Below are 144,179 nucleotides of genomic sequence, written 5' to 3' on the forward strand. Positions count from 1 at the left end.
TTTCAAATTTCAGACTTTATTTTTTAACAAAACGTGCACATCCCTAAAGGTGGGGGTGGAGACCCAGCTTGGGGAATATATTGATTTAGTGTATGCAACTAGCACACTGCTTCTAAAAGCTCTGACATACATATAAGGATAAAGAGTAAGAAGTTGGTATTTGTCAAATAAAGGGAACAAAGGTTAAAATCGAAATGGAAAAAGTAGGGCCTTGAGGCAAAATGTATAGGTTTTAAGGAGAGAAAGAAGAAGAAATAAAGCATGAGATATTATAATTATCTGTTCAAAAGAGACTGCCCTTTGGGATTATTTGTCGGTATTTTGTAAAATACCATAAACTCAGGCTATCTTTTAATCTTCCAGCTCTTAGTTTTGTATTTAAGAGAACCAAAAACATGAGGTTTGTTTAAATACCCTTAAGAACAACATTTTATAGATAACAAACTCCCAGATATCTTGCAGTAATGTTGGAGAAACCAAGTAGCAGATTATTTGTTTTGGGGTTAGTTACCTATAGAATAAGTATGAAAATGACCCAACTGATTAAGTCACACATTCCCTCAGTGGTACACAATTGCTAATCATCTAATCAACTATGGAACTACCAATGTTCAAGACTTCACACACCTTATCAAAGAAGCCATCACTTCATTTTTGGTGGTGGTGATGGGGGGGTTCCTCTCCTTACTTCAGATTTATTTATTTTTTTAAAGGAAAGCTTTGTATTTAAAAAAGCACATTCAAGGTCAATTCAGCTACAGGGAGAATCAAGGAAACTAGGTGCGGGTTCTTCTTACCTTTTCCTACTGGTGCGCATCACAACATTGCACGTATGCTCTCGCTCTCTATGCTCGTCCCTTTGTGTAATTTTGCTTTGGTGCATGCGCAGAGGGACAATTTTACTTCCTCCCATGGTCAGAGAGCTGAAAAATCACCAAAAAGTAGGGGGGGGGAGACAGCGGCACGCATGGACCGGGAAACACAGCACCAGGGCCATTACACAAAAATTGCATCATCAGCGGGCCACTACTGGAGCGGTGCACTGGTAGGAACCCACCTCTGAAGGAAACCATTGCAACCTCTAGTTTGCTGGACTCTACTCTTCTATAGTGGGTGAGGACAAAAAGTGAACATGAAGATGCAGGACCTAGAGAAGGATAAACTGTGGAAGGATAACCTTTTTGTCTGTATCAGCAGCAAGGAGAGAAGGCTTCCTGTGCATTAATCTTCTCAGTCCTACTGGGTATGAAATAATTGCGAAGAGTTACTTTATCCCCATACAATTTCTTAGGCTAGGTTTGGATCAAAAATATTAACCTCCTCCATTCTTGTCCTGGATTTGGTAGGGTATTTGAACAACAACCACAACAACACACGAGCACACAACAGATACAAACTTAAAGTAAACCACTCTGAACTCCACTGCAGGAAATACGACTTTAGTAACCGAGTAGTTTATGCATGGAACTCACTACCAGACTCTGTAGTATCATCACCTAGCCCCCAAAACTCTACCCTTAGACTATCCACTGTTGACCTTTCCTCATTCCTAAGGGGTCAGTAAGGGGCATGCATAAGTGCACCAGCATGCCTTCCGTCCCCTGTCCTAATGTTTCTCTCTTACTAGTATCATATATATAAACATTGTTATATCTTTGTATACCACCAATACGTACTTGACAAAACAAACAAATAAACAAATAAATAAACATACCAAGCCCCCTTCTTGACCATTGGTGAACAGACCAACAAAGAAAAGTGCAAGAAGACCTGTTCTGCGGGGCTCTCTGGTAGAAGCCTCCCGAAAATTCAAGGGTACAAATTTCAGACACACACACATTTGAAAATTCAAAACAATGTTCTCTAACAAAATTCAAAATAAACTAAGCACTCTTTTTGAATTGCAAAGAGCACTCGTCCCAAAACAACTGGGTAGTCTGTACAATTTCCCTTAAGCAGTCATTAAGTACTTAGCTAGCAGCTGTGAAGAAACTTCACACCCCTTCTTCTTCCAATGAAGTGAGAGACATACATGCACACACGTTGCTCTGCTTTGGTTTCAAAGGTGTGGAAAATCAACAAACAAAGTCCAGAAAACAACAACACACGATTCCTGAAGAACTGCGATCAGATACTCTTTCACAACGGCCAAACCCACGCGCTGCTATTTATAGCAGCAGCCCTAATCACTGGAGCCCCACCCAACCACAGGTGGCCTCATTTTCTCTTGTAATAATCCTTTAGTTGTTGTCTCCTATGCATCACTCTACGCATGCGTGGATGTGTCATTAATTCTTGTTCAGAATCCAAAGATGATACAGATGATTGCTCTCCTCCTGGGCTGTCTGCCAAACTCCCCTCTTCCCTGTCACTCATGCTGCCTTGGTCAGAGGAGGCTTCATCGGCAGATTCCATCGGGAGCAAAACAGGCCTGCAGCATGTGGATGTCTCCCCCACATCTACCTGCACATTCCTTGGGGCAGGAGCTGGGCCAGAGCTAACCACAAGGGGGATCCTTATCTATGCTTTGTTTGATGTTATGAGGGACAAATAAGCATCAAGCATCAGCCTGCAAATAAAAATGTATTATCCACCCATTGCAGATGGAAATTTTCCAGGATTCTGATAATTCTTCTGTTAAGCCTTTGAATTGACTATTAAAACAGATTTTTTTTCTTAATGCATGGAGTCAGCGAGGCATATAGGTATTTACACATCTTGGCAATTTTCTGGGAAGACTTTCTTTAATCACTTGAAGTATAGCTCTCTGGAAATTAATCAAGGGGGAACTACACAATAAATTAGACTTGTACCTTACTGTAGCCCTCGTGTGTATCATAAAACAATTTATGCTAGCCATAGAATAAATAAAATCAATCATAGGTCAGGTCACTAGCTAATGCAATTCACAAAAGACTGTCATACAGCTGCTCAAGGTAAGAAGCTGGTGACAATGTGGCATGGCCATATGGAACAAACGGTGCAAGTTCTCTCTAGCTACAAGATGCCATGGTTGTGGTGTTTAGTGACAGCTGGCTTATTAGCTTCCTACTGAAATTCAATACAGTTCATTTTTGCTCAAAGTTTTTGCCCACCAGTAAGTTTGTTCATCATAAGGAAGATACCTTTTAATGCATTCTACATTACACCAGTGCAATATTGATGTAACAGAGTTGTTGATTAATATTCATGCAACTGAATTGTTGATTAATAAATGTTTGTAGAACCTACCTATGCAAATGTATCTGCTGTCAGGCAAATTTTTTTTCATATGTCTGATTTTTTATTTCACTAGTGTCAGGCAAAAAAAGAAATAATAATAAACATCTCCTTCTTCCTTTCTGTGCCCCAGCATGTTAGAAAATCAGTTAAAGTTGAAATGGGAGGCTTATCCTGATACCCAGCTGCCAACTTTTCAACCGACAAGCCCAGCATCTTATTTCTTATTATTTCTTATTCATTTATTACTTGGATTTATAATAAAGTGACCGGATTTTAACACTGGTAAAGCGGGACACAACTGACTGGGGGGGGGGGGGAGGTCCTTGATTAAAAATTTGGTCTAGTCTCCCTGGGAGCCATGCCGCGTCAGGCGGGAAAAGGACCCTCGCTCTTCCATGGCATCGCTGGAGCCATTGTTGCTTTCATCCCTCCTCCCCTTTTCTAACCGGGAAGAAGCGGTGGCCACACCCCATCCCAAGATTGGCAGCCCAGCCCATGATGGGACATGCTTGCTTTCTCGAGATGGTAGGAGAAGCTTCCTCCTCCCAGCACCCAGAGAATGGAACCGCTTTATTCACTCTGAGCCACCCAGAGTGAATAAAGCGTTTCCTTTCTCTGGGCATTGGGAGAAGAGTATTCCCTGTCCCAGCACCCAGAGAAAGGAAGCGCTTTATTCGCTCTGGGCAGTCCAGGGAAAGGAAAATCGGGACTTTTTTAAAACCTCGCAGGACACGGGACAAATTATTAAAAATCAGGACTGCCCTGCCAAAAGCGGGACGTCTGGTCACCTTAATTTATAGGCTGCCCTTCTCCTTGCAGACCTGGGGCAACTTACAAGGATAAAATATAATATAAGAGTAAAGAGAATTATGAATGAGAGGGGCGGCATACAAATCTAAATAATAATAATAATAATAATAATAATAATAATAATAATAATAATAATAATAATAAACAGTTAAAAAGGTTAAGAAATTTAAAAAAAATAGTATAAAACAGTCCATCATTCCTCATTCACACTACTGCCTGGAGCGAGAACTATTGATCATGGCCCCAGGCTGCTGGCATAGATGTGTTTTCAACGCCTTTTGAAAAGGAAGGAGAGTGGGGACTGTATGAATCTCTGGGGAAAGTTGGTTCAAGAGGGCTGGGGCTGCAACAGAAAAGGCCCTTCCCCATGGACCTGCCAGTTGACATTGTTTGGCTGACGGGACCTGGAGAAGGCCGACTCTGTGCGACCTAACTGGTCGCTGAGATATCTGAGGCAGAAGGCAGTCTTAACGGCTGACACACCATGCCGCCCCCATAATATTAGGGATAGTGCTAAAACAAGAGTGGGAAAGCTGAGTTGCTTCAACAGTAAAACGATCCTTATTCATGGCTACTGCTTGCTATGGCAATTCTGATATTCCCTTGCATTTCTTTCCTCATTTGGATTTTTTTTTTCATTTCATGGACTGCCTGGAAATGAGAAGGAAAGTATTTAGGCTTCAAAATATACACCTGAGCTCTCAGTAATGTATAGCAGGTAAAACAGAGCTATACGCAACTCCTTCCATTTTTAGAAAGATAAGTCTGGGAATATGGCAAAGCAATAGACCCAATTTACATAGACTTCTGCAAAGCCTTTTACTCAGTGGTACACAACAAACTACTTCTAAAAATAAAATCCTGCACAACCTCTACACAAATGGATTACTGTGTTCCTGTCAACCAGGCAACAAGTGGTCCAAAGTAACTGAGGATAGAACAAGAAGCAATGGGTGGAAACTAAATAAGGAGATAAGTAACTTAGAACTAGGGAAAACTTTCCTGACAGTTAGAACAATTTACCAGTGGAACTGCCTGCCTCCAGAAGTTGTGAATGCTCCAACACTGGAAGTTTTTAAGAAGATGTTGGATAACCATTTGTCTGAAATAGTGTAGGGTTTCCTGCCTAAGCAGAGGGTTGGACTAGAAGACCTTCATGGTCCCTCCCAACTGTGTTGTTGTTGTTGTTGTTAAATAGGTAACACTTTATCAAGCCCTGTACCTGTTAACAACAGTGTTCCCCAAGGCAGCGTTTTAGGACCAACTCTCTTTATTCTTTATGACCTTTGTGATAATTTAAAGAGCAAAGGCGTCCTCTTTGCAGATGATGTAAAACTATTCAACACTACCCTTCAAAAAGATCTTGACTATGTATCAGAACGGTCATACAAGTGCTCAGCCTTACACACTGGCAAAAATAATCAGAACACAAAATACAAACTAGATTATCATGACCTTGCTGATGATCTTCCCTCAGTAAAGGACTTTGGGGTACTCATCTCTAATGATCTAAGTGCCAGAGCCCACTTCAACAACATTGCTAAGAAAGCATTAAAAGTGGTTGACCTAATCCTGTGTAGCTTCTTTTCTGGTAACATTGTACTTCTAACTAGAGCATATAAAACATTTGCCAGACCAACTCTTGAATAGAGGTGATCCATTTGGAACCCACGTTATATATCGGATATTAATACAATTGAGAATGTCCAGAGATATTTCACAAGATGGGTATTACACTCAGGGGTGGGCTGCTGCCTGGATGGGGGGGGGGGAATGCAGTGGGGTAGCAAAAATGGAGCTCCACCCCAGAGCACCCAATTTGCACTGAAAGATGTTGAAAGAAAATGCAGGGCTTCCTGCATAAGCCACGCCCACAGCGTGGTAGTAAAAATTTTGGTAACTCTTCACTGATTACACTCCTCCTTTCGCAACAGGATATCTTACGCCACCAGACTTGAAATTTTGGAAAACTACGTTGCCTTTGATATGACCTAAGTGTAGCACAGAAAATTATATGCTACAATGTCCTACCTGTCAACAGTGACGTCAGCTTCAATCACAACAATACACAATCTCGCAATAGATACAAACTTAATGTGAACCGCTCCAAATTTGATTGCAAAACAATTCAACTTCAGCAACAGAGTGGTCAATGCCTGGAATACATTACCTAACTCTGTAGTTTCTTCCCCAACCCCCCAAAACTTTAACCTTAAACTGTCTACCATTGACCTCACCTCAATTCTAAGAGATCTGTAAGGGGCGTGCATAAGTGACTAGCATGCCTACCATCCCTGTCCTAAAGTCCCCACGTATTTCATAAAATATCATGTACATTGTTCCCTCGATTTTCGTGGGTTCAAACTTCACGAAAAGTCTATACCACAGTTTTTCAAAAATATTAATTAAAAAAATATTTTGCGTTCCCCCCCCCCATACCATGGTTATCCCCGCCCGATGATGTCATATGTCATCGGCAAACTTTCATCTGCTTTTAATAAATATTTTTTTAAATAAACTTTAATAAATAAACATGGTGAGTAATAATCTAAATGGTTGCTAAGGGAATGAGAAATTGCAGTTTAGGGGTTTAAAGTGTTAAATGAAGGCTTGTGATACTGTTCATAGCCAAAAATAGTGTATTTACTTCCGCATCTCTACTTCGCGGAAATTCGACTTTCGCGGGTGGTCTCGGAACGCATCCCCCGCAAAAATTGAGGGAACACTGTACTCAAAACCATGCTTGTACTTTTATCCGGTATATGCACCTTAATGTTTATACTTTGTTTGTATTCATATACACGTTTGACCAATAAATAAATAAATGTTTCTGCATGCTGCAGAGTAAGAAAAAGGCAAGAAAACAACAGCATATGTCTTGGGGTAAAAGAATCTCTGCGCAGATTGATGAAAATCTGGAAGGAAACAGCCAGAACTGTGCATAATGGGACTCTGCTTCTGGAGATGGTTGGGCTTATCTAGGTGACAAATTGATAAGAAGAGACTAGGGGAAAAGGTTGATTTAACACAATGATTCGAAATTTGGGTTGTGCAGCTGTTGCCTGCAGACCTACCAAGATAAATTCAGAAGCCATCTCTCTGTGGTGGTAGATTAATAGCAATAATGTTAAAAAGTGTGCTGAGATTCTTGGTGCAGAAAAATCCTTATGGCAGATGGCTGGAAAAATATCTTAGAACTATAGTACTGACTGGGAAAAGCTGAAGTATATAAAGGAGAAACTATATTCCAAATATAACTAGTTTTTAATCCTAGCTGTGTTGTTTAAAAGAAAGATGGAAAGTAAATGAGACGGGCATACATAGAATACCAACAGAAAGGAATATTTGTAGCTCAGGATTGAATTGAGGAGTCCTCGGTGCTCTCTGGACTTGGTTGTTTGCTCACAGATATTTCATTACCCAACATCAATGAAACATTTTCAAGTAAACAACCAAGCTTAGGAAGCTCCAAGGACTCCACATCTACAGAATTATAAATTAAATATATAGCCAAGTGACTAAAGAAATCATGGAAAACTTCTCTAGATTTGCTCGCCTACAGCTCCCCTTTGGAAATATTTGACTGGGGTTAATTAAACCTGCTGGAAGCCAATATTACTTAGCATTCCAAACCTTAAAATAAGGTTTCTGTTGACACAGGTCGAATTTTCAATAGAAGAAACTAAGTCATGGGTCAAGAGGGTCCAAGAAGGAAAAAGGTGACTTGTTAAGAATGGCAGTAATGAGGGGAAAGATGAATATTTTGTTCTGGAAACCAGTCTCCTCCTTGGATTTTAAAGTACTGTATATACTTTAAAATCGATGTCTCCTCCTTGGATTTTAAAGTCAATACAGGTAATCCTATAAATCCAGAAAATAAGATAAATATTATTTAGTGACCGCTTGCAGTTATAATGATGATGAAAAAGTAATTTTACAACCAATCTTTACATTCATGACCTTCACAAATCTGTAAAACCAAGGAAAGCTAAAGTAGGATAATAAGCACAGTTGTCTTTTTATTCAGCAGCATTAGTTTCACTTAGTGACCAATTTAGCAATTGTGGTCACCAAGTGATGACTACTTGTAAAGGATCAATTCACAACATCTACCGACTAAAAAAATAATTTTACTCAATTGCAAATTATCACAAATTCTTAATGGGCTGTAAAAATGTGCTCTTACTATAAAGCAGGGGTAGGGAACGTTGGCTCTTCTGTGACTTGTGGACTTCAACTCCCAGAATTCCTGAGCTAGCATAATTGGCTCAGGAATTCTGGGAGTTGAAGTCCACAAGTCATAGAAGAGCCAACGTTCCCTACCCCTGCTATAAAGGATAATGCATGCATTTCATTTAGTCCATGAATTATGATTTAAAGATGTCATAATTTGAATTCATGCAGGAACAGAACCCAACCATTTAAATCAGGGGCTCCAAAAGAAGTGGTCTGCATGATAGATTCCACAAAGACCTTATGTGGTATAGGTTTATTATAAATATCTGCAAAGAATGTGGATTGCCTGTCTGTTTGATATGACTAAGCAACCCTACTTTATTTATTTATTTATTTATTTACTTACTTACTTACTTACTTACTTACTTACTTACTTACTTACTTACTCTCAACCGACTCAAGGCGGCTTACAACATAATAAATATAATACAAAACAAACTTAAACATAATAAATATAATACTTATTTAACCTGTTTAAGGAAAAGATTATTTACTCAGCTTCTGTTTATCTAAGTTAATTAAAACTCTTATGTTTGTATTAAAGTAAAAAGTTAATTAGACATTCTTCTGTTTAGTTAGCAATCACACCTTGATATAATTTGTCTGTATACTATGAGTCAGACATTAACCATTTAGCATTGTAACTAAATTAGTAAAAGTTAATCTTTTATATTTGTATACACAAGAAAATTGTTAAAAAAAATAAAGCACAATTCCAAGAAAGGCAGAGAGCTTCTCAACACGGGAGCTGCTCAGAGAGATCACTTTCTAACTTGGACAAGCTTTGCTCAAGAAATTATGTCTCTGTATCTATGACTCTTACATTACGGCTTTTTCAATGTTGAATTACTCCTAAATGTCTTAACAGAAGTCCTCAAATGCAGCCTGCTTTATTCAGTCTCATTGAACAAATTCTGAACATCTTTCTCAGCCACCAGCTTTCTGAAAGTTGAATATTCAATGAACTGTTTCGGATACAGCTGCTAGTCTCTCAAAATTGCTCTAATATTGTCCTATTCAAGAGTGAATCCTTATTCACCAAGAGCTCCCTGCTTTCCCTTCAATGTCTATTGGTTGGATTTGTTGCACCCCTTGTTCTTATGTTCCATACTGCTAAGTCATGGCTCACCTAGTACCTTATGGCAAAGGAGAAGCTTCTGAAGGCACAATCCAAAAAACCCTCTCCCACACTAACATAGGAACTCTTGTTTCATTGTCAATGTTTCCAGGAGGAATGTATGGCTGTTACTGTTTCAACACAAGGAACTTAGGCTCTTTCCTTTTGGAGGAGATTTCCAGGACATAAGAAGTGCCAATGCAAGACCCTGCAATTACAGCTATTATGTAATGATTTTTGACCTGCAGCGAATGATCTACCATTTTCTACTCCTTCACATTTCCTTCAATGTTTCAAGCATATAACACTAGTTCCTCCACTGTGTACTGAAAACAAATAGAAATCTGAGAATTACGAGGAATTTCCTAGTTCAAACCTCCCTTCAGTCATAAATTAAGCATCTTACAAGTACAGTGTCCCTTCAATGTTTGCTTATGGGGACAATATTAGTGTACCGTTTTGCTTGGGGAGCTTTGGGCAATAAATCATCATTACCATGTCAGGATTTTCTCCTCACTTCATCTTTCCCTCTGGACTCGGTCTACCTAGGAGGAAGGGTGTCACTAGTTATTTTCATCACTTCTCATTTATTAGGACAGATTACATGCACTAGCTTAAAGAGCAAGAGACATTCATTTAGAATATGAGCCTAACAGGATTTTGGGCCATTGTGAGATTGCAAAAATACTCCATGTGTATTGAATATTTGAAATATGAGATTATATTATCAATATTAAATTCCTTTCAAAACTTTTAAATGTTGAAATGCAATATCTACCTGGCTTCTAACCCAACCCAATTCTATGAAGAATAAAACTTTTGTTTATTTCTCTTCTTTAAAATGAGAGACTAAATGCACCATAAATGAGCAGTGCTATGGGAAGTGGGAAGAATTCAAAAATTCACAGTCGCCCAATTCCATCTTCCACCAAGGAAAAAGAAAATTATACATTTCTAATATGAAATGAGTGTCTAAATGACTGCAGAAGACATTTCACTATAGGCTGATGGGAAACATGCTATGCCTTCATTGTCATTAGTAGAAAATCATGGACTAAAATTTTCAAAACAGAGATTTGCACAAAACTGTCTAAATCTCACAAGGGGCAGATTGTTGGGCTACTGCAATGTTATCACCCGTTACTATTTATGATGAAAGAACAACAAAACTAGGAGTCGAATTAAATATGATGGAATTAATGCAATTCATAAATGTACAGCTATTATACCAAAGAAAATAGTAGGCATGAGAGCATTCATCCTGGCTTATGTAATTGGTGGAGAAACTGCTCTACACTAGTTGTTTGCAAAGAAAGAAAACTTGCATTCACATTAAAAGTTCTGTTCTTTCAGTGGAAATAGCAGGTGCAAAATCACTATTCTAGAGAATGAAACCAGGACTGGAGCCATCTTCCTCATTCAGGTTCCTCATCCAGATTGCCCCCATCCCAATATCTATTTTACTTTTAAAACATTTCAAGCATTTTTTTTAAAAAAAAACTGGCTGAATAGCCTCATTCTGATTTGTCCCTGAGGAAGAAAAGGCTTTTCAACAGCATTCAAAAACAGATACACTTCAGTTGCGTAGTGAGGTGCTATTATATGTCCCATCTTTGTTGTTATTTTTTTCCAATTAACCAGAAACAAAAGCCAATCTTTAATCTTCCATTATAAGGAGAACTTCCAATTCCACCATAATTTTAGACCCTTTTCCCCCTGTATTCTTTCCAATTCAATATTCTTCTCTGAGTGGGAAGGAAGAGGGAGTAGCTAGAACTGTAACCACAATGAAAATATAATTGCACTACATCTGAACAAAGAAAAACAAATTTCCGACATCTTTTTAAGAAGTTCTTTGTTTGGCAGAGCTTTTCATCATATGCTGCAGACATTCTTGAAACACTTGAAAATTGTATCAGCATTCTTTATTTCTGCTAACCAATTTGGAAAACCCTTTGGCAATTAAAAATAAACAAGAGGGAACAAGTCAGATGCAGGGAAAGAAACCCAAGGGTGTTCATAGCTGTGCGAAATCGCTTGCAAAACCTCCTCCCTCCCTCTTCCTCCCTTTAAAGATTTTTTACCACAATTTTTCAAGATGCTGATTCCCTTAGCTTTCCCACTGTGGCGGCCCAAGGCTTTTTGTCATGCTGCAGCTGTGATCTGATAAAATAAATGACACTTGGAGGGGCTCATGTCCTTAGTAACAGTTATAATAGAGTTTCTAATGTGCAATAATATTCAAATGAATATTAAAACATCACAAAGCAATAATAAAATCGCAGCTGTGCCACTATAGAAAACCCAAGGATTCTAAAGGAATAGGAGGCAACCCAGCACCAAGATACGCATTGATACCTGCGGGGCAGCCAAGGTTATTTCTCAAGCTGATGGAAAATAAGGCATATGGAATTCTGCTCACAAGGAGCCAAAGGATAATCCCCAGAGGAACCAAGGGGAGCTCAACAAAAGAATATTCTCCAGCCCCTTCTTGACTTCCCTGTTCCGTCTTTCCATCTCATTCTAAAGCTAGATTTTTAAGAATTCATATTTAGGATTAAATGAGCCATTTCCCCGAAACAAATGTGCAATTCCTCTTCAGATCAACCACTGTGCTCAAGGTCTCCAACTGCTTTTGGGGGAGCATGAGGGATGGATTTTGGAAGTGAGCATGCTGGTAAAAGGCTAGGAACATCTAGCAGCATCTGGCCAGTGATGGCTAATATTGGAAGGTGAACTGGGTTGGCTCCAGTTTGATTTTTAGGGAATGCCACTTAGCTTTTGGCTTGATTGGGAAGTTGAAAATCACCTTATAATTTTGCTTCTTTGTGTCCAAAGGTTGATTTGTTTTCGAAAGCTTGATTTGAGGAAGACTTTATTTTAGCCAGTAACATAAAATAAGGCATGTCTTCTCTTTTAAGATACTAGTATCTTCCTCATGCCATCAATCACTCATAGTTTGAAGTGATACAACCCAAGGGGGAAAAAACATATGTCTTATTTCTGCTGCTTGTATAAACTAGTTGTTGCATTCAAGTGACGGTTAAAATGGTAGCTAAGAACTTAATCAGCAGGTGCGTAGGGAGGATGAAATGAAGAATATACGATCAAATCTGTGCCTCAAGTTCAGGATTCAGAGAACTTTGTGTTTCCCAGTCACATAAGCTTTTAATACCTTCCTTCATAGATGAAGAGACTAGTGATTAATAAATGATTACTCTTACTTGCTATAATAGAAGAAAAGCACTGAATGCATTTCTTCTATGTAATAAACTCACTCATCATCTAAAAAAAAATCAATGAGAAGCTATTAGCTCCATCATTTATTTCTGTTCCTCCTTTAATGTTGTGAATAGTCAAGGAACATGTTCACACGAGGGAGTAAATCACTGAGATTAGCTCAAGCAAGTTACTCTGGATTGAACTCACATTTTTCTTGTTTTTGTTTACTTGTGGGACAAAGATCTAACCCACATCTTTCACCCTGACTTATCACTTGGAGAAGACCTGTCCCCCGAAAATAGTTTTATTTAGGAATCTTATAATGCCAGTTGGAGTAAGATCCAACTCTGTACTATTTTCTGCTATTAACTCAGGCAAACAACTTAAATGAAGACATCAGGATGCATATAGGGTACATGAAGACATCAGGGTGGATATGGGGTAGGTACTTCCACTGTGCTCCAGCCTATCTCTCAAACCAGAGACAGTAGAGAGAACTCTAGCCAAATGATTTACAATCGCCAACACCAGAGTATCAGTGTTTTAAGGCAAATGTCCAAGCACCTTTCTTTCAGCAGTTAAACCCAGGATCTAAAATTAACTAACTGAATTGCCACTTCCGGTCTTGAACTCACATGCTGGAAATGCAAGCATAAATACAGACCCATTGCTATGCTGGTTATTTAAAAAGTAATAGATTAACAGAGTTGGAAGGGATTTTGGAGGTCCCTATAATAATGGTGAAATCTAAAAAATTCAAAATCAAGGGAAATTCATTGGGAAGTTATATAAATATTTAATAAACTATAAAACGATAGGTTGGATACTGAAAGACAACATGATCAGTTGGTGTAAAAATTTTGGAAAAGAAATAAATTTAGATACATGGGAAAGGGTATGAGTCTACAATTGGAAAATAACTAAATCAATTCCTTTTAAAGAAAGCCAAATTAAGATGTTTTATAGATGGCACCTTCCACCATATAGGATTTCAAAGATGTTCCCAAATACCTCTCCTATTTGTTGGAAATGTAAAAAAGAAATTGGTACATATTTTCATACATGGTGGACCTGCCCCAAAGCCAAGATCTATTGGAATAAGGTAGAAAAATGGTTAAAGGAAATAACAAATAAGGAGATTAAGGAGTAGGAGTAGGAAGTAGGAGTAGGAAGTAGGAATTCTTCCTACTAGGCATCACTGATACTAAATACAAAAAAGAAATATATTATTTAATAATTCATATATTAGTAGCGGCAAGAATTACATTTGCACAAAAATGGAAAGAAAAGGAAATTCCAAAAGACGAAGATGTTTTAAAGAAAATTATGGAATGTGCAGAATTAAATATGATGATGAGACGGTTAAATAATCAAATGGAAACAGAGTTTTATAAAATGTGGGAGAAAGTATATACCTGGTGGAATGTAAAAAAGGATTATTAACAATATACAAACAAATTCTAGAAAACTTAAATTTATTAAATTGAATAAATGACATATTGAAATTTTGTGGATAAGTCTTTAGTTTTATTAATTGATTTTAATTATCTTAACCACAATGTTATAATTGAAATGTTGAAGTAGATGTTATATTATAGCAGTATATTAAGAAATTTTATGGATAGGTTTTTAGTTTTATTAATTGATTCTAATTATCTTAACTACAATGTCAAAATGGAAATACTGAAGTAGATGTTATATTATAGCAGTATATTATGAATTATTTTTCTGTATTGATCTGAATCACAACTAGTCTTCTTTTTTGTATTAGCAAGACTTCTATGCTTAGTGGAGCAACGATAACTCCTTTAAATGTTAAATGTTGTCTGTCTTGTTTGTCTTAAAGAAAAACCAATAAAAAAATGAAAAATGAAAAAAAAAATCCCTACTGTTTCTCTGGGTATTGCTTGGAGCTCAGGTGGGCGTGGCTTGAAGGACGTGACTTGGAGGTCATGTGACTGGGTAGGCATGGTCAACTTGTAAAAGGTGATGAAACTCACTGAACAATGCTCTTGTTTAGCAACCAAAATTTTGGGCTCAGTTGTAGTTGTAAACTTTCTTTCTTTCTTTCTCTTTTCTCTTTCTTTCCTCTCTCTCTCTCTCTCTCATGCACGCACACACACACACACACCTACCTGGTCTGGGCACACAGACAGAGTCTTTCCTGGGGAGTTCTCTAATGATGCCAGAGAGTGACTGTGATTACAGGGAACATACATGGTCCCTCAATCGATTCCTCCAGATAGGGAGTGTTTTCCCAGTTGCATGCTGCTCCGAGCTGGGAAGAGAAAGCTTCCGGGTGGGGCAACTGTGTGGGTTCTTGTTGTTCTCGGAAAGTGCCATGGTAGCCATGAACAGCGTAGCAAACCTGCTGCTGGACAAGGAAGAGCATCCTTTGCAGTTGAGCAAAAACTTCAAATGGCACCCTAAAGCCTCCTTCCACACCATTTGCTGTAAGTGCCTGGCAGAGGTGGCGCTTATTGGCCAGGCTGGGGACCCCAAAACACTGTCTTGATTAAGATGGCCTGGTCCTGTCTCAAAACACTAAAATTCCATTGGGGCCCAGATCAGATAGTTGGGACGGCACAAAATGTTTATTTCTTCCTAGGGTAGTGAGGGAGGGTGTAACAGAAAATAATTGAGAAGCACTGCCTTACAGTGAGAGTGGCACATAGAAATCCTTGCATGCCAAGAGAGATCTAATGATGTCAAGTCAACTTGGGTTCTGTTTCCCCATTCTGCCACAAAACGTTTAGCAGCTTATTCACTGTGTCTCAGCTCCAATATTTCAGTATATCAAAATTAACAGAAGGTGGTCTATGCTCCAGCAATAGCAAGAGCTATAGGCAAAATGATAAATTGCTCTCACTTGCTTCTTTCTCCTGTGCTTTGATGGTATGGAAGACAGTGGAATGATGTTGCATACATTAGGCCTAGACAGGAGACAATGGAGCAGCATGTGGGTTGCCATCCTGAAGATAGTGTAAATAACTAATGAAGATAAGCTCAGTCTAATCTACCCATAGGATTGTTACTGGATAAAATACACATACATTTTGGCCTTTCTGGAAGAAAAACAGGATGCATATATAGATACTGTAGCCTAGAGGTTAATTCTCTGCCTTACAGGGCAAAGGTTGCAAGTCCAAATCCCAATGAGGGTATGGCTAGCTGATGAGGCCAGAACAAGGCTGAAATAGATCTATCGTAGTCTCCCTTAATTTTTAAATTCAGCAAAAATATGTGATCTATGTTTTTGTAGATTTTCACAGGTACAGGTATGAAGGTCTTGGCATATTCGGGTTTCTTCCTGTGTAAGTTTCATATATATAAGGAAAAGGCAATCTTTGAGTTAACGGGGATGGAATTGGGTTGCTGCTGAAAAGACCCCTATCATAATGTCTCTTCTCAAATATATATATTTAAGACATTACGATAGGGGTGTTATATATATGAGAAGAGACATTATGATAGGGGTCTTTTCAGTAGCAACCCAATTCCATCCCCGTTAACTCAAAGATTGCCTTTTCCTTATTAAATTGCTCATGATTTCAAATTATTTTTGATTTTATTTTTGTACAATGGAAAAGCAATAATTCTACCTTGAATATATGCTTTATATGCTTCCCATTCAAACATTGAGGCATTTTGGTGTTTTCCGAATTCAAATCAAAATACTATGCGGTCTTTACCTGGCATTTTTTTTACACATTCTTTAACCTTCATTAAAGTAACATTAAAATAACAATGTCATGATACTTTTTAAGTAATTGCACTATTATCAGACATATAACAAAGATCAATATTAACTCTTGAATTTGGTGACATAAGTCTTTTTTAAAGCTTTTTTTTCCTGTTGCTATTTCCCAACATTATTGAAATTGCATTGTGAGGGTTTTAAAGATAAGCTTGTTTGTATACTAAAGGATTTTCATTGCTTCACTTGTATATTGCTTCTAGCACTCATTGCGCAGAGGGGCAATTAAAAATTAAAATGAATAAACCTACAAAACCTCAGAGTTTGTAATTTTATTATAATTTCATCCATTATTTTGATAAAACTGAATCTAATATCTTCATTTAATAAAAACAGGGCTGCCAAAGAGGCGGCCTGCAGGCCAGATGCATCATGGGCAGGCCACACCCGCCCCAGCTCCACAAATGGGAAAAACTTTGCGAAACATCCCATAACGGCAATATGAATCAGCAAGTTTGACACCCATTTAATAAAACAACAAAAATTGAGATGAAATTCAGTCAAACTCATGCCATTTCTGCTTCGTATTATATTTCAGTGTACAATTTTATTATCAGCAAAAGACTGCTTAACTACTAAATTTGAAAGAGTAGTAGATGCTTGGAACAAACTTCCAGCAGATGTGTTTGGTAAATCCACAATAATCGAATTTAAACATGCCTGGGATAAACATATATCCATCCTAAGATAAAATACAGGAAATAGTATAAGGGCAGACTAGATAGACCATGAGGTCTTTTTCTGCCGTCAATCTTCTATGTTTCTAAATTAACCATTTTAATTAATTAACTAATGGCTTAATTCTGTGACTTGGAAGGAAAAAAGTTGACAAATGGGTTTGTTCGATAGCTAAGTTTGTGCACTGAGATACTAGAAGTTAAATAAAAGAAATTAAATCCTACTTGGGCCGGTTTGAGTAATTAAAAGTAATCAGAAATGGATCTGTTGATGATAGAGAGAGACTGATCAAGTCAGGGGAGGAGTCAAGCAGGGAATCAGTCATTACGTAGACGTAAGATAGCAAGGCCTGATCCCCATTGAACCTTATCTAGTCTGGTCCAGGTGTAGACAAAGAAGATTCTTGTGAAATTAGCCATGAGCAATAAAATAGCTAATTCTTTCCATCTCTAAACAGTTGTTCATTTCTGACAAGTCAAATCTACTTTATAGAGGGATAGCTTGATAAAATGGTTGCACTGGTTATAACTGCAATCCTTTGCATATTTATTTGAGAATAAAATATTAAATGAACACAAAGTCCCTTGTTACTGAATAAGCATGTATAAAAATAAGAAAGCCGTATTTTAAAATTGCTTTTGAGGCTAACTTAGTCTGCTTATAGTCTTATTTGTACATGTTTTCTCAAAAATAAATGCCATCAAAGTAATGAAACTTAATGTAAAATAAAAGCATATATGATTTTAGATTGGATTCAGCATATGATCATCTGTTTGAACTTTCAAGTCTCCTATTAATTTTTGACAGCAAAAGTACTGGAGCTGGTCTGGGAGGTAGACACCATTTCCAAAATTAATTATACAGCCCATATAGAATACAGCCACTTTTGTTCTAAATCTTGCAATCAAAGGCATCCAGCTGCTGGCAAGCTCCAATGTCCATCATTAACTGCATCTCAATACACAAAGCCTACTAGAAATACATTAGGGAAGTTTGCCAAGTTAAAGTTTTGCTGATGCTTGTCCTTGATTTTAAAAAAAAGGCTCTTAGCTTTGTAGCTTCAAAGAGTAAAGCTAAGAGAGAGAGAAAGAAAAGTTAAGAGAGAAAAAGACCTGAAAGCAAGTTCCAGAATGAACATTGCAATCAGCCAAGATTGCAAGACCTTGTGAAACAGCATTTCAGAAGAAATTTATCAATGGTCATCTTCTTAACCATTGAGTAATAATTGAAAGGGCTGTTTATTGTGTAGAAGAACATCAGGCAAGAGTGTCAGACCAAGTTAGTTTTCAGGATTAATCTTTGAAGGAGAGATGGACCTGCCTTGACTATTGCCTTGTGATTTCTTTTTAAAGGATATGGTTTTTGCCATATTCCTACCAATAAAATGTTCCCTTTTTTAGAACCAGAACGTCCTAGCTGTTTTAATTTAATTACTGGAAGTGATCTCAGGCAGGAGTGATAAACAGTATGTGAATCATAAAATAATTATAAGAATAAATCAGAGAAGTTTGCAACAGCTTTTCCATTTGTTTTGATTTTAAATATCTCAAACAATGGCTTTTAAAATAATAGTTATAACCCAGTAACCCAGGTATCAGCAGTTAGAAAACAGCTGATCCCGGGTTACTGAGTTAAAAGTGATTGAAATAAGAACTGACAGGTATAATAATAATAATAATAATAATAATAATAATAATAATAATAATAATAATAATAAATGTTTGTTTATAATGCCCTTTTAACAAAGGGCATAACAGCAAGCCATATACAACTACCAAAGACAAACAGTAGGTAGTGTTGTATCCTGTAATGGCTACCTTGTATCTCTGTAAATAGTTTGTTCCTTGCTTAAGCGCTGTCTGAGCCAGGAATCAGGAAGTCGCTCCTGATTGGCTCAGACGCGCCCTGCTCTTGCTTTGGCGGGAACCGCAAATGTATAAAAGAAGCGGTTTCTCCCAAGCAGAGCAGACGGTACTCGCTGAAAGTCACTTGCCTATGCTGAGCTGAAATAAAGTACCGTTCTAACAACCCTGCCTCTGGGTTTACTTCACTGGCGACGACGGACGAAAGAAACTACGCGTGCAACATGAACAATCTCCAGATCGGCCGGGCTCCTGAGTCCTTCGACCCAGAAAAGACTTCCTGGGACGACTACTTAGCCAGCTTCGAAATCTTCCTCGAAGCAGCAGGAATACGGGACGCCGATGCCGATCGAAGACGGGCCATTTCCCTAAATTACTGCGGTCCAGAAATCCGCGCCCTCGCCCAGACTCTCACCGACCCGCTGCCGGCAAGATCCGTCGCATGGTACGTCCTACAAGACAAGCTCGCGAGCCATTTCAGGCCAACAAAACCAGCCATGGTTTTCCGGCACCAGTTTTCGAGAATGGCTCAGCGCGAAGCGGAATCAATCAACCAATTTGCAACGCGACTTCGAACGGTGCTTGCGAAATGCAAGTTTGACAACCCGGAAGCTCGCCTCACCGATGCCTTAGTTTTTGGCATGAGAAACACCGCGGTCAGGAATAAACTCCTCACCGAAGACGAACCGACCCTACAAACAGTGATTAAGCTAGCGCAAACCGCAGAGGTCGCCGACGCCGCTGCTAAAGAGCTGATAGATCATGAAAAGAAAGAAGTCATCGCCAAGATAGACTCCACGTTCTTCCACGCCGAGGACCCAGATGACCGCAGCCCACCAGCTCGCAATGAGGACAGCTGTTTCCTGCTGCAAGACCAGCCGAGACAACACAGACTTCCTCACCCCGCCACCCCCTGCGCCGGCTGCCGAGGAAACCATCAGCGCCAACGTTGCCCTTTCCGGGACGCCATATGCCGCCGCTGCAACCGACGGGGCCACATCGCCGAAGCCTGCAGAGCATCTGCACCGGAGGAAACCTTCTCCACTCCGCGCCACCAACGACCCCAAAATCAAACACCTCAACCGCGAGAAAACCGACCTTTTCGTTTTTCGAGCCGAAAAAACTACTCAGCCGCTAACCGCGACTACTCAAGAGGTAACACTCAATTTTCCATAAATACCACGGCAACTGAAAATGGGGGCAAGATTGTTATTTCCTTACTTTTAAATAACAAGCCATGTTCGTTGGAACTTGACACGGGGTCTAAATACACCATTATGCCGTGGGAAAAACTTAAATTGTACATGCCTAGCCTGTCTAAATCTGAGCTATTGCAAACCTCGTTGGTAATTAGAGATTTTCAAGGGGGGATAATCTCTGTTCTGGGCAAAGTGAATGTACCTATCGTATTTAAGAATGTTAAATGTACCCTACCCATGATTGTTGTTACAGGGGCTAAACACTCTCTCCTGGGGTTGGCTTGGATGGAACCTTTGGGAATTGAAATTTCTGGTATTTGCAATGTTAACTGTGATAGCATGCCTAACTTTTTACAAGAGTTCCCTGAAGTGTTTAGCCCCACCTTGGGGTCGTATAAAGGGCCCCCTATCTCGTTTTCCATCGATCCCAAGGTCCCACCTGTCCGGCTCAAACCTCGCAGGGTACCCCTTCCGCTACTCCCCAAACTTGACCTGCAGCTGGATAAGCTCATAAGCCAGGGCATTTTAGTTCCTGTGGAGCAGGGACCATGGGAAACACCCATAGTCACCCCTCTGAAACCGGATGGCTCCTTAAGAGTTTGCGCTGACTATAAATCTACGCTAAATAAGGCCCTCCAACACCACCCTTACCCCATTCCAGTAGTACAACAACTCCTCCACTCCCTGGGGGAAGGGAAAAGGTTTGCAAAGATCGACCTCGCCCAGGCTTATCAGCAACTGCCGGTCGATGAAGCAACAGCAAACGCACAAACGATTGTGACCCACAGGGGTGCCTTTAAATGTACCAGATTACAGTTTGGAGTAAGCATAGCCCCAGGGATATTCCAAAGCATAATGGAAAGATTGTTATCAGGGATTAAAGGGGCCATTCCCTATTTTGATGACATCTTAATTGCAGGGGAAAACCAAGAACAGCTCAACAAAAGGATTAGGGAAGTACTCCAGAGACTTCAAGACAAAGGATTGAGAATCAAGCCTGATAAATGCGTTTGGGGAACCAACAGTGTAGAATTCCTAGGCTACAAAATAGACAGGGAAGGTATCCACCCCACCACTGAGAAATTGAGAGCTATTAGAGAAGCCCCAGAGCCACAAAATAAGACTGAATTGCAAGCTTTTTTAGGCCTTCTTAACTTTTACTCCGTTTTTTTAAAACAGAAGGCAACAGCAGCAGAGCCTCTACACCGTTTGCTACAGAAAGAAACCCCTTGGACATGGGGGAGAACTGAACACGAAGCCTTTGTACAAATAAAACAATTATTGACCTCTAAAAGTGTGGTAGTCCAGTATAGTACTTCGCTACCTATCAGGCTTACGTGCGACGCCTCCCCGTACGGCGTGGGAGGAGTCTTGGCTCACATTTTGCCTAACAAAACAGAGGCCCCAATTGCGTTCTTTTCCAGAACGATGACCAATACCGAAAGGAACTATAGCCAGCTATATAAGGAGGCTCTAGCTCTAGTGGCAGGGGTTAAAAAGTTTCATAATTACCTTTTTGGGAGGAGTTTTGAATTGGTTACCGACCACAAGCCCTTATTAGGCCTCTTAGCCCCCAACAAGCCTACTCCTCCATTTATGTCCCCCAGATTAATCAGATGGGCCCTTTTCCTCTCAGGATACCAGTACGAGCTCATCCATAAAGGGGGTAAAACCATCAACCACGCAGATGGCCTCAGTAGGTGCCCCATGGCAGAGCTAGTGGAGGACCCTGCCCCTTCTGCGGATGTCTTAATGATAGAGCTCGAAGACAAACCGCTAACTACTGCAAGGGAAGTGGCTGCACATACGCAGCAAGATCCAATCCTAAAACAGGTGGTTAACTGTGTACTAAAAGGATAGCAATATGATTCTGTGAAACCTGAATTGTGTGACTTCAAAACCAAAAGACTTGAATTGTCATATGTAAAAGGTTGTCTATTGTGGGGGGATAGAGTGATCGTTCCTAAAAGCCTAAGGGAAAAGGTACTTGAAATGTTACATGTGGGCCATCCTGGGATTGTCAGGATGAAAGGCCTAGCTAGAGGGCATTTATGGTGGCCAGGGTTGGATGCTGATATTGAAAATTGGGTAGCCAAATGTGACCCATGCCAAGAATCACAGCCTAACCCCCCCAAAACAACTCCAGCAGAGTGGGAGCAACCTGCAGGGCCCTGGTCACGGGTCCATATTGATTTTGCAGGGCCAGTGGGGTCACAATATTTCCTAATAGTGGTTGATGCATTTTCCAAATGGGTGGAAATCATAGCAATGAACAACATAACCACAAGTGCCACCATCAAGGTTTTGCGCAGACTGTTCGCTACCCATGGTTGCCCCGATATCCTAGTGTCTGACAATGGGCCTCAATTAACGGCCAGACAGTTTGAATTATTCTTAGATAACCTAGGGGTCAGACATTTATTTATTTATTTATTATTTGGATTTGTATGCCGCCCCTCTCCGAAAACTCGGGGCGGCACATGCACTCATCTCACCTTACTCGCCCTGGGCTAATGGGTTGGCGGAACGTTATGTTCGCGTGGCTAAGGAAGCATTACGCAGGTCAGGCCCAGGAGATGTACAACAGAATTTGGACCAGTTCTTGTTAACCCAGCACATTACCCCAAACTCTCACACGCACGTGAGTCCTGCAGAGTTACTAATGGGGAGAAAATTAAGGTCCCCACTAGACAGGTTACACCCAAGGTTTTGTACTAATGACCCAATATATGTAAACCCGGAAAGACAAATGTATTTGGGACAAAATGTATTTGTAAAAAATTTTGATGGAGGTGTAAACTGGATGAAAGGAATTGTTGTTAAACAGACTGCTCCAAAAACATATTTGGTGAAACTGGAGGATGGTCGAATGTGGAAACGGCACATTGATCACATTCGGAAACGCATGGGAAACCCCCTGGAGCAAACCGCTGACAAAAACTCTCCCATTCCAGCAGACTGTAACTCGCAACCCGATTTACTAGACATTGAAAGGGACTTATCGGGTCAGGGGGGATCCTCCAGCGACGCCGAACCATCGTCCTCCTCCGAAGCCATCGTCGTGCCGGCCAGGCCAAATCAACAGGCCGGAGCCCCAACTAGGCCCCAGCCGAGCCGGGGGAACAACAGCGAGCCAACCTCCACCGCCGATAGCGAGGACGCAACTGAACTGCGCAGGTCAGAGCGAGCCTCGCGGCAACCCAACAGATTGGACGACTTCGTCACATGGCTTTCGTGATGGATGCATCCAACTAAGGAGGGAGGGGTGTTGTATCCTGTAATGGCTACCTTGTATCTCTGTAAATAGTTTGTTCCTTGCTTAAGCACTGTCTGAGCCGGGAATCAGGAAGTCGCTCCTGATTGGCTCAGACGCGCCCTGCTCTTGCTTTGGCGGGAACCGCAAATGTATAAAAGAAGCGGTTTCTCCCAAGCAGAGCAGACGGTACTCGCTGAAAGTCACTTGCCTATGCTGAGCTGAAATAAAGTACCGTTCTAACAACCCTGCCTCTGGGTTTACTTCAGGTAGTATGCACACTTAACTAAAACGCAACAAATAAAATCACAAAACTTGTTAAAACCATTCCCAATCTCTCCCATGTCTTCCCCTCTTACTGATCTCCAGACAAGGATGTTTCAGTCTGGTGAATCAAAAAGGAATGTTTTTAATGCCTTGCGAAAACAGTGAAAATTCTCCTCTACCCGAAGCTCTAAGGGTTAGGGTTCCACAGAAAGAATATTCTGCCTTTCTAACATTTCCCAAAATATTTTATAACTCCAGGAGGGGGTGGGTGATAACTTCCTACAGTCCTTTATTTTTTAAAAAATTGAAAACTCTTCATCATTGTCTATTTTTGGGGTGGGAGCAACACCTGAACAAAAATTAGATGAAATTTTCCTATTATTCTGTATCGTGATAACTCCACTGAATTCCCCTCCCACTTCCCCCACTAGCAGGATTCTCTAGAAATGGGTTTGCAAAGATCAAGGCCGTTTAAAAAATAGCTGTGCTGAGCAGTTCTGTTTTCTTCTCAGGCAGCGAACAAAGAAACAGATTCATTGTCCCTCCCTCTTCTTTACTGCTGCCAGTGCGTTTAAGATAAATGAGTGGAAAATGAATGGAATTTGGAACACCACGAGCTTCACTATAAATGAATAGAGTAAGTTTGGGAAATACTGTAATTCTCAGGTTTCAGACTTCTCCAAGTATTGTGGGATTCATAGGACTTTTTAAAAAGCATGCCCATTCTCTCATTTCTCTTCTTGAAAGTAGAAGGGAAATAGTACTTTATTTATTTTCTTTCTTTCCCTTTTGCTCCCTCTCTCTCTCTCTCTCACACACACACACACAGAGAGAGAGAGAGAGAGAGAGAGAGAGAGAGAGAGAGAGAGAGAGAGAGAGAGAGAAATGGCAATAACAAGAGATTTATAACTGGATTTAAGGACCTCGGTTTTTTTTAAAAAAAACATAAAGCGATCCTCCATTGATTAGGAGTTTTATGCGGACTATAGCCATTGCTTATTCCAATAGTTAACGCTAAAATTTATTTGTTTTTATGTATTATTTATTTATTTATTAAATCGATTTCTAGGCTGCTCTTTTCTTGAGATTCAGGGCAGCTTAAAACGTAAGTAATACATAACAAACATGTTAGAAATTGAAAAAGTTTAAACTAAAATTAAAACTACCCCAATAAAACATTTTTTTAAAATCTTATCGACCCGACTCATCCAAACATTCAATCCATTCATCCAATCTCTACTCATAACATGGCTGGAACACTATGTCCGAGCTCAACGGCCACAGGCATAAATGCGTTTTAAGCATCTTCCGGAAGGCTGGGAAAGTGGGGAGTTCCTTCCACAGGGCTGGGCCGCTCTTCCCCCTAAGGCCCGTCAGCCAACATTGTTTGCTGATGGGACCTCGAGAAAGCCAATTCTGTGAACCCTAACAGGTCGCTGGGATACATGAGGCAAGAGAAAATACAGGCAGTCCTTGAATTGATGGATGATCTCTGGCGGGCCCGGGACAGGGGTTTATCCTCTGTCCTGGTGCTTCTTGACCTCTCAGCGGCTTTCGATACCATCGACCATGGTATTCTTCTGCGCCGGCTGGAGGGGTTGGGAGTGGGAGGCACTGTTCTCCAGGGGTTCTCCTCCTACCTCTCGGGTCGGCCGCAGTCGGTGTTAGTGGAGGGTCAGAGGTCGACCTCTAGGTCTCTCCCTTCTGGGGTGCCTCAGGGGTCGGTCCTCTCCCCCCTGCTGTTTAATATCTACATGAAACCGCTGGGTGAGATCATCCAAGGGCATGGGGTGAGGTATCGTCAGTATGCCGATGATACCCAGTTATACATCTCCACCCCATGTCCAGTCAACGAAGCATTGGAAGTGATGTGCCGGTGCCTGGAGGCTGTTGGGGTCGGGATGGGTGTCAACAAGCTCAAACTCAACCCAGATAAGACGCAGTGGCTGTGGGTTTTGCCTCCCAAGGACAATTTCATCTATCCTTCCATTACCCTGGGGGGGGGATTATTGACCCCCTCGGAGAGGGTCCGCAACTTGGGCGTCCTCCTCGATCCACAGCTCACATTAGAGAACCATCTTTCAGCTGTGGCGAGGGGGGCGTTTGCCCAGGTTCGCCTGGTGCACCAGTTGCGGCCCTATCTGGACCGGGACTCACTGCTCACAGTCACTCATGCCCTCATCACCTCGAGGTTCGACTACTGTAATTCTCTCTACATGGGGCTACCTTTGAAAAGTGTTCAGAAACTTCAGATTGTGCAGAATGCAGCTGCGAGAGCAGTCATGGGCTTACCTAGGTATGCCCATGTTTCACCAACACTCCGCAGTCTGCATTGGTTGCCGATCAACTTCCGGTCACAATTCAAAGTGTTGGTTATGACCTTTAAAGCCCTTCATGGCACTGGACCAGAATATCTCTGAGACCACCTGCTGCCGCACGAATCCCAGCGACCGATTAGGTCCCACAGAGTGGGCCTTCTCCGGGTCCCGTCAACTAAACAATGTCAGTTGGCGGGCCCCAGGGGAAGAGCCTTCTCTGTGGCAGCCCCGGCCCTCTGGAACCAACTCCCCCCGGAGATTAGAACTGCCCCTACCCTCCTTGCCTTTCGTAAGCTCCTTAAGACCCAACTTTGTCGTCAGGCATGGGGGAACTGAGACATCTCCCCCGGGCATATACAATTTATGAATGGTATGTTTGTATGTATGTGTGTTTAGAAAATGGGGTCTTTTAAATATTTTTAAATAGTAATTTAGATTTGTTGTAAATTGTTTTCACTTTGTTGTGAGCCGCCCCGAGTCTGCAGAGAGGGGCGGCATACAAATCTAAATAATTAATAAATAAATAAATAAATAAATAAATAAATAAATAAATAAATAAATAAATAAATAAATCTTTCGGCTGTGGCAAGGAGGGTGTTTGCCCAGGTTTGCCTGGTGCACCAGTTGCGGCCCTATTTGGACAGGGAGTCATTGCTCACAGTCGCTCATGCCCTCATCACCTCGAGGTTTGATTACTGCAACGCTCTCTACATGGGGCTACCTTTGAAAAGTGTTCGGAAACTTCAGATCGTGCAGAATGCGGCTGCGAGAGCCATCATGGCGCTTCCCAGATTCACCCACGTTTCTACAACACTCCGTGGCCTGCACTGGCTGCCGATCAGTTTCCAGTCACAATTCAAAGTGTTGGTTATGACTTTTAAAGCCCTACATGACATTGGACCAGAGTACCTCCGGAACCGCCTGCTACCGCACGAATCCCAGCGACTGATAAGGTCCCACAGAGTTGACCTTCTCTGGGTCCCATCAACTAAACAATGTCGTTTGACGGGCCCCAGGGGAAGAGCCTTGTCTGTGGCAGCCCTGGCCCTCTGGAATCAACTCCCCCCGGAGATTAGAACTGCCCCCACCCTCCTTGTCTTTCATAAATTACTCAAGACCCACCTATATCGCCAGGCATGGTGGAACTGAGACACCTCTCCCAGGCTTTTATATTTTATGTTTGGTATGTATGTGTTGTTTGGTTTTAAATGATGGGGTTTTATATGTTTTTTCTCTTTTAATATTAGATTTGTTCCACTGTAACATTGTTTTTATTATTGTTGTGAGCCACCCTGAGTCTTCGGAGAGGGGCGGGATACAAATCTAATAAATTATTATTATTATTATTATTATTATTATTATTATTATTATTATTATTATTATTATTATTATTATTTACGACCATAACTGAGATCAAAATTTCTATTGCTAACTAAGACAGCTGTTCCGTGGGTCACACCAGACTTTACAAGCTTTTGGTTGAGAAATGGCTACACTCAAGTTGTTGAAGCAGGGGTGGGTTCTAACTTATCTCGCTACTAGTTCGCTTCCTCCCGTGGGCGCACACATGCACAGTGCCAAAAATCCAGGAAACTCTGTTTCTGCGCATGCTCAGAAGAAGAAAAACAATTAAACAGACAGATAGAATATTTTTTTTAAACATAGTGGCACTGACCAAACCAGATCTGTGATGTCATCGTGATGTCACCAGCAGGTCGCTACTGATTCGGTTGAACCAGTCGGAACCAGAAGGAACCCACCTCTGCATTAAAGTGAACCACAGTTGTTAAGCAAATCCAGTTTCGCGCATTGACTTTGCTTGTCAAAAGCTGGCTCGGAAGGTTGCAAATGACAGTCACATGACAGAGCAACTATTGCAATGCCTGTTGGTTGCCAAGAGCCTGAATTTTGATCATATGACTGCAGGGATATTACAATGGTCATAAATGCAAGGACCAATCATAAGTCACTTTTTTTCAAGATGTTATCATTTTGAATGTTTGCTAAACCAATGATTGTCATTCAACACTTATGGAAACATTCTTTCTTCTTGTGCTGTTCAATACTCTTTGCTTTTTGCATTAGGAATATTTCCCCATAAATTCCACATTCTACACAGGTTGACTAAGGTGAATGGATGAAAAATGGGTAGCATTTCTGTGGCAAACATGAAGTAAAGTTAATGGAATCTATAGTCATTTGAAAGACCCATTTGAACATGAATTGGCTATCAGTAATATACATATGCCAAAATCATATCATAAATGTTTGTTGCATAAGTTATTTCATGTCCAAAGTTTGCAAACTACAAAATATAAAGGGTAAGGAATTGGGATGGCCTAAAAATGGGTTTGCATGAGTCACCCATAATATTTTACTTCAATGGTGAGGAAAAAATGTGCATTCTGGAATGGTTTTGCTTTGCTGGGAGTGGGACCGAGCAGTTAGAAAACAGCTGATCCCTGGGTTACTGAGTTAAAAGTGATTGAAATAAGAACTGACAGGTTAAATGTCCACATATATTTTCTAGTTAATATAAATTGCCAGAAACAAGTGAATGTGAAATTGTTGGGGAAAGTCTTTTGTCTTTTCGTCAGTAAGAAATACAGTTTATCCTAAATCTCTTGGGTTATAACTGCTTGTTATTGGTTTTTTTTCTGCTTTTCAATTCTTTTTCTGAAATGATTTGTACAGGAATTGCAAAAGCATGACAAAATAAACATACAAATTGGTTATTTTTAAAACACTTCAATTCACCCAATAGTTCCATCCAGATCTTAAACAACGTATCTCGTGATTCTGTGAGATTCCGTTGGTATGGCCAGTGGGTAGCTAAAGAAACGATATTGTGGAGTCCATAGCTTTTGTTAAAATAAGAGCTTGGTGATTTTTGCAAAGCCTTTATATGCCATTGTGTTTGTCTGTGTGTGGTGTGTTTGTGTATTTATATTTATAATATTGATATTTATATTATTTATATTAATATTTTCCTGGTGACAAAATGAAATGACCTTTAGCTCAAACTGTGTGAAATGGGATTGAGAAACATATTCAGCAACACATAGAAAGAAGCAAGATATTGATGTTCTGCATCCCTGGCTTTGTTCTATGGCATTTCTAGTGTGAATTGACAGGAAAAACTACAATTTTGTTGTTTAAGTGCAAATAGAAGAAGAAGAATAGAATTTTATTGGCCAAGTGTGATTGGACACACAAGGAATTTGTCTTGGTGCACATGCTCTCAGCGTACATAAAATAAAATATACATTTGTCAAGAATCATGTGGTACAACACTTAATGATTGTCATAGGGGTCAAATAAGCAATGAGGAAGCAATATTAATAAAATCTTAGGATATAAGCAACAAGTTACAGTCATACAGTCAACATGGGAGGAAATGGGTGAAAGGAATGATGTAAAAAACTAGTAGAATAGAAGTGCAGATTTAGTAGAAAGTCTGACAATGTTGAGGGAATTATTTGTTTAGTAGAGTGATGGCGTTCGGAAAAAAACTGTTCTTGTGTCTAATTGTCTTGGTGTGCAGCGCTCTGTAGCGACGTTTTGAGGGTAGGAGTTGAAACAATTTGTGTCCAGGATGTGAGGGGTCAGTAAATATTTCCACCACCCTCTTTTTGACTCGTGCAGTATACAGGTCCTCAATGGAAGGCAGGTTGGCAGCGATTGTTTTTTCTGCAGTACTGATTATCCTCTGAAGTCTGCGTTGATCCTGTTGGGTTGCAGCACCAAACCAGACAGTTATAGAGGTGCAGATGACAGACTCAATGATTCCTCTGTAGAACTGTAGAAATATGAGGATAGCTTCAGTTGAGGGGCTACAGGTGATTTTTTTTTGTTTGTTCTTTACATGTTGCATTGTGTAGAAATTAGCTTTGTATTTTTTCAGTTTACTTCCCCAGACAGGCTTCTGCTTTTCTATTTTACTCCCAGGATGCTTGGGAATTTCTCTCAAATTTCTTCCGGTGGCATTTGACTTTATTATAAGAGATGGGAAACGCAAAAGGGCCAGGACTGAAGTTCCCTCATTATTTTTAGCCCAAATCAGAGAATGCTCAAATAGATAGGCCCACTTTAACTGATACAGATAGTTCTTACACCTGCTGATCAGGGTTGTAAAATGGACTAACCCTGTGATTTTATGACCTTTTCTGGAGCAGTCATTAAGCAAACCAAGTACACAGTCACATGACCATGAGATGATGCAAACTGGAATAAACATGGTCATTTTGTTGAACACTTAAAGGTGGATTATATGACCACTGGGAGATGGGGCAGCTATCGGAAATTGGAATCCTTGTTGTAAGTAGGTTTATTGTAACTTCAAATCATTGCTAAGCAATAGGTCACAGGCCGAGGACTACCTGTACAGTTCAAGGTAGCAATTGTAGATGTTCTTAACAGCTTCTATGTATGTTCATTGGAGGATAGTGTGCTATTAGTTAAAACTCAGCAGAGCAACTTGAAGCCTAAGAGCTGCTTGTCAGAAACCCACTTTCTGTATTCCCCAGACTCACTCACTCACTCGCTCGCTCACTCACTTCACTCTATCTATCTATCTATCTATCTATCTATCTATCTATCTATCTATCTATCTATCTATCTATCTATCTATCTATCTACCTACCTACCTACCTACCTACCTACCTCTGTCTCTGTATCTATATCTATCTATCTATCTATCTATCTATCTATCTATCTTTATCTTTATATATCTATATATAAAACAGGCAAGCTCAGAGAGCACCAACACTGCAATTCTATGGAATTCTGGGTGTTGAAATTCACACATCTTAAAATGGCTGAGAAATATTGTGTTACGTGATAGCTCCTCCCTCCTTCAGTTATTCATCATGCTGAAGGAGTAATACCTCATTAAAACCTTGGTCCAGCTAGCCCTGTGTTAGCTTTCTATGAAATTTATGTTTTTAAGTAATCTTCTTCACTTCACTTAGCAGAGTATTATCATAGCAGAATTGTGCAACACAATGTATATTGGGTAGATAAATATGCTGACTCCAATATAAGTTTATGTGTTTTATTTCTTCTTCTTGATGGAACTTGTTTTATGTTTTCACAAATAACAATTTGACAGCAGAACTATACTTCTCTTCTCAAGTAATAACACACACACATAAGTATCACATGTTCTGGCCTCATTAGCTAGCCATACCCTTACTGGGATTTGATCCTGGGGCTTCTGCCTTGTAAGGCAGAGAATTAAACTCTAGGCCACCAGATCTGATCCCCTCAGCTTTGTACCAGGGAGGGGCTATATGTTTATTTCTGTTGGATCACCCTGGTATATTAAAGGAACATCACAGCTCCTTTTTGCCTCTAGGCCCAAACCCAGGGCCATTTCAAGGCAGTTAATTTATTCATAGTCAACAAACTATGTTCTGTATTTTGCTGAATATTTAAAATTAAGGAAGACTAGGATAGCGCTATTTCGGCCTTGTTCTGGCCTCATCAGCTAGCCATACCCTTACTAGGATTTGATCCCGGGGCTTCTGCCTTGTAAGGCAGAGAATTAACCTCTAGGCCACCCAATATATATATGTATGTGTGTGTTACATTTTTTTTGCTGAATTTGAAAATTAAGGGAGAGTAGGATAGATCTATTTCGGCCTTATTTTGGCCTCATCAGCTAGCCATACCCACTGGGACTTGAACCTGCAACCTTTGCCTTGTAAGACAGAGAATTATCCTCTAGGCTATCCTCCAATCCCTTCAGCTCTGCACCAGGGAAGGGTTACATATTTTTGTGTCAAATCATCCTGGTGTATTGAAGGAACATCACAGCTCCTTATTTTGATGTTCCCGTGAAAGTGGTCCCAGTGGTACTTGGCACGCTGGGCACAGTGCCAAAGGATCTCAGCGGACATTTGAAAACCATCGGAATTGACAAAATCTCCATCTGTCAATTGCAAAAGGCCGCTTTACTGGGATCGGCAAACATAATTCGCCGCTACATCACGCAGTCCTAGGTGCTTGGGAAGTGCCCGACTGGTGATGAACTACGAAATCCAGCATAGTGATCTCATTTGCTGTGTTGTATTGACATAATAATAATAATAATAATAATAATAATAATAATAATAATAATAATATAATTGTGACATATATTTTAACTTGGGCTCCCAATTATAATTTCCCCATAAACCCTCTGTTTGCACAGAGGTGAATCTTTACATACTCCAATAGACTTACTTCCAGCTCAATTCAGTAGCGTTCAAGATTTTTGTTACTTGATAGACTCTTTTAAACCATCTGCTTATTACTTGAAAATGTACGGTTGCCAAGAACACAATGCAGACGTATCCACATGATCAAAAACCTGAGTTTAACTTGACGAAATTTTCAATTAAAATACAAGAGAATGTTGAAGATTCTTGCCCATCTGTGAATAGGCACTGCTTTTATTGTCATTTATGTTTGGAGTAAATGGGTGCTGGATTCGGTTCAAGCGTTTCCTTCTCCCTAATCTTTCCAGAGTGGTATTATGGATCATATTTGGCAGAACACTCAAAGTATGAGGCCAGTTACCTCAAAAACAATAATCTTGCCAGAAATACGAAGAAATAAATAACCCTACTCAGCACTAGCAGTTACATAAGTGCCATTCTTTTAAAATGAATGTGCAATATTTTGTGGGGAAATGGATAGCCTGTGCTGACCATTATGCTGATACTGTTATAGATTTAAATCTGATAGGACAGATGTTTGTTTATTCAAAAATGCTAAAGATGCCATAAGCTAATGATGAGCTCTCCAGTGCTGGTTTTAAAATGTCAGGCACTACCACAAAGCAAAGATCAGTGAGGTTATTATTATTATTATTATTATTATTATTATTATTATTATTATTATTTTTAGCCCATCGTATAGAAACAGGGAAAGCAAGTCTTTAATGTGATAGTCCAACATGCTTGCCAAAAGCAGGCAAGAAAATAATCTCCCTATCTGGCATCTGGAATGAACTACATGAAAAGATTACACAGAAATTAACATAAGTCCAAGGTTTAATTGTATATATTCATTTGTTGTGATTTTCTTTGTTGTACTTATACACCCTCAAATTCAATTTAAAAAGGGCTCCTTGCAGTTTACATCCTAAAAATAAATTCTCCAAAATTTCAGAACAATTAGAGAAATAAACAATGATGGTGTGAAGTTTCCGAAAGATGCCCTAATTAATTCATGAGCCACAAGCCAAACTTCAAAAGAAATATAACAATTTATTAGGAGAGACATTTCAGCAATACTCCAATGCATTCAGAACTGAGCTCACAGAAGTACATGCCCTCGTGACCCCGTTTCTCCCCTCCTCAGTGGACATGTCATAAATCACATGCTCCAATGAATCACGTTGGACTATGAATCCCCACGCCCCTCATTCTGACTCCAGTAACCTAGGACACAATCAGTAAAAGAAACATTTGTGAAATGTAGTTTCAGTTAGTATAATTAGCCTTTATGTCAGCTCTCCCCCCCCTCTGTCTTATGGCAACTTGAACGCTTTACAAGTTGACAGATGGTATATACCAGTGATGGCGAACTTTTTTTCCCTTGGGTGCCGAAACAGTGTGCGTGCATGCTATCGTGAATGCGCGAGCATCTACACCCATAATTCAATGCCTGAGGAGGGCGAAAACAGCTTCCCTCACCTCTGGAGGCCCTCTGGAGGCTGGAAACAGCCTGTTTCCCAACTTCTGGTGGGCCCAATAGGCTCCTGTTTCGCCCTCCCAAGGCTCCAAAGGCTTCCCTGGAGCCTGGGGAGAGTGAAAATGCCCTCCCCATCATCCCCCTGGAGGCTCTCTGGAAGCCAAAATTGCCCTCCCAGAGTCTCTTTGCCAAAAATCAACTGGCCGGCACATACTTGCACGTTGGAGCTGAGGTAGGCAACGGCTCGCATGCCAGCAGATATGGCTCTGCGTGCCACCTCTGGCAACCGTGTCATAGGTTCGCCATCACTGGTATATACAGTATTTTGATTTACCTCCAAAAGCTGAAGACAGTAGCCATAGCATTTTCTCCTCCATTTTTTAATCCAGAATCGCAACTTTGTGAAATAGTTTGGAAGAAACAACAATAGCAATTTGTTTAATGTCACCCAGTAAACTTCAGTGATCAAGAGTGGATTTTAGGCTAGATCTCTTGAACTTTAGTTCAGTCTTGTAGCCAGTGTATTGTGGCGAAAATATCCACCTGGTTCAGTTCCAAGTTGGGAGAAAGTCATGGAATCAATCATGGAATCAATTGTGCCCCCTCTTTGTTGGTTGAGGCAGGCAGGATTCCCTTGAGTACCATTTGTTGGGGGGCAGGGGAAAGGGAGGGTCTTGCCTTCTCTTTCTGCTCAAGATCCCCATGGACAATTGGTGGGCCACTTTGTGACACAGAAGCTGGACTCGATGGGCTGTGGCCTGGTTAAGCATGGCTCTTCTTATGTTCTTATGTTCTAATCATAAAAAAATCCATTATACTCCACTTAGAGACAACCAACCTATTATCTATTATTACCTATAAAGCCCTAAATGGCATTGGACCAGATTATTTACAGGACCGTCTTCTGCCTCACCCATCCCAGTGACTGATTAGGTTGCACAGAGTTGGCCTCCTCCGCGCCCCATTGGCCAAACAAGGTTGACTGGCGGGTCCACGAGGGAGAGCATTTCCTGTTGCAGTTCCGGCCCTCTGGGACCAACTCCCCCAGGAGATCCACACTTGCCTTTTGAAAGGTGTTAAACAGAAACAGAAGACTGACGGCAGAAAAAAGACCTCATGGTTCATCTAGTCTGCCCTTACACTTTTTCCTGTATTTTATCTTAGGATGGATGGATGTTTATCCCAGGCATGTTTAAATTCAGTTACTGTGGATTTACCAACCACGTCTGCTGGAAGTTTGTTCCAAGCATCTACTACTCTTTCAGTAAAATATTTTCTCACGTTGCTTCTGATCTTTCCCCCAACTAATCTCAGATTGTTCCCCCTTATACTTGTGCTCATTTTCCTATTAAAACCACATGAGTCTTCGGAGAGGGGCGGCATACAAATCTAATAAATAATAATAATAACTTCCCTCCTAAACATATCTGTGCTAGCAGGCCTGGGAACCGTGAGCGATAATTTCGCTCCAGCCATTGGTGTGAAAAAGGGATGACTGATTATTTTTTATAGTAGGTTTATTTTATTTTTTTAATGTTTGAAATTATATTTGTGAGCCGCCCCAAGTCTCCGGAGAAGGGTGGCATACAAAGCTAAATAATAATAATAATAATAATAATAATAATAATAATAATAATAATAATAATGTATTGTTACCGTGTCTATTTATCCTTGTAAGCCGTTCTGAGTCTGCAAGAAGGGGGGCCTATAAATCTAATAACATATAAAATATATAAATAAATATTACTGTACGCCACCCAGTCTGCTAGGAGTTGAGTGTCTTATAAATCTAATCAATTAAATTAAATTAATTTTTTTTTTAGCCCAAATTTTGGGTGTGCTGTGAGAGATTAGATATATAAAATAAGATTAATGTATATGACCGGTTTACAATGTGTAAAAATAGTTGTGTAATAGATTATGAGCACAGTAAGAATTGTAACACAGATTTGATATACTAATGTTCAATGTTTTTAATTGTTTTGTGTGTCATGTGTATGCATGTTTATATATAAAACTTTATAATAAAAAATATTTTTTAAATATTGGGCTCAATTGTGGTCGCAAGTTGAGGACTACCTCCCCACCACCACACCCCATGAAGCACCTGTTGCAAGGCTTCCTCCCGAGTGAGGCAGTCTTAGTAGGTGGGGGGAAACTGTTGGGTGGGGAGAAGCGTCTGCTCCGCTCCCCGTCTCCAGCCTTTCATATTCCCGGGATGGAGCTGGCGAAGCGGGGATATTAAAACAAGGCACCCAAACCAGGGACGGCCTCAGCAAGGAGCTCGCCGCCTTCCCCTCCGTCCCTCTCCGCCCCTGCGCAGTGCGAGCAAAGGGTCGGCCGAGAGCTCCGCCGACCAATTACCGCGCCGAGAGGAGGAGCGCAAACCCGGGCTCGTCCGCCTCCCGAGCAGGGCGCGTATAGACATTATACACAGACACACAGAAACGCACACAAGCCGGGGAAGGATGGAGGGCGAGGGGGGGCGCGTCGCAAGCGCCGCGGCCGGCCGTCTCCTCCTCCCCTCCCCCTGGCGGCGAGGCCGCGGCAGCCCGAGCCGAGCCGCCAGCGCCCCTCGCGGACTCGGCGCGGCCGCTGCTGCTGCTGCCGCCTCCCTCCTCCCCGGAGCTGCTGGAGTTCGACGACGACGAGGACCTGGAAGTGTTCAGCAAGGTACAACAGGCGCACGGCGAAAGGGGTGGGGAGAGTCTTTGCCGGCTGCTCCCGGAGAGCCCGGCGGTCCTCCGTTTAGCCCCGTGGGCCGCTGAAGGTACAAGGCCAGATTCCCTTCGCCGCCTTTCCCTGCATTCACACGAGACACGGGAGCGGCTTGTCGAGAGTCCCTCACGCCCCGCCCTTTTACTGTGGAGCAAAGCTAAGCTGGCTTGTCCCGATTGCGCTTGTTGGCGGCCGTATCCAAGGCTAGGGAACTTAGCGCGGGGGAAGTAAGTTCTTCCCCGGGCCAGAAGTTTGCAAAACACGACCTGCCCTGACAGGCCCTGGGAGCAAAAGCGGCCTTCGGTTGGGTAGCAAAGCAGGAGGATGGCATAGAGAGAGTGGACAGCCGAGCCCTGACGTTGGGTTGGTGGGTCCATGAAGGGCTTCCAAGTGGCCCAGAAGAAGCAAGTTGGAAGGGATTTGGGATAAGGGGGTGTCCTCTTTTAAAAAATGTCCTTTCCTCTTTCAGGATAGTAACGGTGCTTAGATTTATCCCAAAGGTGCTTTATCAGGAGGCAACTGAACTTTCTTGTTGTTTTTCCTTTGAAGACGTTTGGCTTCTCATCTAGGAAGCTTCTTCAGCTCTGTCTGGATAGTGGGGAATGGAAAGATTTATATTCCTTGCTTGACAGCTGGTCATTTGCAAACTTTTAGAGGGTCCTTGAAGCACTCCTAGGTTTATCTGTGTCCTCAGTGGTGCTCCCGGTTCCTGTAGTGTACAATTTTTTCCTCTTTAAATCCATTCCTACTCCCCGTATTACTACTAAGTCCAGTTGCCTCCTGGTAAAGCGCCTTTGGAACAACCATGACGTGAATGACCAAGAATCTTTACAGGTGTGTGTGTATTGCTCACATTCAAAATTGAGTTCTTCGGGATTGGGCAGCACACATAAATAATTAAATAAATAAATAAAATATCAATTTTTATATACCACTTCACAGTGCTTTACAGCCTCCTCTAAGCGGTTTTACAGAGTCAGCATATTATCCCCCAATAATCTGAGTCGTCATTTTAACGGAAGGATGGAAGGCATGAGTCAATCTTGAGCCTCTCAGAATCAAACTGCTGGAGCGAGTAGTGAATTAGTATACAGTACTACACTGCTCAAAAAAATAAAGGGAACACTTAAACAACACAATATAACTCCAAATAAATCGGACTTTTGTGAAATCAAACTGTCCACTTAAGAAGCAACACTGATTGACAGTCAATTTCACATACTGTTGTGCACATTTCACTTCGTGCAGAACAAAGTACTCAATGACAATATTTCATTCATTCAGATCTAGGATGGGTTATTTGTGTGTTCCCTTTATTTTTTTGAGCATTCTAAAACAATATTGCCGTGATGGTGAACCTATGGCACGTGTGCCCAAAGTGGCATGCGGACCTATGTCACCTGGTACAGATACCTTGCTTGTTCCTCTTCTGGAGTTTCTGGGGTACATGCGCTGATCAGCTGGCCTTTGTGAGTGTGACAGTGCCAGAAACCGGAAGAGCTGGTCTTCCAATTTCCGGTGTGAGCATGAACATTGGCCAACTGATTGGCACATGCACATGTGTGGCAGTAACTGGAAGACTTGCTGGCCGACCCGCATATGTGCACCAGAAACCGGAAGGCCATTTTCCGGCATGGGCATGTCCCCTGGGCGGCTCTTCCTAATTTCAGGCCAGATGTGTGTGTGTAAAGTACTCCCATTTCAGCACTTGGTGCCGAAAAGATTTGCCATCATTGCTATATTGCAGTGATGGCGAATCTATGGCATGGGTTCCACAGGTGGCACACCAAGCCATATCTGCTGGCATTATTATTATTATTATTATTATTATTATTATTATTATTATTATTTAGATTTGTATGCTGCCCCTCTCCGTAGACTTGGGGCGGCTCACAGCAATAATAAAAACAATGTACAATAAATCTAATATTTAAAAATATCTTAAAAACCCTTATTTAAAAAGCAAGACATGCACACAAACATACCATGCATAAACTATATAGGCCTGGAGGAGATGTCTCAGTTCCCCCATGCCTGACGGCAGAGGTGGGTTTTAAGGAGTTTACGAAAGGCAAGGAGGGTGGGGGCAATCCTAATCTCTGGGGGGAGCTGGTTTCAGAGGGTTGGGGTCACCACAGAGAAGGCTCTTCCCCTGGGTCCCGCCAGATGACATTGTTTAGTCAACAGGACCCGGAGAAGACCAACTCTGTGGGACCTAACTGGTTGCTGGGATTCGTGCGGGAGAAGGTGGTCCTGGAGCCATTGCCTAGCTCCCCTCCAACATGCATGTGTGTGCTGGCCAGATGATTTTTGGCTCTCACAGAGGCTCTGGGAGGGTGTTTTGGGCTTCCAGAGAGCATCTGGGGCGATGGTGGAGGGTGTTTTTACCCTCCAGGGAAGCCTTTGGAGCCTGGGGAGGGCAAAACACGAGCCTACTGGGCCCACCAGAAGTTGGGAAACAGGCCATTTCCGGCCTCCAGAGTGCCTCTTGAGGGTGGGGGAAGCTGTTTTCACGCGGCCCAGGCACTGAATTATGGGTGTCGGCACTCAGGCATGCACAATAGCGCAGACACACACTCTTTCGGCACCCGAGGAAAAAAAGGTTCGCCATCACGGCTATGTTGTAACCACTGGCATCAATGCTCTTATACTGTTTACTGTTTGCTCACAAAAAATTTAGATCCCAAATAGTTTTCCATAAGGTAAAGCATTCTGTCAGAGTATGTTTCCCAACAAGTATTACTGTTTTGTCCGGGGATAATGGAGATTGGAATCCACCACATGTAAAAGGCAGCGAACTGCATTTCAGTGATCCAAGCTAAAGGATGATTTCTGCCAAAGGCCTGCTGTGGGTATTGGCCTTGTTTCATGTATTTCCAGGCTGTAGGGGAATAAAATATTTGGGCCACACACTGCATAATATCCTGATGCTGTGTTTCCATGCTTGGTGGATTAGAGAGAAAGCCTGGGGATGAAGTGAGCTGGGTTCATGGGTTGAGCTGAGCATTTGGAGACTCTTAATGGAGGTAGCTAATGTCCCTTCTTGCTTTTTTTGAGAACAAGATTACCTTTGTAATGAGGCACAGTATAATAGAGAGAGAGAGATTTGAGTCTTGCCTTTGGCTTTGTAGTTCTGGCACTGCTCAGGAATTTGATCTGAATTTGTCCTTCAGTGTTGCTACTATGCCAGAAAAGACAGGCTCCACAAATTACTATTTGTTGCACACTAGTAAGACATAATTTGTGGTCAGCATTGGCCCTTCTTCCATGCACAGAGAATACAGCACGGAACAAATATCTGACATTGCAAGAATCTTTGTTGTAGGACAACAAAAGGAGAGCAGCCTTTGTTTTGAAATGAAAGTTGACATAACAAGCATTTGCCTTCTCTGCTTCCCTCGTGTTGTGCTGAGCTTTAGGAGAAGCGGAAGTATTCTCTGGCCAATTTTGCCTGTTCGGAAATCCAGGACAATGACATCAAATTTGCTTTTCCTCCTGCTAATAGTCGCTTCGAGAAGGGCGGCATAGAAGTTTAATTAATAAATAAAATAATAAATAATAGAACATTTTCAAGATGTGCTCATTATGAACCATTGCTAGGACTACCAAGTTGCATTGAGGAGAATTAAGGGAGGTTTGCCTTTGGCAAGATTGCTGGAGCTTTTGCCTCCATCCTTCTTTTTATAGGGTAAACCGGTATCTCAGGAAGTTTAAAGCCACTCATCCATACAATTAATCTTGTATTGAAATGGACCTAGCAATTCTTAAAAGTTTTCTAATGAGAAAGAGGCCCCTGTTTTTCTGCCTAGTATGCTTAGAATTCCTTTCAGATTTCTCTTTATGGTGGTTTTAAACTTTTTGCTTGGAGTAGGGAATGGGGTTGCTATACCATTATGTTGTTGTATATCTACCCCCACCCCAAGCCTTTCTGATTGGCTTTCATTTCCAATCTGAGAGAAGGGGGGGGGGTCATAAAAAGTTATTTTATAATGTTTCCCTTGGGATTTAATGAAAGGCTTGGAAACAAGGAAGGGTGCAGACATCTGAAGAGATGCCATAATTGTATCATGAAAAACAGGACTTTCAGAAACACTCCTTTGGCTATCTAGTCATCAGAGAAGTGCAGATATAACATGTATCTTTGACTTGCCTTCTCTTCTGAAATAATTTCCAAAGCAAATTCTCTTTCATCAGATTGATTGAGAATTTTTGGGGAGAACATTGGGACTTGGGGGTTTATTTATTCATTTATTTTTGTGTATTGCGCTAGTTACATTGCTTGGAAGGAGAAGTAGGGTCAATTTAGTTTCTCTTTCTCTCAAGGTAGTTAGTATGCTGCAGCTGATTATTAGGAGATCAAAGTCCTCAATGGAAGGTCATAATTGGAATTAGAGGTTATATGCGACTTAAATAACTCTCTAGTTCTACAGAGAGAACAATACATGTTCTCTCTGCTACCAAAAAGAATTAGCTGCCAGTTCACAGACATTTTCTGCTATTTTCTCATAAATCTACCGGACTCCTTATCCTTGAAAAATCAGACAAGTTGATACAGATGCTTTCTGTGTGGCTGATGCATTGTATTAGCGGAGGTGTGAAAAACTAGTCAAACAGGTGAAACAAACAATGTTGTCTGTACCTGGGGTTGAATTCTGCCAGTTGTGTCACCTGGCCATAGGTCTTCTTCAAACATTTTGTCATGATACTTTGTGTACTTTATAAACCATACAACCTCTCTCAGGGTTGTGCAGAACAGATACACTGTCCCTCCTGCCCCTCTTGAGAATGTCAGGGATGAGTAGATCAGATGTTACAAACCTTCAAATGATCCATTGTCTCCATGAACAACCTTTTGCCCCACTTAGAGGGATAGAAGCAGCTGTGGTAACAAGTTCTTAATTCCCTATGGTTGATTATATACAGGTGCTATTGTTGGAATCAGCTCTTCAAACCTAGACTCCATGATAATATGCCTTTAACCTGGTCTTTCACACCTTCCAGTGTTGCATCTTCTATTACCTTTGTAATTGAGTCTATCTACCTTGCTGCTGTCCTCATCTTTTTTCTCTTTCTTTCAACTTTCCCCGAATTGAAGCCTTCTCTAGAGAAGTTACTTTTCATTTATAGTATAACTTAACTCATGTATGTTCTAGGGTTTTACGGTTTTAGGAAGAACATCCATAGCAGAAGAGAAGCAAGCACTCCGCAAAGCCAGAACTTCTAATGCTGTGACAATGGTGCCCACACATATCTGCCCCACGTATGGCAGAACATTTCGTACCCGTATAGGCCTTACCAGCCCACCTGCAGACACATCGCGTACAGCCACAACCCATCAGATGTCAAGGTCCTCTTCGAACACAATGGACAAACATCATTTTTTATGGTAGTAATAAAAAGACCACATCATAAATACAAGGAACCAGTTCAAAAGCAGCACTCTGAGTGTCTTATACATTCAATCCTAGAAATAATCTACTCAAAATAAGCTCCACCATGGTAAATGAAACTTAATCTGATTTTGATGTCACAATTTGAGCATTCATTCCTTTTTTCAAAAAATCCTATTTACCCTGCAGATCAAACCTTGAATTTTTGAAAAAGGGAATGAATGTCTGCAATAGTTTGTATCAAAATACCTGGAGCCTGGATGCTAAGCAGGTCCAAGACATGGTTTATCTTCAATTTATTTACTATTTATAGCTTTAGTTTTTATTCCTTCTTATTGTTGTGGTTGGCTCTGGCCCAGCTCCTGCCCCAAGGAATGTGGAGGTGGATGCAGGGGAAACATCAACATGTCATAGGCCTGTTTTATTGCCGTAGAGAGCATTTGGATGATCCAAAAGAGTATTGGGAGAATGTCATATGGTCAGATGAAACCAAAGTAGAACTGTTTAGTAGAAACACAACTCGTCCTGTTTGGAGGAGAAAGAATGCTGAGTTACATCCAAAGAACACCATACCTACTGTGAAGCATGGGGGTGGCAACATCATGCTTTGGGGCTGTTTCTCTGCAAAGGGACCAGGACAACTGATCCGTATACATGAAAGAATGAATGGGGCCATATATCGTGAGATTTTGAGTGCAAACCTTCCATCAGCAAGGGCACTGAAGATGAAACGTGGCTGGGTCTTTCAGCGTGACAATGATCCCAAGCACACCGCCACGGCAACGAAGAAGTGGCTTTGTAAGAAGCATGTCAAGGTCCTGGAGTGACCTAGCCAGTCTCCAGATCTCAACCCTATAGAAAACCTTTGGAGGGAGTTGAAAGTCCGTGTTGCCCAGCGACAGCCCCAAAACATCACTGCTCTAGAGGAGATCTGCATGGAGGAATGGGCCAACATACCAGCAACAATATGTGGCAACCTTGTGAAGACTTACAGAAAACGTTTGACCTCTGTCAACAAAGGATATATAACAAAGTATTGAGGTGAACTTTTGTTATTGACCAAATACTTATTTTCCACCATAATTTGCAAATAAATTCATTAAAAATTAGACTGTGATTTTCTAGATGTGTTTTTTCATGTTGTCTCTCATGATTGAGGTCTACTTATGATGTCAATTACAGGCCTCTCTCATCTTTTTTAGTAGGAGTACTTGTACAACTGGTGTCTGACTAAATACTTTTTTCCTCCACTGTATATACTTCCCAGTCTTTCTTACAGTACAGGGTTTTTCCTGATCACTCACTAACCAGACCCCATCTTGTACAGTTTACCAAGATCAGTCAAGGCCAGGTAGGCCCAGGCACCTCCTATGACTGATTCAGAAAAGTAAAATACTGTACTACTAATAATTCTAACAACATTTTTTATCCACTATTTGCCCACTAAAATTTATTTTATGGTTAGAGATACGGAAACAAAGTACCATCAAGTGTTTTTGCAAAGTGGCATTGAGACCTTTGAGAATTTGGTAGAAAAAGGAAGAACAAGGGAAAAATCAATCATATTCTCTCAATTTTCTGATATTCTGCTTTAGTTTCATGATTGATTTTATTTTATAGGTAGTGAATGCTGAGTCCTGGAAAGAAGCATTTCGTTTTTTTCCTCATAGAGATAATAAGAGTGGGGAAAGTAACTGCTTTAGCTTGTAATTCTTTATGCAGGCATTTGGAATTCATATATTAAATCACCGGAGTGCAAGATTCACCTTCCTTTAGAGCTTTTTAGCTTATTTTATTTATTTATTTAGGTAGTTAAGTACCTACACTTTCTCATATCAGTTTGCCAGCTCTCCAATCAACTGAGTGCTTTGTTCCAAGCCTTCGTGAACACAGTTTGCTAACTAACTCCAAAAATTTTAGAAAACAAAGCCTTGAAATACCGCTTCACATGCTAGTATCGCTTATTTTAAAGTCAGCTTATTGTTGTCTCTGGATTTTGCAAACATTAATAGAAGTGTTCCTGCAAAATCAATATTAATAGGAAGGAAATTCCCTTGTTGTCATACTACTTCATGTATTCATCTGCAAAGTTTGCTGCCTAACCAAAACATTATTTTCTTAGCACACAAATACCTGAAAACAAATTGACTTCATATATCATTCCTTGCTGCTTGCTCAGTGGAAATAAAATAGCTCTCTAAGTAGTGAAAAATGAGAATCTTAAAACTGTCAAGTTTAATAATCCAGATTATTACTCAAAATATAAACTTGAAGTACATACATTTTAGAAAATGCTTGGCTGTATGGCATAAAGATGCCCCTGGAGCACAAAAACTTTGAATGGAGTCTTAGAAGATGATAATGTGGAACATATCATGTTCCTGTTGTGCGTGAAAGTTGGGACCCATATTTTTCAATCCTTTCTGTACTGTATCTAAGGGGGGAAATATGTTTTTAGTTGCATCAGATTACCTTCTTTGAAATCAGTTCAAGGTGATTAGCACAATGACCTCCTGGGAGCTAGTATAGTCAAGGGGTATAGGTTATTATTAAGGAGTGTACAGAATGACCCTTGAGTTATCAAGGACACGCACAGAGGAAAATATGGGATTCCAGCAAATATCCAGGAAATTATCCAGTAATTATTCAATCATACAAGACAGATACATTAAACTGTATAAAATAGTGTTTACTTTAGAAATAGCTTAGTCAAAGTTAAACAGTCCGGCCATTCACATTCATATTAGTATCTCTCAATACAATAATAATATTAAAAGCCTGTCTTTGTCTTACATATCAGACATACATTACAGCTTACAATACATTAAACTACCATCGAACATACAGAGCTTACTACATCAGTCACAGTGAATCAGCAGAAAGAACAGAGAGAGAATCACTCCCTCTTATGGAAATTTGCAACACTACCTCTTAAAGGTATAGTTCTTCAGTACATACTTCTTTTTATATTGCAAACCCAACTGTTTTGTACATAGCACCAACAGAAGATCAGGTCCCAGTTCATGCCTCAGATTATCCACCTTCTTTCAGTCTTAATCACTTATCTGCAAGAAATGAAAATACAATAACATGTAAAATAAGCCAAATAAGCATTAATTTTTTCATTTCAATTTTTATATCATTGTGTTCAGAAATGTTCAAATTAGTGTATTTCAATGCCAAAGATTGTCAAAAAAAGTAAGATTTTGCAGCCTAATATAGATGAAAATGAATAAAATTTCACAAAAAGGGGGGGGGCTTTTCTGAGCAAAATAAACAAATAAGCATTAATTTTTTCATTTCAATTTTCATTTCATTATGTTCAGAAATGTTCAAATTAGTACTAGCAAAAAATGTATTTTAAAAAAAACATTCCAGTAGCTAGAACCAACCTTTTTCACTCTGGGTCACATATGACCCGGATGACTACAAGTGTTCAAAACATTTTTTTTTCATTTCATTATGTTCAGAAATGTTCAAATTAGTATGCCAATGCCAAAGATGGTCAAAAATTCTGATTTGGCAGGCTATTCTATCTATAAATTGAAAAAAGTGCACACAGACAAGGGGGGGGGGCCTTTTCTGAGCAAAATAAACAAATAAGCATCAATTTTTTTCATTTCAATTTTCATATCATTGTGTTCAGAAATGTTCAAATTAGTATTTCAATGCCAAAGATGGTCAAAAAAGTAAGATTTTGCAGCCTAATCTAGATGAAAATGAACAAAATTTCACAAAAACGGAGGGGGGATTTTCTGAGCAAAATAAACAAATAATAATTAATTTTTTCATTTCAATTTTCATTTCATTATGTTCAGAAATGTTCAAATTAGTATACTAGCGAAAAAGTATTCAAAAAAACCATTCCAAAAACGGAGGGGGGGATTTTCTGAGCAAAATAAACAAATAAGCATTATTCTTTTCATTTCATTATGTTCAGAAATGTTCAAATTAGTATACTAGCAAAAAAAAGTATTCAAAAAAACCATTCCAGTATCTAGAACCAACCCTAGTCAGCCAGCTTCAGACAGAATCAGAAGATTGGTTTATTACTTTGCAGTCTTTAAACTAATCTTGATTCCCAACTCTAAGAGAAGTAGTATTTCAGGAGCCAAGGAGCATCCGGCCCAAACCCAATTAAACAGCATTAAAAAGATAGTTACTAATACCTACTTTTACCTACTTTTCTTCCATATCAACTATTTGAGGATCCATATAACCCTGATCTTCATGAACTCCATGCACAAATTATAAATAAGTTCTTTATTCACTGCATTCTATTTTCAGTGCAGAGATGTGTTATTTTTAGTCCCAAGTGAATTGGTATCTGTGCAAAAGGTATCCTTTGACTGCTGTTGAACTTTAACTAGCGGGACCCATGTAACACATTTCCTGCCCTCATTCCAGTGGAAAACACTCTCCAAAATAGTGGCTTTCTTTGTTGTGGAAAAAGCCTCTTTGAATCTCTTTGTGTATCTCCTATAGTTAAAAACTGTGTAGAACAAGTGCCCTATACCCCCTGCTGGTCTCTGGGTTCTTTTTGTTTCTCTTAGTGAATTGCATAATTTGCTAAATATGCTGCATCACTACTACTTATTTGAGTGCCTTAAATGTTAGCTTTAAATACCCTTTGTACTACCTTCCCCATAAATTGTCAACTGCTCTTTTGCCTTTAAAGCAAAGTCTCAAAAATAGTTAATAGGTTATATTGATTCGTTATTCATTACAGTTTTGTTTTTGGTTCTGGAACACACCAATCTGTAATATGAAAGTTCAGACAGAATTGGCACTGAAGAGAAAGACCTAATTGTTGTACAGTGATCCCTCGGTGATCCCTCGAGTATCGCGAGGGTTACGTTCCAAGACCCCTCGCGATACTCGATTTTTCGCGATATAGTGGTGCGGAAGTAAAAACACCATCTGCGCATGCGCGCCTTTTTTCCATGGCCGCGCATGCGCAGATGGTGGAGTTTGCGTGGGCGGCGGGGAAGACCCAGGGAAGGTTTCTTCGGCCGCCCAGCAGCTGATCTGCTCGGCAGCGCCGCAGCAGCAAGGAGCCGAAGATCGGGGTTTCCCCGCCGCCCACGCAAAGGGGAAACCCCGATCTTCGGCTCCTCGCTGCTGCGGCGCTGCCGAGCAGATCAGCTGCTGGGCGGCCGAAGAAACCTTCCCTGGGTCTTCCCCGCCGCCCACGCAAAGGGGAAACCCCGATCTTCGGCTCCTCGCTGCTGCCCGCTCGCCCGCCCGCCGCTCGAGAGCAAGAGGGGGAGAGATAGAGAAAGAGAAAGAGAGAGAAGGAAAGAAAGAGATGAGAGAGGGAGGAAGAGAGTGTGAGAGAGGAAGAAGCAAGATAGAGAAAGAGAGAGAGAAAGAAAGATGAGAAAGGAAGAGAGTGACGTCATCGGGTGGGAAAAATCGCGATATAGCGTTTCGCGAAGATCGAGATCGCGAAGATCGAGGGATCACTGTACTAGCTGACTAAAATGAGAAGAAATGGATTACTTAGCTCCCCCCAAAAAAATTCCTTGAGGTAATCTATCCATGATTTTATTTTCCATGTTATGCAGTAGATGTTTTGATAGAGATTCGTGAGTTTAAACTGCGATGAGGGAAAATGTTTTAAATTATTATTGAAATCACTCTGTTAGGCATGAACAACCAGGATCACATGTGAAGAGTCCAATTACCTGGTTTATTGCTCAAGCCTAAACACAGGCAGTTTTTACCTAGGTAAGACTAGTTAAGGTTCAACAACAGTACAGAGGGAATTGGAGTTTGCCCTCTTATGCCTGTGTAAGGATTTAAGACTAATTCCTTGGTTGACTCCACCCCTTAGCTCTCTCCCCTTAGCCAGTTTCTCTCTCATGTATCCAGAGCTTCAAAAAATGAAAATTAAACTAGGTTTGTCTGCAGGATTACACTCGGCAGTGGAAGACACATTGTGGAAGACAGAGACAGGGGAAAGGAAAGTACAAATGAAAGCCAATCGATAGGGAGAGAGAGGAAAAGATAAAGTGAATAGATGTGAAGCAAGAAGGTGCTCGAATATAATAAAAGGGAAAGGATTTCAGAAGGTAAGGCATTCATCAGGAACAAGCTGTAAGAGAAAGGGTCAGAAAACTTAACATAAGGTCAGAAAAATGGAGAAAGAAGAAAATTGAACTTGACAGATCTGCACAGATTTTGTATGGTTGCCTTTATTTTTTTTCCTCTCTCCTTCAACTTCACTTCAAGTTTCTTATGCCTTTCCTTAAAAATCTCTGTGGTTTTAGTAGAATGGATCTATCTTTTCTGTTTTGTCTTTAGCTTTAGTTTCTGTAGAGGAAAAATTCCAGTCTTCATCATAAAAAGTTTGTCTCCAATCTCCATAATGAGGAAAACAATATACAGAAACAATTCTTTTGACAGAGGCTTTCGGAGGCCTGCAGAGGGTTCCTGGGGGTTGGGGGAAGGTAAAAACACCCTCGTTTTTTTGAAAAACAGATCCATTATTGCATTATATGGGGCACACAGAAGGTTTGGAAGGCTTGCAGAATGTTTCTGGGGGCCAAGGAGGACAAAATCTTCTTTTTCTTACTTACCTCTTTGAAATCTTGGTGCGCCTTATACACCAGTGCATCTTATAGTCCGAAAAATACACTACTTCTTTAAATATCACATGCTTAAAATCACCTCTGGGTTAAGTCTTATTATAGTGCAAGGCTCATGAAAAATTGTGGCCTGGTTAAAATTAGTTAAGACAATTAATTAATAAAACTGAGAAAAACATTCATGCTGGTTATTATACTGTGCTCAAAGTGATGATCTAGGAACCAAGAGTCCTGCCATAGGCATGAAAAACCAACTGGATCACTTGGGGCCTGTACTTTTTCTCAGCCCATCCCTCACAGGGTTGTTGTGGGGAAATATGAGTATTTAATATGTTTGCTGCCTTAAGTTGCTTATAAGCAACAATAAGGACAGAATAAAAATCAAATAAATAAATGGATCTCGATAGTGCCAATTTGGAGACTGTTCATTGTTATATACTTCTGCTCCGCAAGACTTAGTGGAAATGAGGGATCCAGTAGCAATTTGGTGTTTTTTGAGTTGTTTAACAATTTGTATTATAATCTCCAAGGAAAAGACACATGCAACATTACCATTGTATGATTCAATCAACATCTTCAGGGCTAAATTCAGTGTCATACTGCAAGGGAATTCTTGCTGCAAAGAAGAAAACATGGTGAACTTTGGAGGTCAGAGAAAGTTTTAGACTGCAATTCCAAGTGTATTTTCAAGACAGAAAAGCTATTGTGGCTGATTGATTGATTGATTGATAGAGTGATTGATTGATTGCTGTGTCTTCCCACCTCTCTCTGGCTGATTTTTGAGGAGCAAGCAGCTTGTTTTCCAGGCCAGAAAGAACATCTGGCTGAGATCTTTTTGCCAACAAAGTGAAATGTTAGGGAACTGCCTTTAAAAACTCTGGAAGAATTGTTAAATAGGAAAGGGATAAAAAGGGGGCTGGTCCATTCTAGAGCACTAATGCTTAATATAATTACTTCTCTAAGAGACATAATTGTAAGTACGTCCACATAGCACTATTGATACTGTTCTTTCGCGCCTAATAAGGAGCTATGTAAAGTAAATCTTATTATTTAAGCTGAGATTTCAGAACTGTCTCAATATGTATCATTTTTCCTTCAAACTCCTGGAAAAAGCAGCATGACATTCATTAATGACTCATTTAAAAAAAACAGACTGAGCATGAAATACAAGCCTTGTGTATTTTGCCTTACAAACTGTGATTCGTCAATTGTATATTATAGCAGCAATCCCACATTGCTTTTATGGCATTAACATTTGATAACCCTAATGACTTTCTTCCCCCCCATTGCCTTGTTTATCTTCACAGGATGCGTCACTCATGGAGGTGAACTCGTTCAGTCCTTTGATGCCAACATCCCCATCTTCGATGATAAATCAGTACAAATTTGAGGATGAACCAGAAGGAAAGGATCTTTTCATAACGGTTGATGATCCAGAAAGCTATATTACTGCCATTGAGACATTCATCACTTACAGAATTGTCACCAAGGTGTGTTTCCCTTTATAGCAAAGTACCACTTTTTAAAAAAAACGTAAGGCCTTATGGATCCTGTTAGAGCAAACCATGATTCAACAATACAATCAATAAATGTATAAGCTGCCCCAGATGCCGTGGCATCATTAGGCAACTTATAATGTACACTAAATGCATTTTTAGACACCCCCCCCCCAAAATGAAGCAAAGTCAGCCATAACAATATCAACTTTTAACTGCTCACTTTGGAGAACCCACAGTAATGAAATAAACAAAAAACAAATACCAATCTGTTCCTTAGCCTGCTAAATTTCATTTACGTAGATGCTCATAGCAAATTGTCAGAGTAAAGTGTTCAGAAGATGGTAAGTTTTAAAAAGCAAATAAGAGCAGTTGTGACATTTGCATTTAGAAATTGACACAATGCAAGCTTTTCAAACCAGGTGTTTTCCGGATTGTGGCTGCCCAAATTATGATTAGAACAGATTTCCAAAGAGATTCTGTTTTGGACTTTCCTGACAGTAATAGCATGAAATTTCAAATGGGACTATTTATTTACTTATTTATTTAAGCTATGTCTAAGCTGCCTTCATTAAACTTAGTCCCAAGAAAGAAAAATAATGCAGCCACCAGGTTTTCTTATTAGATCTTTTATTAGATCTCAAGAAAATATAATGAGACTGTTTATACTGAGGAAGTGCCTATATTTATTTTTCAAATGTCCAGGTCAATCAGTTACAACTCCTCTGGGTAGCTTAACATCCAATTCTGCCTTCTCCCCATGTTGATAGAAACATGGCTTCCCCAACACCTTACCTAAGGGTTGCATAAGAGCCATATTTTAATGCTATTCTAAAGGCCAGTAATGTATGATGGGGCTTCAGATGACTAGAAGGATGCTGTTTTAGGGAGTAGATGCTATGGCAGAGAAGGGTCCTTTCCTGGGACTTGCTAGATCAGGGGTCTCCAATCTTGGCAACTTTAAGACTTGTGGACTTCAACTCCCAGAATTCCTCAGCCAGCAAAGCACAACCGGCCCACCCGCTATCTGTGACCGGCCCACCCGCTGTGACCAGTCCAGCTGTTCTTTCTCCAAAGCTGGGCCTCATCAGAAGCTCTCCAAATTAATTCACTAAAGAATAGCAGTGGCTCGTCGCGTGTGTCGCCCCCCCACCTGCAGTTTTTAATAGCTGCATGGCCACGCTGAACAGCTGTTCGGGTCCCCCTCCCCGCGCGCCTCCTTTCTGCTTCCCCCCACCCCACCCCGCTTATCACTTTTGTGCTTCCCCCCCACGCGACGAACCAGCCTTGAGATGGAGAAAAAAAGGGCGGGCAGCACTGAGGGGAGTTGTTAAGAGCAACCGTTCCCTCAAGAGCACCCTTTTTGTATCTCCCCGCCCTCCTCATAACCCCTATGCGGCTTCTTTTTGTGTGTGTGTTATTATAATTTCCTTCCCCTTCTTTCATTCACAACAGAGAGTGTGAGAGAGAGGGAGGAGTCACTATAAGTAACAATCAGAACGGTTTAAAAAGAGTCTCCTCACAAGCTTTTTTTCCCTCCCTCCGTTTTTTTTTTAACTCTCTCCTCGGTGCTGCCACATTCGAGCTCTGGCACGTGGCAGTTCCCAACTCCGGCTCTTCTTCTTCAGCCTCCCTTTTTCTTTTTCCACCATCCTCCTTCATTTCTAAACCGGCTGTAGTAGAAACATCCATCCCCCGTGGCAGACGAGCTTTAGGTAAGGAAGGCGCCATCGCCCCGGCGAGGTGTTATTCCCCCATCCCAGCTCTGCCCTTCCTTTCTCCTCTATGCATCTTCACGAGTGGGGAGCCTTGCTGGGAGATGCCCTGTATGAGAGAGATCGCGGGTTGGGGAGGGGAAGTGGGGAGAAGCCGAGAAGACCACGCTATATATACAGTATTGGGTAGAACTGAGTTAATTATATTAGTCCGGCCCTCTAAAACCATCCCAACTTCTCATGCGGCCCTATGGCAAAATTAATTGCCCACCCATGGGCTAAGGAATTCTGGGAGTTGAAGTCCACAAGTTTTAAAGTTGCCAATGTTGGAGACTCCTGTGCTAGATGATATGACAGGGGGAGGGGGGTTGTGTATGTGTATCCAAACTCCTTTTTTGGTACTTGAAAAGGGGTTAATGCATCTGAATGAAGTTGATTGAATCTCGTAGAAAGGAGTTAATGAGTATGTGCACAGTGTCTTTGGAATCCAAAGATACAGGTTTAATTTAATAGGTTTAATTGAGTAAATGAATGGCCTTAATTATATGTCAAAAAGTAGGAAGTTGTGCCATCTAGGTTGTGATGGGTAAGAATGCAAGCTAGAATCCATATATGGCAATGGTGCCTATTGTGCTATAATGAATGCTGATAAAATATCATGCTGATTAAAAATATCATTTGGGAACGATTATGCAACATTCAGAATCAATGGCAGTCAAATATGCTGTTAACTGATGTGAATGGATGAGCATGAACATGCTGCGAGAATGCAGAAAAAAGTGATCAGGCCATTGAGAGACTTTGTTGAGAAAAAGATCTGTTAATTTCAAATACCTATTTTAATCATAAGCACATCCATTTATATACCTGAAAAGCCATGGAAGAAAAAAAGTGACTGATCTTAATGTTTGTGATAAAAACTTGTAAGCGTTAGTGAAGAATACAAGAGTAATGAGAGATTTTGAATATGGGGCAAATCATTATTTGGCATTACCAAGAGATAATCTTGGGAAATGGGAGAAGAAAATAAAGACATTTGAAAATATGAAAATAGAATGACTGCAGGGAGTCCTATATTAAAAAGCATTAGGAAATAGCTTAATTTTGCTGCATGAAGAATAAAGAGGATATAGAAGGTGTTTGGTACAAAGTAAAAAGTTTTATATTGGAAAGTTCCTTATACGCATGTAAAGTTATGTGAATAGGAAATGTATTGTAGGATTGTTGGAATGATAGTGAAAGAGGTGGAGGAAAAAATACATATAAAGAGAATGAATGCTATTAAAATGGAGGATGAGATAAATAGATTGTGTAATGTATATAGAAGAAAAAAGGATGTGAAGAAAATAGCCAAAGAGTACAAACAGGTCTTAGAATTAAAAGAGATGGGAGAATGTAAAACAGTTATACAGTAATGGAAACAAAATAGGCTTTGGAAGTGGCTCAAGCAAACTAAAACAGGAATAGTATCTGTTTGGAATGAACCTGAACTGAAGGAATCTTGGAACGGAAATTTTAAAGATTTAAATGGGAATGTTAGTAAAAAAAAAATGAAATTGAAATAAATCCTATAAAGAGTACAACGTGAGAGAAAAAGAAAAGAAAAGCAACTCACAAATGCTATGATAATGTTGAAAAACGATTAGGCTAATGTAATTGGAGAAATATTAAAATATGTCTGGTTATGGAATGTCTGTATGACTTAGTTAAAATATAGAATTTGAAGACTCTATTCACACCTGACATTTAGAATATATCCCTCTTATATAAAAAGAAAGGTAGTGAGAGTGAATCCAAAAAATATAGCAATGTTGACTCGTTAAGTGTGCTTGGGAATATGTTTGACATGTTAGATTAAAAAGGTACAAGAGATGACAATGGGCAAAAGTAGAGAAGTGCAGTGTGGCTTTATACCAAGTAAGGAATTTAGAAGGCATAGTTTTGTTAATGAGCAGATCACTGAGAAATATTTGAATGTGAGAATGCTGCTTTATTTCAATTATTTTATTTACAGGCTTGAATTACGGTATGTTTTGCATCATCTGGAATTGATGCTTCTTTCTAATTACAAGAGTAGTATATCAGTGTCAACTTATAAGACTCAGTAGATATTTAATGGGACTCTGTTTCGGTACCTGCCCTCTGAAACAGCTTCCTTTCAGAAACTCAGCCCCCACACTATTCTTCCTCATACAGACTTTAAAAAGCTGGCTCTTTTCTCAGGAATTGGGCCCATGATCACATGGTTTTGCCTTATCTGTCTGTTATTTTCTCTCTTTGACCATCCTTTCCTTTTTATTGTTTTGATTAATTTACTGATCTGTTTATGTTTTTAGTTTTTACACTACCCTGAGATGTGTTGAGTGGGTGATCTGCAAATTGGATGGATGGATGGATGGATGGAGAGAGAGAGAGAGCAAGTGAGTTTTTGAGGTCAGTGGTTAGAATGCAGTACTTGCAGGCTAACTCTGCTCCTATTGCCAAGAGTTTGATTCCTTCTGTCCCGACTGGCTCAAGGTTGACTCAGCCTTCCATCCTTCCGAGGTCAAAAAATGAGGACCCAGATTGTTGGGGACAATATGCTGACTCTATAAACTGTTTAGAGAGGGCTGTAAAGCACTGAAGAGTGGTATATAAGTGGTGTATACAGCAGTTGTCATGTTGTCGGTTGACATAAATTATACAATGCCATGCAAAGCATGGTTCTGGAAATTAATGCATCAAAGTCCAAAGTATCTGTGTTTGATGGGGAACTGTGAGAGAATGATGGCAAGTCATGCATATGCTAAAAAAAAGTCACCTAGATGAATTTTTGTGTTTTGATCAAATATTTACAAAAATGGGGAATTGGGCCAAAATGTTTTGAAATATGTAAATGATGATAGAAAAGAAGTGGCTGGTATGTGATCTGCTCTAAAGTAGGATAATTTGTAGAACAAGATGGCTGTAAATCTATTTCTGTACAATTTGTTACAAGTAAGAGTCAGGAGAAACAGTAAAGTATGCTGAATGTAGTAGGAACAGTGTACCCAAGTAGTGTTTGCGGTCAAACACAAAAGAAAAGTCCAAACACGGTGCTCAGTTAATGAATGAATGTGGATTTGATACAAAAATAAATGACCTATGCTACAGACGTACACTTTAATCATATAGAGAAAATGAAAAAGAGTTGAATTGCAGAACAGGTATGTTGTAACAGGAGAGTGAGTGGAGCAGAAAGAAAGAAGACCTGGAAAGTTTTATGGCTCAGTGGATTTGATTTGATATGGTATTGGAAAAGGGAGTGGTGAGAACAAAAGTCAATGGCTGATGATTCAGTATATAAACTTAGTGATTATAATGACATTTAGCAGGGATAGAAAGATATGGAGATGTATTGTGAATAATATTGATGTAAACTAGATTTAACTTTTTCTTTTTTTTTCTTCATGCCTACATTTCTTTGATTTTTTGTTTCTTATTCCTTCTTTTGCGCTTTGCGTGTGATTGCTTATCCCAGAAGGGAATAGTGCAGTTGGAATTCAGGTAGGCATTTATGTATCAATTTAACATATACTACCAAGTTAATATATACTACCATAGGAAATCTTGGTTTATACTGCACTGTAGGGAAACTTCAATGCGTTTGCATTGTATATTTATTCCACATTGTTCCTATACATACAGTCTTTTCATTTCAACTATATATTTATAAGAGCTTAATTTGTGCTTAAGTATTTTGGAACTATATTTTTGCAACCATATTTTCTTTCCCATGTTCCTGGTCTAGGACAGCCAATCCATTCTTGATTTCTCTTTGGAATTACTACTGTATATCTTCTAGATCTTATTATCTTGCTAGCAAGGCAGACCCCCTCACGTTTTGCACTATTTCAATAGTCGGGATGGCGCAGCAGGTAGAGTGCTGTACTACAGGCCTCTGAACCTGACTATAGATCTGTAGGTCAGCGGTTCAAATCTCACCACCGGCTCAAGGTTGACTCAGCCTTCCATCCTTCCGAGGTGGGTAAAATGAGGACCTGGATTGTGGGGGCAATATGCTGGCTCTGTTAAAAAGTGCTATTGCTAACATGTTGTAAGCCACCCTGAGTCTAAGGAGAAGGGCGGCATAAAAATTGAAGAAATAAATTTCTTCTATTTCTTCTAAAGTTGTTGGAAAGCTTAGTTTGGAGCAGCCTTCTTCAAGTGGTGCCCTCCAGTTGTATTGGATCTATAAGCAGTGTTCCCTCTAATTTTTTGGGGGGGTGGGCGGAAAAGTATAGTGTCTGAGCGGCAGTCCCTTTGGGACTGGGCGGCACAGAAATAATAAATAAATAAACAAACAAACAAAAAACCCACCCTGTTTTGCCTCAGAGAATTTCAAAATAAAATACTGTTCTGTGTGTCTATAACAGTGAGCTCACAATAGGGCAACTCTATCAATATCAAAATGCCACTTAAATAGTTGAGCTAGTTTCAAAGTAGATTTTGATTTTCTTTCTCTCTTCCTTACTCCCATTCTTTTTCTTTCTCTTTTCCTTCCTCTCTTTTTTCTATCTGTTTCTCTCTCTTCCTCTCTTCCTCTCTCTCTCCTTCCCTCTCACTCTTTCCCTCTCGGCTTCTGGGCAGGTTTGGAAAACTCTGAGTTGATGATGATTTTTAAGTGAGCGATTGCTCACTGCTCAGCTTAGAGGGAACTATGTCTATAAGTCTTATCATCCTCGCCTAAAGCTGTACTGAGAAAGATGGGAGTTGTAGTGCAAAATATATGGAGAGTTGAGCTGCGAAGATGTTTATGCTAGAATATTATGTAAAATTCTAGAACATGCTTGAATGATTAAAGGGTTGTGAAGTGCATAGTATCTGAATTATTGCTTGGATGAATCAGCTTAAAGTAGTGAGAAAGTTATATGGGCAGTTTTTAGATCACGAATAGTCAGTAAAATGAATGAAAGAAAGCACATGGTCTTAGAGTGGTGATGGTGAGCATTTTTTGGTTCGCATGCCAAAAAGGGGGGAGCATGGGGGGGGTCATGTGCGCGCATGCCCACACCCATAATTCCATGCAATCCCCCTGCACACCTGATCTCTGGCCTCTGGAGGGTCTCTGGGGAGAGAAGGCCATTTTTGCCCTCCCCAGGTTCCTAGAAAGGCTCTGGAGCTTGGTGAGAGCTAAAACAAGCGTTCCCCATCCCCTCCAGAGGCTGAAAACAGCCTCTTTCCTAGCTCCCAGAGGGCCCAGAAGGCCCAAAAATCAGCTGGCTGGCACACACATGCCTACCGGACCTGAGCTCGCGTGCCCACCGATATGGTTCCGCGTGCCATTTGTGCCATGCATGCCATAGGTTCACCATCACAGTCTTAGGGGGTTTGACCTGGACTACAAACAAGATCTGAATAATGAATCCTATCTGTTATGAATTCTCAATATTATACAGTGGTACCTCTACGTAAGAACGCCCCTATTTATGAACTTTTCTAGATAAGAACCGAGTGCTCAAGATTTTTTTGCCTCTTCTCAAGAACCATTTTCTACTTACAAGCCTCAGCCTTCAAAACTGTAACCAGAAAAGGCAGGGAGAAGCCTCCATGGGGCCTCTCTAGGAATCTCCTGGAAGGAAACAGGGCCAGAAAAGACGGGGGAAGCCTCCATGGGGCCTCTCTAGGAATCTCCTGTGAGGAAACAGGGCCTCCACCCTCCCTGTGGTTTCCCCAATCGCACACATTATTTGCTTTTACATTGATTCCTATGGGAAAAATGCTCCTTCTTACAAACTTTTCTACTTAAGAATCTGGTCACAGAACGAATTAAGTTCCTAAGTAGTGGTACCACTGTATATTATTTCAATTTTTTGGTTCCTTCCCTAGTAATATGCTATTATTGCCACCATATGTGTCAATAATAGCACCACTTGTGCCAATACAAGTTTCTCATTTTGTTTTGTTTTTCACTTTATGGTTTTCTTTTCAGACAACTCGTGGTGAATTTGACTCCAGTGAGTATGAAGTTAGAAGACGCTATCAGGACTTTCTTTGGTTGAAAGGGAGACTTGAAGAAGCGCATCCAACACTTATTATTCCTGTAAGACTTTTTATTGACTTCCATAGAAATCTGGGTTCCAGAGACAGAGCACTAAAATTGGCAATGGCAGGCTACCAGAGAACAGAGGGTTTTGGGGCTGTTTCCCTATTGCGTTCATTATAATGAGACAACCCACCTTTTATAAAGTGAATGATGGAATCATGCCATTTTATTCCAATAATGTTTTGAATCTTGCCCCCAAATCAGACAAAGTTGCTAAAGGGACAATGTGGATATGTTAACAAAGATTTCTCTCTACCCACCTTCTCTGTTACTTTTGTGCCGATAAAGAAAGAGCCATGAATCATTCCCTTTTAAGGCATAGTATGTATAGAAATTGTATTTTTAGAGTTGCGGTTTAGGTATATATGCATGAATGCACCTTAATTAGTTTCATACTTCCACTTCTTTCTTTCTTTAGCCGTTGCCTGAAAAATTCATAATGAAAGGAGTTGTGGAACGATTTAATGAAGAATTCATTGAAACGAGAAGGAAAGCTTTGGATAAGTTTTTAAACCGGATTGCTGATCATCCTACTTTAACTTTTAATGATGACTTCAAAATTTTTCTTACTGCACAAGCAGAGGTAATGAAACCTTCAGATATTTTTCTGATACAATAGAATCTGCCAGGTCTGAGCAAAATAGGATACAAATTGAGTTAAGATAATTTTTTTATTGTTGTCCTAGACACATAAGGTAAAGGGTCCCCTCGCACATACATGCTAGTCGTCCCCAACTCTAGGAGAACGGTGCTCATCTCCGTTTCTAAGCCATAGAGTCAGTGCTTTCTGATTATGATTCTGTGGTCATGTGGGCATGACTCAGTGCCAAAGGTGCACGGAATGCTGTTACCTTCCCACCAAGGTGGTCCCTATTTTTCTACCTGCAATTTTAGATGCTTTTGACCTGCTAGGTTGACAGAAGCTGGGTCAAGTAATGGGAGCTCACTCCTGTGTCTCTGTGTCAGAAGAAGCGTCCCGTACACCCTCATCTTAATACTGACCTTTATTCTTCAACTGAAGCATAGCTGAGAAGCTCCATCTCAGGAGACATGGGGAAAAAAATCACCAAAAATTGTGTCAACAGTAGGTTCACACCAATGTGGCACTCTGGACTGCATTGGTAGGAATCCACCATTGGGGAAGTCTTATTACATTAGTACCTCTAGATACGAGCTGCTTCACATGCAAGTATTCCAAGTTACGAGCCAAGACGCGAGCAAAATTTCTGTTCGACACCCGAGCTCAAATTCAGGATACGAGCCGAGCTTCCACTAGGTGGTGCAAGAATTCCTTGCTTCCAGTTATCTCGGCGCGAAAAACAAAGTCTAAAGGCATTCGTTCGAGATGCGAGTTGATCGACATATGAGCTCGGGTCTGGAACGAATTAGACTCGTATGTCGAGGTACCACTGTACTTTGGGGCACATGGAGCAAGATGGGGCTTCTCTTACCGTCTTACCTGATTTCCAGCTCTGTCTCCCTAACCCTAACCAAAGGAAATGGCAGTGACTGCCTTTGCATGCATTTAAATATTTTTTGGGGGAAGGACTTATTTTGGGGAAGAGCTTATTTTCAGAGGAGAGCTTATTTTGGGGGAAACACGGTAGGTGTTTAGAACATAGATAAACTAAAATTAATATTTGGGGAGAAAACAGATTGCTTGATTATTGTGGTGTCATTGTGATTTTATGTTTCTAATTGCTAGTCACCTAATCTAAAATAAAACCATAATTTTACTTTTACGATCATTAATGAAATAGTGACATTCAAAGGGAGGCAGCTGTTTTTAGTGACTCTGTGTGATTTGTTTTTCTCACTGTATACATTTATACATCCGAACTACGCTGTGTTGTTTCTCTGTGTCATATTATATATGTGGGTCTATGCATATTTTTAAATTTATTTATATTTTGGTTATGTTTATGTAGTGTATATTGGAGGTGGTGACCTTTTGAGAGCTGTATGCAACAAAATATAATTTTAATGTTTGCCGATTAGTGTACATTTAAAGTGAAAACGAAGTTATTTTAAGTTTAAGTCTATGAAGAACATAGGCCTGCTATGATTGAACCTCCATACTGTTCGAGATTGTGCTAGGGATTCTGCTTTAGTTACGTTAAATGGATAGTACAATAAGAACCATTTATCCATCTTGAAATTGGATTTCTTCCTCCTTTAATTTTTAGGAACTTTCATCTCATCGGAAGCAGGGCCCTGGCTTACTTAGCAGAATGGGTCAAACAGTCAAGGCAGTGGCTTCATCAATGCGAGGCAGTGCTGTGAAAAACCGCCCAGAAATATTTACAGAAATGAGTGACTACGTGGACATCTTTAACCAGAAAATCAACCTATTGAACAAAATCTCCCAGCGAGTTTACAAAGAAAAAAAAGGTTGGTGGAGGAGGGAGGAAAAAGGACAAAACTAATCCTGGGGTATAGATTGACTATGTATCCCCCTGCCAAATTAAAGAGCCTCATAGCAAGACAAGTTATAGACCTATAGCTTTTCTTTTTTCCTGTTCTGTGCACCCCACAAATGGGAAAAAAATCACAGGGAATACTTTTTCCCTCTGAAATAATTCCAGCAGAAGCATTGATTTTAATAGCCTTGACATTTACATCTTAAAAATGGAAGAAGTTAACAGCTACTCCTGTAAGTCCTGGCTTGTGTGTAAGAATGGGAGTTAGTCCACATTTTTATTAGAATTATAAAGTAGTATAAAATACAAAGTAAACAGAAAAGCAGTAGGGGGTGGGGTAGAGAAGTAAGGAAGGATAAGGGAAAAAGAGAGAAAAAGAAGCATTGATATCCAACTCTCTGTTACAGTAAAATAAGGCATTAACATCAAACCACAAGCCATTTCTATAAAGACCTCTCAGTCTAATAGGTCAAAACCAAAAGTCAGATTTTCATTCTTTTCCACGTCAAGCACAAAGTGATGTGGAAAAGAGTGTGCAAGGATAGGAATTAGGATCAACCACATCAGATTAACAGAATTGGAAGGGACCTTGCAGATCATCTAGTCCAACCCCCTGCCCAAACAGGAGACCCTTACCTCTGTCTCTACCTAGGATCGAACTCAACTTCAATCCATCTCTAGACTCCACCTCTAGGCCACCTCTGCTCACCCATTTCCTTCTTCCTTTGAAAGGAACTTTCTGAAAGAACACTGTATGGAGATGGGCAGAAACTGGTTGGTGTCATTTTAGATAATTTCCACCCTACTACCAAAGGGGCCACTTAACCATCATAGCAGCTATTTGCTGTCCTTGGCAGATACGTCTCTTACACCAATTCATCTAATGCCCATTTGTCTGGCTACTTGGCCAATCACTTAGAGTTTTTAAAAAGAAGAAAGAAAGAAAAGGGAATTGTCAGCTCCTGTAGAGAGAGCAATTAAGAATGTGGGTGATGTTTTCAGAAAGACGCATGGCCAACTGCATGAATCAACTTGGCCTTGGTTTCCAATCTGTTTCCCAAAACGCTGACTTTTTAAAAAAATCTATCGATATATTTTTTTTTTCTCCCTAAAAGGACAACATTTAAGGAGATTGCAGCTTGAGAAAGAAGAATTGGCTTTTCTGTCCTTATGCGCTGAAGCTCCCAGAAAAATCCACCCACCTACCACATTGCTTTTCAGATTACAGGTTTCAGATTTAAAATTTTAGGCTGGTGCCAATAAAAGGAAGTTTCTTAAAGAAAAAGCTGTATATATGCGAGAGAACAAGGGAGCAGGTGAATTTACAGGCACAGAAATGAAGCGGAAGATGCTTAATTTTCCATTCCCTTAACACTGAGATTCCCCTAAATATAAGCCCAATTCCGTACATGGTAATTAAGCTTTGGGGGGGGGGGAGTTCCTAATGATGCCAAATGGATAGTATTCTCAATTCTTAATTGCCAGGAATTGCCTTGTAGTTATATCCACATGCATGTAGCAATTATATACATTGCATTCAGCTGGTGAATAAAAGCCAATACAGTGATCTCTCGGTTAGCGCGGGGGTTACGTTCCAAGACCTCCCGCGCTAACCGATTTCCGCGTTATACTGGATGCGGAAGTAAAACCACCATCTGCGCATGTGCGCCATTTTTTTCATGGCCGCACATGCGCAGATGGTGGAGTTTGCGTGTGGGCGGCGGGGAAGACCAAGGGAGGATTCCTTCAGCCGCCCAACAGCTGATCTGCTCCGCAGCGCGGAAGCAGCGAGGAGCCGAAGATGGGGTAAAGGCAAAGGGGAAACCCCATCTTCGGCTCCTCGCTGCCGTCGCGCTGCGGAGCGGATCAGGTGTTGGGCGGCTGAAGGAATCCTCCCTTGGTCTTCCCGCCAGATCACTTGCCGCTTGCCGCTTGCCAGTCCACGCCCCCCTGGATGAGCGGCCCCGCATGGCCCCAGCGCCGGACTCCGAACGCCGAAACCGGAAGGGGCGAGGTGGGGGAGAACGGGAGGCTCAGCATTGCGTCAGTCGCAGCGCTGGCTGTCAACTTTTCTTTTTAGCACTGGGGAGGCAAGTCAGCTCCTGCCCAGTTTTAAAAAGAAAAGTTGACAGCCAGCGATTGTTCCGCTGCCGCCAGCATGGCCTGGCTGGCAGCGGAAGATGTAACGGAGCCCACGGGGGATTCGCCTTCCTCCCACCCGCAGCCGAGACTGATCGTGGGCTCCTTCGCAACCTCGGAGAGCTTCCAGGGCATGAAAGCTCACGAAAACCAGGAAGCTCTCCGAGGTTGCGAAGGAGCCCACGATCAGTCGGCTGCCGGCGGGAGGAAAGCGAATGCCACGGGGCTGGGCTCGGCTCCCCCCTCGGCTCCCCCCCTTACCAGCCCCGCCGCGGAAGGCTCCATTCTGTTCCCTGCCGGCCCGATTGAGCGGCCAGCGGTCTCCATTCAGGGAACAGACGTCCACCCCCTCCTCGGAGTCCCCGGCACCCAGCGTCCCCACGCCGCCTCCACCTCCCGGTAATGCGCCCGACCTCTGCCTCTCTCTTTCTCTCTCATATACCACGCCGGCAACAGGGAGAGAAAGAGAGAGAGAACTAGCGTGGACTTATTTTTTATTTTTTAATATTTTATTTTTTTAATTAATATTTTTTGAAAAACCGCGTTGCAGCGTTTCGCGCTAATCGAGAACGCGCAAATCGAGGGATCACTGTATATACAACTAAAGAATACGTAACGTTTAAGAAGAAAACATTGGCAGCAATGTATAAGAGGTTTTTCCAAAGGTGGCCTTGCATTTTATCCATGGTCTGTGTTCCTTTAAAAAAAAAAAAACTTAACAAAAAGTTAACATGGTTCAGAACTACAGTATCATTAGAATGATCCCTTCTCCCTTCCCGCTCCAGGGAAAAGGATTTTACCAGGTTCAGAGCAATAATTGTGCCAACAGTTTTACAAGAAAAAATGTTGTTTTCTGAATTCCAAGCTGTGGAGAATCTGTGGCACAGAGGCACACCCACAGAGTAGTACTTGGAAATCAGCCTTGTCAATCCTAGAAAAAGGGAGGGAAAATTGTGCCAGGAGGTTGCTATGGAAGCCAATATGAAATATGAAAAGCCAATCCATGAATTCTTTAGGATTTTAAGGACAAATTAACAGTTTTATCAGTGCATACATTTTTTGTGAGCAAGCTTTTATTCTGGATACATAAATGTTGTGTGTGCATACCCTAAATATAATTCCTTTTAAAAAATTATCATTTATACAGTATATTGTTTTTCAGATTTTTAAAAAAGTGCTTCAGGTGCAACATTTTAATAATTCTTACATGGATTTTATTCACATACTGAGCTACTAGCATTTTCATAGTTCATAATATATTTTGAATGCAAAAGCAAACTATTTTTAATTTAAATCTGGCTTAAACTTGCATCCATATGTTTGAATATCCTTAAATGGAAAACTTTTGCAAATTGATGTTTGGCAAGTTGGCCCCAAATTTCTTATTAATTCAAATTACCCTGCCTGGTGGCAATTCTAGGCTGCTTAGAATCATTAAAATCCAATAAAAAATGTTTAAACAATAAATAATAACATTAAATTAGCTAAAGTAGAGAAAGATGGGAAGGAAGGGAGAAAAATGCAGCTAATCTTCATTTAATGACCAAAATCAGGACTGGAACTCTATTGCTAAGCAGTGCAGTTGTTAAGTGAAACATCCTATGACTGTACCAGACTTACAACAACTGTTCAGCTGCAGTCATTAAGCAAATCATCCAGGTCATTTAGTGAGACATCCTGTGATCATAATTTGTAATTTTATTACCAACTTCTTTATTAACTTTGCTTGTTGGAAGCTGGATGTGAAACGCATAAATGGTGATCACGTGACTGCAGGCTGCTGTGATGTTAATAAATGCATACCAATTGTGAAGGGTCTGAATTTCTTGAGTCTCCCAAGTCACTGCTATAATTGTAAGTTTGAGGACCTGTCATAAAGTTATTTTGTCATCACCAATGTAACTTCAAACATTTGCTAAACAGGACAGTTGTTAACTCGGGATCACCTGTCTCTGCTATTGAACTCTTTGATTCTATATGAAGAGCCGTGGTGGCACAGTGGTTACAATGCAGTACTGCAGGTTAATTCTGCTGACTGCCGGCTGCCAGCTGTTGACGGTTCGATTCTTACCAGCCCAAGGTTGATTCAGCCTTCTATCTTTCCGGGGTCAGTAAAATGAGGACCCAAATGGTTGAGGCCAATATGCTGACTCTGTAAACTGCTTAGAGAGGGCTTTAAAGCAAGGTAAAGTGCTGTGTAAGTCAAAGTACTATTGCTACAGCTATACGCCATAAATTAAGATTGTGGTACGTGTAGTCCTCAACATAATTGAGCCCAAAACTTCTGTTGTGAAGTGAGACATTTGTTAAATTAGTTTTGCCCCGTTTAACAACCTTTCTTGCCATAATAGTTAAGTGAATTAATTCAATTGGTAAGTTAGTAACCCAGTTGTTAAGTGAATCTGGCTTCCCCATTAACTTTGACAGGTTGGAAAAGTTTATCACATGACCTCGGAACGCAGCAATGGTCCTAAGTATGAACCAGTTGCCAAGTATCTGAATTTTGATCACAGGATCATGGGGATGCTACAAAGGTGGAAACTCTGAAAAGTGGTCATAAGTGACTTTTTTCAGTGCCGTTGCAACGGTCATTGAAAGAACTGTCATAAGTCGAGGACTGCCTATATTCTTGAGAAAGAGTTTCTGTTTAAAGCTCTGTTTCTTTATGATAATTGCTTGGGAGATTGTTTATGAAGTCTTGAGATTCTTCCCCCCACCTTCCTTTTTTCCAAGATTATTTATATGAAATGAAGGAATTTGGTTCAATTCACACGCTCTGGTCTGCTTCAGAAGAAGATCTGGAAGACACATTAAAAGGAATTGCTACAGGCATTGACCAGTGTTGCAAAGCTGCAGACAAGTGGATGTCGGCTCTGTCCGAAAGCTACTTCCCTGTTATACATGAATATTTGCTTTATAATGAAATATTGATGGTAAGATGGACTGGAGACTGTTAAACAGCTAAGTTTCCTCTGATGTCATTGCGTCAATGACTGTTCTCATGAGTTGCATGTGTGCTTTCTTAGTGCTTATAGTGCAACCCTGCAAGAAAGGGTGATATTGTGTTTTCTTTTCCTGCATGATGCCTATGTGCTTTCCTGCAAAATACAACCCTTTTTTCTCCCTTTTCTCTCTAACTTTACATGATCTACGAGTCCCTAGGGAGAAAATAGCGAGAAGGCAACAAAGAGTCATGATTATAAAGCTAGTTAGTTTGCGGGAGGTGTATCAATGATTGTTTTGTGAGTATCAATGATTGTTTTAACAATAGAGTATTGTAGGTTTCCAGAGTATATAAGTCTTCATATTTGAACTCCCTCCTGCATGAGATGGGGCTGGGTAACTTTGTTTGAAAAGGAGGGATTCCATTTGAATTGAGGTAGTTTTTAACTCACAGAAAAATATCTACAGAAATTGGTAGTTTCAAAGTACAGTAGTACCTCTACTTACAAACTTAATTTGTTCTGTGACCAGGTTCTTAAGGAGAAATGTTTGTAAGAAGAAGCCATTTTTCCCATAGGAATCAATGTAAAAGCAAATAATGTGTGCAATTGGGGAAACCACAGGGTGGGTGGAGGCCCTGTTTCCTCCCAGGAGATTCCTAGAGAGACCCCAAGGAGGCTTCTCCCCACCTTTTCTGGCCCTGTTTCCTCCCAGGAGATTCCCAGAGAGGCCCCACGGAGGCTTCTCCCCATATTTTCCGGCCCTGTTTCATCCCAGGAGATTCCTAGAAAGGCCTCACGGAGGCTTCTCCCCAACTTTTCTGGCCCAGTTTCCTCCCAGGAAATTCCCAGAGAGGCCCCGCGGAGGCTTCTCCCCATATTTTCCGGCCCTGTTTCATCCCAAGAGATTCAACCCAGGAGAAGGGAGAAAAAAGAGGGGAAACGGCCTACTCCTTCCCTCATGCTGGCCGCTCCATTGCCCATTTTTCCATTACAGTGCAGCACCAGGATCCACTTTGATAGCACTCTGGGTGGGTGGTTCACCTGAACCGGCTGAATCGCACCATTGATTATAAACTTACTTTTGAATGTGTCTCTACAAGGAATGCCGTTTTTCAATGTTCCTCAGTTCCATGAGAAATGAGTCAAAGAAATCCAGATTAAAATAATCCATAATTAAGTCTACAATGGCTCAGTATCCCTCCTACTCCTGAGCTTGGGAAAATAGGCAGGGTTTCAACAACTTTCTGAGTATCATTGTGGGGGAACAGCCATATGGATCACAGTTGGGATGCTCTTTCATAGGGGAGGGAACATGACAGAAAGTAAATGACACCGTTCAATTAGGATCTGGAGCATAGTTCCCTCTAAGCTGAGCAGTGAGCAATCGCTCACTTAAAAATCATCATCAACTCAGAGTTTTCCAAACCTGCCCAGAAGCCGAGAGGGAAAGAGTGAGAGGGAAGGAGAGAGAGAGGAAGAGAGAGAAACAGATAGAAAAAAGAGAGGAAGGAAAAGAGAAAGAAAAAGAATGGGAGTAAGGAAGAGAGAAAGAAAATCAAAATCTACTTTGAAACTAGCTCAACTATTTAAGTGGCATTTTGATATTGATAGAGTTGCCCTATTATGAGCTCACTGTTATAGACACACAGTACAGTATTTTATTTTGAAATTCTCTGAGGCAAAACAGGGTGGGTTTTTTATTTGTTTGTTTGTTTGTTTGTTTATTTATTATTTCTGTGCCGCCCAGTCCCGAAGGGACTGCCGCTCAGACACTATACTTTTCCGCCCACTCCCAAAAAAAATTAGAGGGAACACTGATCTGGAGTATACCTACTCTCCCTGATCATACAGGATAGGCAGCAACTATTGGAGATTCAGTAGACCTTCAAATACTCAGGCCCTGTATGATGCACGTGAGAAATTTGTTTAATATATATTGACAGTATTACTATTGTCCTGGTCCATTTGTCATGTGCATGGTGACTTAGTTCAGCAAATGAAAATTACATGTTTAGGAGACAATTCACTTGACATTTAGATAACACAGTAAAATTCCTGCACCCAAATAGTTCTCCTAATGACTGCAGAAGCCTACTGAGATAAGGAGAGTTAGACAGGAAGAGACATGCAAATTACAGAGATTGAATTAGGATGATATTCTGTATAACTTCTACTACAGGATGGAGGACAGGTGGGCAAACCACAGGGAACAGTCAGTGCTTTCCATAGGACTTTACAAAAAGAGCCACCTAATGGAGGAGATGCGGTGAAAACCATCTCAGGATGAGTTGAACAAGGTCCAAGGAAACATCTGTGTGGCCCATTAGAATTCAATTTGAGGGGACCCCTATCTTGTGTCAGGTTGTCTGATTAATTGCAGGGAAGGTGAGATGAGAAATTAAAGGATGTTGTTGCATTTGTTAGACCCTTGAACTCCTCCTCAGCCACACAATTAGGCTGCATTTGGTGTAGGCAGGGGGTGGCTCATCCTTCCATTAACACAGCTTCTCGGTTTCATTTCTTTTCCATTCTATTCTGTTGACAGCTGCAAGACTTGCATTCAGCTGTAGATTCTCATAGTGGGGAGCAAGCAATAGCACTCATTTAATAAATGCCATTTTTTTTCTTGAGGAGCAAAAAAAAAAGTATAGCTCTTTATGGACCCTCTTGTGCCAATGTAACAATAAAGCTTTTAGCCTCTCCTTTCAAGCAGACAGAAAAATGATGGAATGACCCGGGGCATGGCACAAAAGCAACATAGCCAGAAAACTGATATGAGTCCCAACTTTACTGGCAACAGGTTTGCCCAACATCCCGTTTACTTTCCAGCCTGGAGAAAAGTTCTCCCACAAGCCTGCAGATCTTCTGGCTGCAGATACTCCTGTCCAAAAGCTGTAAGCAGAATAACTGCAATCAATCATTCCAGCAGGGCAAGATAATGAGTCCCAGAAGCAAAGAATTTGTGGCAATAATTCCAGCAAGACAAGATAAGCACACAGCAACACAACAATATTTCAAACAGTCAGGAGGAATGCCAAGAATGCAGGCCACAACTCTCAAAACTATATGAATTCAGTGTTTGTTCCCGACAAACACCCCTCCCAATTACCTCTCCTTTAACCTCCGTCCCCAGGTGTGCCTTGTGAAGAGAATCAGGGTCCTTTCCTTCCTCGTAAGCTATACAATCCACATTGTTATCTTCTGCATTCTTCCCTGCACGCCCTAGGACAGTCATGGCCAACTTTTTTTTGCTCAGGTGCCAAAAGGACGCGCATGTGTGCAATAGCATGTGTGTGCATGCCCACGCCCATAAGGCAATGCCCTGCTCCCCGTGCATGTTTGCACAGCCCTCACACACTGCCTCCCACCTCCTGAAGCCTGGGGAGGGTGAAAAACGGCCCAACGGGCTTACTGGAAGTTCGGAAACAAAATTCCAGTAGGCCCATTAGGCCATATTTCACCTTCCTCAGGCTTCCAAACTTTTGGTAGGCCCATTAGGCCACTTTTCGCCTTCCCCAGATTTCAGGAAAGCCTCCTGAAGCCTACGGAGGGTGAAAAATGGCCCAACGGCCCAACTGGAAGTTCGTTTGAGGACTTCCGGGTAGGCCGTTTGTGTCTGTTTTTCACCATCCACAGGCTCTGGAGGCTTTCATGAAGTTTGGGGAGGGTGAAAACGGCCTCCCCCCGCCTTCTGAAACCAGCTTGCCAAAGTACACATATGTGTTGGAACTGACATAGGGCAACGCCGCACATGCCCTCGGAAATGGCTTCACGTGCCACTTGTGGAACCTGTGCATAGGTTCGCCCTCACGGCCATAGGATGTGGAGAGGCATGGGCTTTGGTCTTCATTGGAACTCCCTCTCCCTTGTTCTTCTCCTCCCCTGCTCTGCCCAGCTTTGCCCTTCCCCAGTTTCCTCCACAGTCAGTGGAGCCACTTTTCCGCTCTCTGTTCATCTTCCACCTCAGATTCAAACTCCAACAGGGGCATGACAAATGACATCCAGAAAAACCCAGAAACTTAGTGTTACATATAAGAGTATTGTGGTCCAAAAATATCTTTTTCCCCAATCTTGACACGAACACAAGCCAAAAGTTCTCAGGATTTACTTGTGCAAAATTTCTAATGTATTTATTTCTGTTACTTCTTATTTCAGGGTGTTTTGAAAAGAAGGGACCAGATACAAGCAGAACTGGATTCCAAAACTGATGCTATGTATAATAAAAAGGCTGAGAATGGCTTGGTGAGCAATTGAAAACAAAATGACAAAGTTTTCTTGATATAATTCATAATTCTAGATTATACCATAGGTTATTTATTTATTCATTCATTCATTTGTTCATTCATTTATGGGGCTACCCTTGAAAAGTGTTCGGAAACTCCAGATCGTGCAGAATGCAGCTGCGAGAGCAGTCATGGGCTTACCTAGGTACGCCCATGTTTCACCATCACTCCACAGTCTGCATTGGCTGCCGATCAATTTCCGGTCACAATTCAAAGTGTTGGTTATGACCTTTAAAGCCCTTCATGGCATCGGACCAGAATATCTCCGAGACCGCCTCCTGCCGCACGAATCCCAGCGACCGATTAGGTCCCACAGAGTGGGCCTTCTCCGGGTCCCGTCAACTAAACAATGTCGGTTGGCGGGCCCCAGGGGAAGAGCCTTCTCTGTGGCGGCACCGGCTTTCTGGAACCAACTCCCCCCGGAGATTAGAACTGCCCCTACTCTACCTGCCTTCCGTAAACTCCTTAAGACCCACCTTTGCCGTCAGGCATGGGGAAATTAAACATCTCCCCTGGGCACGTTTAATTTATACATGGTAGGCTTGTGTGTGTGTCTGTTATTACATGGGGTTTTTCTTAAATCTTTAAATATTTTAATTAATTGGATTTTGTGACTGTTTCACTTGTTGTGAGCCACCCCGAGTCTTCGGAGAGGGGCGGCATACAAGTCCAAATAATAAATAAAATAAATAAATAAATATTTATTCATTCATTCAATTTTTGTGTGTGCTGCCCTTCTCCTTAGACTTACAACATGTTAGCAATAGCACTTTTTAACAGAGCCAGCATATTTGCCCTCCCAATTCTCATTTTACCCACCGCGGAAGGATGGAAAGCTGAGTCAATCTTGAGCCGGTGATGAGATTTGAACCGCTGACCTGCAGATCTAGCAGTCAGCTTTAGTGGCCTGCAGTACTGCACTCTATCCATTGTCCCACCTGGGCTCACTTTCTCCTATGCGCTGTATTCCCATTGTGTTCTTTATGAGCTACTCAAGGTTGCTATCCTTTTGACAGATTTGTAGGTACATGCAGAAAGTCAACCTTGAATGTTGCCCTACAACTACAAAAAGCTGAACAGAGACAGAATGTGGAGTTGAGTAATGTACATGTTCTGAAAAAGCAGTTGACAGAGTCCTCAGCCCACACTCTGAATTGCTTTGCAGGAAAGATTGAAGACCATCTGTTAAATATTCCTGTGCCCACAACATTCTCTGTACTGATAAAATGTGCAGTTATAGGATAGGGTTGGCTTAGTCCCTGTGACAAGGCACCCACAGGAATTGCTGCTTCTGTCAAAATTTCAAAAACAGCATCAGGCTTCAAGCTTTTACAACGATTTGGTGCATCATCTAACATTGCAGTGTCTATTAACAAAAGAGTTGGGGACATCATAATATTGCTGAAATCAGTTTAACCTCTTACAAGCTTCCATTCCGGATTGTGAGTATGAGAATTTTTTTGAGACATGCTATATGATTCTATATTTCTCAATGATAATATCTGGCGGAAGACTTGCAGTCTTTTGAAGTTACAGCAGCTCAAAAAGGACGCTTTACAGTAAAGCATTTCCAATGTTGTAACATGGCATGCCAGTCACCACCCCTGGAGCCATGCGATCATAAGCTGGGTGCTTGATCACCTATTCACATTTATGATTGGTTGCCAAGTGCCCTGCGATCATCATTGGCTATCTTCTCTGCTGGCTTCCCCAGAAACTCAGTGGGAAAGCTGGCAGGAAGGTTGCAAGCTGCTACCACCTGCTGAATTACAGTATTTTCCTTCTTCTTCATGCACCAGAGTGTGTGGGAAAATCAAAGCTCAGGTCTTCAGCATCCATTTTGTTTCTACAGCCCAGCGCAGGAGTTCCCTTCTCCCCACTTTTCAGAACAGACAAGAGGAAACAAGGTTTCACGTAGCAAATTAATGTCTAGATTTTTTTTATCCTAAGATATGGTGATAGGTGCTATCACCTTGATTGAAAAGATTTGAAAAGGAGGCAGAATAAATTCTTAGCTGACAGATCTAGGAAGTATTGTTGGGATTAAAGACTCAATTGAATTTCTAGATTCTGGACAGAGCATATATCTTACATGGCAAAAATAATTCACCAACAACTGTAAATAATCCAAATGATATTTTGATCTAAAGTTTGCCGGCTATAGTAAGTCACTTGCATATAGAAGTGCCAAGAGCAAGAAACATAAGTAATTAGTTATCAGGAAATTCTTTTTCAGTATGTGCTTTTTTCTTATTTTTACCAAATACACAGAGAATTGCTTTACAGCTTATAGGAAATCTAAGGAAGATACAGATATCCCTCATGGTGCGAAAGTGTCAAAAACATTTCTATAAAGTAAAAATCACAATTTATGATGACCAAGTTGAGCATAGGCCCTTAAATGTTATTCTAAAAACTGGACCTAGCTAGAAGAATCAAGTATGGCAGCAAATCAGTAGGCCAGGCCGAACCGGGAGCAATCTATCACTGCAGCAAATGTCTTTGAACTTTGCCCTCCTCAAGGCATGGACTTTGTATTTATTAGCTCCTAACAGCTTAGACTGCCATAATAAAAAACAAATCCATTCTGAAGGATTCTTAGAGGAGAGGCACAGAGAAAGGCATATATGAATTTTACAGAAAAATGCAGCAATATTTTATTGTAGTTATGTATATGGTGATTTTGAAACAAATACTAATCCCCCAAAATTGATATGCTCAATTTGAACAATTAATGTAATCTATTGTTGTTGTGAGCCGCCCCGAGTCTACGGAGAGGGGCGGCATCCAAATCTAATAAATAAATAAAATAAATAAATAAATACAGCTGTTGTCTAGGGAACAATAAGAGACAGTCTAGCCCACAGCAGCATAGCGGTCAGAGCAAGAGGCTCAAAAGAAACCCTCCTAAGTTGTCAGGCTGTAAAGGTGATAGTGGGAGAATTTTACTTTCAGATGTGCAACATTCTATTAAAGAACAGTGGTACCTCTACCTAAGAATGCCTCTACTTAAGAACTTTTCTAGATAAGAATCAGGTGTTCAAGATTTTTTTGCCTCTTCTTAAGAGCCATTTTCTACTTAAGTACCCGAGCCTGGAAAAATTTCCCAAGAAATTTGAGAGCAGCACGAAGGCCTGGCCAATTTCCTGCCATTCCCCCTTTAATCCTGGCCATCTCAGGCTTCTCTGGGCTGCCAGAAGAGCCTTTCGGTGGTGCTTAAGGAGGCTTTGGCAGTCCAGAGCGAACAAAGCATTTTTTTTATTTCCCTCACCTCACCTTCTCCCGTCAGCAACGACTGTCTTCCTCCTCTTCTTCCTCCTCCTCCTCCCACCCAAATTCCAAGCTTTTATTTCTTTCCTAATGGGTTTGCACGCATTATTTGCTTTTACATTGATTCCTATGGGAAAAACTACTTTCTACTTAAGAACCTGGTCACGGAACGAATTACGTTCTTAAGTAGAGGTACCACTGTATTATAATACTGTAAACTAGAATTAGATTATCTGGTCACATTTCCTGTCTAGTCTATCTGACAGGCTAATAGATTGCAGTTTATTCTACATAACGAAAGCAGAAAGTCAAGGAGGAAAACTGAGACCTAGCAATTATGTTGACAGGGATTGACATGGCCCCAGATTTTATTTGAAGGGCAGTTGTGCAAAACAGACACAATTGGAAAGATGAAAAATACAATGAAGTGCATTGTCTTTAAGTTGGACATAAAATAGACCTTATGAAGAGTACAACTCTGATTTCTAACAAAACAGTTCTGATTGGAATTGTCATGGAAGAAATACAATAGGTATATTCTTGGAGTCCATAATATGGTTTTGTTTGCAGGCAACACCTTTTAGGATCTTTTGTCTGCTATCAACTTTCTTTCTCTCTTTATACCTGTAAAGCGTTAACATTGATAGACTATTGAATTTGGATCAGAGATATCATAGTTTGGAATCCTAGCTCAGACATGAAAGTTTGAAAGTAATCCCAGGTTGATACTGGAGCCTGACTCTAACTTTCAGTATCGCTCATAATTTCTGGAATGAATTAGTGGCATGATTTGCACACAATACAATACCATGATAGTTTTACAGATTCTTGTGGTTCATCAGAACACATACACTGTATCGCTAAACCATTTACATATCACAGTTATGTTTTAATTGGACTGGAATCAAATCAACTCTCTTGTTTCTATCTTCGGGACCGTCTTCTGCCACATAGCTCCCAGTGACCAATAAGAGCCCACAGGGTCAGCCCTCTCTGGGTCCCATCGGCTTAACAGTGTTGGCTGGCAGGGCCGCAGGGGAGGTCCTTCTCTGTGGTGGCACCAGTTCTCTGGAACCAACTACCTCCAGAGATATGCACTGCCCCCACCCTACTGGCCTTCCAGAATGCCTTAAAAACCTGGCTTTGCTGGGTGCAGAATGCAGCCATGCGAGTTGTCATGGGTACACCACGGTACACCCATATAACACCTATACTGCGCAAGCTGCACTGGCTGCCTGTTAGTCTCTGGGCACAATTCAAGGTGTTGGTTATTACCTATGAAGGCCTATATGGCTCAGGGCCAGATTATCTACGTGCCCGTCTCATGCCATCTACCTCCCAGAGACTAATTAGAGCACACAGAGTTGGCCTCCTCCAGGTCCCGTCAGCCAAGCAATGTAGTTTGGCAGGACCTCAGGGGAGAGCCTTCTCTGTTGCCACCCCAACTCTATGAAACCAACTCCCCCCCCCCCGATGTCCATACTGCTCCCACCCTGCTGGCTTTTCGTAAGGCCACGAAGACCTGGCTATGCCGGCAGGCCTGGGGGCCCTAAATTAACAGCTAGCTTGACCACCGGTATGAATATGATTCTGTATGAATGGTTTGTATGTGTGTCGTTGAGGTGGGTTTTTTTATTAGGATTTTAGAATTTAGATTGGTTTTTTTTCTTGGCTTCTTTTAATTGTTGTTTATAATTCTGTATGGTAATTTTATACTGTTGTAAACTGCCCTGAGTCCTTCGGGATTAGGCAGCATAGAAGTCAAATTAAAAATAAATAAAAAATAAAAAAATAAAAAGAAAGTCTACATTTATTTCATTCTGAAACCAGAGGTGCATAAAGGGCTTGGTCATGCAGCTCTTTGAAGCTCCCCCATCCCTGATCACGCCAAGAAATGTCACCCGGGCCAGGTCTTCAAAGATGCTTTGAGGAATATATCCAAAAGAGAATAAATTGCATTGTATAAATCCAGGTAGAGTAGGCTGTAGGGAAGTATGAGATTCTAAAGGGGGCTTCTACCTTTGTACTGGAGAAAAGCTAACCTGCTCGATTTTTGACAGTCCCGTTGCTCTTAAAAGCCGGGAGCCCTGCCAGGAAACAAACAAACAAACTCTACAGGGATTCCCTGTTGCCCTTTATGAACTCAGAGTGCCTCTACAAGAGAAATAACACTCCACTGCAGCTGCAAACAATAGGAGGTAGTCGATAGCAACAGGTAAGCAGCCTCAGGAAATCTCGTCAAGCATTACTGATCTGCTTAGTGACAGATCATTGATAAACTTCTAAAGAACCCCATAGTTTCCCGGAGAAAAGGAGACCTGACTTCATTCTTGGAAACGGAGCAAAATCCTTGTTATGATGCTATTAATGTTCCGTTCCTGATGTTGATATTTTCGCCAAACTTCTTAACTTTCTAATGTCTAATGTGTTTTGTTTTGTTTTTTTAGTTGCCTGAAGAGATTGGAAAACTTGAAGATAAATTAGAATGCGCTAATAATGCTCTGCAAGCGGATTGGGATCGATGGAAGCACAGCCTGCGTATCGATATGAAATCGGCGTTTGGCAACATGGCAGAAAATAATCTCCGCTATTATGAAGAGGTAAAATGGCTTTTTAAAAGCAATATCCAATTGTCTGATGTCTCTGTATAGTTTGCTTCTAAAAAGAAGTACAGTAGTCCCTCGATTATCGCGAGGGTTCCGTTCCAGGACCCCTTGCGATAATCGAAATTTCGCGATATAGCGGTGCGGAAGTAAAAACACCATCTGCGCATGCGTGCCACTTTTCCATGGTGTTTTTACTTCCGCACCGCCAGCCCGCTGCCCGCCACTTGTCCGCTGCCCGCCCGCTCACCTCGCCAGCAAGAGGGGAAGACCCATGAAAGATTCCTTGGGCCGCCTAGCAGCTGATCTGCTCGGCAGCGCAGCAGCAGCCTGCGCTGCCGAGCAGATCAGCTGCTAGGCGGCCCAAGGAACCTTCCATGGGTCTTCCCCCTCTTGCTTGTGAGGGCGCTTCAACGTTTCCGGACGGCAAGCTCGGACTCTTTCTTTTTCCCTCAGAGGACGCTTATGACAGGCGGCTGAGGCTTCGAGTGTGTCCCCTTCCACCGCCAAGGTCTCCCAGGAGTCCACACCCCCTTTTAAGGCGCCCGCAGATCAAGCGCTCTAGCCAGGCCCGGGCGCACGCCCCCTCTTCCCGCTTCGGTGGGCCTGCCCGGCGCGGGGGTCTCTTCCCCCTCATGGACACTCTTCGTGCCTGGCTTCCTTCTCTCTCCTCCCTTCCCCCCGCTTTCCTCCGGGCGTGTTGGAGAAGAGGGTCTTCTTCCGCTCTTATTGTCTTGGGTGGGCGGGAGGCAGGAGCTGCAGAAAGGGAAACTTTTTTGTTTTCCTTCGCTCCGCCACCCAAGAGAGCGGAGAGGCAGCGGGGGCGCAAGGAAGAAGAAGCGGTGGTGGCGGCGGCTTCCTTCGGGGGCAACGCCAGCAAGAGGGAAGATGACGCGCGGGCGGCACAGGGGGGGGGAGGCAAAGCTCTGCGGCTCCAGCCACTTTCAGCCAAGCCTCCCCGGCCACGGAGCCAGGGAAGCCGAGCCGGGCGTGGAACATCGGCGCAGGAGGCAGGACACGATCGGGCGACCGGAGCAGCAGCGCCGCCGCCGTCACGCCCGGCTCGGCTTCCCTGGCTGCGTGGCCGGGGAGGCTTGGCTGAAAGTGGCTGGAGCCGCAGAGCTTTGCCTCCCCCCCCCTGTGCGGCCCGCGCGTCATCTTCCCTCTTGCTGGCGTTGCCCCCGAAGGAAGCCGCCGCCACCACCGCTTCTTCTTCCTTGCGCCCCCGCTGCCTCTCCGCTCTCTTGGGTGGTGGAGCGAAGGAAAACAAAAAGTTTCCCTTTCTGCAGCTCCTGCCTCCCGCCCACCCAAGACAATAAGAGCGGAAGAAGACCCTCTTCTCCAACACGCCCGGAGGAAAGCGGGGGGAAGGGAGGAGAGGTCTTCCCCCTCTTGCTGGCGTGCGTGGGCGGTGGGGAAGACCCATGGGAGATTCCTTGGGCCGCCTAGCAGCTGAGGGTCTTCCCCACCGCCCACGCACGCCAGCAAGAGGGACACTCTTCGTGCCTGGCTTCCTTCTCTCTCCTCCCTTCCCCCCGCTTTCCTCGGGGCGTGTTGGAGAAGAGGGTCTTCTTCCGCTCTTATTGTCTTGGGTGGGCGGGAGGCAGGAGCTGCAGAAAGGGAAACTTTTTGTTTTCCTTCGCTCCGCCACCCAAGAGAGCGGAGAGGCAGCGGGGGCGCAAGGAAGAAGAAGCGGTGGTGGCGGCGGCTTCCTTCGGGGGCAACGCCAGCAAGAGGGAAGATGACGCGCGGGCGGCACAGGGGGGGGGGGAGGCAAAGCTCTGCGGCTCCAGCCACTTTCAGCCAAGCCTCCCCGGCCACGGAGCCAGGGAAGCCGAGCCGGGCGTGGAACATCGGCGCAGGAGGCAGGACACGATCGGGCGACCGGAGCAGCAGCGCCGCCGCCGTCACGCCCGGCTCGGCTTCCCTGGCTGCGTGGCCGGGGAGGCTTGGCTGAAAGTGGCTGGAGCCGCAGAGCTTTGCCTCCCCCCCCCCTGTGCCGCCCGCGCGTCATCTTCCCTCTTGCTGGCGTTGCCCCCGAAGGAAGCCGCCGCCACCACCGCTTCTTCTTCCTTGCGCCCCCGCTGCCTCTCCGCTCTCTTGGGTGGCGGAGCGAAGGAAAACAAAAAGTTTCCCTTTCTGCAGCTCCTGCCTCCCGCCCACCCAAGACAATAAGAGCGGAAGAAGACCCTCTTCTCCAACACGCCCGGAGGAAAGCGGGGGGAAGGGAGGAGAGGTCTTCCCCCTCTTGCTGGCGTGCGTGGGCGGTGGGGAAGACCCATGGGAGATTCCTTGGGCCGCCTAGCAGCTGAGGGTCTTCCCCACCGCCCACGCACGCCAGCAAGAGGGACACTCTTCGTGCCTGGCTTCCTTCTCTCTCCTCCCTTCCCCCCGCTTTCCTCGGGTCGTGTTGGAGAAGAGGGTCTTCTTCCGCTCTTATTGTCTTGGGTGGGCGGGAGGCAGGAGCTGCAGAAAGGGAAACTTTTTGTTTTCCTTCGCTCCGCCACCCAAGAGAGCGGAGAGGCAGCGGGGGCGCAAGGAAGAAGAAGCGGTGGTGGCGGCGGCTTCCTTCGGGGGCAACGCCAGCAAGAGGGAAGATGACGCGCGGGCGGCACAGGGGGGGGGGGAGGCAAAGCTCTGCGGCTCCAGCCACTTTCAGCCAAGCCTCCCCGGCCACGGAGCCAGGGAAGCCGAGCCGGGCGTGGAACATCGGCGCAGGAGGCAGGACACGATCGGGCGACCGGAGCAGCAGCGCCGCCGCCGTCACGCCCGGCTCGGCTTCCCTGGCTGCGTGGCCGGGGAGGCTTGGCTGAAAGTGGCTGGAGCCGCAGAGCTTTGCCTCCCCCCCCCCCTGTGCCGCCCGCGCGTCATCTTCCCTCTTGCTGGCGTTGCCCCCGAAGGAAGCCGCCGCCACCACCGCTTCTTCTTCCTTGCGCCCCCGCTGCCTCTCCGCTCTCTTGGGTGGCGGAGCGAAGGAAAACAAAAAGTTTCCCTTTCTGCAGCTCCTGCCTCCCGCCCACCCAAGACAATAAGAGCGGAAGAAGACCCTCTTCTCCAACACGCCCGGAGGAAAGCGGGGGGAAGGGAGGAGAGGTCTTCCCCCTCTTGCTGGCGTGCGTGGGCGGTGGGGAAGACCCATGGGAGATTCCTTGGGCCGCCTAGCAGCTGAGGGTCTTCCCCACCGCCCACGCACGCCAGCAAGAGGGACACTCTTCGTGCCTGGCTTCCTTCTCTCTCCTCCCTTCCCCCCGCTTTCCTCGGGTCGTGTTGGAGAAGAGGGTCTTCTTCCGCTCTTATTGTCTTGGGTGGGCGGGAGGCAGGAGCTGCAGAAAGGGAAACTTTTTGTTTTCCTTCGCTCCGCCACCCAAGAGAGCGGAGAGGCAGCGGGGGCGCAAGGAAGAAGAAGCGGTGGTGGCGGCGGCTTCCTTCGGGGGCAACGCCAGCAAGAGGGAAGATGACGCGCGGGCGGCACAGGGGGGGGGGAGGCAAAGCTCTGCGGCTCCAGCCACTTTCAGCCAAGCCTCCCCGGCCACGGAGCCAGGGAAGCCGAGCCGGGCGTGGAACATCGGCGCAGGAGGCAGGACACGATCGGGCGACCGGAGCAGCAGCGCCGCCGCCGTCACGCCCGGCTCGGCTTCCCTGGCTGCGTGGCCGGGGAGGCTTGGCTGAAAGTGGCTGGAGCCGCAGAGCTTTGCCTCCCCCCCCCCCTGTGCCGCCCGCGCGTCATCTTCCCTCTTGCTGGCGTTGCCCCCGAAGGAAGCCGCCGCCACCACCGCTTCTTCTTCCTTGCGCCCCCGCTGCCTCTCCGCTCTCTTGGGTGGCGGAGCGAAGGAAAACAAAAAGTTTCCCTTTCTGCAGCTCCTGCCTCCCGCCCACCCAAGACAATAAGAGCGGAAGAAGACCCTCTTCTCCAACACGCCCGGAGGAAAGCGGGGGGAAGGGAGGAGAGGTCTTCCCCCTCTTGCTGGCGTGCGTGGGCGGTGGGGAAGACCCATGGGAGATTCCTTGGGCCGCCTAGCAGCTGAGGGTCTTCCCCACCGCCCACGCACGCCAGCAAGAGGGACACTCTTCGTGCCTGGCTTCCTTCTCTCTCCTCCCTTCCCCCCGCTTTCCTCCGGGCGTGTTGGAGAAGAGGGTCTTCTTCCGCTCTTATTGTCTTGGGTGGGCGGGAGGCAGGAGCTGCAGAAAGGGAAACTTTTTGTTTTCCTTCGCTCCGCCACCCAAGAGAGCGGAGAGGCAGCGGGGGCGCAAGGAAGAAGAAGCGGTGGTGGCGGCGGCTTCCTTGGGGGCAACGCCAGCAAGAGGGTCTTCCCCCTCTTGCTGGCGTGCGTGGGCGGTGGGGAAGACCCATGGGAGATTCCTTGGGCCGCCTAGCAGCTGAGGGTCTTCCCCACCGCCCACGCACGCCAGCAAGAGGGCGAAGACCCTCTTGCTGGCGTTGCCCCCGAAGGAAGCCGCCGCCGCCACGCCCGGCTCGGCTTCCCTGGCTCCTTGGCCGGGTGGGCTCGGCCGAAAGGGGCTGGAACTGCAGAGCCGAAGGGTGGCCTTTTTGTCTGGGAGGGAAGATGACGCGCGGGCGGCACAGGGGGGGGGGGGAGGCAAAGCTCTGCGGCTCCAGCCACTTTCAGCCAAGCCTCCCCGGCCACGGAGCCAGGGAAGCCGAGCCGGGCGTGGAACATCGGCGCAGGAGGCAGGACACGATCGGGCGACCGGAGCAGCAGCGCCGCCGCCGTCACGCCCGGCTCGGCTTCCCTGGCTGCTTGGCGGGGGGGGGGGGGAGGCTTGGCCGAAAGGGGCTGTACCCGCAGAGCTTTGCCTCCCACCCCTCGCCCCTGTGCTGCCGGCGCGTCATCTTCCCTCCCAGACTCCCCCGGCAAAGTGACGTGGAGGAATGGAAAGCTGAAACCGGGCGGTTTGAGTTTCCCATTCCTTCAAGTCACTTCGCCGCTGCTCTCCTGGCTAAACTGTGTGGCAGGAGACAGGCTTTGAGTTTTTGGCTGGGGGGGAGAAGTAGAACCTTCCTAACTCCCCCCCCCCACCAGCCAGAAGGAGCGGCGAAGTGACGTGGAGGAATGGAAAGCTGAAACTGGGCGGTTTGAGTTTCCCATTCCTCCAAGTCACTTTGCCGCTCCTCTCCTGGCTAAACCGGCGGCAGGAGACAGGGTTGGGGGGGGTACTGGGAAGCCCCCCAGGCCGACTGCCACCTTTTCAAACAGCCGCGCCCTTCCCAGCTGAGTCCTGAAGCCAAGCGCCTTTGGAACTTCTGCGCTTGGCTTCAGGACTCAGCTGGGAAGCGGCACGGGTGTTTTAAAAGGTCTCCCCCGGCATGGGGGGCTTCCTAGCACCCCCCCAAACCCGGGTTGGGGGTTCGGGGGGGGTGCTAGGAAGCCTCCCATGCCGGCGGGAAGACCCAGGGAAGGTTCCTTTGGCCGCCTAGCAGCTGATCTGCCCGGCGGTAATGCAAACTCCACCATCTACGCATGCGTGCAGATGGTGGTGTTACTTCCGGGTAGAAAACTCGCGATATAGCGTTTCGCGAAGCTCGAGATCGCGAAACTCGAGGGATCACTGTACTTTAAAATACAGCTGTTTCTTTGTTTTCTTAGATGCACTTCATAGTCAGTTGTGTACACACATGCAAACACACATATTGCTTTTAAGTTCTCTATCAACAGAGGGCAGTCTTGATTTAAAAAGCACAAAGCATCTTTATTTATATATATATATAATTCTTTGCTTAGTTCAAGGAAGGTTTGAGGCAGGCGAGTTCTGCTGCCAGATTTGATCAGCAGATTAATCACCTATCGCTTTAGATGATGAGTCAGAGGGGCAATTTTGAATCAATAGAGACAAATTTTAATCAGCATTAAAATTAGAAAGTACCCTGCAGATTCAAGGCATTATTGTTGTTGTTGTTGTTATTATTGTTGTTGTTGTTGTTATTATTATTATTATTATTATTATTATTATTATTATTATTATTAAGATTTGTATGCCGCCCCTCTCCGTAGACTCCGTAGATGGTAGGGCTGCCATCTGCCTTGCCTTCTTATTATCAAGTTAAGTCTTCTTGGCCAGGGGTGAAATGTTCCCAGTTTCCTCGTGCCTATCAGTCATCAGAGAGCCGGTCGCGAAAGGAACGCAAGGCTCCGCCCACCACCCGGATGCTGCCATTTGGGTTCTTTTACCCTTTGTGCATGCGCAAAGCCTTCTGTGCATGCGCAGAAGGTAAAAGAACCCAATTGGCGGCATCCGGGTAGGTAGGCAGAGCCCCGCCCTCCCTTTGCGACTGGATCTCCGACGACCGACAGGCAGGAGCAAACCAGGAACATTTCGTCCTTAATCTACTCACAAAATAACATTTCCAAAATACTGAAGGTTAAGCAGTTTTCAAGTCAGCAAGGGCATATAAACGAGAGATATGCTGCTTTGATTTCTTCAAAGCAATGTTTGCACAGACCTTGCATATATACCAGCAATCTGGGTTATTGGGAACAAGCTATGTGTCAGTGGGACAAACAGTTGTTTTATTCACACTTTCTTGCAAAACCAGCCCTTAAATCAAAAGCGGCTCATTGTTCTGTACTTGTATAGCCAATATAATGAAAAGTAGAAAGGGATTATAGATCAGTTTCCAGCAGTAACTTGTCTTAAATGTCGACTGTAATTTTCAGCAAAATTTTATTATATTCCTAATTATGGATCCAATCTATTAAACTACAGTTTACCTCTCCAAGTATTTATTAATCCAGTGTGAAACTCTAAACCTAAAGGGGATTAGCTACTCTTTTTACAAATGAAACCAAACAAATGACAACCTCTAGCAATATTTATTGACACCCAGCTAGGTTGAGGCACGTTCTTATTGTGCTGCAGGTTTTCTGCCCTACACTATTTATGCTCAGCAGGTTCGCTGAGAGGCATTTGCCACTCCTTCCCCTAAAGTATGGCTTGTAACTGGATTGTTTGAACAAATGAACCCTCCTCCGGATAATGTCTGAATGAACTTTCCTATTGCAAAGGCACCTAATTTCATATTATAACACAAATCCTATGGATTTATTTCTCATTAAAGAATATTGTTGTGATAACAATGGTGTAGCATTTCCTCGCTGTTGAAGTTGCTACCATCTGACACATGCTGAAAGTACTTATCTTTTCATAAGGAATGTCAGCTGAAAGGCAAAGATCCGGATAATCAAGAGCGTTTAATTATACTGAGAAATGCATAGGACTGAAAATCTGGTCTTACAGATCAAAACCAAAGCATTACTCACATCAGAAGGCTTGCTGATCCTTCTTTATTTCCTCAGTCTCTTCCTATCCTTGTGTGTCTTCTCAACTGTATACAGTGGTACCTCATCTTACGAACGCCTCTTCTAACGAACTTTTCAAGATACGAACCCGGTGTTTAAGATTTTTTTGCCTCTTCTTCCGAACTATTTTCACCTTACGAACCCAAGCAGCTGCTCCTGGGAGGAAGGGGTTTCTTTTTTTCCCCTTTTTTTAAAAAAAGAAAAGGGAGGGGCGGTTTGGAGGAGGAAAGATTTTGCAGAGAACAAGGTGCTTGCAAAGGCACTGAAAGGGTGACTTTTGAAGAAAGAAAAGGGAGGGGCGGCTTGGAGGAGGAAAGATTTTGCAGAGAACAGCTTGCTTGCAGAGGCACTGAAACGGTGTCTTTTGAAGAAAGAAAAGGGAGGGGCGGCTTGGAGGAGGAAAGATTTTGCAGAGAACAACGTGCTTGCAAAGGCACTGAAACAGTGTCTTTTGAAGAAAGAAAAGGGAGGGGCGCCCCCCTTGCCTTTCTTCCTTCCCACTCACCCTTTAACCTAGCCTTGCTTCTTCCACCCGCCCCCTTTAGCTGCTTCTCCCTGCCCTCTGTTCGCCTCCCTTCTAAAGTTTGGGATTTTCCTGAAGGATTTGCACGCATTATTTGCTTTTACATTATTCCTATGGGAAACATTGTTTCATCTTACGAACTTTTCACCTTACAAACCTCCTCCTGGAACCAATTAAGTTCGTATGATGAGGTACCACTGTATTAAGAAAAATGCCCAAATGATAAGGATAGAAATGTTAGGTGGTAAAACTGTTCACGGATAGATGTTGGGGTTTTTTCCTTTGCAAGAGAAAAGATTTGCAAAACTAAGCACAGCCATTTAAGTATCTCTCTGTGCTGTTGTAATTTTCCTAAAATGCTCAGCCATTCTCCTGTTTTATAATGCTGCAATAATGTTGTAAATGGCCTTTGCCCGCCTCTAACAGGCATTACAATAATGTAACTTACTCAAGAAAAGCAATCCATTTTGAGCATTGCAGCCACTCAGCCTCCATTCAGTTCAGAAACCTAATGAATTAATGGCAACCATATATGTGATCACTGCACTGGACACAAAAATGGACTCCTGTTTCTTATTCTTCTGGTGTTATAATGCACTCTAAGGTGTCTGAAAAATACTGCAATCTCCTTATATAGCAATATGAGTTTTTTAAAAAAATATATTTTGTGTGATATTCAGAAAATTTAGGGATCCCTAAACTTGGCAACTTTAAGACTTGTAGACTTCAACTTTAAAAAAAAAGTTTTTTATTCACAAATAGAAAAACAATACAATTCAAAAAGAATAGTAAATGACTATTGCAAACTTGTAAAGATGGACAGAGAGAAAAAGAGAGAAAAGAAGATGGAATAAAAAGAAAATAGAAAAAGAAAGGAAAATGGTTACATTGTACATCATTTCCATTTTGTTTACATTCCTGATGAATCAAAAAGCAAACTCTATATATCTGCTTGTTGCTTTATATAATCCATATATCAATTGTTTACATTTTATTGTGTTATTTATAGTTATCAATTATATCCATATATTATTTACTTGTTTATTAGTTATTTCTTCTGGTTTCAAGCCATTCATACAGATTTTCCCAAATTGTTCAACTTATTATGTATAACTGCAACCAATTTGACCTGTTCTCTATCTACTGTGTATAAAGGCAAAGTAGTTAACAGGTAAACCAAAAACAAGTGAAACTTCAGAGCCTTCTGTTAACAATCTATTGTTGTATTTAACTTAAAGAAAATCTCCAGAGGCTTCTTATCTACCATAAATCATCACAATCATGGTCTCTGATCCACCTGGGATCAAATATATTTGTTTGCTTCTTAATAGTAAAACATTTTCTTAAGATTTTGGAACTTTCCTAAACAATTGGGTCCTATCTCCAAAATCATAAACGTCTGTTGTCAATCTACTTTCCCCCAAAATGTCCAGTCCAAATTGTTTTCCAGCTAGATATAGTAAGTTTATTCCTCAGACAAACAAAATGATAAAAAGTTGTGATATTTATGTAGTTACTTGCCATGTTTATCTAAAATACATTAAAGTAACCAAAATAATATACTTACAATCCAAATACAAATACATACATACATACATATAAATAAATAGATACATACATGCATACATACATACATACATACATACATACATACATACATACATACATACACAAGGCATGTCACAATGTTTCAGTGCTCATAATGTTTGGAAATTGAAAGTTGAAAAAATTGACCCCAATCACCATCCGTCTGCTCAAGAAAGTCCAGTTCATCACTCAACAATTCTGTAAAATCCAAATCTGTAGAACCCACATCCCCTTTAGCCTTCTCCAACAAAACTGCAGTTTCCAAACCAAGTTCTTTTCTCCTTTAAATCTGCCAACAGCAATTTAGATTCTAGTGCATCCAGCTGAGAGTTTGGTTTGGTCACAGGTGCTTGTGTCTGGATATCTGTTTAGGTTGATCTAAAACATAGGTGTCAAACTCACAGTGTCACATTGCTGTCACAGGACATACCATGAAGTTTTTTCCCTTCATGGTGCTGGGGTGGGTGGGGCGTGCGCGTGATGCATCCAGCCTATGGACAGCCAGTGACTCCTCCCATCTAAAACTCTTGTTATTTTATTAAAAAAGATTTTTGCCAAATGGGAGAAGAGAGGGGCATTTTGAGATATTTCAGGTGAAATCTGGAGTTATTAAAACAGGACTACTGCAATCAGTGGGAAATCTCAATGTGTCTTGTGTAAGTATTGTTAAATCTTGATTTCAGCTAGAATAGGTTTCCTGTTTTGTTTCATTCCATATTACAGGAGGTCGATAACTAGTCTGAGAAACATCAAATTATAGTGATGCTTTGCTTAGAGCTTAATTGGAAATTCAGCCTGAAAACACTTGACAAGAAAAGGCTTGCAAATAAGTTTATAAACATTACTAGCACACATAAAATGAAATTGTACCTGTAACTAAGAGCATTATAATCAAATGCATCAGCAGTTACCACACAGCCTTGGGAAAACATGCAGCTGTTTTATCTTTCTCAAACAGATGCTGTGTTTGCAGCCCCAGATTCTCCAAACAATTTTGGATTTGAATCTGAATGTTGTAGAGCCCTAATAATTCCTCGAAGTTACATTTGCAACCTGTCAACTGGCTCCATGAACTTGAAAGACTGATGCATATTAGGGTAACTTGCATAGTAATAGTTATGGTTAGTCCAGCAGGCAGCAACTAGCAAATTTAGGACTACGAATAAAAATGCTATTGCGAATAAAACAGTGAGCATGTTTTTATATCTTTTCCTATTTGTTTTATCATGTCTGTATGTATATAGAACTTAATTTCAGAGCCATTTAATGCGATTAACTAACACTACAAATATCAGAAGAGGCATAATTTGGGGGTTTTGCAGGAAGCAGGTTTTATACCTCCAGTTCAGGGACTACAGATAGGGGAAAATTGCTCTGAAATTTCAAACCCTTCCCAATGAAGACATAGCAGACAAAAGTGGAGCTAGTGACTGTCGCAGAATGAAAGAATCTGCAAGTATACAAAGTCTTCATAATGTCTCTCTGGACAAGAACAGGAATTGAGATTGCCCACAAGCACTCCATACAGTTGCTTTTCTCAAGATAGCAGTCCACAGCAGTTTGATAGCTCTGGGAGATGCGGGAATAGACATCTTTGCTTCAAAAGGACACTGGGTTTACATACTTTTTCTAATCACTTTCAAGCTGCTATTCAGGTGAACCTTTCGCTCAACAAGGTTTTACAGCACCTGGTCAGTTTCCTTCAACCCTTAGCTAAATACCTGATGATTTGCCTTTAATCCTTAGCAAAAGAAATTTTAAATAAAAGTTTTAGGACATAAATTGATTTTCTTTTGGAATAAATTAATGAAAAGAAAAAAATAGGTGTGTTCCTATCTCTAAAAGTCAGTGTACCTCTGCCAATTAGGACTAAATGACAAGGATATGGAAAGAAGAGATAATTAGTTGTATATGAAAGTATATGAGATAATTAGTTGTACATTAAAAGAAAAGGATAAATTATTAAAATTGTTTATATGTGATGAAAGGGGAAGTCAATCCTTTATATTTGTCTCTTGTATATTCTCATTTCTTTCCTACTTTTTGTATTATTTTTCTCTCCTACACTCTTTTCTTTTTTTTAGTTTTACATTAATTTTTGTCAATTTAATTGTAATTTTTTATAAAATTATCATTAAAAATGACCCTCAGCCCCTATGGATTGAGACAAAATAGAATGTTACCTGCCGCACTATGAGTAAGCAAGGAAAAGTGCTTTCCAAGTCTTTCGTATTCTCTGTGGAACACTGATTTTTAATTACCGGTAAATGATATACAGACGATTCTATTATCATAAGAATATAGAAAGAGCTATGCTGCATCCGTTCAAAGGACTATCCAGTTCAACAGAGCATTTAGTCAGTTAGCTGTCTGGGTAATAATCCCTTCTTACTGATATAATCTAGTGACTTGCCTTCAACCCAGTGCTTTGTGTGGGGGAAAAAAAGGTTTTGTTACCCTGGAAAAAAGCCGAGATAAATACTATGGATCACTGTGTATAAAAGGTTGCTTTCTGAAAAGATTGATGCTTTGAAATAACATCAGTGTTCCTCTGGCTGTCCTTTTGTGAATGGGCAAACCCCCGTAAATTTACAGCTGTTTTATTTTATTATTTATATGCCGCCCATCTCCCTTAGGATTTTAGGTAACTTACGGATAGTAAAAAGATAAATAGAAAAGCAGCTAAAAGTTTAAAACTGTGAAAGTCAGTAATCAAGAGACAGATGGTACAGATATGAGCACCCATCTCGGGACCCTAAGCCAGCTGGCAAAAGCCAATGTTAATACCCTGCCAAAAGGATGGGAACGGTTATCAACTCTGGTAGAGTGTTTCACAGGGGGACATAATGGGAAAAGGCTCTTTTGCTTGACCCATCCCCCAGAATTCCTTAGCAGACAGAGTCTATAGCAAGCCTGACCTACTAATGCAAGTGGGCCGAGTTAGTCCCAGGGGTGGATTCCTTCTGATTCGGACAGGAACTGGTAGTGACCCACTGGTGATGTCACAATGATAGTACATAATATATCTTTTTGTGTGCCTGTGTGTAACATATATGTACACATATGATGGCATGTATACATAGCATTGAATAGTATATTTTGGATGTTCAGTAGTAATAAATTGACAGGGAAATTTTATCTGTTTGAGACGAGGAGAGGCCAGGCACCCTAACCTTAACCCTTGACGTGAATGATGTCAAGTTGGCCACACTCAGTCACATGACCACACAGCCACCTGACTATCCAGCAACCCACCACCCAGTTACAAGATTGCAAAGCCACTCCCACCCAATGACTGTCAAACCAATCTCAGCCAGTCACATGACCACAAAGACACACCACCGTCATGACCATCAAGCTACGCCCACAAAATAAGCCACGCCTACAGAGTGGTAGTAAAAAAATTGGAACTCACCCCTGCTAGGGACATCTACATCATCTTCCTACATATTCATGAACTGGAATAGGGCATAATAACAAGATCAGCCAATGAATAGGCATACAGTATCAACAGATCAGCCAGTGGGAGCTGAAACAGCTTGGAGTCTGGGCGTAGCTATAGCTCTGAGACTGTGCTGAGAAACAAAACCAGTCTAGTCTGCAACTCTGAATCAAAATTGAAACTCTTCTCTCCTCAGCCTGTGTTTTGCTTGTCCTCACATTGGAAGAACCACTCTTGGTATTGTATACATTACTTCATGTGTTATTATGTATATAAAGAGAAGTTAATGAATCCTGCTGAATCAGTTACCTGTGTATTCTTTCTGGATTAGATTGCTGCAACAAACTCTTGACACCTACAACCCCAAAACTATCTACCTAGCAGTTGAAAAGCATGCAAATGAAAATGGATGAATAGAATAGCATAGCATAGAATAGAATAGAATAGAATTCTTTATTGGCCAAGTGTGATTGGACACATACGGAATTTGTCTCTGTTGCATATGCTCTAATGTACCTAAAAGAAAATATATATTTGTGAAGAATCATGTGGTACAACACTTAATGATTGTCATAAGCAATGAAGAAACAATATTAATAAAAATCTTAGGATAAAAGCAACAAGTTACAGTCATATAGTACTGCATATAAGAGTGTGGGAAGGTAACAGCATTCCATATTTCGCTGCACACTTTTTGCTGTGGTGTGATGTCATGCCAGCTACCTGACCATGGAAACATCCTAACCCTGGTCTTATTTGGCTTAATGATGGAGATGAGCACTGTCCCCCTAAAGTCAGTCATGACTAGCAAGGTAAAACCTGTGAGGGCCCCCTTACCCCTTTACTCCCTAGCTCTTTTAAAATTTCATGGGCTATGGAGATCCAGAAAATTGGATTCATTTCCCAAAATGTAATTAAAATACCAATGTTTGAGTGTGTTGTGTGAACACAACATACAAATAACTTTGATCCCCTAGCATACTGAAAAGATTAGATAAGCAAGATTGGTTCCTGACATAGGCATTAATATGAAGGAATGAGCAATCACATACGCATTTTCTACATCATTCCAAAACATTTAATTACTGTAGTGTTATCATGCATTTAACTGCCAAGTATCGAGAATGCATACAGTGCAAATACAATGCTGGGTTGGCATTGCGAACCATTTCTCACCCATACTGCACAAAGTGTGTGTGTCCAAAACAAAAAGCATAACAATGATGAGAATTTTGAATGGGAAGAAAAAGATGAATATGCAAATACAACTGCTTGACAATCAAAAGAGTGTACTGTTGGTAAAACAGTGCGGCTGATGTGATTTGAGTTTGTACGTAACACATATCTCTGAGAAGAAAAGAGGAGGGTTATTGAGGCATTCTACATCTATATTTAATTCATTGTTTTAGTTGACAGCTCATCAGTAATCATATTATCAGGCTTGATAATTTTGCTTCCAGAGAAAGCAAAAAGCAGTTTAAGGCTACATAAAATAGTATTTTTGTGTTCATGTCGGAAGCACCAAGGCACTTCCAGGTTGAAAGAATTAACCAGTGACATCACTGTTACCCAGGAAACACCTCGTTTCATGTCCCCATTAATGTGCCCACGGAAGTGCTATCTATCTACCTATTTCTGGTTACTCACTTTCGAACTGCTAGATCGGCAGAAGCTCACTCTGCCACACAGCTGCATTTGGGTCTCAAAACATGGGCTTGCTGTTCATAAGTGATCATGCTCCTAGTAATAGTAAGTCTTGAAAATACATCTCTCTATATATATATAGGGAAAAAAATTAATTTAGAATTTTAAGAATTGCTAATAATGTATAAAATTAACAGAAAATTTTATACGGGAAGAGAGACACGACCCTCCATGGAGCGAGTAATAAGAAAAGAAAAGTTTGTATGTGATTGATTTTAAACATTGTTGTTGTGTTTATAACCATATATTGTGCAGAACACAGCCGCGAGAGCCATCGTGGGGCTTCCAAGATTCGCCCATGTTTCTTCAACACTCCGTGGCTTGCATTGACTGCCAATCGGTTTCCGGTCACAATTCAAAGTGTTGGTCATGACCTTTAAAGCCCTACATGGCATTGGACCAGATTACCTCCGGAACTGCCTGCTACCGCACGAATCCCAGCGACCGATAAGGTCCCAGAGAGTTGGCCTTCTCTGGGTCCCATCGACTAAACAATGTCGTTTGGCGGGCCCCAGGGGAGGAGCCTTCTCTGTGGCGGCCCCGGCCCTCTGGAGCCGGCTCCCCCCAGAGATTATAACTGCCCCCACCCTCCCTGTCTTTTGTAAACTACTCAAGACTCACTTATACCGCCAGGCATGGGGGAGTTGAGATATTCCTTCCCCCTAGGCCATTACAAGTTATGCATGGTATGTTTGTGTGTATGTCTGGTTTTATAATAAGGGTTTTTAGTTGTTCTATTATTGGATTATTACATGCTGTTTTTATTATTGTTGTTAGCCGCCCCGGGTCTGCGGAGAGGGGCGGCATACAAATCCAATTAATAATAATAATAATAATAATAATAATAATAATAATAATAATAATATGGATGGGCGTCGTTTCTTTGGAAAATAATATCACTGCATGAGAAGGTGTCCCAAATACAGGGATTGCCCAGCACCAAGAGAGAGGATAGGCAGTGGGATGTACTGTATTTTTCAGACTGTAAGGCACACTGGTGTATAAGGCGCACCAAGATTTCAAAGAGGTACATAAGAAAAAAAGTTTTTGTTTTGGATTTATTTGAGACGCCTCAGAGAGTGGCTGTGGGAAGGCAAAAGCGCCCCCATTTTTGCCCTTTTTTTTTTTTTTTTTGCAAAAGTGGGGTGGGCAGAGAGTCTGGGAAACATGCAAAGAGCTTCTGGGGGAAGACAAAAATACCTTATACTCCAAAACATATGGTATATGGAAGGTATCCAGTTGCTGTTTTGGGTTACTACAGTATTCCCAGGAGACATCCAACTTTCGCCAGTGTATTAAGTCTGTTATAATCCTTTGACACACATATAAGATTAGTCCCAATTCCTCAGAAAGGCCATCTCAAAAGATATAGTAAAAAGGATATATGGCCTAGATCATGTGTCCTAGGGTATGCAAGGGTCTGTATCAGAATCAATATAGATGATTTTCTCATCCAATGTATCAAAAGCCATTACTGAAAAAAGGCAGCCTAAATTTCATACGGTAGTCTTGGGCATAATCAAAACCAATTTTCTACCCGAACAAATTCAATTGCTTGTAAATTCTAGTTCTGCTTATAAAGATTATTTTTAGAATAGTTGCCTGATTGTGTACACCCTGACCTTTAGTGCAGTGTTGCTCAACCATGGCAAGTTTAAGTTACGTAGACCAATTCCCAGAATCTCCCAGTCATCTGACTGACTGAGGAATTCTGGGAGTTGAAGTCCATGCAACTTAAACTTGCCAAGGTTGAGGGACACCGCTTTAATGAATCAGCTATGCCTATTGGATCTTGGCCAAGCAGATGATTAATGGCAGACGTTATTCTTGGATGTCTGAGAATTAAGCTACTTAGAGCAGTGTACCTGAGAGAAAGGGGTCCTTTAGCAGTAGCCTCATATTCACTTTGGCAAGAAATAAAATTGCTTCTTTTTCTGCTTTATATAGGCACAGAAGCCCTTAAAAGCTGAAGAAAACCTTTGGTGTTTTTTTTTAAATTAATTAAGATAAGAAAGTAACATTGCTGCTCTTCAAGTTTTTAAATTGCACGTCAGCATTTTCAAAATTTATGATGAGATCTCTGGCCAGGAATCCCTCATAAACTTCCTTTTCTGCTTTGTGAGTTTAAATATTTATGTTGAAGTGTTATTATATTTATAGCAGAACCTTGACATCCTTTTCTCTTTTAAAAATCCACTTAGAAATCTCTTAACATTTTATGGCTTAAATAAAATTAATAAGAACACCAGTTTGTCTGGTAAATGTGTTTGTAATATGCTTTTCAGCCAGGTGAGACATTTTATTTTATTTTTTATTTATTCTTTGTCCAATACACAATACATATGGAAGAGAATAGACATTAAGTAATATATATAAAGATAGAAAGTAAAAAAGAAGAGAAGTACATGGGAGGGAGAGAATATATATGATATAAGAGATAGGGAGAGGATATATTATATATATATAATATATATATATATATATAGAGAGAGAGAGAGATAAGGAGAGAATATATATGATATATGATATATGATATAAGGAAAGACAATTGGACAGGGGACAATAGACACATCAGTGCACTTATATACGCCCCTTACTGGCCTCTTAGGAACCTGGAGAGGTCAATTGTGGAGAGTCTAAGGGAGAAATGTTGGGGGTTGGGAGTTGACACTATTGAGTCCGGTAATGAGTTCCACGCTTCGACAACTCGATTGTTAAAGTCATATTTTTTACAGTCAAGTTTGGAGCGGTTAATATTAAGTTTGAGTCTGTTATGTGCTCTTGTGTTGTTGCGGTTGAAGCTGAAGTAGTCGTTGACATGCCCATCAGTTTCTTAAAAATCTTTCTGGCTAACGAGATTTGTACTGAACTTCCTAATTACAGCAACTGTTCAGATTAACACACCGAAATAATATGGCATCATAGGGGATTTCCTTTAGACATCTTATTTCATATAGAAATCTCAATAACAATGTGAGAAAAAATCTTAAGGACTTCCAAATAAAAAAAAATATTGGTGCCTTGTGTTCATAGAAATGGCTAGGGTGGTGTAGGGTCTCCTACTTGAGCAGGAGGTTGGACTAGGTGACCTACAAGGTCCCTTTCAACTTTAATAAAGAAATAAATAAAAGTATGTCACACATAGTTCAACTGTAACAAATGAATAAATGAATGAGTAAGAATATTTTTGGCAATATTTTTGCCAACAAAAAAAACCCCCAACCCCTAATCTGTGGATAACCTGAAACGTCCATTAGTGTTGTCATGGCTAAACTGGTTGAAATCTAGAATAGAGAGTTTATTTATTGCCATTTATTTAAATGATATCTCAAAGGTGCTTTTTCCTGAGGGAACTGGACTTAGAAACATAAAAGACTGAGGGCAGAAAAAGACCTCATGGTCCATCTAGTCTGCCCTTATACTATTTCCTGTATTTTATCTTAGGATGGATATATGTTTATCCGAGTCATGTTTAAATTCAGTTACGGTGGATTTACCAACCACGTCTGCTGGAAGTTTGTTCCAGGGATCTACTACTCTTTAAGTAAAATAATATTTCATCATGTTGCTTTTGATCTTTCCCCCAACTAACTTCAGATTGTGTCCCCTTGTTCTTGTATTCACTTTCCTATTAAAAACACTTCCCTCCTGAACCTTATTTAACCCTTTAACATATTTAAATGTTTCAATCATGTCCCCCCTTTTCCTTCTGTCCTCCAGACTATACAGATTGAGTTCATTAAGTCTTTCCTGATACGTTTTATGCTTAAGACCTTCCACCATTCTTGTAGCCCGTCTTTGGACCCGTTCAATTTTGTCAATATCTTTTTGTAGATGAGGTCTCCAGAACTGAACACAGTATTCCAAATGTGGTCTCACCAGCGCTCTATATAGCGGGACTTTCTGGTTTTCTTTGAAGACATTTTGCTTCTCATCCAAGAAGCTTCTTCAGCTCTGACTGGGTGGTGAGGAGAATGGAAGGATTTATATTCCTTACAGACAGCTGGGCATTTGCATTCTTTTGGAGAGTTGTTAAGGCCACTTGGAGTTTGTCTATGTATTCAAAGACACCCGAGTAGTCGAAATGGGTGTGGAGCCTTTTTGGAACTGCTGAAATTCTCATCTTCCAGCTCATGGTTTTTCCAAAGGTGCTTTTTCAAGAGGAAATTGTTCTTTCATCAGTTCCAAGAAGGCCCCACACCATTTGTACTACTTACCATGATCTGCATGACTGAGAATCTCCATAGACAATAAATGGTGTCTGTTGTGGTTGGCTCTGGCCCAGCTCCTGCCCCAGGGAATGTGGAGGTGGAGGCAGGGGAAACGTCAACATGTCTTAGGCCTGTTTTGTTGCCGGCAGAATCAGGGAGTGCAGTTTCCTCGAATGAAGAAGAAGGTGGGGGTGACTGGGAAGAGGGGGGCTTGGCACACAGCCCAGGAAGCCAATCACCATTATCTTCGGTCGACTCGGATGAGGAAGTGTTAGACCCACGCATCGAAGAGACCAATTGAGGAAATATTGCAGGAGATAAGAGAGGCCACCTGTGTTTGGGTGGGGCTCCAGTAATTAGAGCTGCTGCTTTAAATAGCAGTGTGCTAGTTTGGCTGTTGTGGAAGATTATCTGATCGCAGTTCTTCAGGATCGTTCCTCACTGTTTCTAAACTTTGTTTGTGGACTTTTCACGCCTTTGACACCAAAGCAGAGTAAAGTGTGTGTGTGTTTCACTTCGTGGGAAGAAGGAGGGCTGTGACGTTTCTTCACAGCTACTAGCTAAGTACTTAAGGACTGATTAACAGGATTGTACAGACTACAAGGTTGTTTTGGGGAAGAGTGCTCTTTGCAATATAAAAAGGGTGCTTTGTTTCTTTTGAATTTTGTGATAAAGGACATTGTTTTGAATTTTCAAACGTGTGTGTGTCTGAAATTTGTACTCGTGAATTTTCGGAAGGCTTCTACCAAGAGCCTGGCAGAACAGTGTCATTCTGTAATTTATACAGGGAAAAGAAGTTGACTGTATTGCCCCTAAAGTAGATAACCCAAATATCTGATGTGGTTGTTTTTTGTAGAAGGTACTTATTTTTTAAAAAAGATTATTTTATTGCTTTTTAATTAATAACAAAAAGAAAAAAAAGGGAACGGTGAAGAAAAAAAGTAACATATAAAAAGTGGTTTAACAAAAAAAAAGGGAAATAGGACAGAGAAAGAGAGCAATATGTTGTAATGGTAGCAACAATAATAGCCTTTACATGCTGATTATCAAATTTTGGTCTCAGCAAGTCCTTGAGGGTCATCAAGATACAGCTGTGGTGTCAAACTCAAAGCCCACGGGCAAAATCCGGAATGCTTAGACAGGAAACAGTGAAGGACTGGCCCGCATTGCCTCAGCACTGATCTACAACTTGGTGGCAGCTGGCAGTGTCCTGGAGGAGGCTGTCGCAGCTGAAAAAGGAACTCGGGATGTGTGTGTGACATGAGTGACACTGAGCTGGCCACATCCATCTCAGCAACTCCCCCTCCTCCCCCCCGGGTGGCACACCCAATACAAGTGATGTGAAGTTGGCCACAGCCTCCCGGGTTCCCAAGGTCAGACCGAGCCCTGATGCAGTCCTCAATGAAATCGAGTTTGACACCTCTGACATACAGTGAAAACACTACAGCTGTGAGGAACATGAGCCATTTCAGCACATATAGTCCTTGGTTAATAACAGTAATAGGGTCTTGGATTCTCTCACTAAGCAGTGAAATCATATAGTGCAACACCATGTGATCATACAGCTTACAATGGCAGTTGTAATTACTACAAACTAAAAAAAAGAGTAGAAAATAAAAAATAATGGGGGGGGAATAAGAATATATTAAAGAGAAAGAAAATAAATATATATTTAAATAAATATATATCACACATATAAATAACAATAGTCTACCCAATCAGTTCCACGTATGCACATCTCAACCGAACCATTTTTAAAAAATACTTTTCTGTGTTAAATGTTATTTTCAGGTTCTGGCCGCACATAAAGTAAGAGTTAGGGTTAGGTTAAGATTTTAGCAATGTTTATTACCTCTTAAAATACAGCAAATGATACTCTCCCATATTTCATCTCTTACATATGATCATATCATTAAAGCCTCATTGTTTCAGTCCTTATAAGTTCATTAAAAGTTACTAGAAATAATAACATGCCTATTTTAACCTTGTTGAGGAAAGATATACTGTAGAACAATTATTCAGGTATGGTATTTGACTTGTTATTTGTATATCCCTTTTAATTGACCAGTTTATTTTGTGTATCTACTGTAGCCTGTTTCCATATCATTCTTGTAACCTCTCATTTTTAAATTTACTTTCAGAGCTGTATCAATCCTCTCTGGTAAAAACTGTTCCTCTTCCACAGCTTCTTTTAAACACAATCTGTCTATATTAACAGACATTCTGAAAATTAATGTCTGGGACCATTGTTCAACGATATCCTTCTATAAAATATTTTGTTCAGTTCTATAATACAAGGTCAAATTTAAGTGTTCTCCTTTAATTGTAATATTTAGTTCAGGGGTCCCCAAACTTGACAACTTTAAGACTTGTGGATTTCAATTCCCAGAATTCTCCAGTCAGTTATGCAAGTCTTAATGTTGCCAAGTTTGAAGACCTCTGATTTTAGTTCCGTCTGTTCCCCCTGGTATTTAGCCTTCAAACTCTCATCCGATCAGAGCTTCTTATTAAGAAATTTTTTTTTAAAGCATTTTCCAATGATAAGTGTTTTTGTAATTAATTCCAAATTCGTATTTCAAATCCATCTCGATACTTAGTCCATTTGTAACTTTCCAATATCAAAATTGCAATCGCCCTTTTTGCTGTTTATTCCAAAAGAAAAAGAATTTAAATCCTGAAACTTGTATTTAAAATTTCTTTTGCTAAGGATTAAAAGTAAATCACCAGGTGCTATAAAACGTGTTGAGCCAAATAATGCTGTTAGCTGAAAAGTAGTTTACAAGCAACTTCTAAAAGTGTTTACAAAAAAAAGTATATTAAATGTCCTTAAAAGCAACAAAAATGGTTTGAGTGAGATGACTATTCCCTCATCTCCCTCTAAACCCATCAGAAACCACTGTCTTGTGGTCTCCTTTTTAGAAGCAACTGTATGGAGCATTTATGGGTGATTTCAAGTCATCTTCTTATTCAGAGCAGAATTACGAAGAGTCAATTTATTCACCAGCTTACTGTGGTGTCCGTTCCATTTTTAGCTGAGCCATCTTCTCAATTTTTAAAACTTACGGTATATTAATTTATGTAACCAAATATGTGTTTGGGAATTCAGATTCTTCGGTAACAGATTTTGTTATTTAAGCTAAGTGCTCTGCTCCAGTTGACAAGGTACATAATTAGCCACATGAACATAAAAGTAGGTCTCCGCGCCTTGGGCTCCAGGCTTTGCTTCTGGAGAACATCAGCTGTGGAATTGCCATTCCTTCTCAGGCAAGAAATTCTTTTTCAGTTCCTTAGCATGAAAAATGAGCTGATAGCAATGGCAATAACACTTAAGAGTTATATACTGTTCTACAGAGCTTTATAGCACTCTCTGAGCAGTTTACAATGTCAGCATATTATCCCCTATAATCTGAGCCCTCATTTTACCGACCTCAGAAGGCTGGAACTCTACGTCAACCTTGAACCGGTCCAGATCGAACTCCTGACAGTGGGCAGAGTTAGCCTACAATACTGCATTCTAACCATTCTGCCACCATGGCTCTTGATCCTGAGAAAGAGCCATTTGTGCAAACTAATTGGAAAGAATAACATGATACATGGATTCCTAATTTATGCATATAGCAATAGCACTTAGACCTATATACTGCTTCATAATGCTTTACAGCCCTTTGTAAGCAGTTTACACAATGAGCATATTTCCTTCAATAATCTGGGTCCTCATTTTACCGACCTCAGAACGATGAAAGGCTGAGTAAACCTTGAGCCTGTCAACAGAATCAGCTTGCAATACTATCTTCTAACTATTGTGCCACCATAGCTCTTACATGACTGGGTATGTAATTTGTCGTCAATTACTCATGAAACTTTTACGGGTTACCAGCAGTAGAGAACTACCCAAAAATATAATGGCAGAAGCTTGCCTGAAAGTGCACATTGCATAGTAGTATTATCTCAACTTATGGGAATGATGGCATCAGTTTCAAGCAATGGCAGGTTAAGCCTGCAAAACATTTTGATATTGCAGGCAGCTGTGTGTACAATACATTGGCAACTATGATAATTATGCCTTAATCCTATCTGGAACATTAGTGAGGATCATGAAGTATTTAAGAATGTGAAGTAATTTCTTTGCCAGCATAGTAAATATTAGATCTCTGGGCTGAGAGCAATCAAACATTCCCTTGGCTCACAGTAGTTGTGCTGAGAGCAATAATATATTCTCTTGACTTGCTCTAGATGAGACCGTCACAGCCCTCAGTAGAATTGTGGCTGTCTTAGAATTCCCCAGTTCAATGGTCTGTTTGTTTTACAAGTAGATGCCAAATTAAAGCAATAATCATAGCACGCTTACAAAATCTTGTTTATCTAGAATACCTTATTTGTGTAGGTTAATTACTTCTTAAAACAATGCTTCCCAAAGTTTTTCTTTCAGTATCCAATATTGATTATCAGAAAGCCCCTGTTTATTGCTTATAAGAAAATTCTTTAAATATCCCTCATGTGATTGGTTCATGAGTTTGTGTGTCATTGCCCAAAGAAAAAATCACTTTTATCCAATTCTGGATAATTTACTCAAGTTTGGGAAGCTCTGCCTTTAAAGCATAACTTTAGTGCTTAATATCATACTCAGCAGGAGGATTCTGAGACCATTATGGCAATGAGACCTGGAGTTACAGAAATGAGTTAGTGATTGGGTTACTCACAAGTATTCCCATACATCTCAGATTATCCGAGATCCCATGCCCACTGTCATCTGACATACAGAACTGTAAATGTTCCTTTTGGGTTGAATCCAAAAAGAAGAAGGAATTGGCGAAATATATTAGGACGCTGGGAGGATGAATTGGGTCAAAGTTCAGAAAAATAAAGGACTCCCATTTTGCTTTACACAAGACTGCGATGAAACATAGGAACGTAAAGCATTAACAAGGACATGAAGTCTCCACATTGTGCAGAAGACAGTCCTGAGGTTTTTCCATACAAAATGTTGTCATTTGAGAAATTTATGCATCGTAAAATTTTGCTTCATTGTCCAATCGATGAGGAGAAGCAGTTTGAGGATAGTTAATATTTTGTTTCCTTTTCTTTTAAAGTGCCTTGCCACCTGGGAGTCCTTCTTGACCACTCAAACTGAAGCAGACATTACCTTGGAAGAAGAATCTGAAGATCAGTCTTGATCGAGGCATCATCCTCTGAATCGTTCTTCACCAAAGAATTACTTTATATTTGAGATGAAATTCATTTATTGTGTAGAGACATTAAGCTTCGAGAGTGGGAGAGTAAGCTTACTGAAATGTCAGATATTCTATTATCCCAGACCTTATTGAATCATGGTTTGTATATGTGTTTTTGGTAGTGTGGGGAAGAAAGAGAGAGGCCCAATTCAGATGTAACAATAATCTCATTTAATACTGTGGGGACAAGTATAGAACTTCAGTTCATGCTCCCTTACCGCCTCTCCTTTTCATGGAAATTAGAATTTTTCCCTTCAGTTCCTGAATGACTACAGCTTAATACTAAATCCAAACCAACTAAGAAACAAGTCCGTTTCTGGGACAATGAGTTTTAACGAACTTAGTTTTACTTAGGTCTATTCAAAATAAACTCAGAGAAAGCAATGAGAGGAAGACATATTCTTTCTGGTAACATTAAACTGTGATAGTAACACATTACAATGATGATTTAGCACTAAACTATGGATTGTATTACTTTCTTATAACACTTAACAATTGTTACATACAAACTGGGCCACTGAGGTGAGACTATATGATTGCCAGCATTTTTCTGGAGATATTTTGTTTTTGTTTAATACTGTGCAATTTGAATATAAAATATTTTAAATATGCATTTTAATAATAAAAAGTTGAATAGGAATGTCTTCATTTTCTCTTTATAATTATAGCTAAGCTCTAACCTGGACATTATTCTAAACTTACATAATAATCTTCAAATGAACATTACTTTTAATGCATTATAGTGACAATAAAATACTCACCGCTGGACAGAATATGGAAGCTGTAAAATGCAGTTTCTACATCAATTAGTCTGACACCAGGAAATGCATTTCTTAAAGTAGTAAAAAAAAAATTGGCTTTCTGACAGATGTTTATTTAAAGAGCCATTTTTTATGTTGTCAAAGATACAGAGTTGTTCTTTTCAAAGGAATACCTTGTTCTCCTTTTAAAATATATTAGCTTTTTTAAAAAAGTAACAATATTGATTTACATACATACATACACAGATAATTTAGTAGTATAAATAGTTGCTTATTCTTAGTAAATTATCAATCTATCACTGCACGAATAGAATAAAATTAGAATGGAATAGAACAGAATAGAATAGAATAGAATTCTTTATTGGCCAAGTATGATTGAACACACAAGGAATTTGTCTTGGTGCATATGCTCTCAGTGTACATAAAAGAAAAAGATACATTTGTCAAGAATCATGTGGCACAACACTTAATGATTGTCTTAGGGGTCAATGAAGAAACAATCAATATTAATAAAAATCTTAGGATAGAGAAGGACAAATGAGTGGTGGAAGATCTTCCAGATCCAAAATGAATGAAAAAGGAGCCATTTTCATTTTCCCTGTCCTCTCTATGATTTCCCATACTTCTAAGCTTTATTCAAGTAATTCTGTTCAGTTTAATGGAAGAAAATTATTATTTTTACTTCTTCCAAGGTTGTTACAGGTTTGCCAACTGCTATGGCATCCTGAGAGAATGGAAATACTTTGGCAGATCCAAGGTCTTTTAAAATTTATTTTATTTATTTATTCAATTTATACTCATCTCATCTAGAGCTGACTACTACTATTTCAACTATTTTACACACAAAAAAGACCACTCTGCCCCCATTTCGTTTTTACAGTATTGTTAGGTTGCTGAAATTTCTATAGTAGCCACAAAATCAGATATTTTTCAAATCAGGTGGCTTCCTTGAGGGTAGATCTCTCTCATTCTATGATCCTGGAAGTTCTCCCAAGGAACATAAGTTATTCATTCATTCTGAAAGTAATTTAATCTTTTGACAATCTTTTGAATCATTTCAACTTTTCAAGGGATATTTGATAACCTTATAAAGTCTCCTACACTTAAAACTCCTTGAAGCCAGTTGCCTTAAACAAGATTGAAGAACTTGCTGCCCTCTTAAAAGTGGGTAAATTATATTTTACATGAGTATTTGTAAGGGGCGAGTACAAGTGCACTAGAGTGCCTTCCGCCCCCTGTCCTATTGCTCTCCTATATCTCCTATACCTTTCTTCTATTCCTATATCTCTTCTTCTATTCTTTCATTGATATGTTCTATTACTATATCTTCTTTTCTATTATTTCTTAGATATATTTTACTATGAGTATCTCCTCTATAACCTTCATCATGTATTTTACTATGTGTATATAGATATATACCCACTAAAACCCTCATTGTGTATTGGACTAAATAAATAAATAAATAAAATAAAATAAAAATAAAAAGTATCAACTAGAGGAGCTGAGGGATGCTGTTGTAACTCAGCAATAGCTAAAGCAGTGTTTCCCAACCTTTTTTGAGCCGCGGCACATTACAGTGATCCCTCGATTTGCGCGTTCTCGATTAGCGCGAAACGCTGCAACGCGGTTTTTCAAAAAATATTAATTAAAAAAATAAAATATTAAAAAATAAAAAATAAGTCCACGCTAGTTCTCTCTCTCTTTCTCTCCCTGTTGCCGGCGTGATATATGAGAGAGAAAGAGAGAGGCAGAGGTCGGGCGCATTACCGGGAGGTGGAGGCGGCGTGGGGACGCTGGGTGCCGGGGACTCCGAGGAGGGGGTGGACGTCTGTTCCCTGAATGGAGACCGCTGGCCGCTCAATCGGGCCGGCAGGGAACAGAATGGAGCCTTCCGCGGCGGGGCTGGTAAGGGGGGGAGCCGAGGGGGGAGCCGAGCCCAGCCCCGTGGCATTCGCTTTCCTCCCGCCGGCAGCCGACTGATCGTGGGCTCCTTCGCAACCTCGGAGAGCTTCCTGGTTTTCGTGAGCTTTCATGCCCTGGAAGCTCTCCGAGGTTGCGAAGGAGCCCACGATCAGTCTCGGCTGCGGGTGGGAGGAAGGCGAATCCCCCGTGGGCTCTGTTACATCTTCCGCTGCCAGCCAGGCCATGCTGGCGGCAGCGGAACAATCGCTGGCTGTCAACTTTTCTTTTTAGCACTGGGGAGGCAAGTCAGCTCCTGCCCAGTTTTAAAAAGAAAAGTTGACAGCCAGCGCTGCGACTGACGGAATGCTGAGCCTCCCGTTTTCTCTCCCCCCCCTCGCCCCTTCGCCTCCCTGTGTTCCTAGGAGAAGTGCTGGGGATTGAGGCAAGACAGACCTTCTGCTCCTCACCAGCACTTCTCCTAGGAACAAAGGGGGGCGAAGGGGCGAGGGGGCGGAGAGAGAACGGGAAGCTCAGCATTCCGTCAGCCGCAGCGCTGGCTGTCAACTTTTCTTTTTAAAACTGGGCAGGAGCTGACTTGCCTCCCCAGTGCTAAAAAAAAAAGTTGACAGCCAGCGCTGCGACTGACGGAATGCTGAGCCTCCCGTTCTCCCCCACCTCGCCCCTTCCGGTTTCGGCGTTCGGCAACGGAGTCCGGCGCTGGGGCCATGCGGGGCCGCTCATCCAGGGGGGCGTGGACTGGCAAGCGGCAAGCGGCAAGTGATCTGGCGGGAAGACCAAGGGAAGGTTCCTTCAGCCGCCCAACACCTGATCCGCTCCGCAGCGCGGCAGCAGCGAGGAGCCGAAGATGGGGTTTCCCCTTTGCCTTTACCCCATCTTCGGCTCCTCGCTGCTTCCGCGCTGCGGAGCAGATCAGCTGTTGGGCGGCTGAAGGAATCTTCCCTTGGTCTTCCCCGCCGCCCACACGCAAACTCCACCATCTGCGCATGTGCGGCCATGAAAAAAATGGCGCACATGCGCAGATGGTGGTTTTTACTTCCGCATCCAGTATAACGCGGAAATCGGTTAGCGCGGGAGGTCTTGGAACGTAACCCCCGCGCTAACCAAGAGATCACTGTATTCACATTTACAAAATCCTGGGGAACATTGAGCGGGGGCGGGGGGCGGGGGGGTGTAAAAAAAAGTTTAGACAAAAAATATCTCTCTTCCTCCCTTTCGCTCTATTTTTCTCTCTCCCCCTTTCTCTCTCTCTCTCCCTTCCCTCCTCTTTCTTTCCCCTCTCTCTCCATCTCTCTTTGTTTCTCCCTTCCTACCTCTCTTTTTTGCCCTCCTTCCCTCTCTCCGTCTTTCCCTCACCCTCCTTCCCCCCTCTTTCTCTCTCTTGCTTTCTCTCTCTTGCTGTCTTTCTTTCTCTCTTCCCCTCTCTCTTTCTCTCTCTTGCTATCTCTCTTTCTCTCTCTTTTGCTTTCTCTCTCTCCCCCCTCTCTCTCCCTCTCTCTTGCTATCTCTCTTTCTCTCTCTCTCTTTTGCTTTCTCTCTTTCTCTCCCCCTCTCCTTCTTTCTCTCCCCCTCTCTCCCTCTCTCTCTCTCCCTCTCTTGCTATCTCTTTCTCTCTCCCCCCCTCTCTCTCCCTCTCTTGCTATCTCTTTCTCTCTCCCCCCCTCTCTCCCTCTCTCTCTCTCCCTCTCTTTCTCTCTCTTTCTCTCCCCCCTCCCTCTCTCCTTCTCTCTCCCTCTCTTGCTATCTCTTTCTCTCTCTTTCTATCCCCCCTCTCTTCCTCTCTCTACCTCTCTTGCTATCTCTTTCTCTCCCTCTCTTTCTCTCTCTCCCTCTCTTGATATATCTTTCTCTTTCTCTCCCCCCCTCTCTTCCTCTCTCTCCCTCTCTTGCTTTCTCTTTCTCTCCCCCTTCTCTCCCTCTCTCTTTCTCCCAGTAGCCGTCGGGCGACGGCAGGGTGATCAGCTGTGAAGCGGAGCTCCAGAACGGAGGCACAGACGGCGGTGGCTAGATGCCGTACATTTCTGGCGTTGCGCTGGGCATGGACGTGGGGCTTGAGCCTCCGTCCTGGTCCAGCCAGCAGGCAAGTGCCAGCCACGCAATTAGAGCATTTCCAGCCGCCGCCGTCGGTGCCTCTTCCTCTGTTCCGTAGCTCCGCCTCACAGCTGATCACCCTGACGTCGCCCCACGGCTACTGGGAGAAAGAGAGAGGAAGAGGGGGGGAGAGAAAGAGAAAGCAAGAGAGGGAGAGAGAGAGAGGGACCACCCTGCCACCGCCCCACGGCATGGCTCCTGCCCACTGCCGCCGCCGCCACCATCACCTTCCCACTGCGCGCCGCCCTCCCGCTGCCACTGCCCTCCCACCAAGCCCCAAAGCTCACCTGCTGACAGGGAAGCTCCAGCCGGGCGGGGTGCCGCAGCTGCTGGAAAACTTGGAAGGCGCAAAGAAGCAAGCTCAGCTTCCGGTCTCACAACTTTTTTCTCTTCGCAAAAAGTTGCGAGACCAGAAACTGAGCTTATTTCTTTGCGGCACACCTGACCATGTCTCGCGGCACACCAGTGTGCCGCGGCACACCGGTTGGGAAACACTGAGCTAAAGGACCACGTATTTCCAAAGACTCTTGTGAAAGCAAAACCAATATATTTCTTCAATCTTTTTTCTGCATTTTTCTAATTCAGATTTCATTCCATTATTCAATAAAGCCATAAATTAAACAAAATTAAAAATATAATTAGTCACCCATAGAGATAAACCTCTGCCCGTTCTTTAACCTCCTTTGTCCTAATATTCCTGTATAACTACCCATAATAGTCATAAATGTAAGATTATTGTTGTTAGTTGCGAAGTCATGTTTGAACCATCACAACCCCATGGACAACTTTCCTCCAGGCCTTCCTGGCCGTCCACTACCATCCTCTGGAGTCCATTTAAGCTCACGCCTGTTGCTTCAGTCACTCCATCCAGCCACCTCATTCTCTGTCAGTCCCTTCTTCTTTCGCCCTCAATCCTTCCCAGCATTAGGCTCTTCTACAGGGAGTCCTTTCTTCTCATTAGGTGGCTCATTAAATATTTGAGTTTCACCTTCAGCATCTGGCCTTATAAAGAGGAGTCAGGGTTGATCTCTAGAACAGAGGGTAGGCAAAGTTGGCTCTTCTATGGCATGTGGACTTCAACTCCCAGAATTCCTGAGCTAGCATGATTGGCTCAGGAATTCTGGGAGTTGAAGTCTTCTTGAAATAGAAGAGGCAACTTTGCCTACCCCTGCTCTAGGACAGTGTTTTTCAACCGGTGTGCCGCGGCACACTAGTGTGCCGCGAGACATGGTTAGGTGTGCCGCGAGGCGGTTCACCCGCCCCCCCCGCCGCCGCCGCTATTGGCACCCTCCCACGGGAGGCCGGCAAAGGTTGCTTTGAAAGTCGGCCCCCTCGCGCCCATGGCTTCTCGTCGCTTCCCCAAAGCACCGTCGCTTCCCCGAAAGCATGCTCCTCATCTCCCTGCCAGCCCGCGGGGGGGCGGGGAGGCGCCGGCAGCAGAAGGGAAGGGAGCTGCGGCCGCCCCTGCCTCCCCACGGTGCCTCTGGCCCCCTCGGCCTTTCGGCGCTGCCCCCCGCCCGCCCCCTCTCCTCCTCCGCTGTCTCCTGCCTTTCGGCGTGGCTCCTCCCGCACCCGGAACGCAGGAGACAAAAAATGGCCCAACTCTCGTTCTCTCTCCGTTCTTCTCAGCGGAGGCCAGCGAAGGTAATATTCAATGTCGGGAGCGCGCGGGCGGTTGCGCGCGCTCCCTACCCCCCTGCTAGCCGCTCGGAATATTCAAAATAAGAAAAACCTTCGCCGGTGAAGGCTTTTCTTATTTTGAATATTCCGAGCGGCTAGCAGGGGGGTAGGGAGCACGCGCAACCGCCCGCGCGCTCCCGACATTGAATATCACCTCCGCTGGCCTCCGCTGAGGAGAACGGAGAGAGAACGAGAGTGAGTGACAGCAACAGACAGCAAGATAGAGAGAAAGTGAGAAAGAGAGAGAGAAAGGGGGGAGAGAAAGAGATAGCAAGAGAGAGAACAAGAGAGAGAAAGAGTGTGAGAAAGAAAACGAGAGAGAGAAAGCAAGAGAGAGAGAGAAAACAAGAGAGAAAGTGAGAAAAAGAGAGAAAGAGGGAGGGAGAGAGAAAGAGAGAGAGAGAAAGAACAAGAGAGAGAGAAAGAAAATAAGAGAGAACAAGAGAGAGAGAGAGAGAAAATAAGAGAAAAAGAGATAGCAAGAGAGAGAGAAAGCAAGAGAGACAGATAGGGAGAGGAAAGGAGAGAGAAATGAGAACAAAAAGGGGAGAAAAAAGGAGAAATGATTGAGGCAGAGAATGAGAGGACGAGAGAAACAAAAGAGAGAGAGAGGGGTGATTCTTGAAGCATATGGTAAAAAGCACCCAAATAATAAGAAATGCCCCCCAGCCCACACCTCTTTTTGAAAAGAATAAAAGAGAAAAAACCCCAGCCCTCAACTGGTTTTGGAAATGGTTCCAGTGTGTATACACACACACACATAAGGGGGGGAGAGAGACAGGGATGGAAAAAGAGGAGAAGTGAGAGCGAAAAGGAATGAGGGAAAAAGGGAGGAAGAGAGAGAAATGACAAACATGAGAGAGAAAAGGGGGAAAGACAGGAGAAGTACCCAGAAATGAGATATAAAGTTGAGTAGGGATGATTGATGATTGACTGTATTTATAAGGGGATGTTACATGGGATTGTATATACGAGGGGGTTATGTATATATGTATGTATGTATGTATGTATGTATGTATGTATGTATGTATGTATGTATTTATGTATGTATTTATTTATTTAATTTGTGTCATTTTGGTTGGTGGTGTGCCCCAGGATTTTGTAAATGTAAAAAATGTGCCGCGGCTCAAAAAAGGTTGAAAATCACTGCTCTAGGAGATCTAATTGTAACTTAAGATAAGACATGGTACAGAGGAAGCAAGGCTGCACACATTGCTATTTTTCTTATATCAACCTGCATGTGGTTCATTAACCATGTTGGAGAATTGACTCTATGTAAGGCTTGGTCCTTCCTTGGAACCTAAGTAGTCACCATTTAGGGTTAAGTCAGACTTAAACTTATGACAGTCTTTGGTTTTAAATTCCAGTTCTTGCATATGCGGAATAACAGCTCCTCCAAGCTTAGACAAAACACTGAATCTCAAATAAGACCCCTGTGTTGTTTTAATGAGCAATGTGTAAAGGAAATAATATGGTAACATGCTTATACTACTATTCTGGCTTACCAGGTAGTAATGGGCTTTGGAAGATTTGCCAAAGAAGCTAGATAGCCATGATTCTGGAGTTCATTCAACGCAGAGAATTAACCTAAATGGTCTATCAGAGTCACTCCAGCTCTATGATTTTATATGAAACTGCTCTCAGCAATGGGGATAGTATTAATAATTTCTCAACATGTAGAAAGTTGGAATATGGTAACACATATTTCAACCCAGCTTGCTGCTAAAGAAATTGGAAAGCAGGACATTTTTATCTCCCTCCCTGGGAACCTAAGTATGAATCCTGCTTCATAATAGTAGTTAAGAGCTCCAATATAGAAGCAGCCATGGCACAGAAGGCGATGTTTGGTTGCAAGAATACCACCTACGCCCACATTTACTTTAAAATTATATTCTGAATTATGAATGACAAAAAGAACCTAATGGAATTTCTCTATGTGGCACAATTTACAGCAAAATGCCGTACAAAGGTAATGTTTAAATAAACACCTATAGGATGGATCTATGCACTTCAATATGCCATTATTTGCTTAGTTGTTCAATGAATAAACCACAATTAATCAGATCCTCAGCATGCATTAAAACAGTGAGCATTGTTTACAAAACACATTGGCTGAGTTCCCAGCTACAATTGAAGTAGTCACATTATGGCTTAGACCTCTTCATAAGATACACTTGACTGGGTCATAAAGAAGGCTAGCAGGTCATAGGGCTAACTCCAACTGATTAGGAATATTAGATTTATGCTAAAACCAGACTCGCCGTTTGTCTAAATAGGGAAAAACTATGTAAGTAATCCATTTTCTGAGACTGAAGCAATACTTATTTATTTAGTAAACATATTTACTTGGTTGATTGTCTTAACCAGTGTTACATGTTATGATAAAAAGAGGTTTACTTCATCTGGCCCTATTTAATGTCTTAAATGTGACAATCACACTTTGAATCACACCCAAAGCCTACTACTAGTAGCCAGCACAGATTGCATAACAGTGGTGTTATATGGGTGGTACTGTGCATTCTGGATCAGTTGAAACTTCCAAATGTTTTTCAGGAGCAGCCCCATTTAGAGTGCATTGCAATAATCCAACTGATAAGCATCCGGCATGATCAGTCTTGAACAAGTCTTCCAGATCTAGGAAAGGACACAAGGGCACCAGATGAATTTGTGCAAAAGCCTTCCTGGCCACAGCTGACACTTGTTCCTTGAGAAGGAGTGGTGATTTCAAGTAAATGTAGAATAGATGTGAGGAGAAGGTCAAACATGCAGTAACTGCAGAGCAGAGGCTGGAGGTTAGGCAGCTTTTCTCCTATCAACACCAATTCACATAGCAGGTTGTCTATGTGTTGTGGTTAGCTCTGGCCCAGCTCCTGCCCCAAGGACTGGATGTGGGGGAGACATCCACATGCTGCAGGCCTGTTTTGCTCCCGGTGGAATCTGCTGATGAAGGCTCCTCTGACCAAGAAGACATGAGTGACAGGGAGGAGGAGAGTGGGGCAGACAGCTGAGAAGGAGATCAATTATCTAGCTCCTCCTTGGATTCAGAACAACAGTTAATGATACAGCTACGCATGCGGAGAGTGATGCATAGGCAACAACAACAGAGATTATTATCAAAGAAAATGAGGCCACCTGTGGTTGGGTGGGGCTGTGGTAATTAGTGAGGCTGCTATAAATAGCAGCCTGTGGGTTTGGCCATTGTGGGGGATTATCTGATTGTTGTGTTTCGTGCCTGCTTTGCTGACTTCGACCTTTGTGTGCTGATTTTTCCCTGCTTTGAAACTAAACCAGAGCAAAGTGTGTTTCACTTTGTGAAAGAAGAAGGACTGTGAATTGCCTCACAGCTGCAAGCTAAGTATCACAGAACTGATAAGGGACTTGTACAAATTACCAGTTTGTTTGGAGACAAGTGGTCTTTGCTATACAAAGCTTAGTTTATTTGCATTTTCGGTATAAAGAACATTGTTTTGAATTTTCAAACGTGTGTGTGTCTGAAATTGTATCTGCATTTTCGGGAGGATTCTACCAGAGAGCTCGACAGAACACTATGGCTACTTTTTTTCCACTCACCTCTGTTCCTAAAACCCCAGTTGTACCACCAATTATCTTTGTTGCTAATACAAAAAAAAGGAGACATCTGGGCAGAGGGAAAGAATGCAGGGGTGAAATTCAAAAATTTTCCCTGCCGGTTCTGTGGGCATGGCTTGGTGGGCATGTCAGGAGAAGGATACTGCAAAATCTCCATTCCCACCCCCCTCCAGGGGAAGGATACTGCAAAATCCACATTCCCTCCCCACTCCTGGGGGAAAGATATTGCAAAATCTCCATTCCCCCCCCCCCCACACACACATAGGTGGTATTTGCCTCCAAACGACTCAAAATTTCTGCTACCAGTTCTCCAGCACCTATCAGAACCTGCTGAATTTCACCCCTAAAAGGATGTCATATTTGTGACATGAGAAGAGGACCAATTGTAAGTCTAGGTTGGTTTCACATATCAATAGAACAGAAAGTAACAACAACAAAAACCGCGAAGGAAGGCGAACCTGGGAAATTAAAAATAGAACCATGCCATTAAAGGGATGTGTATTGCCAAAGCATTTTTAGTAGGACAATAAGTAATGCGTTGAAGCTCATCAAATAGAGATCTAACCTGGAACTAAGGAGAAATTTCCTGACACCACAATCAATGAAACAATTTGTTTCAAATACTTGTGGCTGCTCCATCACTGATGGTTTTTAAGAGAAGACTTGGATAACGATTTGTCCAAGATGATATATAATCTCTTGCTTTGGACTGGGAGTTGGACTTCTAAGATCCTCTTTAGCCCTATGATTCTATGTCTATAGAATCTATATGTCTATTTCCTTACAAATATTCCTTAATTAATTCAATTATGGATCAACACTACTGGGTTTCTGATTGCAGATGTTGGCATACTGTGTTTGTTTTTATAGGCATCAATGGGAGAAAATACAATTTCATTTGTGTACATTTCAGGAAGCAGACCAGCAAGCAACATTTAAAAAACATTTAAAAGGAAGAAGAGAGTTCTAGCAATAAGCTTGTTACCATGTGTTTTAGGCAATCACTCCATGGAAACCTAAAGGGCAAAATGATGCTTTTGCTTTGCTGGTTCCAACACTTACACCGTAGTGTTACACAATTTCATTTCCTTTTTCCTTGATTCATCTCTTACTGGGCCTAGAACCAGAATTAGTTCCAGTAGCTAAACCATCTGCTTGTAGTCATTAATTCAGAAATTATGAAAGATTGGAGGTGGAAGAGGAAGAGAGAGTTGAAGCGTGGAAGATTATAGCCACGAATCACAGCACTGCATGCTTGAAATTCAATTATCTTTGCTATTTCAGAAGAAATAAATACAGCAGGGTAGCTAGCTAGATGGATGGTTGTGGCTTGATTGATGGGCAAATAGACTGACAGCCAGCTAGATGGGAGGGAGGGAGGAGTGAGAGGATGAATGTAAAGACAGATATCTAGCAATATTGTGTAGCCACTATTCGCTTTATAACCAGTGCAAAATTCCAAGTACTCTTGGAATTCCCAGATGGTGTCCTTCAGATATCACAAGATCACAATTCCTGACATACAAGTCATTCACTACAGTAGTTGAAAATAATGGACATTGTGGCTGATCTAGTGGATGCAATGATGGAGAAGGTGCTGGTTTTGTCTGCAGGGTTTTTTTTAAAATAATATCTAGTCCCATGGATGAATGTTTTAGAATATTTCATGTCTACTGGAAGAAACATCCATTGTCTTATAATTTCAGGTTTTTAAATGAAATTAATTCACTATTTGTTCTGCCAGGCTCTCTGATAGGAACCTCCCGAAACTTCAAGGGTACAAATTTCAGACACACACACGTTTGAAAATTCAAAACAATGTTCTTTATCACAAAAGTCAAAATAAACTAAGCACTCTTTTTGTATTGCAAAGAGCACTCTTCCCAAAACAACCAGGTAGTCTGTACAATTTCCCTTAAGCAGTCATTAAGTACTTAGCCAGCAGCTGTGGAGAAACTTCACACCCCTTCTTCTTCCAACGAAGTGAGACACACACCCCCATTGCTCTGCTTTGGTTTCAAAGGCGTGAAAAAGCAACAAAGTCCAGCACACAAGATTCCTGACGAAACTGTGAACAGATATTCTTCCACAATGGCCAAACCCACATGCTGCTATTTATAGCAGCAGCCCTAATTACTGGAGCCCCACCCAAGCACAGGTGGCCTCCCTTATTTCCTGTAATATGTTCTTACTTGGTCTCTTCTACGCATAATTCTGCGCTTGCGTGGGTCCAAAATGTCATCATCTGAAGCAATAGAAGATAAAGAAGATTGACTGCCTTGGCTGTGTGCCAAGCCCTCCTCTGCCGAGTCACTCCCACCTTCTTCTTTGTCCGAGGAAACCAGAGCCACTCTGAACTGACTCTGTTGGCAATAACACAGGCCTGTGACATGTTGAAGTTTCCCCTGCATCCACCTCTCCATTCCCTGGGGCAGGAGCTGGGCCAGAGCCAACCACAACACTATTAATGTCACATTTAGCAGCTGTAGATAAGTGTGTGTGTGTGTGTGTGTGTGTTCATTCATCTTCAGAGACATGTTGGTACAACTTGGGGTTGAGTTGCAAGCATCATTATTTTGTATTTGCAGGCTCATGGTGAGTGGAAAATGTGACCAGAAGCCCTGAGTTATAGGCACCAGTGATGGGCTACCAACATTTTTACTACCACACTGTGGGCGTGGCTTATGCATTTTGTTTCAACATCTTTCAGTGCAAATTTGATGCTCCGGGTTGGAGCTCCATTTTCATTACCCCACTGCGTTCCCCCCGAGCAGTACCCAACCCCTGATAGGCACAGAGAAAAACCAATGTCAAGTGAAATTGCAACCCTTACAGTAGTTCTGACTAAACTGTGATGCTGAAAGTCAATTCCAAGGATATGCGAGAGGAAAATCACTGATTCATTGCACAAAATGGAAAATGAACACGAGAATTGGTTAAAAAATATTTCCCTTGGAAGTCCTACATTTCAGTTTGAAGCCCATTTAAGTAAAGATATGAATTAGTTCAGAGTGAACTGTAAACTCCTGACATGACAAGCATGGGAGGAAATCTGGAGCCACTCCCATGTATTCATAATTAAGGCAGTGTAGGAACTCCAGCCCCCTTTAGTAAAAACATCAACACATTCGTCTCCTTTTGCAAAAATTATATCAAAAATAAAACTACAGAAAAAGAAAAAGCAATCTATTTCATTTCAAATTGAATTGAATTGTTTTTAAAATGCACATTTTTAAGTACGCTGTCTAAGGAAGTGTCCAAACTCCTTATGGTTCAGCTGTTACCTTTGCAAACTGTCTGTTCTGTTTCTTCCTGAATAGTTAGTGTTGTGGTTAGCTCTGGCCCAGCTCCTGCCCCAAGGAATGTGGAGGTGGAGGTGGGGGAGACATCCACATGCCGCAGGCCTGTTTTGCTCCCAGTAGAATCTGCCAATGAAGTCTCCTCTGACCAAGGAAGCGTGAGTGACAGGGAAGAAGAGAATTTGGCAGACAGCCCAGGAGGAGATCAGTCATCTGTATCATCCCTGGATTCTGAACAAGAATTAATGACACATCCATGCATGTGTAGAGTGATGCATAGGAGACAACAACTGAAGAATTATTACAAGAGAAAATGAGGCCACTTGTGGTTGGGTGGGGCTGCTGTAATTAGTGCTACAGATAAAAATGCATCCTGGTGTTTTAGCCTCATGGCAGTTTATCTGATTCATTGTTTCGTCAAGATCGTGGTTTTTGCTGTTCAGGATTGTGTGTGTGGACTCTCTAGACTTTAGAATTGGACTCAATTTCCCAGTTATTGGGTGAGCAATTGGACTGCATTTAACCTGTGCCTTGTGTGTACCAGAAAATCCCTTTGACATTTAAAAAGGGAGCTGTTTCTCTTTTTCTGTTTATAAAAACCTTTGGGTTTTCCTTTTATTGTGTGGTGTGTGTCTTGCTGGACTAATTACCCTGTAATTATGGGAGGTGGAGACATGCCGGCAGAACAGTTAGAAGTCAAGTAGCTGATTTTAATAATGTATGCCTATCTACATTTTGCACCAAAAAGATTGGCTAAGATATATCAAAATAGTAATTTGGCATTTTGGAAGTGTAAAGAAGAGCAGGACACCTTCTTCCATCTATGGTGGTTATGTCCCGAAGTGAAAAAGTACTGGAGGAAATTGAGAAAATGGTTACAAGAAATAACAGGTTTAGCAATTGAATTTATGCCAGAATTCTTTTTATTAGGCATTATTAGAGGGTTGTATGTTAAAAATGTAAAATATCTAATAGTACACCTTGTAACAGCTGCAATAATTGCTTATGCACAAAAATGGAAGAATCCACAGATAACCAATGATAAGGAAATAATAAATATATATATATGAATGCACAGAATTTGACAGATTAACTATGGAGTTAAATAATCAAAAGGACTCTGATTATTATTCAATCTGGACAAAGTGGTACAAATGGACACAAAAAAGAAATGTAAATTCATAGTAAGAGATGGAACATTACAAAGAATTATATGTACAAATGTATAAATATAGAAAACATAGATACAAATGTAAATATATGGATGTTGATCCACCTGTAAGTACAAAATGTAAATATTCAAAATATTGTATACATGTATTGTCCATATATGTATAAAAGGTATGCCTATCTAAGCATTTTCTTTAAAAAAAAACCTGGCAAAAATACAAAGTACTCTTACTCTTGCATCTAATATGAGGTCCACAATATCCCCCTCCTCATCTGATTCTGACATTACCACAGCTGGGGGGTCTGCAGCCTCTGGAGGTCCCCAGGCTCTAACTTTCCATCACTCTCACTGTCCGATTCCTCTGATAAACACCCTGGCCTATGATTTTATTTTATATTTATTTATTTATTTATTTATTTATTCATTCATTCGTTCGTTCATTTATTTATTTATTTATTGGATTTGTATGCCGCCCCTCTCCGGAGACTTGGGGCGGTTAACAGCAATAATAAAACAGCATATAATAATCCAATACTAAAAACAATTAAAAACCCATTATTATAAAAACCAAACATACATACAGATATACCATGCATAAAATTGTAAAGGCCTAGGGGGAAAGAGTATCTCAATTCCCCCAAGCCTGGCGGCAGAGGTGGGTTTTAAGAAGCTTACGAAAGGCAAGGAGGGTGGAGGCAATTCTAATCTCTGGGGGGAGTTGGTTCCAGAGGGCCGGGGCCGCCACAGAGAAGGCTCTTTCCCTGGGTCCCGCCAAGTGGCATTGTTTAGTTGACGGGACCCGGAGAAGACCCACTCTGTGGGACCTAACTGGTCGCTGGGATTCGTGCAGCAGAAGGCAGTCCCTGAGATAATAGGGATGAGATGATACCCAGACAGACCCAGTTAATTCTCCTCAAAGTCTGTGGACCATGACCAAAGGTGCTGGATGTGAGCCAACCACAACAGGGACCTTATAAGAACAAGAGTCTGCAGAGAGGGGCGGCATACAAATCTAATACATTGAATTGAATTGAATTGAACTACTCCATAAAGAAAGACAATTTCCTAATGTCTTGCTCCACTTTGGACTTTGATTCTAACCTCCAATCAGAAAAAGAGAATATGACAATTTGTTTTTATGTCAGGAACAAGTGTAATGATTAAACTGGTAGCAAGAAATGGAATGAAAACTATGTTTCTCGGTTTATATCAACTTGACCTCTATTGGTATGACTAGCAGCTCTTGAAGTAGGTTGGCTATGTTTCCCACTTAGTAATTTTTCTTTTTCTGTCCCAGTAGCTTGCAATGGTTGCTCTGGAATCCACAACTCCCCTGTGGCTCATTTGACTTGTTGTGTGGCTATTATCTTGATGAAGCATACTGAGAACGCAGCAACAAAATGACTTGGGTTTGTTTCCCCTCTTCAAACTGAGGGTCTCTATAGTTGTACCTTAACTGTTTTATGCATTGCACAATCACTGCCTCACTGCAATAGCAAAGGTGCAGTTTATTTATTGCTTTCAATCCTGAGTTTGATTGGTAATATGCAGGCAAGTTTATCCACACAGATCTCCTAGGAAAACACTGATTCTCCGATCATATGACAAAGGTGCAGGTATCCTGTTCCCATTAATTACAATGCTTTCCTAGCTGAGTCGCCTCTTGATAAAACAAACATTGGCAAAGAGAAAATCAACTCATCAGCAAGAAGGCCAGCCTTGGAGTATTTCCCCTGGGAAACATTAAATGCATGGATCTCTGTCCTTTTAATAGTTATACTGAAGCATGTATAACTGACTGTCTGGTAAAATCAGATAGAAAAAGGGGAGAAGGAGGCCCAATATTAGAGCTTATGCATTTGGGCTGAAAACAACTTTGAAATAGAAAGCTCTGTTGGCATCATTTCGGGGTCATCAGGAATTTTGCAGTCGGAATGGAGTGGAATGGAGTGGAGTGGAATGGAATGGAATGGAATGAAGTGGAGTAGAGTATAGTATAGTAGAGTAGAGTATAGTATAGTAGAGTAGAGTAGAGTAGAGTAGAGTAGAATAGAATAGAACAGAATAGAACAGAACAGAACAGAATAGAATCCTTTATTGGTCAAGTGTGATTGGACACACCAGGAATTTGTCTTTGGTGCATATGCTCTCAGGGTACATAAAAAGAAAAGATACATTTGTCAAGAATCACAAGGTACAACACTTAATGATAGTCACAGGGTACAAATAAGCAATTAAATCAGGTAGGAGTCCCACAATTACCGGCCGCTACCGGTATGCCCTCCGGGATTGTGGCGGGTATACACCCACCAGTGTGAATTTGGCTTCATGTGCAGCAAGCAAAATCTCGCACAAGGATGCTCTTGCGTGTGAGATTTTGCTGATTTTCGGCTATTTCTTTGGTTCCGCGCATGCGCAAAAGCAAAAAACGATGAACATCTGTGAAATCTCGTGTGTGCGAGTGTCCTCACGTGAAATTTTGCTTGCTGCGCATGCGCAGAAGCCAAATCTCATGTGTGCATGCATCAGGGCGCAGAGATGCGTGCGCATCTCAATTTCTGCCACTGGAGCCCCAATTCCAGCCATACTGGCTGCAACTTATTACTGAATCAAATCATATTAGGAAACAATCAATATAAATATAAATCATGAAGATACAAGCAACAAAGTTACAGTCGTGCAGTCATAAGTGGGAGGAGATAGGTGATTGGAACGATGAGTAGACTAATAATAATGCAGCCTTAGTGAGTAGTTTGACAGTGATGAGGGAATTATTTGTTTAGCAGAGTGATGGCATTGGGGGAAAAACGTCTTGTATCTAGTTGTTCTGATGTGCAGTGTTCTATAGCGTTGTTTCAAGGAGTTGAAACACTTTGTGTCCAGGATGAGAGGGGGCTGTAAATATTTTCATAGCCCTCTTTTTCAGGTATAATTTTTTTTTAATTTTTCTCCACCTTAAGATAAAACATATGTAAATAACAAAACACAATACCAATATCAAACCGGATACATATACCAAATTTCCATATCATTAGTGTGCTTTAAGGAGTTTCTTTACTTTCTACCTTCTCCCTCCCACAACTCCATTTCTCCAGCATTATAGGTAGTACTAAATTTTAAAAACAAAATCAAACAAACCAAACCCCCAAATATATTTTCAATATCTAACATTCTATAAATCCCATATTCATCATTATTTACATAGAAAGGGAAAGAGAAAAGAAAAGGAAAGGAAAAAAAATCTCCCTCACTCCAACATTTAGCTAATTCCCTAATAGAAACAGTTTTGCCATGTAAAATAATATAAAAATGTGAACTCTCTTACATTTGTGTTACATTAGCAACTAGTGCTGCCACCATTTCTTTTTTTTTCATCTGGGTGTCTACCTGCTATTTTCCAACCTGTTACCTTTTTTGAAAAAAGGAAAAAAAATATTCATATATTTTTACCTCTTTTTGACTCGTGGAGTATACAGGTCCTCAATGGTCCTCAATGGAAGGCAGGTTGGTAGCAGTTATTTTTTTCTGCAGTTCTAATTATCCTCTGAAGTCTGTGCCTATCTTGTTGGGTTGCAGAGGTGCAGATGGCAGACTCAATAATACATCCATAGAACTCTATCAGCAGCTTCTTGGGCAGTTTGAGTTTCCTGGGTTGTGTTTTTTTTATGGTGTTTTTGATGTTAGGTGTCCATTTTAGGTCTTGAGATACAATAGAACCTAGAAATGTGAAGGTCTCTACTGTCGATACTGTGTTTTCTAGTATTGTAAGAGGTGGTCATATGCGTGGGTTTCTCCTAAAGTTTACCACCATTTCTATAGTTTTGATAGTGTTTGAGTGTATTTAGATCCAGATTGTTCCAACTGCACCATGAGGCTGTATGCAGATTCACCATTGTCTCAAATGAGGCCAATCACTGTTGTATCATCTGCAAACTTCAGTAGTTTAACAGATGGATCATTTGAGATGCAGTCATTGGTATATAGAGACAAGAGATACAAACATCTACTAATTGTAATCAATCCTTTCTATTGCAAACAAAAAACAAAAAGAGAAAAAGCAGGAGTTAATAATGAAGGCTGATCTTTTTTTAAGTGGGAAAAGCAGATTGTTTGCTGTTTATGTAATACAGTATGGTCATCATAAATAAACAGGGCTACTCTTATTTAACTCTAAATCTTTGATCATTTCATAAAGAACAAACAAGGTGACAGAAAGCTTTAGAAGAAACCTGAAAGTTTTCAGAATGAGCAAAGCAATTTTCCCCACTGTTGACTAGAAACAGGATTTCCCATTATAGAACTGCTCCCGAAGGGGGAAATAATCCAGGTTTTACTCTTCACTGAGGTTACAATGCCATAGAATACTTTTTTAAAAAAAAACCCTTTCATCTTCCATATTATAACTGTAGGTAAGAATGACTATTTCCTTGTCTCCAGAAATCTTGGTGTATATTTTGTGTCCAAAAAAAGTCTTCCTTCAACTAAGGGGACAGAAGCCTGAAAGAGTTTGTTGAAACTTGTATAAATGCCAGATTATGAATTCAAATGACAAGCTAATTTCAGGAGGTCACAGCATATGGAAATAAATGAATAAAGAGATGGGCTAAACAGAGTGACAGGAAAATGTAGGGGGTACAAAAAGGAAGAAGAGAGAACCTTCCCCTGAAATAACATCTTGTGGCTGCTGAAGGAATATTGATTAATGAAAGAAAGGTTTTTTTGTTGATACTTTCCTCTTCCCACCAGAAATATAAAATATTTGGGGTAACGATGTTTGAGGGAGAGTGGTGCAGTGGCCTAGAGGTGGAGCTCTCACCTCACAGTCAGAGAGCTGTGAGTTTGAGGTAGAGGCATATATTTCTCTCTCTGGACACAATGAAAACATATCTGCTGAATATAACCCCACATTGGCGACAGGAAGAACATCCGGCCAGTAAACTCCATTTAATCGCTGGGACTCCACCCCTCAAGAGATTATGGGGTCATTAAAAGAAGATGATGAATGATGTTTGAGGAAGGTGAAATAACTTCACATTAACTGTTCTGCCAGGCTTCTCGGCATGAGCCCCAATTAGTCTAATTACACCCAGCCACAGGTGATCTACCTTATTTCCTGTAGTATTTACGCAATTGCTCTTTCCTAAACATTGCCCTGCGCCTACGCACATCAATGAATGTCTCTCCTTCCAAATCCAGTGAAGATAACGATGATGAATCACTCATGGGGCAACTACCTAATGGGCTGTCTGCCATTACCCCCTCTGAGTATCCCGTTTCACTTCCACTATCTGCTTCAGACACTTCGCTGTCGGAAGCAGTTGGCAGTAAAACTGGCCTCTGACCCTGGGAGGATTCACCCACATCCACCCCCACAGTCCTTGGGGCAGGAGCTGGCCCAGAGCCAACCACAACAGTTAACTGATGAGAAGAGCCAGCAGTCTACACATTGGCTAATGCAGTTCTAAGTTGGCCAAGAAGCAGATTAGATTCATAGGCCAGCACAGCTCTGTTAGCCAATGAAGTGGTCATTACCCTAAGGAGGTTTTTGGTCCATTGGTGAGATATGCTGTTCAGATAATGCTGTCTGTCCTAAGGGCTACTTCCCCCTTAAAGTCTCTCTTTTTTCCTTCCTCCTCTTCTTCCATAATATTTTATATTTTGCTTCTTTTCTCAAACTATTCTGAAAAAAATTTAAAGCAAAAGAGCAGCTTCTTTGACATGTTTTACTTAACTACTGGGCTTTGCCGATTAGCTTCTAAAGAGCATACTGTTCTTATGTTCCTTCAAATCTCTTGCCCTACTTCCTTCTGTGTAATGGAGGGTCACTGATTCATTCCCACACAGAGGTTTAAAAAGAGTTCAAGAAATCATGCTTTGTGCTCTCCCTGTCACTTGTCATAATTACTCTTGCAGAATAGTGAGTAGCAAACCAAGCGCAATGTAAATTTCTACATGCTAAAAAATATATTAGTTTTTACTATGCAATGCAGAGAGATAATTTCTCCATTTTCATCTTGTATAGTTATGGAATATTTGGGACCCACCTAGAAACAAAAATAAAGCATGGAGTCTTCCATTCTGCCCAGATTACAGTACAGTACGGTACCCCTTTAAAAATTTCCTCTCTATTTCTTCCTATCTAGAGATGCCATGATAGCCCCCTGTTCTTTCTCTGTTTCTCTTCTCCAATTTTATAATCTTCTGTTTATATTCGCAAGGTCCGTTCAATCAGTCCAATATCCTACCCTTTCTAATCCATTAACCAGCTATGCAAAAATGGGCACTATTCATTAGCAGAATATTCGAGACTTGCACACCATGTTTATGTAAATATAATTATGCAAATTCTTTAAAAGGAGAGATTATTCAAATGAGTGATTCAATTGGGTTCGGATGCTGTAAATGAAGCAGGTGAATGACAGAGACAGGAAACTGACTCAGAGACGGGAAACAAAAGGCAGAAATAAAGAGAGACTAAAGTATCACTTCTAGAAGAACTTTCATGGCAATGGATATTGTTTTCTACATGTAACTGAGATGGAGGCAATTGCTAGAGCACTTTTGCAGCAGTCGGTTGGTATTGAATGCATTTTGATGAAAAAGCTTCAAAATGTAACCTCCAACACACTCAGAATTGTCTTGTCTGTGTTCATTTCAGGAGAGTGAAGTTTTTCAAAACTGAAACTAATAAACAGCTATTTGAGTTTGACAACTAGTCAAGAAGAATTTAATGGTTTCACCAGAATTACAATTGAAAGTGATAGTTGAACACTGATAAACTGATAGTAGTATTTGAGGGACAGAAAGTAAAGAAAATAGCTTTCAGATATACGGACAGTTTCTCTACGTTCCAGAAAGCATCTCTCTCTAAAGAAGAATTTGATTTTTTTTAAAAAAATGAATAGCTAAATTGTGATGGTTTGCTTGTGTCCTGCATAAATAGTAATGGACTTTGAGTCCGAGGACACAGAGACAGTGGAAGGGCGAGGCAGGCGTCTTGGATTTCTAGCACCTGATATTTATTTTATTTATTTATTTATTTTGTCCAATACACAATGAGGGTTTTAGTGGGTATATATCAATATACACATAGTAAAATACATGATGAAGGTTATAGAGGAGATACTCATAGTAAAATATATCTAAGAAATAATAGAAAAGAAGATATAGGAATAGAATATATCAATGAAAGAATAGAAGAAGAGATATAGGAATAGAGGAAAGGTGACAGTGATGAGGGGTTAGGACTTTTAGCATTCATTTATTTGATTGATTGATTGATTGATTGATATAATGCCCGCTCTGGGGTCTCCAAGCACCTTACAACAGAACTTGGGGCACCTTCCAACTTCCTGTCAGGGATGACACAGCACTTCCTGTCAGCAATGAGTTAGCATGTCCAGGGCTCAGTGACTCAGAGGAAGAGGAGAAACCACTGCTGGACACTAGAGTGCGCAGGTCATGGAAAAGACACGACTGATTGGCTAGAAGAAGAATCACTCATAAGTAGTGCTGCGGGGTAATTGGGTCACACCCTCACACTATTTAAGGGTGAAGCATGCATGCTCCGCCTTGTTGCAGAAAAACAAGGTCTTTCATTGAGGAATCATCTTGTCTTGCCCATTGCATTCGGTTTGGGTTTTAAAAGTCACATTCTTGGCTTTGCTAATGAGCTCTTCCAGTTATTTTCTGAGGACTTCTTCTGAAGACTCTAGCTACAGCTGGTAATTATTATCGGGTTATCTTCACTCTGGGACTTTAGCCAAGTGATAACATTTTACTAGCTTACTTCTCTCTTTGAAAAGACTCTTGAAAGACTTTACAATATTGAGACTTTTTAATATATTAAATCCTTGTATTAATTAGATAATTTGTGTACAAATTTGGGCCGGCACCAGGACAGAACAGAAATATTTATTTTTTCTTCTAGAAATATCTATTTTTAGTTCAAGTATTGAGAATGCATTATTTGGACATTTTATTCTGCATAGTTTTATCTGTAATGTAAATTCAGCGCTAATAGTGAAAAGTTCCATGCCAGGTGTTGCATTAAGCCCCCAAATTTTTTAAACAAGCTCTGGCAAATGACTGGGGAGAGAGCAAAAGAGAAACTTTTAGTATGCTGGCCCTTGACCAAATCAATAGCATTATTGTTTGAGACTATTATGCTGTTGGTATTGTTGGCCCAACCCAAAAAGTGGGGATTATAATTCACATAACCTCTCAAGAAAATAAAGTCCTCTTCCACAAAGGTCTTAGAAATACAATAATTGTCGGTAACTCTCAATTTTTCATAACTTCCCTCCAAGGGATCATTTGACCAAAGAATGTAGTAATACATCATTTCTTCCCACTCAAGAAGGACATTTATATGTTTAAATACACACTGTTGTTATATTCCTGATTAGCAATATGTTTTTAAAACTTAATTAAAAGTTTAATGAGTTTTACCTAAATTATGTTCAATTCCCTGCTGTGACATGTATGCATTGAATCCCACTGCCTTCTGATATTATTCCTAGACCTAAAGCAACTGAACAAACTTCAGAAAAGTATATACTTTCTAACATAGCATACAGCACATATTTTTGTGTGTGTCTTGGAGTTACTTGAGAATTTTCACTTTTTAAATTCTGCCTATGGATTTTGGCAGCTCTAATTAGACCCAGATTGTGCCAAATTAAAAACATTCATTACATCATCTTGTAGTTTTTCTTTGAAGGACTACTTTGGGGATTATTAGCATTCCAATTAGCACATTTCTTATTGCAGTAGAATTAGATACACAACATTCATGCAAGCTCTAATCCTACATTTATGTATGTGGGAATAAGCTTTACTGCATTCTGCTAGAATAGGGATGCAAAAATTGGGATGCCAATTAAATAACAGAAATACAGAACAAGTAATCCTCGACTTACAACCATTCATTCAGAATAGAATTATTTATAGAACAGAATTCTTCAATGGCCAAGTGTGATTTGACATGCAAGGAATTTGTCTTTGTTGTATATGCTGTCACTTTACATAAGGAGAATAAAATACATTCATGAAGTATAAAAACATACAACATTTAGTGACAGTCAAAGTTACTAATAAGCTTTCAAATCATACTAGGAAACAAATAAAAACAATATAAATTGAAAGATACAAGCAACATGGTTATAGTAATAAGTGGGAAGAGATAGATAAGGAAGAGAAGAAGAATAGTAATACAGTTTTAGTAAATTATTTGACAGTGCTGTGGGAATTAGTTGTTAAGCAGAATTATTGCATTCGGGGGGAAATTTTTCTTGTATCTAGTTGTTCTGGTGTGCATGGCTCTTAAGGTGTCGTTTTGAGAAGAAACAATTTGTGTCTAGGATGAAAAGGGTCTGTAAATATTTTCACAGCCCTCTTTTTGACGCGTGTGGTATAAAAATCCTCAAAGTTACAATGGCACTGAAAAAAGTAACCTCTAGCCAATTCTTGTATTTATGACTGTTGCAATGCCTCCACAGTCATGTGATCAAAATCTGGGCACATGGCAACAAGCAGAGGTGGGTTCCTACCTTCTATAGAACTAGTAGCAAAGCGCTGGTAATGTCACAGAGCTGGTTCTATTGGTGCTGGTTTGTGGACAGCGCCATCTTTTGGGGGGGGATATTTTGGGGCAGGGGAATTTTGAGTGGGGATTTTTTTGCTGATTTTTCTTATGCGCATGTTCAGAAGCGGAGTTTCCAGTACAGCACATGCGCCGCCATCTTGTCTTTGGCTTCTAAAATATTTTTGTGAATTTTCAGCACTGAGCATATGCACCCGCACGACTCGGTGATACCACATGGCATGGGAGGGATTGAACCAGCAGCGAGGCAAGTTAGAACCCACCCCTCGCAACATGCATGTATTTTTAATGTTTGCTGCATCATGGGATCATGGGGTTTGCAATTTGCAACTTTCAGGAAACTAATCCAGCCTTCTGAAAGTTGCAAATTGCTTAACAACCCTGTGATTCACTGAACAACCACAATGATTCACTTAGCAAATTATGGCCCAAAAAAAGTTGTAAAACCAGACACCTCACTTAATAACTGCATTGCTTAGCACTGAAAATTTTTGTCCTTATTGTGATTGTAAATTGAGGACTATCTATAACTGGGGAACACAATTTCTGTTTCTGTACACCTTATATATAATATAGTTAATTAGGCAACATGAGCATGAAATTGAATTATTTACATAGCTGTCTTGCTAACTTCCTGGAAAATCTTGGTGCAATCAGTGATGAGCAGGGTGAGCAATTCCACCAAGATTTGAAGGTCATGGAGGGCTGGTATCAAGGCAGATGGGATGTGCATATGATGGCTGACTATTGTTGGAGCATCAAGCGAGAATGTCCACAGAGTAAACACTTCAGAAAAAGTTCTAAGCGAAAATTTTTACTTTAATATGTATAATTACCGTTTGATAAAAAAAACCAACTATCTGTATGAACACAATTTAACTTGCAGTAACTATTATAGCCTTTGAATGAATAAAATTATTCTTTGTAAACAGTATATTTTTTAACTTTTCTTTATATGCACAATTTGTATGACTTTTGAGGGTATCCCGTAGCTTAAAAACTTGACATGATAGACAAAAACTATGGTCATTTTTGGATCCAAAGGTCAAAAGTTTGTTGAAAACAAGTCACAGATTTAAGACAATGAAATTGCTGTTCCCCAGTGTAATAGGTGGTAAAAATTTTGCAATACAGTTCTGATGGTACCAGTGCAATGAAGAGGTCCTACTTCAAAATTGGAAGGTTTGCAAATGAACAATTGACTCGCTCCAGCTACTTTTTATAGTCTAAATCACTGTTAGTCACAAAACCACAACCTATCATTTAATTAGAGGGAACAAATGACTATTAATATTTGAAAATTGTCATATTTTCCTATCTTACTAATCCATATTCAAAGAAGAAGCTTCAAATTCACATCAGAAATTCAAGTATTTCGGCAAGTGGGCATCTGCTGTTCATTTTAATTTGTAGGCTTGAGATGATCTCAACCTGTCAGATACCAAACGCAATTACATATTATTTTTAAAACTCTTGTCAAAAATTTTCAAATTGGAATCATCAAATGCTGTCATTAAATATTGAGTGTTACTCATCAAACATTATCAACTAAGAAATGGCAGTCAGATTAAATCTCCACTCCTTCTGTAAGTGCACTGATGTTGCCTGCCTATACACAAGAGCACAGCTTCCATCACAACACTGTGACCACTCTCTTGGCTTTTTTCACTGCTATCCCTGCTGAAGACTAAATAAGGATAAATATACAGATCTGCAAATATATTTTTAATAAACAAAATGGCTATTTTTGTACAAGAATTCAGTAGCAGGATAGATGTTACGAATACTGATTAGTTTTAAAGTGGTTTATTAGCACATGCCTATTAATAGTAGAGCTTCAAATGAGAAAGAGAGAGAGACAGAAAGAGAGACAGAGAGAGGAGAGACGATAGGTAGATAGATAGATAGATAGATAGATAGATAGATAGATAGATGGATGGATGGATGGATGGATGGATGGATGGATGGATGGATGGATGGATGGATGGATGGAAGGAAAGAAAGAAAGAAAGAAAGAAAGAAAGGCGGATAGGCAGATAGATGGATAGATAGATAGATAGATAGATAGATAGATAGATAGATAGACAGACAGACAGATAGGCAGGCAGGCAGGCAGGTGAATAGATGGATGGATAGATAGATAGATAGATAGATAGATAGATGATAGATAGATAGATAGAAAGAAAGAAAGAAGAAAGAAAGAGAAAGAAAGAAAGAAAGAAAGAAAGAAAGGGGGATAGGCAGATAGATGGATGGATAGATAGATAGATAGATAGATAGATAGATAGATAGATAGATAGATAGATAGATAGATAGACAGACAGATATGCAGGCAGGCAGGCAAATAGATGGTTAGATAGATAGATAGATAGATAGATAGATAGATAGATAGATAGATAGATAGATAGATAGATAGATAGATTTTATTTATTTATTTATTTATTTATTATTTGGATTTGTATGCCGCCCCTCTCCGAAGACTCGGGGCGGCTCACAACAAGTGAAAAAACAATCCAATACATAATCCAATTAATTAAAATATGAAAAGTTTTAAAAAACCCTATACTAACATACACACACACAAGCATACCATGCATAAATTCAGCAGGCCCAGGGGGAGATGTTCAGTTTCCCCATGCCTGACGGCAAAGGTGGGTTTTGAGAAGTTTACGGAAGGCAGGAAGAGTAGGGGCAGTTCTGATCTCCGGGGGGAGTTGGTTCCAGAGAGTCGGTGCCGCCACAGAGAAGGCTCTCCCCCTGGGGCCCGCCAACCGACATTGTTTAGTTGACGGGACCCGGAGGAGGCCCACTCTGTGGGACCTAATCGGTCGCTGGGATTCGTGCGGCAGAAGGCGGTCTCGGAGATATTCTGGTCCGATGCCATGAAGGGCTTTAAAGGTCATAACCAACACTTTGAATTGTGACCGGAAACTGATCGGCAGCCAATGCAGACTGCGGAGTGATGGTGAAACATGGGCATACCTGGGTAAGCCCATGACTGCTCTCGCAGCTGCATTCTGCACGATCTGAAGTTTCCGAACACTTTTCAAAGGTAGCCCCATGTAGAGAGCATTACAGTAGTCGAACCTCGAGGTGATGAGGGCATGAGTGACTGTGAGCAATGAGTCCCGGTCCAGATAGGGCCGCAACTGGTGCACCAGGTGAACCTGAGCAAACGCCCCCCTCGCCACAGCTGAGAGATGGTTTTCTAATGTGAGCTGTGGATCGAGGAGGACGCCCAAGTTGCGGACCCTCTCTGAGGGGGTCAATAATTCCCCCCCCCCAGGGTAATGGATGGACAGATGGAATTGTCCTTGGGAGGCAAAACCCACAGCCACTCCGTCTTATCCGGGTTGAGCTTGAGTCTGTTGACACCCATCCAGGCCCCAACAGCCTCCAGGCACCGGCACATCACTTCCACCGCTTCGTTGACTGGGCATGGGGTGGAGATGTAAAGCTGGGTATCATCCGCATATTGATGATACCTCACCCCATGTCCTTGGATGATCTCGCCCAGCGGTTTCATGTAGATGTTGAATAGCAGGGGGGAGAGGACCGACCCCTGAGGCACCCCACAAGGGAGAAACCTAGGAGCCGACCTCTGACCCCCCACTAACACCGACTGCGACCGGCCAGAGAGGCAGGAGGAGAACCACTGGAGAACAGTGCCTCCCACCTCCAACCCCTATAGATAGATAATAGATAGATATATATATAGATAGATAGATAGATGGAAAGAAAGAAGAAAGAAAGAAAGAAAGAAAGAAAGAAAGAAAGAAAGAAAGAAAGAAAGAAAGAAAGAAAGAAAGAAAGAAAGGCGGATAGGCAGATAGATGGATAGATAGATAGATAGATAGATAGATAGATAGATAGATAGATAGATAGATAGATAGATAGTTAGATAGACAGATAGACAGATAGACAGATAGACAGATAGACAGATAGGCAGGGCAGGCAGGCAGGCAGGCAGGCAGACAGACGGATGATAGGTAGATAGGTAGATAGATGATAAATAGAAAGATAGGTGGGTGGGTGGGTGGGCTGGCGGGGAGATAGACAGACAGAAGTGTGTGTTCCTGCTAATACAGTTGCTAGGTCTGGGATGCAAACTTTTCACGATCACTATGTGGCAGCAAAGAGTGATAATTTTCTACCTCTCTAAGCAGTGTTAAGTAATTGATGCTTAAGCATTGATACAAAGCACTGATGATGTTATCTAGTTGGATAATAAACCATCTACGACTGAACAATCAAGGTCAGAGAGCACCAAAGACTCCACAGCTGATTTCTGACCAACAGATGTTCTACTCTATTGGTCCTAAGTAACTCACACTGATGATGTTACCTAATTAGATAATAAAATTGTTTGCATGCAAATAATCAAGCTCTGAGATCACCAGGAACCCCATTGAGTAAAATAATATCTGAAGATCCTTAAATCTGACTTTACATGTTCTTCCTTTCTCAAACAACAGCATTGCTCTACTAATACCCTGTTTTCGTGCAGTATTTTTCCTATTAGGAAGGCTGATTTTAGTCTAGAGCAGGGCCAGTTCACTGTCCCTCAGACTGTTGGAGGGCCGGACTATTAAAAAAACGTGTGAACAAATCCCTTTGCACACTGCACATACATTATTTAAAGTAAAAAACAAAATGGGAACAAATACAATATTTAATATTTATTCTTCCTCTTTCTCTCTCTCTCCCTTTCTCTCTGTCCTTCTGTCTTTCTAGTTCTCTCTCTTTCTCTCTGTCCTCTCTCTCTCTTTCTTTCTCTCTCTTCTCTCTTTCTCTCACTCACTCTCTTTATATCTCTCCCTCTTTCTCTCTCCCTCTCTCTGTCTCCTCCTTTCCCTCTCCCTTTCTATCTCTCCTCTTCCTTTCTCTCTCCCTCTCTATCTTTCCCTCTTTCTCTCCCCCCTCTCTCTTTCTTTCTTTCTTCTCTTTCTCTCACTCACTCTCTTTCTCTCTCCCTCTTTCTCTCTCCCTTTCTTTCTCTTTCTCTCTCTCCCTTTCTCTGTCCCTTTCTTTCTCTCTGTCCCTCTCTTTCTTTTTCTCTGTCCCTCTCTTTCTTTTTCTCTGTCCCTCTCTTTCTTTTTCTCTGTCCCTCTCTTTCTTTCTCTCTGTCCCTCTTTCTTTCTCTCTGTCCCTCTTTCTTTCTCTCTGTCCCTCTCTATCTTTCTCTCTGTCCCTCTTTCTTTCTCTCTGTCTCTTTCTTTCTCTCTGTCCCTCTCTTTCTTTCTCTCTGTCCCTCTCTTTCTTTCTCTCTGTCCCTCTTTCTTTCTCTCTTTCCCTCTCTTTCTTACTCTCTGTCCCTCTCTTTCTTACTCTCTGCCCCTCTTTCTTTCTCTCTGTCCCTCTCTTTCTTACTCTCTGTCCCTCTTTCTTTCTCTCTGTCCCTCTCTTTCTTTCTCTCTGTCCCTCTTTCTTTCTCTCTGTCCCTCTCTTTCTTACTCTCTGTCCCTCTCTTTCTTACTCTCTGTCCCGCTTTCTTTCTCTCTGTCCCTCTCTTTCTTACTCCCTGTCCCTCTCTTTCTTACTCTCTGTCCCTCTTTCTTTCTCTCTGTCCCTCTCTTTCTTACTCTCTGTCCCTCTCTTTCTTACTCTCTGTCCCTCTTTCTTTCTCTCTGTCCCTCTCTTTCTTTCTCTGTCCCTCTTTCTTTCTCTCTGTCCCTCTCTTTCTTACTCTCTGTCCCTCTCTTTCTTACTCTCTGTCCCTCTTTCTTTCTCTCTGTCCCTCTCTTTCTTTCTCTCTGTCCCTCTTTCTTTCTCTCTGTCCCTCTCTTTCTTACTCTCTGTCCCTCTCTTTCTTACTCTCTGTCCCTCTTTCTTTCTCTCTGTCCCTCTCTTTCTTTCTCTCTGTCCCTCTTTCTTTCTCTCTGTCCCTCTCCTTCTTACTCTCTGTCCCTCTCTTTCTTACTCTCTGTCCCTCTTTCTTTCTCTCTGTCTCTTTCTTTCTCTCTGTCCCTCTCTTTCTTTCTCTCTGTCCCTCTCTTTCTTTCTCTCTGTCCCTCTTTCTTTCTCTCTGTCCCTCTCTTTCTTTCTCTCTCTTATCTCTGTGTGTGGGGGAGGCGGCTGCTTGAAAACCCCTGACCTCCATCGCCTCCCCCCCCACGGCACAAGGCAAGCACACCTCGCCGCTGACACAGGCGGCGGGGACTGCCCTGTCCCCCCTGCGCAAAACTACGCGGCCCCAGATCGCTCGCTTCTCCAGCCAGCAAAGCCGACTGCCCGGCTTTGCTGGCTGATGCAGGAAAGGAAAGCGTCACATTTAAAAAGCACGCCACTTTCTGGGACTGCGGCGCCGTGGTGGCCTTCAAGCGCGGCCCTTTGCGGCACCCCACCACCCGTTCCTGCAGGAAGAGATCGGGCACTTTACCGGGAGGTGGAGGCGGCGTGGGGCCAGACGCTGGGTGCCTGGGAGGGTGAAGGAGTGGACGCGCCTCTCAGCTGCAAAGCGGAACGGGGGTGGATATCAGCGGCGGAGTCCGGCGTTGGGGGCCTGGGGCCACGCGGGACCGCTCATCCAGGCTTGCCGGTCCACGCACGCCTGGATGAGCGGTCCCGCATGGCCCCAGCGCCGGACTCCACTGCTGATCTCCACCCCCGTTCCGCTCTGCAGCTGAGAGGCGCGTCCACCCCTTCGCCCTCCCGGCACCCAGCCGCCTCCACCTCCCGGTAAAGTGCCCGATCTCTTCCTGCAGGAACGGGTGGTGGGGCGCCACGAAGGGCCGCGCTTGAAGGCCACCACGGCGCTGCAGTCCCAGAAAGTGGCGTGCTTTTTAAATGTGACGCTTTCCTTTCCTGCATCAGCCAGCAAAGCCGGGAAGTCGGCTTTGCTGGCTGGAGAAGCGAGCGATCTGGGGCTGCGTAGTTTTGCGCAGGGGGGGCAGGGGGACAGGGCAGTCCCCGCCGCCTGTGTCAGCGGCGAGGTGTGCTCGCCTTGTGCCATGGGGGGGAGGCGATGGAGGTCAGGGGTTTTCAAGCAGCCGCCTCCCCCCCACACACAAACTTAGCCATGGTGCACTTAGCTGTGACTTTCAGTGGACAGTTTTTCAATTGCTAATCGCCTTTTCATGAATTTCGCGTCCACTCACCGCGGAGGAGGAGGGGAGGAGGAGGTGGAGAGGCAAGGGGGCGGGGAGGAAAGCGGGCCTGCAATTGGCCAATTTCTTTCTCGCCTTTAGGGAGAGGAACTGTTGCTGCTCTGCCATAGGGCAGCAACAGTTTCTCTCCCTAAAGGCGACAAAGGAAGGGGCCAATTGCAGGCCCGCTTTCCTCCCCGCCCCCTTGCCTCTCCACCTTCTCCTCGCTGAGCAGCCGACCGCGGTGAGTTAACAGGAGATTCGGGAGCTTATTTTATCGACCAGTAAAATCTCGTGAGCTTGCCACTGGCCGGTTAAAAGACCTCGTTGGGCCGCATCCGGCCCGCGGGCCGTAGTTTGGGGACCGCTGGTCTAGAGTTTTAGTAGAAACTATGTTATAATATAATATTATGCTACATTCTAATATTGTTATATTATATTACAGAGCTATGTAGGTCAGTGGTTAGTATACCATATTTCAGGCTAATTTTGTTGACTTCTGGCTGCCAGCAGTTCTGTAGTTTGATTCTCACTGGCTCAAGGTTGACTCAGCCTTCTGTCTTCTGAGGTGAGGAAAATGAGGGCCCAGATTGTTGAGGGGAAATATGCTGACTCTGTAAAATGCTTAAAAAGAGCTGTAAAAGCATTTTGAAGCAGTATATAAGCCCAAATGCTATTGCTACTTCTAAATTTCTAACATGGCTCATAAATGATAGCTAAGGCAATCAACCATGAATTATCTGGCAAAAGGGAGAATTATCAGGGCTTTCAGATCTGGTTTGCCAAAGGTGTTAGACGGCCCCAAAGAATTAGGAGTTTTCTGTAATTTGTTACTTTCGGTCTATTGGTTATCTAGATTTTGCACCCCAGGCTTGGTGAAAAACAATTCGTCACCAGCTAATTTTAAGCCAAAAGCCCAACCAGAGCTTTGATAATACTTTCCTGAAGAGTTCATCTTCTGGGTTTGGCTGAAAATGTGATTGAAGTTGTAATGTCAGCCTTTGTCTGTCCTTAAAAATTACTGGTTTTTTTAAAACTACTTTGAGATTTATTTTTTTTAAACAATATCTGCATAAGGAGCACAGCAGACAACACGGCAGGAGGTAGCACATAAAGAATGATCAGGCTTACATAGAAATAGGGCGTAGAAATGCTGACAGCCCAGTCTCAACTTGTCGTTCTGTTCAAGGTTCACTAGGCACAGTATAGGGCTGTGAGTTGAAGGAGTTGTCCATAAAAGAAAGGAGCTTCCTGGGGTTCCCTAAGCAGGAAGTATGTGTATGTATGTGTGTGAAGGCAACAGCAGAGAAAACAAGTGCAACCCAAAATGCAGTTAAATTCATTGCAAGAAATCAAACAGATAAGCAAGAATATTTATTCTGATCTCATCATTCAAATTGAGGTCTCAGTAGTCACAGAATGACTGGCAGCTATAAGGAAACAAACAAGGGCAGAGCAGGGATAGGTTTAGTTCAACTCCCTTCAGTTCTGCCCAACATGTCAAGGAGTTGTGGGTGCCATGCAGTAATGGGCAGCCAAGATTTTTATTGCCACACTGTAGGGGTGGCTTATTTTGTGGGTGTGGCTGGATAGGAGTGGCTTGCTGGCCATGTGATCAGGTGGGAGTGGCTTGAACGATCATCACCGTTCAAGTGAACTGTTAAGTCCTCAACTTACAACCTTACCAGTGTCGCTCACTGGGGTGACAATTTGCTTTGTGTTTTCCGCGCTCCTCTTCCTGGGTCACACACACACACCCGCCTCAGGCTCAGTAGGTAGGTGAACGGCTGCATAAGTTGGAGGGGAGCCGGGAGGAGAGAGGGAAGCTCATCCGAGGCCAGGAAGGAGGAAAGAGGAAAAAAGCAAGGAGTGCGGACGCAGCAGCAGCAGCAGGGAAGAAAAGGAGAGCCGAGTCGAGACCAGTAATCCAGGAAGTGACAACCACCAATCAGCTGGAACCGCACACACATCTTAATTTCCGCCTGTGGAACTGTGTTCCACCCCATCCTGCCTGCTGCCACCCCTGGATAAAAGTATTTGGAAGATATCTTTGAGTAGCATATTAAGAGGGAGGCTTGTAAAATTCTAGTATTCCCCAATGTTTCTAATGATGTAATCTTTTGGATTACAACATCCATCATATAATCCAGTGATTACAGAATACAGATTACAGGAAGGATGGTCTAGGACCGTGATGGCAAACTTATGGCATGCATGCCACAGGTGGCACACGGAGCCACATCAGAGCACACGGAAGACTTTGCCCTGTATCAGCTCCAGTGGGCTACTGCCCGGACGGGGGGAACACAGTGGGGTAGTGAAAATGGAGCTCCACCCCAGAGCACCCAATTTGGACTAAAAGATGTTGAAAGAAAATGCAGGGTCTCATGCATAAGCCATGCCCACAGTGTGGTAGTAAAAATTTTGGTAGCCCTTCACTGGTGTGGGCACATGCACGCATGCTAGCACATCGACACACACCCCTTTTGGCATGTGAACCAAAAAAGGTTTCCTATCACCGGTCTAGGAAGTTTGACAACAATATTGTTCATATTTTGGGGATGTTTTTCTATCTATGGAAGCCATCGAGATAGAAAAACATCCCCAAAATATGAACAAGTGGGATGATACCTCCCGCCTACCAGACATCTGGAAACCAGCCCTCAAACGTAACCCAGCCATAAAAACAGAAACTAGACTCAGAACACATATTGCAAAACAATCAAGTAGCCTGCAAGCTCCAACTACCCAGGATATCACGCCTAATCAACAACCATTAACTAGTCAGCATACTTCAGCTACATCAACGACCCCAGATGTTACCCCACTGACTCACCAGGAAGTTTCTACACAGCAGGCAATTGCTGAGCCATCAAACCACACCCAGTCATCAGTATTTATAGAAGGAAGGCAGCTTAGGTCTCACAGTGTTCGCCTTAGAACAAGGACAGAAACACCAGCCTGAAGATGATGAGTGGGACCTCATCGAAATGTCACCAGAAATTTCCAAATCCTACACGGGAAGAAACCCGAATATACCAAGACCGTCATATATATATATATATGTTTTCATAGATTTTCACGGGTACAGGTATGACGGTCTTGGTATATTCAGGTTTCTTCCCGTGTAGGATTTGGAAATTTCTGGCGACGTTTCGACGAGGTCTCACTCGTCATCTTCAGGCTGGTGTTTCTGTCCTTGTTCTAAGGCGAACACTGCGAGACCTGAGCTGCCTTCCTTCTATAAATACTGGTGGCTGGGTGTGGTTTGATGGCTCAGCAATTGCCTGCTGTGTAGAAACTTCCTGGTGAATCAGTGGGGTAACAATTGGAGTCGTTGATGTAGCTGAGGTATGCTGATTAGTTAATGGTTGTAGATTAGACGTGATATCCTGAGTAGTTGGAACTTGCAGGCTACTTGATTGTTTTACAATGTGTGTTCTGAGTCTGGTTTCTATGGCTGCGATACGTTTGAGGGCTGGTTTCCAGATGTCTGGTAAGCGGGAGGTATCATCCCGCTTGTTCATATTTTGGGGATGTTTTTCTATCTCAATGGCTTCCATTATTATTCTTTTGCTGTAGTGTTCTGTTTTGGAAATTAATTTAGTACTGTCAAAATCAATTTCATGTCCTGTAGTTTTGAAGTGTTGGAAAAGGGAGGAGGTTTTTTCTTTTTTCCTTAATGCATTCTTATGTTCTGCAACACGTGCATTTACTCTCCCGTTGGTTTGTCCAATATATGTGGCTGGGCAGATTTTACACGGTATTTGATAAACTCCCTGGTTTTCTAGCTGGATGTTTCTTATCTGTACCAAAGGCTGTCCTGATGTTGTGTTTGCGGAGAATTTTACTGATTTTATCTGTGGTGCCTTTGATGTAAGGGAGGAGGGCGATGCCATTGTCCTGTTCTGTGTCTTGGTTCTTGGGGGGTGTCTCTTTTTGGATGAAGTTGTTGATTGCCTCTCTTTGGAATCCATTGGAAATTAATACATTTGTGAGACTGTGTAATTCAGGTTCCAGGTGGTCTTTGTCGGCTAGGCGTTTGGTTCTGGAAATGAGGGTCTTGGCTACGGAATTGATCTGTGCAGGGTGGTGGTGGGATTTTGCATTTAAGTAGCGGTTGGTGTGTGTCTTCTTTTGGTAGACGGTATGTCCTAGGGAGCCATTGGGGTTTTTGTAGATTAGGACATCCAGGAAGGGAAGTTTGTTGTTGGCTTCTATTTCCATGGTGAATTGTATTTTGGGGTGTAGGCTGTTGAGATGTGTGAGAAAGCTGTCCAGTTTTTCTTTCCCATGTGGCCAAATTACGAAGGTATCATCTACATATCTAAGCCAGAGTTTGGGTTTGTGTTCAGATTTGTCCAAGGCGTTGGTTTCAAAATATTCCATGTATAAGTTTGCGATGACGGGTGACAGTGGTGATCCCAAACAGATAGAAGGAGCCCCCATGATCCCTTCAGCTCTGTACCAGGGAGGGGCTATATGTTTTTTTTATGTCGGATCACCCTGGTATATTGAAGGAACGTCACAGCTCCTTTTTGCCTCTAGGCCCAACCCAGGACCATTTCAAGGCAGTTAATTTATTCATAACTGACAACTATATTCTGTATGTATCAAATGTTTTTAGCTGAAATTTTTAAAATTAAGGGAGACTAGGATGGTACCATTTCGGCCTTGTTCTGGCCTCATCAGTTAGCCACACCCTTCCTTACTGGGATTCGATCTGGCAGCCTCTGCCTTGTAAGGCAGAGAGTTAGCAGTTGAGCCACCAGACCTTGATCCCTCCAGCTCTGTACCAGGGAGGGGCTATATGTTTTTTTTATGTCGGATATATAATTTTATATATATTTAATTTTTGTTTATGTCCTGGCTCATATTGATGCTAATATCTAGCCTGGAAAGATGACACTAAATGTGGTATATAAGGTAGTGGATCCGAACTAGCTTAAAACCAGACATACATTTGCAATACTGATTTTAATCACCCTTTTTTTCAATGTCAGGATATTATATATACTATATATATATATATTGCATGTGTATATATACCAAGGCCGAAATAGCTCTACCCTAGTCTCCCTTAATTTTAAAAATTCAGCAAAAACTTGTGAAAATATATATACATTTTAGATTTTTCACAATGGTGTTCTCATGACACACTGTCTGCCTTCATTCTTAAAACTTTAGGAACATGGCTGTACTTGGTCTTCACCTGTCTTCTTTTCCCAATTTTGCCCCATGAAAAATCATGTTGACTTGGTATTAACTGTACCTAGCCGAATTCGAGTGTTTAACAGCACTGATGGCCAAAAAAAAAAAGGATCATAAGGATTGACTTAACAAACACAGATAATAAAATGAAATGTCACATTTTATTAGACACTTCTATCCCATCTGTCTAAATGATTTTAAATGCCAGAACATTTTAAAATACCGAGTGAGTGAGAGAGATAAAAAAAAGTATCAGCAGGCCACATCCCATGGAGGTGCTTGTTTACTGTTCTAATGTCTTTTAACATTTACTTTTTACTAACAGGGTAATTAATTAACACTATAAACTATTAGAAGGGGGAGCTGGGGGAACTGCTCTAGGGCAGAGAAGCATATTCTCTTTTGGCTACTTTCCTTCTGAAGAGAGATCCATTCCATGTTTTCCATCTTACAACTGGATTGCTCAGAGGTTGTTTATATAATTGGGAAGGGCATTAGTAGGGCACTCTTGACAGTTGCCAAAGCAAGTCACTGATCAATGATCAGATCTCTCCAGAGCCAGACTAAGATGTCTGACAGCAAGAATTCCTATGCCAGGTCCAACTGAGCTTGGTATTTCAAAAGAAAAAAGGAAAACATATGTTTAGTTGAATGATAATAAATATGGAGATGGTTATCCAAATTTGCATCAATTAATTTCCAAGCAAAAGAGCTTGACTGGTATTATTGGGATATATAGTTGTTGCATGATCAATACTTTTAATTTGATCACAAATGGTGGAGAAGAGGGTTAGTGACCTGGAAAGATTTGGGCTATAATTCCCTTATATTCCAGCTAACAAGGCCAGTGATACTGGGATTTGTAGTCCAAGGCCACTAGAGTGCCTCTCCCCTAATGCTCCGGGACTCACTGCTCACAGTCACTCATGCCCTCATCACCTCGAGGTTCGACTACTGTAATGCTCTCTACATGGGAAACTTCAGATCGTGCAGAATGCAGCTGCGAGAGCAGTCATGGGCTTACCTAGGTATGCCCATGTTTCTCCATCACTCCGCAGTCTGCATTGGCTGCCGATCAATTTCCGGTCACAATTCAAGAAGTTTACATCAGCCAAGCCTGGGACACAGACAAAAGGCTACAGAGACAACTAAGACCCCCATCCTCTGTGAGTCTGACCACCAATCAGAGTGCATTTGTTAAACAGGAACAGGAAACTCTGATGTGGGGTCCAATAGCTGCCCCGAGTTTACGGAGAGAGGCGGCATATAAATCCAATAAATCTAATCAATAGCGGGTATAAAAAGGTAGACGTGCTGCACTCATCCAAGGAGCTGCTTCGGACGGACATGACAAGTCTGCAGAGAGGGGTGGCTTACAAATCTAATAAATAATGATGATGATGATGATGATGATGATGATGATGATGATGATGATGAAGCTTGCTTGCTTTTTGGGTGAATCCATTGTACGTCTAGCCTGCGGGACCATCCTGAAAATTAAGCTTGCTTCCCCTTCCTCAGATGCGGCAAAAGGGTGTGGGCTTGGCAACGTAATTCAATCCACCCACTTGCATGCAGGGGTGGGGGCTAAGAGGAAGCAGCAGCTGCCGTGGCCAGGTCCTAGCGCTTAAGAGGATCTGTTACGCAGGGCGGATGTGCGTTGGACTTACCAAAGCTGCTTTTGCCTCGGATGCTTTCTCTCCAGGATGCAGTGGGCAAGAGAAAAAGAGCAGGGTAGAGCCTGGGAGGCTGCCGAGCGAAGAGCTGGAGAAGCCCAATGGGTTCCTCTGGGGGGCTGCACTCATCTGCGAGGCTTGTGGGGAGAGGTTACCTTCCCGCGAGGCTGCTAGCCTTTAACCTGGGGAAACGCCTTCCCAGTCACACGACCTTCCCACCAAGCCATGTCCACTAAACCATGAAAGAAAAAATTTCATTTCACCACTGCTTTCACCCCTTCCAAAGTTTTAATGAACGTCCTTCTGCTTGCTGCCTTAATATAGAATTAGAGATTCGCCTACCAACAATTCCATCTAATACCTCTTTGGGACAAGTGGTTCCTTATCAAGAAGCATGCCTCTCTTTTACAAACTCAAGATGCTGTTTAGCAAACAGAACACAGTTGATAAACAGTGCATCCCGCCTACTCAGCTTCTAGGAATGATGCTAGTGAAGGTTTTCAGCTTCGTTTCATTACTGGCACTCTTCCCTCGGGTTTTATTTGATTCACAAGCAGCTCATCGGTCTCCAAGTCACACTTCCAACCTTGTGTAGTGCCACCTGGTCAGCTCCGGCTCATGGAGAATGCCCATGGAAGCTCTTAGCCCAATGCATCAGGAGACTACTGTCACTTTCACTGACTTACTGACTTGGAAAGAAAGCAGGTGATAGCACAGGTGATTTGGGGTGGGGATGGGGCCTGGAGCAGGAACCCATGAGATCTCTGCACAACTCAACAGGACTGCTACTTTTAAAAAAAACATTAAACATTAAACTATGGAGCCTCTGGCATGGAAAATCATATTCAAACTTTGGGATAAAAGAGCTGAAGTTTCATGCTGTGGACCCTTCTGATGGTGATCAAAGGGAAGAACCCACACCCTCCCTTAATGTGAAAGGTAAGCTACCAGCCAGATTAGCTCTGTTGTGTTTTATAGGTTCCAATTCTCTGTCAAAAAGAAAGCACTGACTTCAAAATATGAAGGTTATCCAGAAAGTAAGGTTACAAGGTGTTGTGATTAGCTCTGGCCCTGCTCCTGCCCCAAGGACTGTGGATGTGGGGGAGACATCCACATGCTGCAGGCCTGTTTTGCCCCCGGTGGAATCTAATGATGAAGGCCCCTCTAACCAAGGAGACATGAGTGACAGGGAGGAGGAGAGTGGGGCAGACAGCTCAGAAGGAGATCAATTATCTAGCTCCTCCTTGGATTCAGAACAAGAGTTAATGATACAGCCACGCATGCGTAGAGCGATGCATAGGCAGCAACAACTGAGAGATTATTATCAAAGAAAATGAGGCCACTTGAGGTTGGGTGGGGCTGTGGTAATTAGTGAGGCTGCTATAAATAGCAGCCTGTGGGTTTGGCCATTGTGGAGGATTATCTGATCGTTGTGTTTCGTGACTGCTTTACTGGCTTTGACCTTTTGTGTGCTGATCCCCCCCACCCCCGCTTGGAAACTAAACGAGAGCAAAGTGTGTTTCACTTTGTGAAAGAAGGACTGTGAATTGCCTCACAGCTGCAAGCTAAGTATCACAGAACTGATAAGGGACTTGTACAAATTACCAGTTTGTTTGGAGACGAGTGCTCTTTGCTATACCAAAAGAGGGCTTGGTTTAAGTGAATTTTCATTATAAAGAACATTGTTTTGAATTTTCAAACGTGTGTGTGTCTGAAATTTGTACCTGTGCATTTTTGGGAGGATTCTACCAGAGAGCCCGACAGAACACAAGGCATCTCATGGGGGACGTTCGCGGGAGAAGTTAGTAATTTATCTTGTAGCTGGAAGCCAGCAGAAGGCAACGAGCGGTGCCAGCGGTCAGTAGATTATCAACTGGCATTGTGATGAAGGTTAGAGATGAGCATCCTCATTCCATTTCCCTCCAAGTGTGACGTGCGCACTGTAATATGCTACCTGAATGTAAAGGGCATGATCATTTCTGCAGTGGATGCCCAAGATATTCTTGCCAATTGCTGAGTTTTGAACTTTTTGGCTGAAGAAGAACGTGTATGGTGCCACTGCATTGACTGAAGCCCAGGTTTCATCTCCTGTCACTATACAGTTGAGAAAAGCTTGCCTTCAATCTCGAAATGGTCAAGAAATTCTTGGGTAGCACTGACTCTGTCAATTTTGTGGACTTTAGTAAGCATCTTGGGCACCTTTCACAGCAGTGTTCATGCCCTTAGCATTCAAGTAGCGTATTACAACGCACACTTCGCACTTGGAGGGAAATGGAATGAGGATGCCCATCTCTAACCTTCGCCGCAACGCCAGTCAATGACCTACTGACCTCTGGCATTGCTTGTTCTCTTCTGCTGGCTTCCTGCTACACAATAGTAATATCAACTTCCCCGGCGAACATTTCCCGCGAGAGCTATGTGCCTTGTAAGCTTACTTTCCAGATCACCCTCGTAGTTTCCTTAGGAAGGAACTCAAAGAAGCATAGTGGAACTTTTCATAAATCATCATCTTCATTTAACAACCCCATAATCCCTTGCGGGGTGGAGTCTGGGCAACTGAATGGAGCTAGTAGAGTGTTTTGATGGCTGGATGCCCTTCCTGTTGCCAATGAGGAGTTTTGTTCAACAGATATTTTCTCAGTGTGCCCAGAGGGAGAAATACAGTATCTGCCTCTACCAGGATCAAACTCACAGCCTCCTAATTGTGAGGCAAGAGCTCCAACTCAAGGCCACTTCAGAACTTTTTATAAATGATCATGTTATCTGTCTGTCTATCTACCAACCTACCTACCTACCAACCTACCTACCTACCTACCTATCTACCTATCTACCTACCTACCTACCTACCTATCTACCTATCTACCTATCTACCTATCTACCTATCTACCTATCTACCTATCTACCTATCTACCTATCTACCTATCTACCTATCTACCTATCTACCTATCTACCTACCTATCTACCTACCTATCTACCTACCTATCTACCTACCTATCTACCTATCTACCAACCTATCTACCTGTCTGTCTGTCTGTCTGTCTGTCTGTCTGTCTGTCTGTCTGTCTGTCTGTCTGTCTGTCTATCTATCTATCTATCTATCTATCTATTGCTCAAAAAAATAAAGGGAACATTTGAACAACACAATATAACTCCAAGTAAATCAAACTTCTGTGAAATCAAACTGTCCACTTAGGAAGCAACACTGATTGACAATCAATTTCACATGCTGTTGTGCACATTCAACTTTGTACAGAACAAAGTATTCAATGAGAATATTGCATTCATTCAGAACTAGGATGTGTTCTTTGAGTGTTCCCTTTATTTTTATTTTTTGAACAGTGTATCTCTATGCCACCCAACTCCCTAGGGACTCATGGTGGCTCACAACAAAAACAGGTATAGATCAAATATAAAAGATGTTTCAATATAAAATAGTTACAGTTATCTGTACATTCCTGGGCTGACCTCACTAAACACCCCCCCCCAATGTCAATGGTCCCAGGCCTGTTGGAAAAGCCAGGCCTTTACAGCTTTCCAGAAGGCCAATAAGGTAGGGGTAGTGCGGACCTCAGCTGATTCCAGAGAGTCAGGGCCACCACAGAGAAGACTTTGCCGCACAGACCCGTCAGCTGACATTGTTTAGCTGATGGGACCCAAAGAAGGCCAATCCTGTGGGGTTTTACCAGTTGCTAGGAGCTAAGTGGTTTAATTCCATAGATGGGTTTAACTTCTTCAAGCAAATCTCAACAGCTATTTCTCTTTCTTAAAGCAGCTGTTTATCAACCGGTAGCTTAAAGTGAAATGCTACATTTGGCTTTTTCATTGCCTTTTGCAATAAATCAAAGGAGTTTCAGTCATGTCTCCTATTCCGCAAGCAATACAGGGGATATAGGGGAACTATCCTACCACGTTCCTATGCTATAGTCCTATATATTCCTTGACATTTTTTTTCTCCTTAGAATGGGTGAGTTGAGATGTAAAGGGAAAATCAAAAGGTAGAGCGATCAACCCCTAGAAATGTGAGGAATTTCCTCATGCTCTTCACACTTCTGATTAATATCACTGGACACGGCCTACTAATCTTAATTCTTTTATAAGGTTGATTAAGCTTCAAGCTTTGAAGTGTATTTGCTGTTGATGTTGGTTTGCAATCATATTCTGTATTGATGAAAACCAAGGGCGTAATTTATTCTTTTATGCAGCTGATTGACAGTTTCTATAAAATTCAATAAAGCCCTTTAAATCCCCCTCCTGCTTATGTGGCCTTTGGCTGCGTACAAGGGGTAAGAAGCAAATTTTATTGTGCCTTGAAAACAGCCATTTCGTTCTGCGCATGCAAGCTATTCGAATTGCTTGCTCTAATTTTCAGTAAGTCTCAAGAAACAGTAACCCACAGATAGCACTGGTAAAGGGCACCATTATCATTTATGGATGGTTGAGTATTTTTTAGTGTTTTCATATAAGCGTCATATTCCAGAACTAGTTTGAAGGATTTGTTACAATATGTATTCCAGTGCTGGGTTTCAGAAGCTCTCCTTCTAAATTTATGGCAAAATTAATGTTCTAATGCTAATATCATCAAGGGATAATAATATTATTATTAATAATAATAATAATAATAATAATAATAATAATAATAATAATACAAGTGGAACACTCAAAAAGGAGACAGAAGGACTAATACTGGCGGCACAAGAACAGGCCATTAGAACAAATGCTGTCAAAGCCAGAATTGAAAAATCAACAGACAATCCAATGTGCAGACTCTGTAAAGAAACAGATGAAACAATCAACCACATACTCAGTTGCTGCAAAAAGATCACACAGACTGACTACAAGCATAGACATGATGCTGTGGCACAGATGATCCACTGGAACTTGTGCCGGAACTACCATTTACCAGTGGCAAAGAACTGGTGGGATCATAAGCCCGAAAAAGTGGTCGAAAATGAGCAAGCAAAACTACTGTGGGACTTCAGACTTCAGACTGACCAAATTCTGAAGCATAACACACCAGACATTGTGATCGTGGAGAAAAAGAAAGTATGGATCGTCGACATCGCAATCCCAGGGGACAACAGAATTGAGGAGAAGCAGCTAGAGAAATTAGTGAAATACGAAGATCTAAAAATCGAGCTGCAACGACTCTGGCATAAGCCCATGAAAGTGGTCCCAGCGGTACTTGGCACGCTGGGCGCAGTGCCAATGGATCTCAGCGGACATTTGAAAACCATCGGAATTGACAAAATCTCTATCTGTCAATTGCAAAAGGCCGCTTTACTGGGATCGGCAAACATAATTCGCCGCTACATCACACAGTCCTAGGTGCTTGGGAAGTGCCCGACTGGTGATGAAATACGAAATCCAGCATACTGATCTCGTTTGCTGTGTTGTACTGACATAATAATAATAATAATAATAATAATAATAATAATAATAATAATAATAATAATAACAACAACAACAACAACAACAACAACAACAACAATAACAATAATTTATTAGATTTGTATGCCGCCCCTCCAGAGACTCGGACCGGCTCACATTCATTTAACCCTTCTGGAATAAGTAAGAAAATTTGGAAAGAATATGCACACGAAGTTCTGGCAGTCATATTTATCCCATTAAAATACACTTGTTTAAGTTTTTAGTTACTTGCAATAATTTATAGACATGTAGACCAGAATCTATTCTCAACATCAATTAGAAAAGAACAAAATAATTATTCTCATGTATATCTTAATTAAGAAATTCTCATGTTCCTTAATATCACTGCTGTCCCTAATAACAGTTGCAGCATTCAGGCATTATCTAAAACAGAGCAGTACTTAACACATGATTTGTGTGATTAATTCCCATCACTTGCATCACTCACTTAACTCTTTGCTGTCCAACGTCACTGTGTAGTTAAAGGGCATAATTCATTGCCATTATCTTTCTGGTCTTCCTATCCCAGGCTTTTAGTTCTTGCTTCAGTCCCGTCCATGATTCCAGCAATGTGTCCAATGATTGAAACAGCCAAGTGTTAGTTGACTTGATAGGATTTCCTCCACTACGTTTGGACTTAGGATCTTTGTCATTCTCATTGTTAAATCCTATGTAAAAAGTTAAAGCCTTGTACAAAGCTGTCTCCGGGCAGAAAATGTAAATAACAAGAGGTCGCGTCTGATTGGTTCAGACGCATGACAGTTCCTTTTGGCACGAGCCGCAAAAGTATAAATAGAGCGGCTTTTCTCATTGACAGCAGACGCGTTCCCTGCTGAGTGTTACTTCCAAAAAGAGCTAAATAAAGGGACCGTCTTTTGAACCTGCCTGTCTCGAGTATTTTTCACTGGCGACGACGGACGGAGGAACCATGCATGCAAGATGAACAACCTTCAAATCGGCCGGGCTCCTGAATACTTCGATCCGTAGAAGTCATCCTGGGACGCCTACATGGCAAAATTCGAAATCTTCCTCGAAGCCGCCGGGATGAGGGACGCCGACACCAACCGAAAGCGGGCAATTTTCTTAAACTACTGCGGCCCAGAAATCTTCGACCTCGCACAAACTCTAACCGACCCGCTGCCAGCAAAATCCGTTCCATGGGACGACCTACAAGCAAGGCTCGCTAGCCACTTCAAACCCACGAAACCAGCCGTTGTGTTCAGGCACCAGTTCTCCAGAATGACACAACTTGACTCCGAGTCCATCAACCAATTCGCCACGCGACTTCGAACGGTGCTGTCAAAATGCAAGTTTGACAGCCCAGAAGCTCGCCTCACCGATGCCCTCATTTTTGGTATGAGAAATGCCACAGTCCGCAATAAGCTTCTCACCGAAGGC

At 42.0% G+C, this 144,179-nt stretch overlaps 1 protein-coding gene and 2 long non-coding RNA genes across 4 annotated transcripts; 1 reads left to right on the forward strand and 2 right to left on the reverse strand.

Moving 5' to 3' along the window:
* Positions 1–33,226: 33,226 nt before the first annotated feature.
* On the reverse strand, positions 33,227–36,016 carry LOC139164431 (uncharacterized). The gene is made up of 3 exons (XR_011558619.1): positions 35,729–36,016; positions 35,278–35,334; positions 33,227–33,368 (listed from the first exon to the last, which is right to left on the reverse strand). It is a non-coding gene; the product is annotated as an uncharacterized lncRNA (long non-coding RNA).
* SNX7 (sorting nexin 7) lies at positions 35,978–99,908 on the forward strand. Its single transcript, XM_070746542.1, has 9 exons — positions 35,978–36,294; positions 49,627–49,809; positions 57,481–57,591; positions 58,013–58,177; positions 59,781–59,985; positions 64,887–65,086; positions 69,254–69,340; positions 75,099–75,251; positions 99,128–99,908. The coding sequence occupies exons 2-9, from the start codon at positions 49,639–49,641 to the stop codon at positions 99,209–99,211; spliced, it is 1,176 nt and encodes a 391-aa protein (XP_070602643.1). The 5' UTR covers positions 35,978–36,294; positions 49,627–49,638; the 3' UTR covers positions 99,212–99,908.
* Positions 41,746–46,216, reverse strand: LOC139165796 (uncharacterized). 2 transcript variants are annotated; one of them, XR_011558811.1, is made up of 3 exons: positions 45,913–46,216; positions 44,011–44,794; positions 41,746–42,254 (listed from the first exon to the last, which is right to left on the reverse strand). It is a non-coding gene; the product is annotated as an uncharacterized lncRNA (long non-coding RNA). The 2 variants fall into 2 exon arrangements; XR_011558810.1 differs by lacking the exon at positions 41,746–42,254 and having other exon boundaries at positions 43,942–44,794.
* Positions 99,909–144,179: the final 44,271 nt, after the last annotated feature.

Source organism: Erythrolamprus reginae, chromosome 3 (assembly GCF_031021105.1).
Source record: "Erythrolamprus reginae isolate rEryReg1 chromosome 3, rEryReg1.hap1, whole genome shotgun sequence".
In the NCBI taxonomy this organism is placed as follows: domain Eukaryota; kingdom Metazoa; phylum Chordata; class Lepidosauria; order Squamata; family Dipsadidae; genus Erythrolamprus; species Erythrolamprus reginae.

Bases quoted from the DNA above. Each gene is read 5' to 3' on its own strand.
- SNX7 (XM_070746542.1), top strand. From the start codon at position 49,639: ATGGAGGTGAACTCGTTCAGTCCTTTGATGCCAACATCCCCATCTTCG. The intron at 49,810-57,480 runs GTGTGTTTCCCT...TTTTCTTTTCAG, and splicing joins CTTACAGAATTGTCACCAAG to ACAACTCGTGGTGAATTTGA. The intron at 65,087-69,253 runs GTAAGATGGACT...TTCTTATTTCAG, and splicing joins TTTATAATGAAATATTGATG to GGTGTTTTGAAAAGAAGGGA.